Genomic DNA, 144,179 nt, shown 5'->3' with positions numbered 1-144,179 from the left:
AGAATGTAGAATGTAGAATGTAGAATGTAGAATGTAGAATATAGAATAGGACCTGGAAGGGACCTTGGAATTCTTCTAATCCAACCCCCAAACCAGGCAGGAAGCCTTATACCCGTGATGGCGAACCCATGACACGCATGCCTGAAGTGGCATATGGAGCCATGTCGTCTGGCATGCACAGCATCGCCTGTTCCTCTTCCGGGTTTCTGGCATGCATGCATGCATGACAATCAGCTGGCTGGCACACATAAAAACAGAAGACCAGCTCTTCCAGTTTCCAAGCACTGCCGTACGCAAAAAGGCCAGCTGATGGCCGGAAGTTCCTTTTCGGGCATGCACATACGTCCTGGGCAGCTCTTCTTCTGGGTTGTGACCCAGACGAGCACACGCTCCTTTTTTAGCACTCGGTGTTGAAAAGGTTCACCATCACTGCCTTATACTATTTCAGACAAATGGTTGCCCAATCTCTTCTTAAAAACTTCCAGAGTTGGAGCATTCACAACTTCTGGAGGTTTTCCTCATTGTATTCATTTATTTTATTTATTAACATCTATTTATTAACATTTATTCTTGGTGTGTTCCTATTTGGGAGGCCAACCTATCAGGAAAGGCTTTTCCAGCGTATTTCCCACACGGCAATCAATGGGATTCTGTGTGTGTGTGTGAAGGGGAAAATGTTCACAACTATTCCTCCTATTTTTACCAATGTTGATGTTGATAGAATTCTACAACTGGGAAAGGATATTTAAGTCCTGGACTCCATCCCAGAAAGAAGTCCAAATTAATAATAATTTATTAATATTGTATGTTAAAACCTCCCCATTAGACATCTGTCTAGGCTCTGCTTGAACAAAGAGGTAAATACAATCCATCACTTCTCTGGATAATCGTTTTACTGCCTACCCACTTTTGCCATTAGGAAAGTTTCATAAGCTTCACCAAACAGCTGTTTTCCTATCATTTAAGTTCTTTTTTGTCCCTATCCTGCTCTCTGGGATGATTCGGAACAAATCTCAGCTTTATCGCTGAAATCAGATTTTCTCTAGGCTAAACATATTGGTTCTATTGTCATTTCTAAGGCTTATTAGGTTTCAAATCCCCTGAACATTTTTGCACCTTCTCCAATTTGTCAAATCCCTCTGAAAGATCTTGAAGCCGGCTGGTTGCTCACCTTTATGAATGGACAATGCTATTTACGCTGCAGAAAGACTACATGGAGATAATGAATCAACTGTTAGCATTCGACAGATCTGCACTATCTGAAACCCTCAAGCTCATTTAGACTCATAAGAATCCAAGAAGAGTCTGACTGGATCAGATTTAGACAGCTAGGTCAAAAAGCTCTTTCCCAAAATAGATGCTGAATTTTAATTCTGAATGTAATAATAATAAAAAAAAAATCCAAAAAGTTAAATATATAGGGAGTAGCATGAATGACATGATAGTTAATTAATTTAATTACATTTGCAGATAATTCCTACTGTGACTATACCTGGTCAATACTAGAGTTCCTTTTGGTAGGTGTGTAGCCGTATAAATTAGGTCAGTAGGTAAGATAGATAGATAGATAGATAGATAGATAGATAGATAGATAGATAGATAGATAGACAGATAGAGAGAGAGAGAGAGAGGGAGAGACAGACAGACAGACAGTAAAAGGTAAAGGTTCCCCTCACACATATGTGCTAGTCATTCCTGACTCTAGGGGGCAGTGCTCATCTCCATTTCAAAGCCGAAGAGCCAGCGCTGTCCGAAGATATCTCCATCAGGGGTGAAATGCTCCCGGTTCAGACCGGATCGCCCAATCTGGTAGTGATGGCGGTGGGTGGTTCGGAGAACCGGTAGCAAAAATCCCTGCCCCCCCATGCCCAGCTGAGCCGCACGATCATCAGAGGCTTTTGTTTTTACTTTTAAAAGCATTTTTTGTACAACCTCTTCAGCCGAAAAAATGCTTTTAAAAGTAAAAAAAAAAAAAAAAGCCTCTGATGATCGTGCAGCTCAGCTGGGATCATCAGAGGCTTTTAAAAGCATTTTTTTCTACAACCTCTTCAGCTGAAGAGGTTGTAGGGAAAAAAAATGCCTTTAAAAGCCTCTGGCGATCCCAGCTGAGTTGCCTGATCGTCAGAGGCTTCTAAAAGCATTTTTTTTCCTGAAAACTCTTAAAGTTGTAGAAAAAATGCTTTTAAAAGTTAAAAAAAAAAGTTGGCCACACCCACCCAGTCATATTACCCCACCACCACCAAGCCACGCCCACAGAACTGGTACTAACAAATTTTAGATTTCACCCCTGATCTCCATGGTCATGTGGCCGGCATGACTAAACGCCAAAGGCGCACGGAATGCTGTTACCTTCCCACCAAAGGTGGTCCCTATTTTTCTACTTGCATTTTTTACATGCTTTCGAACTGCTAGGTTGGCAGAAGCTGGGACAAGTAAAGGGAGCTCACCCCGTTACGCGGCACTAGAGATTTGAACTGCTGAACTGCCGACCTTTCAATTGACAAGCTCAGCATCTTAATGATAGATAGGTAGGTAGGTAGGTAGGAAGGTAGGTAGATGAAATGCTATTTACAATGGTACCTCAGTACTCATCTTTAATTGGTTCCAGCAGGTGCGACAAGTACTAAAAATAGTAAGTACCAAAAAACCCACATGACTTAAGATGTGACCCTTTGTTTTGGCTGAGTCACGAGGTAGTTGACACTAACAAGCTCTACCTTGCATATAGAGTTCCAAACAAACAATAAGTACTGGGACAAAATTGTCATGTCAAAACGAGTACCAAATTCAACGACTTTTGAAGCAGTTGAGTACTGAAATATGACTGTAGATAGACAGACAGATAGACAGACAGATGATATGGATGGATGGATGGATGGATGGATGGATGGATGGATGGATGGATGGATGGATGGATGATACAGTAGATAGGTAGGTAGATGATGGATAAGACAGAAAGGAAAACCAAGATTAAAGAAAAAAGTACTTGAAAGATAGTGGCAAATCATTTTGGTATTATTGCCAAAAAAACTATGTGGACATGAAACTTGGATGTTGGTTTAATTTTATAAAAGACTTCACCTTTCTTGTAATATTTAGTTTTTGTCCTAGCCTCATTTCATTTCCCTTTTCTTTTTCAAAATATAATTTTATTGAATATTTTAATGAGATTAAAAACAATACAAATGGAAGACTAGGACTAAGTAAGAAAGTCAAGAGAGATTATAAGGAAGCAGCTTTTGATCTTTTTAACAGCACTTAAAATGTGTTTATATTTTACTTTCTCTCTCTATGGTTACATCATAATTTCCTTCTTTCCACTCTTTCTTCAATCTTATAAATCACAATTCCATCGTTCCCCCGTTTCAGAAAAAAACATCTATAAGGGTTTCATTCATTTCCTTTTCTGATCCATTTCAGTTTTTGAAATGTGCCCATCCCAACCATATGCCACTGAAAAGCCAAGAGTAGTTGGCTTTTTTTGCAAAGAAAATTGTGCAGCCCTGAGATAAAAGATTCATTAAAAGGCTGCCTAGAAAGAATGAAAGTAAGCAGAAATTAAATTGGTTTAGAGTGAGAATTTGGACAATGTTTGAAAAAAAATGGCACTGATTCCTTCCTTCCCCCCTTCCTCCTTCCATCCCTCCCTCCCTCCTTCCATCCCTTCCTTCCTTCCATTTCTTCCTTCCTCCCTTCCTCCCTCCCTCTCTCTCCCTCCTTCCATCCCTTCCTTCCTTCCTTCATTCTTTCCTCCGTCCCTCCCTTCCTCCTTCCATCCCTCCCTTCCTCCCTTCCTAAATCCCTATATTCCTGAGATGGTGTATCATAATATACAATGCCAGTACAATATTTTCTAATATTTTGAGTACAAATGCAGGGTGAAAGCTAACAATTTAAATGAAGAATAGAATAGAATAGAATAGAATAGAATAGAATAGAATAGAATAGAATAGAATAGAATAGAATAGAAGAGAAGAGAAGAGAAGAGAAGAGAAGAGAAGAGAAGAGAACAGAACAGAACAGAACAGAACAGAACAGAACAGAATAGAATAGGATTCTTTATTGGCCAAGTGTCATTGGACACACAAGCAATTTGTCTTTGGTGCATATGCTCTCAGTGTACATAAAAAGAAAAGATATATTCGTCAAGAATCATAAGGTACAACACTTAATGATAGTCATAGGGAAACAATCAATATAAATCTTAAGGATACCAGCAACAAAGTTACAGTCATACAGTCATAAGTGGGAGGAGATGGGTGATAGGAACGATGAAAAGATTAATAGTATTCAAATATTTAAAGAGCTACTCAACTTGTAAAAATACAACTCTGGGCCAGCATACAGCCACAAAACAAGTCACAGTATCCTCCCACCCCAAATCCCAAACCAAACACTCTCAGCCCAATAGTTAAAACAAATCACTCCATTATGGCACAACTACACCCACTGAACCTTTCAGGACAGCTCACCTATCATCCAATGCCTGAAAGAACAACAGGTCTTCAAGACTTTCTTGAGCTGCTGAGATCTTGGGGGGAAGTAAAGGACTTGCCCTGGTCCTACTTATGGAAGCAAATGAACTAATTTCTAATTTCTAAATACAAATAATGATTCCTAGTCGTTTTCTTCAGAACAGCTCAGAATAAAATAGCAGGCAATGAGGAGAAAATGTCCGATGCAGATAATGGGAGAGAGAGAAAAGACTGCGAAGAAAGCCAAGGGAAATCAAACTGAAGAGAAATGATAAAGAGAGATAACTATGCAGACAATGGAAGCCTTGTTTTGCAAAATACAACTGCCCAGCCACATAAAAGATACCTGGGGAAGGATTAAGGATTAAGCAAAAGTGACAAATTAAAAAGCAATGACTCATCAGCGTGTCGGAGGGCAGTGGCTCGGAAATCCAAAAGAACTCAAGTGAGAAATTGCTGATTTTTGAACTAAAATATCTAATCGTGTTAAAATAGGCCTTGAATAAATTAGAAAGGAACCAGGGAAGGAATTCTGAGCACAGATGCTCTTCTAGGTGAAGCCGGGGAAAGGATTAAGTCTTGAATCGGTATTGAACTAACTCCTGTTGAGAAAAAGATCAAGAGAACATCTTCAAGGAGATTGGATCCTGTTCAATTGTCTTCATTCGATTCTGAAATCAAAAATGAGGAGGAGGAGGAGCTGGTCATCTTGACACCAATAATCACTGCAAACCTGTGGTAGCACCACCTAACTTAAGAAGAGTTTTAAAAAAAAGAATTCATACCTCATTTGCATTTAGAAGGAGGTCACTAGAAACTTCAAGCTCAAGACTAGACTGAGAGAAGAAAAATATTACAGAATAGCAGTATCACTTATATACCACTTCACAGTGCTTTACAGCCCTCTCTAAGCGGTTTACAAAGTCAGCCTATTGCCCCCAACAATCTGGGTCCTCCTTTTAACCCACCTCGGAAGGATGGAAGGCTGAGTCAATCTTGAGCCTGGTGAGATTCGAACTGCCAAACTGCTGGCAGTTGGTGATCAGCAGAAGTAACCTGGAGTACTGCATTCTAACCACTGCACCACTGTGGCTCTTTGAAGAAGACGACTATATGCTAGTATTATCAAGAAGGACTGCACAGACATCCATGTAGTCAGCAGCAACTAAATATAATTTGCCGGAATTTAACTTTTCCACCTCCTGTGGTTGTGGGTTCTTCATCACTGTGTTCTGCCCCAGATCTGGATTTCTGAGGATATTGAAACACACCAACGGTCCTTATCAAATTTATTAAGTAGCAAGAATAAACAAGACCGGCAAAGGTTGGCAACCAGCCCAGAAAACAAGATATGATAAACCAAAATACTCTGATAATAAATACGAGTTGTTTCCAGCAAGAAAGCACTAGCTGCGTGCGACTTAAATAGGCTAAGGGAGTGGCCAATTATCCTCAAGCCCTACTCTCGAGTATACCTCCTCCTCCTGAGTAGCCACTCCTGCCTTTTGACAGCCCTGTGTGCTCGAGCATTGAGGAGAGGCTCTTCCACTTTGCTCTCTCCACTGGAAGGAACCTCTGGAGGTTCTGAAGGCCCTGGCTGAGTCTCTGCCTCTGGCACCACATCCTCTTCAGCCTCCTTGCTGTCCAACGCGAGCGCTGGCTGCGTAGGCTGCTGGCGTGACACCACACCAGCCTCCTCTTCGTCGGGATCAGCCATGATCCGCACAGCTGCTGGCGGGCCACAACACACTGGAGGTTATCAAAAATAGACTAGATAATCATTTGACTGGGATTGTATAAGACTCATCACTTGAGCAGAGGATTGGACTAGAAAACCTCTGAGATCCCTTCCAGCCCTATGATACTTTAAATATCCAAATGCATTTTTAATTTAATTTAATTTAAAAAAGGAGTAGAGTAGAGTAGAGTAGAGTAGAGTAGAGTAGAGTAGAGTAGAGTAGAATTTTTTATTGGCCAGGTCTGATTGGACACACAAGGAATTTATCTCTAGTGCATAAGCTCTCATGTACATACAAGCAATAAGTGATAAATCATGATCATAATCATCATAAAAATACATCCATCATAAATCATAAGATACAACACTTAGTGATGGTCATAGGATACTAAATAAGCAAACAACATAAATCATTCTGGGATACTAAATAAAACAATATAAATTGTAAGATACAAGCAACAAAGTTATAGTCATAAGAAGATAAGGAGTTAGGTAATAGGAACGATGAGAAGAATAATAGTAATACAGTCTTGCTAAATAGTTTGACAGTGTTGTGGGAATTAGTTGTTTAGAATAGTGATGCCATGGGGGGTGGAAATATATTTTAATATACATTAATGTACAGTAAGGAAGATGGAGTTGAACTCGGCTCAACCCATCTAAAGCTACACAATTGCACTATTCTCAGTAGTGATTTTCTAATCCTGAATAACCTTCTCATCAATTGACTTACCACTGTTGGAACAGAACAGAAGGCCTGATTTAGATGTGTCAGCTAGTACCGTGTATATATAGCAAGGGAGATAATAAATTTGGTTGAAGGACGTTCTACGGTTTTATGAACATTTTCAACTTACAAGACTAATTCCACCTGGCAGATTTCTGGCAGATGTATAGGCTTCATCTGAGATATGACCCTAATTCCCTACAAAATACTGTGACTAGGGAGAACATATTGTATCTCATTCATAATCTGGGGTCTGTGTCTTGCACAGACCAAGGGTTATTTTTCAAAGCTGGTGCGAAGGGTAGAACTGTTATATATGTGTGATGTCAAGACAACCAAGTTCTCTGTCAATGACTACGTTTTCAGTAGCAGGGTCAAAAGAAATGACAGAAAAGGGTAATTTTCATCAAGAAAATGATGGGTGAGGGGGGAGAATTAATCCAAATCTCTCAGTATCATTGCTTTTATTCTAATTTAGAGCATTCCACCTATCTTTTTATTAAAAAAATATAAAGATATCATCACCGATCTCCGGTCTAATCAAAACTGAGATATGATAACATTTTTTTAAAAAAAGAAAAAAAAATGCTCAAAAGTCAGAGAAGGACTTTGTATGCAAGTAAAAAAGATTTAATGAAATTTTAAGTTTCACTTGTCTTTCTGCCAGTTTAACTCCAGTTTAATATTGGACTGCAATATCAACCTTACCCTTTAATTCTTGGCAGGTAAAGGTAAAGGTAAATATATCCCCTGTCTAGTTGTGTCCAAATCTTGGGGGCAGTGCACATCTCGGTTTCTTAGCCAAGGGAGTCAGTGTTGTCTAAAGACATTGACTAAATAAATAAATAAATAAATAAATAAATAAATAAATCCTAGGCATCTGATTGGCTGGATAGTTTGTGGAAACTAGGCAGGTCTGCATACCTGAGCTTAGTTCTATTATGAGGCTAAATGGGCCTTTCAGGAGGGGCAGCAGAGCTGAGGAAGTCCATTGTTATGAGATGGAATGTTGAGACAATGGGGGGCGTGTCCCTGACTGAGGATGGGATCTTGAGATTTTTCACCTTTTTAAAAGGTAAAGGAAAAGGTTTCCCTGATCAGTTGGGTTCTAGGGGGCGATGCTCACCTCTGTTTCGAAAATGCTCTCCCCAGGCTCCAGAGGCCCTCCTGAATTTCTGATAGGCCCATTTTTCGCCCTTCCCGAGCCTCTGCATGCACCCTGCATTTACCTGCATCTAAAACAGGCTGCATGGGGACTCCTGGGAGGGGCAGGATGTGGTGGGTGGGGCCAGCCAGGAGTGGGATTTGGGGGTTCTTTGAGCTGCACAGAATTTTAGCTAGTGGTCCTCCCGAACCCCCAGCAGCCCAGCCCTGAGTTCAACAGCATTTTGACTCTCCCAAATCTATGCTCCAGCACTATAGGAGCAATTGTCAGGGGCTGAGGATTTATCAAGTTTTGTTTCTGCCTTCTCCTAATTGCCCACTCTCTTAATTTTTTTAGGGGGTGAGTTGGGGATAATCAGAGTGTTTGGCAAGCCATAAGCTTGACTTGTCTGGCTCTGGTTCTTCTCAGTGATGAATTCCATTTTAAACCTGCAAACAATATTTTCAACTCAACAGCAGTTTGGGGTGTGTTGGGTTCCCTCCCACCTCTGTCTTAGCACACAGACAATATCAAGATCCTTCAGTTCCTGTTACTGCCCTAGTTATGACCGTGCTCTCTGCCATCTGTTCACCTAATTGTATGCTCCAATCTGCCATTACACTTTCCAAAACTGCAGTTTCGAATATTTGAATGTTTTCTCAAACCCCCCTATCAGGGGTGGGATTCAGCCGGTTCGTACCAATTCAGGCAAACCGGATGCTAATTTTACATCTGGTTCGCCGAACCGGTAGTTGCAAGAACTGGCTGCCCCCCCCCCACCCAGAAGTCTCCATGCGGCCCGTTTTGGATGCCAGGTAAGTGCAGGGCCCGCACGGAGGCTCTGGGAGGGTGAAAAATGGGCCTCCCGGAAGTTCCGGAACTCTGGAAACAGGCCTGTTTCTGGCCTCCAGAGGGCCTCTAGAGCCCAGGGGAGGCTGTTTTCGCCCTCACAGAGGCTTGAGGAAAGCCTCTGGAGCCTGGGGAGGGCAAAAATACCCCCCTCCATGGTGCAAGAGGCCAAGTAGGCCACGCTCACCATGGCTACACCCACCCAGCAGCTGGGCAGAGAACCGGTTGTTAAAAGTTTTGAATCCCACCCCTGCCCCCTATCGATTAAGATGTAAATATTGAATCCTTTGTGTCTTTCACTGTAGACTTCAGGAGATGCCAACTTTCTAGGTTGGACATTTTCAAAAAAAATATATAATTTTAGAAACTTGTTCAAAAGTCTAATACAGGTAGTTCTTGACTTAGAACCCATTCATTTAGTGAGTGTTTGAATTTATAATGGTAGTGAAAAAAAGCAACTCACACTTATGACCATCACTACAGCCTCACTGTCAGTAATCCAAATTCGGGTGCTTGCCAACCAGCATGTATTTATGATGATTGCAGCATCCGATGGTCATGTGATTATCATTTGCAACCTTCCCAGCCAGCTTCTGACAAGCAAAGGGAAGTCAGATTCACTTAATGATTGCAAGATTTATTTAACCATTGCAGTGATTTGCTTAGCAAGCGTAGCAAAATCTAGGTTATAAATCCGGGCATGACACACTTAACAACTGCTTAGTTGTTTGCTTAACAACCAAAATTCCAGTCTCGATTGTGGTTGTAAGTCGAGGACTACCTATATAGAATTCAAGGACCAAAATGTTTCCCCCCCCCATAAAGTATTATTATTATTAACCATCAGGTCAGCTTTTAAAGATACCTCAATGCCTCCTCTCTTCCCTATTGCTTTTTCTTACTCATGTGTATGAGAATAAGATTTTTAAAAAGACAGAGTTTAATGAAAAAGGACAAAAGACACAATTAAGATCCTAAAAATGATTGTGAACGCTCCAGCTTCCAAATCTGCACCCTGTTATTAAGCCGGTTATTAAGACCAGCTGCCTGCAATTACTGCAAGGTTCGAATCTCGCCAAGGCTCAAGGTTGACTCAGCCTTCCATCCTTTCTAAGGTAAGTGAAATGAGGACCCAGTTTGTGGGGGCAATAAGCTGACTTTGTATAAATATACAAAAGGATGAAGGCTATTGCTGAGCACATTGTAAGCCGCCCTGAGTCTTCGGAGAAGGGCGGCATATAAATCAAATTAAAAAAAAAAAATCTACATGTAGATAAAAAGAGTCTGTGGAATATTCTATTTCTGTGTGTTGCTTTCGCTCAGCTTTCCATGCACAACTAAAATTTGAATTCTGTCTTTTCATGGGTCTGCAATATGATTCTCTCATCAACACAAATCTAGTCCTTAAATAAGACTTTTTTAAAAAAAATGTAATAAACACTTAATGTAGATAGTCCTTGAATTATGACCGTAATTGAGCATGCAAATATAGTCCTATGTTGTGACAGTCATTAACCATATCAATATGTGACCATACCTGATTTTCTTACCTTTTTTTTCCCGTGGTCATTAAGCAAATGCATGCAGGAGCTGTAAAGAGAACCCATTGTTCTCTAGGGATAATTTTTGCCAGAAATGGAAAGGGCCTGGCCACACCCACAAATTGGATGTGTTTACACCAAACCATTAAGCACGTACTTTATAAACCTAGTAGCACACAGCTAGTTTGTAAGAATCAAACCAAACCAGCTAAGCAATATCCTTCCCATAACTTGACACACTTCTCCAAGTGTGGATTGCTAGGCAGAATTCACAGCCAACCTGGCGGTGGGTTGGGAAACATAGCATCAGTGGTGGGATTCAGGCGGTTCACACCACTTTGGGAGAACCGGTTGTTAATTTTCTGAGCAGGAAGAAATCATTAGGGCAGAGAACCAGTTGTTAAATTACTTGAATCCCACCACTGCATAGCATATAAGTCTTCACCATTTTGTTCTGGTTTTAACAGAATAATAACAGAAAAACAGACTTGAAAAGGACCTTGAAGGGCTTCTAGACAGACCCCCTGCTCATGCAGGAGTCCCTATTCCATTTCAGACAAATGGTTGTCCAATCTCTTCTTTGAAACCTCCATGATGGAGCACCCACAGTATCTGAATGCAAGCCATTCCACTGATTAATTGTCCTAACTGTCAGAAATGTCTTCTTATTTCTAGGTTGGTCCTCCCCTTGATTGATTTCCATCCATCACTTCTTGTCCTGCCTCCAGGTACTTTGGAGAATAGATTGACACCCCCTCTTCTCCGTAACAACCCCTCAAATATTTGAAGATCATGTCACCCCTAGTCAGAGGTGGGTTCCAAATATTCTTACCACTGGTTCGCCACACGCCTTCCGCACATACGCCCGGCCTTCTGCATGCTCGCTGGGTATTCAAAAGCGTTTTGAGGTTTTCAGCCCAGACATTTGCATGCCTTCTGTGTGTGTGCCTGGCCTCGAAAACATGGCTAAATAGGATGGCATTACATCGCTGCTACTGGTTCGCCCAAAACCGTTTTTTCCGAACCGGTTGAATACCACCTCTGCCCCTAGTCCTTCTCTTTGTTAGACTAGACATACCTAGTTCCCTTAAATGTTCATCGAACGGTTTAGCCTCCAGCCCCCTAATAATCTTTGTTGCTGTTCTGTATACTCTTTCTAGAGGCTCAACATCTTTTTAATATTGTGGCGACCAAAACTAGATGCAATATTCCACGTGTGGTTTTACCAAGGCAGCAATAAGCAATCATTCTATCGCTAAAAGTTTAGATGAAAAGTCCTAATTTTTCAGCTTTTCACATTCACATCTCATGTGCAGAGAGAAATTTTGTAAGCCAGTCTGCTTCTCCTGATTTAGACAAGACAAGAAGAAAAATCCGTCACTTCAAACATTATTCTGTCACGTCTTCCTTCCACATTGGATGCCCCAAGGCCTAACTCAATGTCCTCGGGGCTGCATGGGGATTGAAAATTTTTCATACACAGCCCTGAAAGCTTTGACTTATTCTGTCATTTTTGTGATCTCTGGAGCCAGCAGATAGCACAGGTCTAAAGGAAAAGCAATCAAAAGATTTACGTTTGTTCCTTGGTGGGAAGTGTTCCATCTTCTATTGTACCATTCTCTCCCCCCCTCCTCTCTTTCTTAACTATTATTTAGAAGAAACTTGGCTGAGAGAGAAGAGATACTCCAGTTCAGGGACAATTTCTTAACCGTCTCGAATGTTCTGACATTCTGGATCTCATGTGGGGATGTCGTAAGGTCAATGAAATTTTTATTTTTGTTCTAGTTTTTTTTTTAATGATTTGTGGGGTTAACATTGAAAATGGGAACAGGAGGCTTTTAAAAAAACAAATTGCTCCCTTTACTATCTTTAAAACTCATCCTGTCCATCCCCGTCCCCCTCCAGAGCAAAACCAGCCTACTGAAATTCAACAGGAAGCCCACAAATGTTGGCAGCACAATTTGGACTCATTATGAACAGTTAAGGATGGGGATATTAGAATTTGCCCCTTCAATGTCCCCTCTCTCAATTCCACTTTCGTTTAGGGTGGGATGAGAAAAGATTAAAAGGTAAAGGTAAAGTTTTCCCTGTCCAGTTATGTTCAACTCTAGGGCGCGATGCTCATCTCTGTTTCTTGGCCAAGGGAGCCAGTGCTGTCCAAAGACAATTTCCTTGGTGATGTAGCCAGCATGGCTGTACACCAAAGGCACACAGAATGCTGTTACCTTCCCACTGAAGTGATACCTATTTATCTACTCACATTTTCATGCTTTCGAACTGCTAGGTGGGCAGCAGTTGGGGCAAGGAATGGGACCTAACCCTGCTGAAAGTCACCCCGTTTGCTATTGAGCTTTGAGACCACATCTCTTGGCCCTGCAGAGCCAGGAAAGATGGCTGTTGGATTGAAACGCAGTCCAGGATATTGTGAAAGTCATATGTGAGAACTGGTCATAAGTTACTTGTTTCAGCACTGTTGTAACTTTGAACAATTGCTATATGAGTGGTTGTTAAGTCAAGGACAACTATAGAGCAGGGGTGGCCAATTAATATACTGTGTTCTAACCACTGTGCAACCACGGCTCTATAACACATAGAACTGTAGCAAAGAGGCACTTTGAGGTGTGAAACAGTGAATGGCGGCCTGAGAACCCTGGTGAATATCCTCCTCTGGCCTGTGATTTCACTCCATAACCAATATCTTCCGATGAGTTTTCTGCAAGAGCATCTGCCACTTCCTGTTCTGCCCCAGCTATGGACCCCAAAGAATGCAGCACACACACAAAGTCCGTACAAACCTTAATTTACTAATTAAGGACTACTAATGAGCTTTCTTAGTAATTGTTCGAAAACAAGTACAGTTTAAATCAGTCTTTTCTGAACAAGGGCTGTTAATTTAACTTCATTAACAGTCGACAAGAATCCAAAGAATAATAACTCAGTTCTGAGGCACAGTATTTCAGATAACCGTAATCTTACTGTGGTTAGCAGAATGCCCAAAAGCAATTTGCAGGAAAACTGACAAGAGAGAAACAATCAAACGTTTCTGGAATCAAGACACGAAGGAATATGAACAAAGTTGTTTCCTGCAAATTGTATCAGTTGTCGTCCTTCCTTAAATAGGATACGGGAGTAGCCAATTAGCCCCAAGCCTTACTCTTGAGGAGACCTCCTCCTGAGGAGTCACTCCTGCCTTTTAATAGCTCTGCATGCTCGTGCATCGAGAAGAGGCTCCTCCTCTTCTTCCTCTTCACTTATGGGAGCTTCTGGAGGTTCTGAATCCCCGTCTCTGGCACCACATCTTCTCCAGCCTCCTCATTGTCTGACTCGAGTGCCAACTGCACAGGCTGCTGGCGCAGCACCACACCAGCCTCCTCGATGTCGGAATCAGCTACTAACTGCACAGACCGCTGATGGGCCACAACACTTCCAGGCAAAGAAGGTGAGAAGTAAGATCCCCATTTTTGGCACCTCATTATTTAAAAATAGTCACTTGCTGGGAGCTATGAGATTATTAGCATCTACAGTAGTTCTTCATACTTTTGATTTTTGCTTGCTGAAGGCTATGCTGGTGCCCTTTACATATGCAATTGGGTGACCCTTTTTAGGGGATTCAAAAGTGTTTTGAGGTTTTCAGCCCAGACATTTGGTTTTTCCCACTCCTTTCAAACAAAATATTGTTTGTTGTCAGGGGCGGCATCACACAGAAAAGGTTAAAAGCTTGCTAACAGAGCAATTTATGGGCAACGCATAGCATGCAGTGAGCACCAATCTAAAGCTTGGAAAAAATAACCCAGAAGGCATGAAGAATATATGCCTTTGGGAGACCTGTGATTTTACATGTTAATTATACTAGAGCAATGGAAGTTTTGTCCTGTTTTGGAACATCTGATTTGGAATGCAAAACTATCTATCTCTTGCCAACTCCTGCAATATTTATCAGGGAAGTTGAATGCCCTGAGGCCAAAGAAAGCTTCCATCCAAACATACAGGTGACTGTACTGATCAGGTTCCTAGGCTTGAGTTACCAAGATCTAGCATACTGTCCTTATTCTGAAGACCCGGGAGATTTCTCTCTTTGCTTGGCTTTCCTTTAACTACAGTACTTGGTGTTCTGCTGACATACTTGCACACATATCTCCTGTCCAGTGGTGGGATTCAGCCGGTTCGCACTGGTTTCGGCAAACCGTTTGTTAAATTACCCACCCTCCCGCTATCAAAGTGGATCCTGGGCGCTGCACTGTGGTGCAATAGAGAAACGGGCAATGGAGAGGCCCCTTTCCCTCTTTCTTTCTCCCTGCTCCTCCTCCTTCCCTTGTGCCAGCCGTTCCATTGCCCGTTTCTCCATTGCAGCACAGTGCAGCACCCAGGATCCACTTTGATAGCATGTGTGTCAGTGGTGAAATCCAAACTTTTTTACTACCGGTTCTGTGGGTGTGGCTTGGTGGGCGTGGTGTGGCTTGGTGGCCGTGGCTTGGTGGGCGTGGTAGGGGAAGGATACTGCAAAATCTCCGTTCTCACCCCACTCCAGGGGAAGGATACTGCAAAATCCCCATTCCCACCCCACTCTGGGGCCAGCCAGAGGTGGTATTTGCTGGTTCTCCAAACTACTCAAAATTTCCGCTCCCAGTTCTCTAGAACCTGTCAAAATCTGCTGGAATTCACCCCTGGTATATGTGTAATTTAACAATTGGTTCACCCAGGGTCAGGTTGGCCATCGCGGGAGGCTTGTCCCACATGTGTGGCAGAGCTGGAGGATGGGCCACGCCTCCCACAATGGCCAATCTGACCCTGGGTGAACTGGTTGTTAAATTATTTGAATCCCACCACTGCTCCTGTCCCAAAGATGGTTTTTCAAGAGACAACTGAACTTTCTGGGTTTTTTCTGAAGATGTTTTGCTTCTCATCCAAGAATCTTCTTCAGCTCTGACTGGATGGTGAGGAACGGAAGGATTTATACTCCTTGCAGACAGCTGGTCATTTGCCTCCTTTCACCTGGAGGTTTATCTGTGATATACGACACAGGGGAGGGAATACAACATCATCTATCTCCAATCTGCAACATGGTCCTTTCAGCAGTTCCAAGAAGGCTCCACACCCATTTCCACTACTCAGGTGACCTTGATGACACAGATACAGCGACTGCCAGTGAAGGCTCCTGGATTGGGGCTGAAAGGCGAAAGGGAAGCAGTACACTCCTTCCCATATTTAGGTAGACCAGATTGCCCTGATAGAAAAAACACTTCACTTAATAAATGTTTCACTTAGCAACATCAATTTTGGGCTCAGTTGTGGTTGTAAGTCGAGGACTACAACCTTTAAAACACAGTCACATGATATGCTGCAAATGGCGGTAAATATAGCTGTGTTGCCAAGCACCCAATGGTCGGTTATGTGATCTGGAGTGGGCATCCATCCGAGCTTTGGATCCATAACTTGTAACTCCTCTTTTACAGGTAGATCGTCACTTCAAATGGTTGCTAAGCAAGCAGCCGTAAATTAAGGACTACCTGTAGTCAGGAATGAATGGATCTGGAATCCAATAATTTCTAGAGAGCTACTCAGCACAGCACAATCTTAAATTATGTGGAACACATTACAAGAGTTAAAGCAGAGGTCTTCAAACTTGGCAGCTTTAAGACTTGTGGACGTCAACTCCCAGAATTCTCCAGCCAGCATATTATAGCTGGCTGGAGAATTCTGGGAGCTGAAGACCACAAGTCTTAAAGCTGCGAAGTTTGAAGACCCTTGCTTTAAAGTCTTTCAAAGAACATAAGAACACCCAAGGTGCATACAATCCTACATTTTGTGATATATCGTAGTCAACCAAATACAACTGAGAAGCTTACAAGCAAGGATAAGTGTTCTGCCCCAGCTACAGATCCCAAAGAACACAGCACACACAAAGTTTGTACAAAACTTAATTTACTAAAACAACTCAGTCTTTTTCAAAACAAAGGCTGTTAATAAACTTTCTTAACAGCCTACAAGAAACCAAAGATAAAGTAATCACAATCTTACTAAGGTTGGCAGAATGCCCAGAAGCAATTTGCAGAGAATCCAGACGTGAAGAAGAGTGAACTAAAGTTGTTCCCTACAGCTTGCTTCAGTCGGCGTTCCTCCTTAAATAGGCTAAGGGAGTGGCCAATTAGCCCCAAGCCTTACTCTTGAGGAGACCTCCTCCTGAGGAGCCACTCCTGCCTGCGCGCCCGTGCATCAAGAAGAGGCTCCTCCTCTTCTTCCTCTTCACTTAAGGGAGCTTCTGGAGGTTCTGAAGGCCCTGGCTGAATCCCTGCTTCTGGCATCACATATTCTCCAGCCTCCTCATTGTCTGACTCAAGTGCCAGCTGCACAGGCTGCTGGCGCAGCACCACACCAGCCTCCTTGCTGTCAGAATCAGCTACAATCTGCACAGGCCACTGATGACCCACAACAATAAGAGAAAAGTAGATGTTCTTAGTTTGAGCCTCTATCAGTTCTAGAGAACCGGTCGCGGAAATTTTGAGTAGTTTGGAGAACTGGTAGTAAAAATTCTGACTGGCCCCGCCCCCAAATAGGGATTTTGCAGTAACCTTCCCTTGGATTGCGGAGGGAATGGAGATTTTACAGTATCCTTCCCCTGCCATACCCATCAAGCCATGTGCACCAAGTCATGCCATGCCCACCAAGCCACACCCACAGAACCGGTAGTAAAAATATTTGAAACCCACCACTGGCCTCTATATATCTATCCTGTCCGCTTTTAAAATTAGTTATTGTATATATCTGTGAATTCTGTTTTTCACTTTAAAATCAAATCAAAGAGATACATTCTTTGTAAAATATGATTTAATCTCAGAGAAGGATCGTCACTTTTAAGGCTCACTCATTTTTATTCAGTCTACTTCTCCACTTTTGACTAGCTCAAGAAGCTTGAGAACCCAGAGAACGTAACTTTAATATGGAAATGATGTCAGCTGCGCAGTAACTTACAGAGGCAATTCAATTGCTGGGAAATATGAATTGTAATATCCCTCAGCCGTAAATGATACTGTGGAGGAAAGAAAAATGTCCACCACAATCATCAATTGGTGGATGAAGTTTTACATGATTTCATTACCAAGTGCTTTGCCTGAGAGGCAATTTACAGAGCTGGAATAAATCAATTATGATTAAACAACAGACTCTTTTAATTGTACTAGCCATTGCCTTGTAAAAAAATAAATAACAGTGTGCCATTTTAAACACTTCCATTCCAGAGGCAGACTTTCAAAACCATGCCTTCAGAAAACTCAGGAAGAAATGGCAAACTGGAAACAGCTTTGTTGAGAGAAGAATCAGTGACTATAATGGAATGAAGATTTGGCAAAGAGATTGGATCATTGGAATTCCTCTCTGGGCAAAAACAGGATTTGGGATCACCCACATGTACTCCAGACATTTGTTTCTTGAAAGGAGACTATGAGACCACAGTCTCTGGTGGGTGTATTGCTCTCGGAAATTAGGGGTTGCTACAGTGGTGAGGTTCAAATAATTTAACAACCGGTTCTCTGCCGTAATGACTGGTTGGGTAGGTGTGTCTGGGTGGTCATGTGACTGGGTGGGTGTGGCCAACTCAACATCACTCATGTCGAGAGGCACCTCGCTTTGCCCAGCCTCTCCTCGCCACTCCCAGCCATGCCTCACCCCTCCCCTCCCAGCCACTTCTTTTCATGACCAGCTACTGGCCCTGCCACCCAGCTGGGTGAGTGGCTGGGAGGGGAAGGGCGAGGTGAGGCCAGGCGTGTGGGGATGCATACTATTCAGCCAGTTCACCAAACTGCACAAAAACTTAGCTACAAGTTCTACCGAACCTGTGTGAACTGGCTGAATCCCACCACTGGGTTGCTAACTTTGTCCAAATAAGGTCAACACTTTTATGGGAACAAGATTTGCATATTTAACAGAATAACAGACTTGCAAGGGATTACGGAGTTCTTCTAGTTCAACTCCCTGTTCAAGCAGGAAACCCTTTACTATTTCACACAAATGTGAAACCTCTTCTTAAAAATCTCTAGTGTTGGAGCCTCTACAGCTTCTGGAGGCAAGTCATCCCACTGATTAATTGTTCTAGCTATCATGACAGTTCTAGGTTGGTTCTCTCCTTGTTTAGTTTCCATCCATCGCTTCTTCTCCTGCCTTTAGGTACTTTGGAGAATAGCTTGACTCTCTTGACTCCCTGTTCTTAATGGCAACCCCTTAGATATTGGAACATTGCTATCATGTAACCCCACTCCTCCTTTTCATACCCAATTCCTATAATTGTTCTTCATATGTTTTAGCCTTCCATCCCCTAATAACCTTTGTTGCTCTTCTCTGCACTTTTTCTAGAGTCTTAACATCTACACCTGGAATACTGCATTTAGTTTTGGTCACCACATTCCAAAAAAAGATGCTGAGTCTTTGAAAAAAGTGTGAAGAGCAACTAAGATGATTAAAGGCCTGGAGACTAAAACATGTGAAGAACGGTTGCAGGATTTGGGTTTGGCTACTCTAGAGAAAAGAAGGACTAGGAGGGACATGATAGCAGTATTCCAGTATTTGAGGGGCTGCCACAAAGAAGAGGGAGTCAAGCTATTCTCCAAAGCACCTGAGGGCAGGAAAAGAAACCATGGATTTATTTATTTATTTATTTATTTATTAAATTTTTATACCGCCCCCTCTCCCGAAGGACTCGGGGCGGTGAACAGCCAAAATTAAAAACACACAATACAAATATTAAAATACATTAAAACAAAATTAAATTATCTTAGGCTTCTCCAATTTAAAACCCCGTTACCCATAAAATTCACCAATTAAAAAAATTTTTTTTTTTTTTTAACCCAGCCCGGCTTGCTGAAATAAAAAAGTCTTCAGGGCCCGGCGGAAGGTCCGGAGGTCCGGGATTAGTCGTATCCCTGGGGGCAGCTCATTCCAGAGGGCGGGTGCCCCCACAGAGAAGGCTCTTCCCCGGGGGGTCGCCAGCCGACATTGCCTGACAGACGGCACCCTGAGGAGACCCTCTCTGTGGGAGCGTGTTGGCCGGTGGGAGGTTATCGGAGGCAGAAGGTGGTCTCGTAAATAACTGGGTCCTAAGCCATGGAGTGCTTTGAAGATGAGAACCAACACCTTGAAGCGCACTCGGAAGACCACTGGAAGCCAATGCAGCTCGCGCAGGAGAGGTGTCACGTGGGAGCGCCATGCCGCCCCCATAAGTACCCGCGCGGCCGCATTCTGCACCAGTTGGAGCCTCCGAGTGCTCCTCAAGGGGAGCCCCATGTAGAGAGCATTACAGTAGTCAAGGCGGGAAGTAACGAGGGCATGAGTGACCGTGCATAGGGAGTCCTGATCCAGAAAGGGGCGCAACTGGCGTATCAGGCGAACCTGATAGAAAGCCCCCCTGGCCACGGCCGTCAAATGCTCTTCTAAGGACAGCCGTCCAGGAGGACACCCAAGTTACGCGCCCTCTCCGTGGGGGCCAATGTCTCGCCCCCAATAGTCAGCGATGGCACCAGCTGACTATATCGGGACGCCGGCAGCCACAGCCACTCAGTCTTGGAGGGATTGAGTCAGAGCCTGTTCCTCCCCATCCAGACCCGCACCGCCTCCAGGCACCGGGACATCACTTCAAGGGCATCGTTGGGGTGGTCTGGGGTGGAGATGTACAGCTGGGTGTCATCAGCGTACAGATGGCACTGCACCCCAAAACCACGGATGATCTCGCCCAGCGGCTTCACATAAATGTTGAACAGGAGAGGCGAGAGGACCGACCCTTGTGGCACCCCACAAACCAAGTGCCTTGAGGTCGACCTCTGCCCTCCTGCCAACACAGACTGCGACCTGTCGGAGAGATAGGAGGAGAACCACCATAAAACAGTGCCTCCCACTCCCAACCCCTCCAACCGGCGCAGCATGATACCATGGTCGATGGTATCAAAAGCCGCTGAGAGGTCTAATAGGACCAGAACAGAGGAGCAACCTCTGTCCCGAGCCCTCCAGAGATCATCAACCAACGAGACCAATGCCGTTTCCGTGCTGTACCCGGGCCTGAAGCCGGACTGGAACGGATCTAGATAGACGGTTTCCTCCAGGTACTGCGGGAGCTGTCGCACAACCACACTCTCAACAACCTTTGCCAGGAAGCGAAGGTTGGAAACTGGACGATAGTTTGCTAAAACAGCTGGGTCCAGAGAGGGCTTCTTGAGGAGGGGCCTCACCACCGCCTCTTTCAAGGCGGGAGGCAAGAACCCCTCACTCAAGGAAGCATTTATAATCCTCTGGAGCCAGCCTCGTGTAACCTCCCGGGTAGCCAGCACCAACCAGGAGGGACACGGGTCCAATAAACATGTGGTTGCGTTCAACCTCCCCAGCATCCTGTCCACGTCCTCGGGAGTCACAGGGTCAAACTCATCCCAGATAACCGTCTCAAGACAGACCTCGGACAACCCGCCTGTACCTACCCAGTCGGAGTCCAAGCCTTCCCGAATTTGAGCGACTTTATCGTGCAGATAATGCGCAAAATCCTCAGCACGACCTTGCAAGGGGTCTTCCCGCGCTCCCAGATGGAGAAGGGAGCGAGTCACCCTAAACAAGGCAGCTGGGCGATTTTCTGCCGACGCGATAAGAGCGGAAAAGTAATTATACTTCGCCGCCTTTATCGCCACTAAGTAGGTCTTGATATAAGACCTCACTAGTGTACGGTCAGATTCGGAGCGACTGGCCCTCCAACTACTCTCTAGGCATCTTTTCCGGCGTTTCATCCCCCTCAGCTCCTCGGAGAACCAAGGAGCTGGGCAGATTCGGCGCCGGGTCAGAGGCCGCAAAGGCACGACCCGATCTAAAGCCCCAGCGGCCGCCCTATCCCAGGCGGCCACCAGGTCCTCAGTCGAGTCGCGTGCCAGAGTCTCAGGAAATGGCCCAAGCTCCATTCGGAACCTATCAGGATCCATCAGGCGCCTGGGGCGGAACCACCTAATTGGTTCCGCCTCCCTGCGGTGGGGCATAGCGGTCAGGAAGTCAAGTCTAAGGAGAGAATGGTCTGACCATGACAAGGGTTCAATAACTATATCCCCTGTATCTAAGCCATTCAACCACTGACCAGAGACGAAAACCAAGTCCAGCGTGTTTCCTCCTATGTGAGTGGGGCCCTGAATTAACTGGGTCAGGTCCATGGCCGTCATGGAAGCCATGAACTCCCGAGCCACCTCAGATGCTTCACCGATGGACGGCAGGTTGAAATCCCCCATGACTAAAAGCCTGGGGGTATCAACCACCACCCCGGCTATAACATTGAGGAGCTCGGGCAGGGCCGCTGCCACGCAGCAAGGAGCCAGGTACGTGACCAGCAGGCCCATCTGCCTCCCATGGCCCCACTTCACAAGGAGAGACTCACAACCGGCTATCTGAGGTACAGTGGCCTCCCTAGGATCAAGACCTTCCTTTACAATAACCGCCACCCCCCCACCCCTACCCTGGGCCCTTGGCTGATGGAATGCGCGGAAACCCGGTGGGCACATTTCTACGAGGGGGACCCCCCCCTCCAGGCCCAACCAGGTCTCAGTAATACCCGCCAGGTCCGCTCCCCCCTCCTGAACCAGCTCACAGATGAGGGGGGCTTTATTAGCCACGGACCTGGCATTGCACAGCATCAGCCTAAGACCCAGGCTCTGAGACTCCGGACAACCCAGGGAACGAGAAGAGCACTGGGGGCCGGAGCATGTCACCGCTTGAAGACAGCGGATACGTGCCCCCACAACATGATATGGCCCCCTGCTCCCACCATACCTGCCCCTCCCACCTACGGTCCTGATGACATCGCCCTCCTCCCTACCAGCACCAACCCCCTCCGATCCCCGCTCCGCACCTCCCCTAGCGCGACCCTGTGCCGGGCCTGGTCCCCTCCCCAACAAATCACCCTCCCTATCCTTTGCCAAACAACCCTCCCCCCTCCCAAAACCCCTTAAAAGATTGGCAAATGACAATTTTAAAAAAACCCTCAACCCCCTCTTCGCCGCATGCCACCAGTTACCAGATGGAAACTAATCAAGGAGAGAAGCAACCTGGAATTATGGAGAAACTTCCTAATAATGAGAACAATTAACCAGTGGAACAGCTTGCCTTCAGAAGTTGTGGGTGCTTCATCACTGGAGGTTTTTAAGAAGAGACTGGACAGTCACTTTTCTGAAATGGTATGGGATCTCCTGCTTGAGCAGGGGGTTGGCCTAGACGACCTCCAAGGTCCCTTCCAGATTTATTCTGATTCTGATATTTTTTATATCATGGTGACGAAAACTGGATGCAATATTCCAAGTGTGGTCTTATCAAGGCATTATAAAATGGTATTAATACTTGATTCCTTTCTTAATCACTTTTGGAAATTGCTTGTTTAACTGTTTTTCAGTTATTAGGAATCTTGAGAATGGCACGTTTTATTACACTGGATGAATTGCCTTCAATCCTTAGTGAAAGAAGTTTTAAATACAAGTTTAAGGACTTAAACATTTTATCTCTTTTGTGGGGGGAATAAACACCAAAAGGGTGATTAGCACATTAACTTTGAAAAGTTACAAATGGACTAAGGATCCAGATCAGTGGTGAGTTGCCCCTGGTTCAGACCAGTTCTATAGAACCGGTAGTAAAACCACTGGGAGGCTCTGCCCACTGACCCCAACGTCATCAGGAAGTCTTCTGCGCATGCGGCCCTGTTGCAAACCATTAGTAAAGGTAAGTAGAACCCAACTCTGGTCCAGATGGATTTGAAATTAGTTTTTGAAACTAATTATGAGAATCTTTTCTGTGGGAAATTCTGTTTTGTATGTGTGTGTGTGTGTATATATATAATCTATATCTATCTATCTATCTATCTATCTATCTATCTATCTATCTATCTATCTATATGATAAGATGGAATTCTGAAAGCTGGACACTAGAGAGAATCGGAAGGAAATAAAGATTATAACTAAAGGAGAAGAGCACTTATGTTTGGCCTACTAATACCGCATGGAGCAAAATACTTCAACATTGGATTTATTGAAGGATATTTGTGAACAAGGATCCAGAAGTTAATTTTAAGAGTATCTGCCATTATGTATTTGGAAAATATTATGAAAGAGGAACAAGATTTACCAGATAGGATTGAGATTGAATTGAAAGTGGGTTTAAAAAATGATGGGCTGCAGGAATGATGTAGAAGGAGATGCAAAAGGGTGACCTTCTTACTGGATTTACAAAATAGACCTATTAAAGTTTTGAAGATATTTGTGAGACCGGACAAAGAAAAACTTGAGTAGAAATGAAGTTCTAGGGCATTATTTGAGGGGATTAAAAGTAAAGTGAAGAAATATAAAAAGGTCAAAATTGTTAAAAGGAAGAAATATAAAAGTTAGTTTATTTGATTCAGGTTAAAAACAAATATTTTATTATCACCGGTAACCCTTAATGGACTTTTGCTGAAGTTTTAGAGCTGAATGACAAGGCTTTAGGCTTTGTCTATAAATAAGAGATAAGGTATGAGAAGGAGAGACCATTTGTTGTATTTTAAGAGAATGTGGTGAGTTTATGCTTGTTATGAAGGAAAAAGTATATATATATATATATATATATATATATATATATATATATATATATATATATATATATTCTTTTTTCTTATATATATTCTTTTTTTTTACTATGTGCCTATTTTTGTTTCTTCTTTTCTTTTACTTTTTCCCTTATTTTCACATATAACATTCAATAACATTACTATTAAAAAAGAAAAAAACCCAATGGATTGTTAGAAATGAGAACATAGCAAAAGTCAGGTCAATATGCAATGGTCCAAATAAGCAGATTGTAGTGATTATCATAGAATCAGAAGTCCAAAGATATATTATCAGTCTGTCTGCCTATCTCTCATCCATATTCTGAAAAATGTTAATCAAGCAGCAGTTAGGAGTGATACCAGATAGACATCTGGGTCTATTTACCAACAATTACTAAATGCTGTGAACCAAGTCGAAGATGGCTCTCTCCATCAAAGATTTCCCTTTAAACCTAGCCAGCAATTGCTGAAAGTGCTACATAAATCTTTGCTGTAATCTAGCAAAATCTATTCTAGCAAAACACATTCTGCCGGTTAATTCTTCAAGAATTCCTTCCAGGTTTAATGGGAGGGAAATCTTCAAGTGTTGGGTTTTAAATGGACAGTGCTTTTCCCATTCTAACCCTTAGCAGAAAGTTAGATTTCACAGATTTAAAAATCAAGAAATGAAACTTCTCTCTTTCTCTCTGTCTTTCAATCACTGCAGGGGAAAAGTAGGAGTCACTCAAAATGAATATATCTGACATCCCTTTCCTGAAAATCAGACAGAAACACCAACATGAGAAGACAAATAAGCTATGCAGAAATAACTGTACCTTCTTTCCTCATTCTTTCTCCTCCCCCAGCATAAATATCTGCAAAATCACATTCAAGTCCCAATTTTTAGGAAATAAAAAAAATGCTTACCAAAGGAGCATGTGGAGAAAATCATCTGTGTGATCCATGGGGCAAACAATTGTGGCAGGTTAAAACAGTACAAAAAAGGACCAGGATTCTGTCAACGTCTCGCAAAGATAGAATGAAATAATGCAAACTTAATTTTTTTTTTTCAGAAAACAGGGAGACGGTGACTTATTTTCATCTTTTCTTTTTTCAAGAAGTAACTGAAAACCCTTAAAGGGCCAACATCCCAATCGGCTGCAAGGTCTGATTTCACAGCCATTCCTGGGCACTTTCGCCCGGTAAGCATCCCAAATTCGATCCTGCCAGCAAAGAAGCAGTAACAGTGTAGTAAAGCAAGAATAGTAATTACTTGGTGGTGATAGAGGCGACGGAAGTAGCAGCAGCAACAGCAGCAGCAGCAACTAATTGTAAATCAATTCTACAGAGTCTAAAGCATATATGCTGAGCACGGGTAAGCAAAGATGCTGACCAGCTAAATTGCTGCATTTCTGGAAAATGTTACTCATTAATACTAAGGCAAGCACCCAAAGTTAAACAGGTACCCTCTCCATTAAAAACGACAACAACTATTTTGCCTGTTTTCAAATGTCCTATGACAAAGGTGCTAAAAAGAGTTACTTTTCCTCTGACTTTCAAAGCCGGCTATTTTCTCTGTAACTACAGGAATTAGAAATTGTTTTAATTTATTATTCTCTCTTCAACACTCTTAATAGTTACAAATCTCTCTGTATATATTTATTTCAAAGCCAAAACCTTCCAGAATTCCTCCCCAAACTGTCTTAAATCAGAACCTATGGGCTTCTTCCCTACTTGCGTCTAGTCCTCCAGAATCCTAATGTCCTAATAACTTCTGCTGTGTCCCCATAAATTTGCCTTCACTTCATTCCCCAATCCATATGTGAAGCCATCTTAAGTCATTATTAGCTGTTCCAGGAAACAAGAGGTCTCTGCATTCAGTTTTGGTCGCCATGATGTAAAAAAGATGTGGAGACTCTAGAAAGAGTGCAGAGAAGAGCAACAAAGAGGATTAGGGGACTGGAGGCTAAAACATACGAAGAACAGTTGCAGGAACTGGGTGTATCTAGTTTAATGAAAGGACCAGGGGAGACATGATAGCAGTGTTCCAATATCTCAGGGGCTGCCACAAAGAAGGGGAGTCAAGCTATTCTCCAAAGCACCTGAAGGCCAGACAAGAAGCAATGGGTGGAAACAAGGAGAGAAGCAACCTAGAACTCAGAAGAAATTTCCTGACAATGAGAACAATTAATCAGTGGAACAACTTGCCTCCAGAAGTTGTGAATGCTCCAACACTGGAAGTTTTTAAGAAGATGTTGGATAACCATTTGTCTGAAGTGGTGTAGGGTTTCCTGCCTAAGCAGGGGGTTGGACTAGAAGACCTCCAAGGTCCGTTCCAACTCTGTCATTCTAAATTCTTCGTCTTGAAATGGTGACATGAGTCAGTTTCAAGATATGCAAGATCTTTTTTTTTTTGGCTAAAAGGATGTGTTTGGTGACTGTGGAAAGAGGATTTATCCCAGCATTTATAGCAGTGATGGCTAACCTTTTTGCCATTGTGTGACAAAAGCATGGGGAGCATGGGGGGGCCATGCGTGCATGTGCTCACACCCATAATTCAATGCCCCAGTGCCCCCCCGCACATGTGTACCCCACACTCCCCTCACTTTTGGCATGTGACGGCAAAAAGGTTACCGGTGGGCCTGGTAGGCCTGTTTTTCACCCTCCCCAGGCTCCAGAGGCTTTCTTGGAGTTTGGGGAGGGTGAAAACAGCCTTCCACACACTCCCAGAGGCCCTTTAGAGGCCCCTCTGCTGGGCCCGGAAGGCCCGAAAATCAGCTGGCCAGTGTGCACATGCACGCTGCAGCTGAGCTAGGTCAACACTCGCGTGCCCACAGATATGGCTCCACGTGCCACCTGTGGCACCCGTGCCATAGGTTCGCCATCACGGATTTATAGCCTTCCTCAGAGTGGTGTAGCCATGAATAGTCACTGGACATTCTCCTGCAAGGCCATTCCTATTTTGGAGAGTGTAAAGTCAAGACCTTTCAACCCGGCTCTCCTGCTCCTATACCACCAGGAACGTACAGATCAAATGCATAACATAGGAGAACAAACCTATCAGGACTAGATTCAGCAGTCCATCTGCATTGGAAAGACTCTTTTGAAGACATCAAAGTTCATATTTTGGACAGAGAGATGGCTGATTTGAAAGAGGGGTCAAATAGGTCATCTATATCAAAACTGAACAGCCCTCTCTCAACAGAGGGGGAGGGATATGACATCATCTATCTCCAGTCTACAACACAGTCCTTTCAGCAGTTCCAAAAAAGCTCCACACCCATTTACACCACTCAGGTGACCCTGAGGACACAGATAAACCTCCAGGTGGCCTTAACAACATGCTAAAAGAATGCAAACGTCCAGCTGTCTGCAAGGAGTATAAATCCTTCCATTTCCCACCATCCAGTCAGAGCTGAAGAAGCTTCTTGGATGAGAAGCAAAATGTCTTCAAAGAAAAACCAGAAAGACCAGTTGCCTCTTAGAAAGAAAAAAAAAAAAGCACCTTTGGGACAACTATGACCTGGATGACTGAGACTCTCCATAGATATTTATAAATCAAGCGTCTTGTGGACACTGTAACAATTGCATTTGAGCAGCCAGATCTCCTACTGGAACCAGAAGTGGGTTTCAGCAGGTTCTGACCAGTTCTGGAGAAACGGAAGCGGAAATTTTGAGTAATTTGGAGAACCGGTAGTAAAAATTCTGACTGGCCCTGTCCCCATCTATTCTCTGCCTCCCAAGTCCCAGTTGATTGGGAGGAAATGGGGATTTTGCAGTAATCTTCCCCTGCCACGCCCACCAAGCTACACCCACCAAGCCACGCCCACAGAACCAGTAATAAAAAAAAATTTGAAACCCACCACTGACTGGAACCTTACCTCCCAAACCACCAAACCATCAGCCACACTGAGAAGCCTCAGTGCAATCAGATAGGAGACTTGCCCGTTTTACCATGTATCGGGGAAACCTGTTGTTTTGAATGGGGATCTTCAACCTGATAGGGGAGCCAAAATGGTGAGAGAATACAACAAAAAGAAATGGATGGAAATTAATCAAGGAGAGCACTAACCTAGAAATAATAATAAGAAGAAATTTCCTGAGAGTGAGAACAATTAATCAGTGGAACAACTTGCCTCCAGAAGTTGTGTGTGCTCCAACACTGGAAGATTTTAAGAAGAGATTGGACAACCATTTGTCTAAAATGGTATAGGGCAAGGGTTAGCAACCTGCGGCTCTGGAGCCGCATGTGGCTCTTTCACCCCTCTGCTGTGGCTCCCTCTCACTCAAAATATGGCAATCTGTGACACCCACTGGCACGCAATTTATTGAGCTTTTCAACCCTCAGTAGGCCAACCATGGATAAATCCAAGAAAAGAAAAGTTTCAGAAGAAAACAGAAGATTTAATTCAACTACATATGCTAGTTTTGTGGCCGCTCAAGAAATAATCAGGCACGGGAAGAGTTTTGTGGCTCCCGGTGTTTTCTTTTCTGTGGGAAACAGATCCAAGTAGCTCTTTGAGTGTTTAAGGTTGTAGACCCCTGGTATAGGGTCTCCTGTTTGAGGAGGGGGCTCGCCTAGAAGACCTCCAAGGTCTCTTCCAACTCTGCTATTCTCTTAAGAGAGGTGTTGATAAATCAGCCAGCCAGCTAGCCAAAAGATGGATTAGAAGAGCTGCATGGCTAGTCCTGCTGAATAACTAATTGGTGGGTTTGTATGTGGTCAAGTGTGGAGAGCCACCTTTCCTGCTACATTTTGCAGATGTTTGGGTAACCGCTGATCAAAAGAAGTCACCTTCTCCAGCTCCCTCCTGGGCTGGGCTTAGCATCTAAGCAAAGTCAGACCAGTGAAGAATGCTCAGACATTTTGCTCATGACTGCATTATTGCTATTGTAATTATTATAGATTTAGATATTAAAGGGATTGATATTTGCCATTACTATTATTGCAAGTATAAGAAACGGCCTTTGGAACTTTCCAAATGCTATTTAAATGACACATGAAACTGGACTTCACCTAATTGTCTGATAATCTACAAATAACAAAGGATCCACTTGCCGTGGATGTTTTAACCACACAGGTAGCCCTGGCTTACTGACTATCTTGTTTAGTGACTGTTCGAAGTTAATAACCATGTAAAAACAATAGCTTTGTGACTAATCCTTGTTTTTATGACCACTGCCACATCTTGGGATCACTCGATGGCCATTCAAGAGCTTCACAACCATGACAAGCAGAATTAAATAGGCAAGGTGGAAGTAAAATTTTAGGTCACAGTTTTGCTTAACAACCAAAAGAGAAGTGAGGTAATCGTAACCCATTGTGGCCATGTGATTTTCTGCTTAGTGACAGGAGTGCTTAGCAAGAGAGTTGCTAGTTCTTTCAAGCAAAAACTACCTAAATAAGCCACAATTGCCCTATTTTGGTTAACCTTTTTGGTGCTGAGTGCCCAAAGTATGCGTGCGCGAATGTACGCGCATGTGCCAGAAACCCCAAAATGCAATGCGAGCACCCTCCTGCGCATGTGCCCCATGCCCGTCCCATGCATGTGCACACATCCCCTGTACATGAGGGCTCTGTGCATGTGCCCCACTCCCCCGGTGCCCTGTTTTGGCTTCCAGGTTGGTGCAGGAAGCTTTCTAGGCCCAAAACTGGGCATTTTGGGCCTGGAAAGCCTCCTGTAACCTGGAAGTCAAAACGGGGCACGGAAGGGTCTCGCGCACCTCCCATCTCCCATTTTGGGCTTGGAAAGCCTCCTGCACCAACCTGCACCACCCGTGCATGCACCTCACCCCCCACACATGTGCGTGTCTCCCGTTTGTGCTCCACCCCCACGCATGCGTGGCAGAGACCCGAAGACCACCTGGCCGGCAGGAGGCACACGCACATGCGTGATGGAGCTGGGCTGGGGCAACAGCTGGCATGCCCGCAGAGAGGACTCTGCGTGCCACCTGTGGCACACATGCCATAGGTTCGCCATCACAGCTATAAGCCATAAGCCATGGGTTATAAAACCCAAAGACTGGCTTTACACAATATGCATATAACAATCCTGTGGCTGCCATTGTGTATCTCTTCCTACAAAAGCAATCCAACTCATTTCAGTAGGACTTGCTTCAGATTAGGCAAGGTTTCAGTTGCAATCTTAGACAAAATATTTCCCTACTAAGTTTATTATTTATTAGTTCTGTCAGATGTAAATGCCTTATTCTCTAATGTGTAAATAATGTATATATGGAACATCAGGGGTTAACTTATTACTTGAGCTTTAATGTATTCATATTTTACCACTCCCATTCCTGGCTCCGCCCCTTGTATATAAAAGGAGTCACCCTCCCCATTTTCTTTGCTTCTATCTTGAATATTCAGCGAATATAGAATGCCTATTATGATTAAAGAGAATTATATTTAAACCTATAACTTCTATTATCTTTATTGAGTCTGATCCTGAAAATATTGCAACAAGCTGGTAGCAGAGGATGGTTAATTGACTCAATAAGTAATTAAAAATGTCCAAGAAAAATAGGCCCAACACCAGGGCCTACAGCAAAGAAATAGAAACTGATCAAGAGATGATCAACGAATCCACTAATGCGATTTCGAGAGAATCCGAAGAATACACCACTGAAGAAGAAGAACTGATGAGTGAAAATAACGACCAGGAAGAAATCGAGATAGAAAATAACGAACTCAGGTCAGAAATATTAAAAATACTAAAAAGCCAAAAGAATGATGAAAGCCTCATCGCGGACCTCCAGGAGATGCTGAGGAACAGCGGAGCAGCGAGAGAGAAAAACATCATTAAAGAAAAACCCAAAGATCAAAAAACTGTGAGTGAAATGACTACTGAGAAAATAGTTGTAAAAAAGAAAAGATGTGACCCCGCGCGAAATTTTGAACGGCAGCCATCTTGGTTTCAACGAACTTCAAAAGAGAGTGAAGCAGAGCCAATCAAAACGCTCAGTTCAAAATTTCTGGCGCGAAAAACGCTATCAGACGAAGAAAGTGAAAAAGAAGTCTCAAACTCTTCAGATGAACCAAAATCAGAAAGTGAAGACGATTTAACAAAGTCTCAAGTAGAGTCAGCAATGAAAACACTTTTTGCTGCTTTTGGGCCAAGATTGAAAATTTCTAAGACATCAACGAAGAAGCAAGCAATCAAACCAACAACTCAAGACCTGCACGCTCCCATCCTGACTTCGAAAACGACGACACCCGAGCCCAGAGAGCCATGCCGATTCCGTCCTACACCGCAGACAGAATCGAGTGCCAGCACACACAAGAGAAAGAGAAGAACCGCCGCCATCACCAAAGCCCCAAAAACCGAGCCAGAGACCGACTCATCTGAAGAGGAGCGGATCGAGAGAGCTGAAATGGAGAGAACCTTCCACAACGGCGCCAAAGAAGAAATGAGCAACGCGCATGTGCAAAACTACGTAGACGGCCCCGAAAGACTTGAACTGGCCAGAGAACCGCGCAGACTCGTTACAAGCATCCCAATGCCGTTCTGTAATTTCCTGCACTTGAGAGACCACGGACTGCCTCAGGTTGTAAGTAATGGACAAAATAATGTGGGGAACTTACCCAGTGACTTCCCAAAACTTAGAGTTGATGGCATTAATTTACAAGAGTGGTACCAACAGCTTCAGGTTATTTTTATGAAAGAAAATTTACTATTCTTTATAACTAGTCCTCCAAGAAGACCTTGGACTTTAAAAATAGACTGTTTACATCATAGAGCATTTTTCATAATAATTTCTAGCGTGTCTCCTGCAATGTATCATAGCATCAAACCAAACCTAACTGTATCAGAAATAATTCAATGCATGTTTAATCTATTTCACAGCGATAGCGTAGCCACAACCACAAGAATGTCTAAGGATTTCTTTTCTTCTAGAGTGAAACCAGGGGTTTCTATAAGTGAACATTTGATAAATCTAAACAAAATAAGAGCTGAGCTGCAATTGAGGGGGGAAGTGATTTCAGATCAAACTATGAAAAGTGTTATTATCAATTCACTTGATCCATCATGGGATAGCTTTATGTCACACTTAGATACCATTAATTTGGGATATTTGTCAATAGAAAGTCTATCTAACAAATTGATAGCAGAAGACAATTCAAGAAAAAATCGTTCCAGTAACCAAACAGAACACAAATCTTTTAGGAAAGTAGTCTTTCAAGATAAATATAATGAGGCCTTTAGATGCCACAATTGTGGATCCAGGGAACACAGTAGAAGAGACTGTCCCAAAGTCCCAAGGGAGAGACATAGGCCAGAATATAGGAACAAATACAATTACAGACAATCTTCCACAGATAGACACAAATATAGAAGTCCACCAAACTACAGAGAAAGTAGAGGGGGTAGAGAAAATTCAAAAGAGAGAAAATCTGGGTCACTAAATGGGCTAAATAAACAAGACAGCACCAAAACACAACAAGATGAGAACAATAATTGGCTTATTGATTCTGGTGCAACAAATCACACCACTAATAACAAAAGTATATTATCTTCATTTACAGAAGATAAGTTTGTGATAAAGGTAGCTAATCAAGAAAAGGTTCAAGTATTAGGCAGAGGAAATGTGACCTTGCCTGGTTTAGGGAAAATAGAGGGGGTATTATTAATCCCAGAAATACCTCACAACATACTAAGTGCTATAAAACTAAGCAGAGAATCTGACATCAATATAGTTTTCTCAAAGGGGAAAGCAACTATAGAAAAGAACAAAACAAATGTAGGCACTGTGATGATAAAGGGGGGTCTACCCTATCTGATAACCAAAGAAAGATGGTTACATAACATTGATTCAAATATGGAAGATTGTATTGAAGCAGATGATGAAAATGTCAGTAACAGTGACAATGATGAATGTAAAATAACTCATGATAACAAAAATACACACAATGAGAAGAAACCAAAAATAGGCAAACCAATTCATGATGAGTGTGCTCATATCTTACATAGGAAGTTAGGACATGCAAGCTTTCCTGTAGTACAAAAAATGACTGAACACGCAGAAGGTGTAAAAATAAAAAATTGTGAAAATTATTTAGAATGCTCAGTATGTAAATCCACCAAACTAAAAACCAGTCCTAGACCAAAAAAATCTAGCAGATCAACTAACAATATTTTTGATTTGGTACATATGGACTTAGTTGGTCCATTAACTCCATCAATTACCTATAGAAAACGTTACTTCCTAACAATAGTGGATGATTACAGTCGCTATGGTTTTGTTTACACATTAAAGCACAAGGATGAAACCTTTCAGAAATTTAAGGAATTCTACAAACGCATAGAAACACAACATAATATCAGAATAAAACAAATTATGACAGATAGGGGATGTGAATTCATGTCTAAAGAATTCTCCCAATGGTTAAAGGATAGAGGGATGCTACATTTCACGTCCAATCCATTTTCTGCCTTTCAAAATGGGATTGCAGAGAGAAAGAACTCCACACTACAAACCATGATTAGATGCACATTAGAGGATGCTGGTTTAGGCAAACAATTTTGGTCAGAAGCCTTACATTATTCAAATTACACTCAAAATAGAACATGGTCCAGTATTGTGAATAAGACACCATATGAGGTGATGTACAATAGAAAACCTAAATTAGCACACATGCACATATTTGGAGTTACTGCAGACGTGCACATACCTAAACAATTGAGGAGAAAGGGAGAAAACGTATCCAGGAGATTAAGATTCATGGGATACGAAACTGGAACCAAAGGGTACAGATTCATCGATAATAATAACAAATTTATAGTATCCAGAACAGCTGTGTTTCATGAGCAGGCCAATTGGTCTAAGTTGCACCTTAATGAAATTTTTCCTAATAAAAGCAAAGATAATATATCTTGCGAGGAAGGAACAACAGAAAATCAAAATATTAACAAAAGTAAGAACAAAACCAAAACTTGGACAAATAGTCAGCATAAAATAAAGACAGACACATTAACAAAAAAGGAAGCCAGATATTTGCATGACAACCATAGCAAACCTGAAAGAAATATTAGAAATAATAGAAACCAAATACCAAATAAATACAAAGATTATATTATGCATATGGATGGAGAACAAATAACACCTAATACATATGAGGAAGTATTGAAACTTCCCCGTGAAGAAAGAGAAAAATGGGAACTAGCTATGGAAAAAGAAATGAAAAGTTTACAAGGATTAAATGTATTCACACCTGCGATCGCACCTAAGGATAAAACAATTATAGGTACCAGGTGGATTTATAAAATTAAGAATTTAGAAGGAGGTAATACCTTATACAAGGCCAGACTAGTTGCACAAGGTTATGCACAAAAATATCCAGAAGACTATACTGACACATATTCACCCACAGTGAGAACAGAGAGTGTCAAAACAGCTCTTGTAGTAGCATCTGCACTCAATCTAGACGTGTTTCAATATGACATACAGACTGCTTACTTACATGCAAAATTAGATAAGGAAATATATGTAAGAGCACCACACAGTCAATACACTAATAAGAACGAAATTTGGTTACTAAATAAAAGTCTGTACGGATTGAAGCAATCTGGCAAAAGATGGTACGATTGTTTGGTAAAAGTACTAAAGACCATGGATTTCAACGCCACCACTGCTGATAACTGTTTCTTTGTAAAAAAGAGTAATGATCATATTGAATTTGTATTAATTTATGTGGATGATATTTTATATATTGGAAAGCATAAAGAGAGCAGGGAAATCTTTGTAAATAAGTTAAACGAACAATTCTCATTGAAATCACTAGGTAGAGTAAATAAATACCTTGGTGTACAAATTAACAAAACAAAAAGGGGATTCAAACTTACTCAAAAAGATAAAATCATTGAACTCCTAAACAAATGTAACTTAAATAATGCCAAAACATGTGACACACCTATGCAAACTGATTTTCTTAGAAACAATGATGAATCTTCCCCTGAGTTTAAAGACAACACATTTTACAGATCAGTTATAGGTTCACTCCTTTATATATCTAATTGGACTAGGCCAGATATTGCATTACCTCTCAATTTATTGTGAAGATATGTTAGCAAACCAACCTTGTATCATTGGGAAGCTGTCAAAAGAATTTTAAGATATCTGAAAAGTACATTAGATTTTTGTTTAATATTGGAACCCAATAATGACAAAGAACCAAAAATTACTTGTTATGCTGATGCAGATTGGGCTGGTGATACATCATGCAGAAAGAGTACCTCTGGTTATGTTTTTCTATTGAACGATTGTCCAGTTTACTGGTATACTGGTAAACAAGAACTGGTAGCCACCTCTACCACAGAAGCAGAATATGTTTGCTTGTCTAAAGCTGCAAATAACCTTGTATGGTTCAATGATTTGATCACAGATGTTTGGAAGAAACCTACTTTACCATTTATTATGTATGAAGATAATAAAGCGGCCATTGAAATTTCTAGATCCGATGCAATTGGACAAAGGTCCAGGCATATTGATATAAAATTTAAGCACGTGAGACAACTATCTCAAGACGGATTCATCAAAGCAATACATTGTGATACTTCTGAACAATTAGCTGACATATTAACAAAACCCTTACCTTCTAAACAACACAAATATTTAACTTCTAAATTATATGTATTATATTGTCCTGAATCTGAATGTAACTGGTGTTGTATAACGAACCGGCATTTAGAGGGGGATTTGTCAGATGTAAATGCCTTATTCTCTAATGTGTAAATAATGTATATATGGAACATCAGGGGTTAACTTATTACTTGAGCTTTAATGTATTCATATTTTACCACTCCCATTCCTGGCTCCGCCCCTTGTATATAAAAGGAGTCACCCTCCCCATTTTCTTTGCTTCTATCTTGAATATTCAGCGAATATAGAATGCCTATTATGATTAAAGAGAATTATATTTAAACCTATAACTTCTATTATCTTTATTGAGTCTGATCCTGAAAATATTGCAACAAGTTCAATTTATATGCCGCCCTTCTCCGGAGACTCAGGGCGGCTTACAATGCGTTAAGCAATACCCTTCATACTTTTGTATATACCTGCTTAGTAGGGCTTTCGGGGCCCCCCTAAGCAGTGTTCTTTTTTTATACAATGCTGACTTATTGCCCCCACAATCCGGGTCCTCATTTTACCTACCTCGGAAGGATGAAAGGCTGAGTCAACCTTGAGCCTGGTGAGATTCGAACTTGCAGTAATTGCAGGCAGCTGGTGCTAGTTAACAGCACTTTAGTCTGCTGTGCCACCAAGGCTCCTTTTGAACCATAACAATCAAGGAACTGTCAAACAAGCTATCAGTAAACAGCCCAACCAAAGAACTTCCAAGTCCACTCCTACCAACATTGACAGAACAAGGCATTAGAACAGGCGTGTCAAATTTGCATCGTCACGGGGTCGTCACATGACATATCAGGACTTTTCCCCCCCTTTGCTAAACAGGGCATGGGCGTGGCCAGCACGTGATGCATCCGGCCCGCAGGCCGTGAGTTTGACAGCCCTGCCCTAGAATATAAACTGAGAGCAAACTGATTCCTTACTAGCACTGATGATGTTACCTCATTTGGGTGATGAAACATTTGCAAGAAAACAACCAAGCTCAGAGAGCACCAAGGTCCCCTCAGTTCAGCCCTGAACTACAAATATTCTCCTTTGTTGGAACTGTCCTTAGTGAGCTTATGACTATTTCAAACATGGATATTCATTTATTTGGACAGATTAAAATGGAGTTCCAGAGAGTAACCAAACACATGGAAAGGCAATGATGCATTCACTATCTAAACCGGTGTTTCTCCATCTCAACTACTTTAAGAGGCGTGGACTTCAACTCCCAGAATTTCCCAACTAGGGAATTGACTAGGGAATTGTGGGAGTTGACGTCTACACCTCTTAAAGTGGTTGAGATGGAGAAACACTAGTCTAACCATATTGGAAAAGTCTGTAGAGATTCACCCAGGTCATAGTTGTCCCAAAGGTGCTTTTTTTCAGGAGGCAACTGGACTTTACTGAAAATACTTCAAAATCAATATAAATCCTTCCCTTCCCCACTGTCCTGTCAGAGCTGAAGAAGCTTCTTGGATGAGAAGCGAAACATCTTCAAAAGAAAAAAAAACAAGGAAGTTCAATTGCCTCCTGAAAAAGCACCTTTGGGGGACATATTGGAAAAGGAATGAAAAGGGGTTGCAGCGGCAGAACAAGATTCCAGGAAGTTGACCAAAGGATCCCCTTTTTCCCTCTGTGTGTTGCAATTGCTTCTCCCCAGCTTACAGAAATGCACCCTGAACTCTTCATTTCATCCGCGTATTACTGGCAGAATCCACTGACACCCACAAGGCTGCATTCTGCCAGTTAATTATATGCTCCTTTAGACAGAACACGAGCAAATAATCTCTCGCTCTTTTTCCAGGAGGCTGAAAAATAAGTACACAAAAGCTCAGGGCTGGCATTGATGGATGAACCTAATGAATCTGACCCTCTAGTTCCCTCTGGAAGATCTCTGTGTTATATTTAGGACTTGACAATATGGTTGGATGCTTTCACTCTGTCCTTTATTAATTTCCACCTTAATGTCGGAGAGCTTGTGCGCGGATGGGGTCTGAACTGGCAGTGACTAACCAGAGAAAGATATCACGGGATAATGACAGATTGCTCCAAGGAAGCACCAACTCAGTGGGCAGCCACTGGTCGAAAGGACAGCTCTCCTGGAAGAGATCATTGCTAAAAGAGATTGACACTCAGCACTGCAGCAGGTTTATGCAGCTCCCGTCGATCAGCACTTTTGCATGGAATATATAACGATTTTGAAAGCAGCGTGTGAGCATCGGGAAGGAAAAGTTGTTGGAAATTATTTTACGTGAGTAAAAAGTAAAGTCTTCCCCCGTCGAGTTGAGTCATCTCTGTTTTTTAGCCAATAATGGAGCCAGCATTATCCAAAAATGCTTCCGTGGTCATGTGGCCAGCATGACTATATACTGAGGCACATGGAACGCTGTTACCTTCCCACTGAAGTGGTACCTATTTATCTACTCGCATTTGCATGCTTTCGAACAGCTAGGTAGGTAATGGGAGCTCATTCTGTCACACAGTGCTTGGGTCTCGAACCCGACTATCAGCTTTCCAGCTGATAACCTCAGCGTCTTTAACCACTGAGCCGTCGTGCTCCCTTTTATGTGAGTAAAGCAAATGAACTGCACATGCCCTAGCCATAGACTTGCAAATGAATATTTTTTTCTGGATCACATAAGTACCCAGAATGTCTATGGAGATTCTCAGTCATCCAGGTCATGGTTGTCCCAAAGGTGCTGTTTTAAGAGGCTACTGGACTTTCTGGTTTTTCTTTGAAGATGTTTCACTTCTCATCCAAGAAGCTACTTTAGCTCTGATTAGATGGTGAGGAATGGAAGGATTTATATTCCTTACAGACAGCTGGTCATTTGCATTCTTTTAGAGAGTTGCTAAGGTCACCTGGAGGTTTATCTGTGTCATCAAGGTCACCTGAGTAGTGCAAATGGGTGTGGAGCCTTCTTTGAATTGCTGAAAGGACTGTGTTGTAGATTGAAGATAGATGATGCTGTATTCCTCCCCTGTGTTGTATTTCACAGATAAACCTCCAGGTGACCTTAACAACCCACTAAAAGAATGCAAATGACCAGCTGTCTGCAAGGAGTATAAATCCTTCCATTCCTCACCATCCAGTCAGAGCTGAAGAAGCTTCTTGGATGAGAAGCGAAACGTCTTCAAATAGAAACCAGAAAGTCCAGTTGCCTCTTCGCAAAGCACCTTTGGGATAAGTACCTAGAGTGTATCAGCAGCCTAGATGTACCTTTGAGTTAGTGGCACATAAACAAACCTATGTTGCTTTGCAAGAATAGTGTCTGCTTAGAACACAGAATCATAGAGCTGAAAGGCATCTTCTAGTCTAACCCTTGCGCAAGGCCGGAGACCTATATTTTTTGAGAAACTCCCACGATGGAGACTTCCAGCAAAAAATGTCCATTGTGGACAATGGGTTTGCTTGACACCCGCAACATTCACTTAATGACCATTATCTTTGGTCATTTGTAAAAAAAAAGTTGTAAAATCAGATTGATCACATGGGTGGCTTTGACTTACAACTGTCATGACCTAAGATGGAAATCCCAGGCTCCATTACTCTTAAGTCAAGTACTAGCTGTATATAGGCAGATGTATACACATGTATGCTAAAGGCTCAGTAGTAACATAACAACAGAATAGCAGAATAATAGAGCTAAAAGGGAGCCTGAAGATCTTCTAGTTCAACTCCCTGCTCAAGGAGAAAACCCTATGCCATTTCAGACAAATGGCTATCCAGTCTTTTCTTAAAAGCCTCCAATGTTGAAGCACCCACAAGTTCTGAAGGCAAATTGTTCCACTGGTTGATTGTTCTAACAGTCAGGAAATTTCTCCTTAGTTCTAGGTTGCTTCTCTCCTTGATGTGTTTCCACCCATTGCTTCTTGTCCTGCCTTCAGGTGCTTTGGAGAATAGCCTGACTCCCACTTCTTTGTGGCAGCCTCTGAGATATTGGAACAACATTATTTATTTATTTATTTATTTGATTTATTTGATTTGATTTCTATACCACCCTACTCCCGAAGGACTCAGGGCGGTGCACAGCCAAACAATAAAACACATACATACAAAATTTAAAAGTAGAATTAAAATCAAATTAAATAGTTTTGGCCCAGACAAATTAAAACCCCAAACTATTTAAACCAATTTTAAAATGTGAATATATAAAATACTAAAGGACATAAAAAAAATTAAAATCTTTTATAAAAGAGGGAGAAAATTAGGCCAGGCCCGCCTGGTGAAATAATAAGGTCTTTAGAGCACGGCGGAAGGTGCGCAGATCTGGGATCCTCCGTATCTCTGGGGGGAGCTCATTCCAGATAGTAGGTGCCCCCACAGAGAAGGCTCTCCCCCGGGGTCCACCAGTCAGCATTGTTTGGCCGACGGCACCTGGAGGAGCCCCTCTCTATGAGAGCGTACCGGCCGGTGGGAGGCTATTGGTGGTAGTAGGCGGTCCCGCAAGTACCCAGGTCCTGAGCCATGGAGCGCTTTAAAGTTATCATGTCACCCCTAGTCTGTCTTTTCACTAGACTAGACATATCCAATTTCTGCAACCGTTTTTCATATGTTTTAACCTCCAGCACCCCACCTTCCCCCCCGCCAATTCATTTGTCGCACTTTTCTGTACTCTTTCCAGAGTCATGTTTTAATAGTAAAATGATTTGGAGTAAAATAGCAGAATGATCTGTAGTGGAAAGCTATGAAAGAAAAAATATTGCTGTCTGGAAGCTTGATCCACTTAAAAGAACATTTGCTGCTGTGTTTTGTTGCTGTTTTTGCTCATGCCAAGAAATTAAATTGAAACAAGTCTTTGCTTTGTAAATAGTTTTATAAGAATTAAGAGTCAAGCTATTTCTCACTTTTGCCATAGGGTTGCCCCAAACGTCCTTCACATGTTTCTCTTTCCTTTCTTGGCTGAACTGGGAAACTAGGCAAGCACAACCCTGTTAGAGTTTGCAGCTATCCAACCAGCACACAAGTAAATAATTCAGCAGGGTTCGTTTACAGAAGAAACTTCTTTATATACAACAATATAAAACATGATGCATGTACCCATACAATACCCATGCAGCTCTTGTAACGTGGTAGCAAGAACAAATAGAAGCACAGAAGCTATAATGCAAGGACAAACCAACTCTTTTATATATATAGTCCTAGTGGACAACCATTTAAATATGATCCAGCAGTATGCTGCAGCTGCCAAAAAAGCCAACACGGTTCTAGGCTGCATAAACAGAGGGATAGAATCAAGATCACGTGAAGTGTTATTACCATTTTATAATGCCTTGATAGGGCCACACTTGGAATACTGCATTCAGTTTTGGTTGCCGTGATGTAAAAAAGATGTGGAGACTCTAGAAAGAGTGCAGAGAAGAGCAACAAAGATGATTAGGGGACTGGAGACTAAAACGTATAAAGAACGGTTGCAGGAACTGGGTATGTCTAGTTTAATGAAAAGAAGGACTAGGGGAGACATGATAGTAGTGTTCCAATATCTCAGGGGCTGCCACAAAGAAGAGGGAATCAAGCTATTCTCCAAAGTACCTGAGGGTAGGACAAGAAGCAATGGGTGGAAACTAATCAAGGAGAGAAGCAACCTAGAATTAAGGAGAAATTTCCTGACAGTTAGAACAATTAACCAGTGGAACAATTTGCCTCTAGAAGTTGTGAATGCTCCAACACTGGAAGTTTTTAAGAAGAGATTGTCCAATCTCTTGATCTGGTGTAGGGTTTCCTGCCTAAGCAGGATTAGAAGACCTCCAAGGTCCCTTCCAACTCTGTTATTCTATGATATATACAGATAAATTAAGCTAAGCCACGCCCAGGCTCTGAGCCGTCTCACATGGCTCACAACAGATCCTGTTTCTTAGTCCTCAAACAGTTCCCATTGGCTGACTTGTTGTCATGGCTATCCCAGCTCATAATTTCTTATACACTGACAAACCCTGGTTCATATATGGATAGAAAACCACGTAGGAAATCAGTGGGTTTCTCTTTTTCCTTAGAAAGGGAAGGAAAAAGGAGTCAGCAAGCATTTGGTTTCTCTTGCTCTTTGGCTTTCTTGGCCTAGAAAATGGTAACTGGGAATCGTACCTAGGTAATTTGGAATGTGCTAATCCAAGAGGAAACAACATTTTGAAGAAATGCATTATTGATGTGCTAAAGCTATTTTGTCATGACAAGGGAACTGGGGAAATCTGATAGGAATTTTTTTTCCCAAGGAAGGCTACAAGCACCTCTTTGCAGTTGTCCCCTCTGTCACCAACCCCAAAGTCCATTGGCCCCAATCTTGCTATGTTTCAAAAAAGCGTTAAAATTTTAGTTTTTTCATACTAGCCAAAACCTGAGGTAATTTGCTTGACTGATGATAGATGGCTGGTTTTTTTCATGGTTCCCCTCTCCTCTCCCCTCCCCTCCCCTCCTCTCTCTCTCCTGAGAGAAGATAAGGTATCAGTCTTCAAACATCTGAATGACTGTTGCACAAAAGAAGGAGTGAAATTTATTGTGCCAGAGAACACAACAGTGTTAAAACTCTCCAGGAAAGAGATTCAGGCTAGGTAGTCCTCGACTTTCTACCACAATTGACCCCAAAATTTCTCTTGCTAAGTGAGACATTTGTTAAGTGAGTTTTTCTCTGTTTTATGACCTTTCTTGCTACACTTGTTCTTGTTAAGTGAATCATTGTAGGTGTTAAGTTAGTAACACGGTTGTTAAGTGAATCTGGCTTTTCCATTGACTTTGCTTGTCAGAAGGATGCAAAATGTGATCACATGACCTCAGGACACTGCAACAGTCATAAACACGAGTCAATTTTGAATCGCATGACCAAAATCAGGAAGGAAGAGTATAAAATACAGGTGTTTGCATACGACCTGGTATGTTTTATTGAGGACCCAAGGGAGGCAGGACCTATCCTAATATGGGAAATAGAGAGATATGGAGAAGTATCGGGCCTTAAAATCAATAAAACAAAAACAAAAATGATAGTTAAAAATGTAGCATCAAAACAGAAAAGAGAATTAGAGGAAGAATTAGGACTACAGAGTACGAAAAAAATTAAATACTGAGGGATTTGGCTGACAGCGAGGTGTTCATCGATTAAAGAAGACAATTATGTGAAATTAATACAACAAATAAAATTGGATTTGGAAAGATGGGGGGCATTACAGCTATCTATACTAGGTCAAATTGCAACTATTAAGATGAATATTCTGCCGAAATTACTCTACCTTTTTCAAACTATGCCCATAAAATTGGAGAAGAATCTATTTACGGATTTGAATAGAATTACAACAAAGTTTATATGGGCAGGTAAAAAAGCAAGAATAAAATTAATAGATCTCTAGGATAGTAGAATCAGAGGTGGCTTTGGGCTTCCAGATTGGTGACTGTATTATAAAGCAGCAACTTTAGTATGGGTCAAGGAGTGGATTAACTTAAGAAACAGAAGATTATTTACACTGGAAGGCCATGACCTACAAAAAGGATGGCATGCATTCTTATGGGACAAGGAGAATAAATCTCATTTATATTTTTTTAGACATAAAGTAAGGGAAGCTCTGATGCAAATATGGCAAGAGACTAAAAGAAAACATTATATGAAAGTCCCCACTTGGTTATCGACAATGGAAGCGATGATCCACCCCAACACTCTAGATATAGGTAAAATGGTTGAGTACAATGAAAGTTTAGACAGCCAATGGAATCTAAGAAATAGACAGGAATTAGAAGAACAGGGCATAATTATAGATTGGTGGCCTTATTTGCAACTTCAATCATGGTACAAAAAAGACAAAGATGAATATGGAATTGAGATGGGGCCACAATTATTGATTGGCCCAGATGAAAAATTGATAACAAAAATTTATAACTACTTATTAGAATTTGATAGAGCTGAAAATAGAGTGAAGGTAGTTATGATAGCATGGGCAAAAAATGTTGGGCATAGTATTGAATTGGAGAATTGGGAGAAAATTTGGAATAGAAATGATAAGATAACTAAATCGGCAAAATACAAAGTGAACCAATATAAAATGTTCTATCGCTGGCACTTGGCACCTTCTAGGCTAGCGAAGATATATCCAAATTTAAGCCCGAACTGTTGGAAATGTGGTTAAAAACAAGGTACCTTCTATCATACATGGTGGTTGTGCCCTGAAACGAAGAAGTACTGGGAGAAAATACATAGATTGTTACAGGAACTAACAGGACATCAGATAGAATATATCCCGGAACTATTTCACCTAGGGATAGCTAAAAGGAAATACAATAAAAGAATAATACATTTCATTTTACATATAATAACCGCAGCAAGATTAGCTTTCGCGCAATGTGGGAGAAATACAAACATACCTTCCGAAGGTTTATTAATTAAAAAAGTATTTGACTATGCTGAAATGGATAAATTAACAATTGAACTGAAAGGACAAATAGATTCGGAATACTATGCATTATAGGAGAAGTGGTATAATTGGATTGAGAACAGAAAAAAAAAGAAATAGACAAAATAGAAGTAGAATTAAAATGTATAGTAAAAATGTATAGAGTGCATTTGAATTGGAATATCATGGTATGTAAATGGTCGCAGTTCTGCATAAGATGAGTAAGATTTGTTTATCTGTAAAAATGTGATAAAAATATTAAAGACCATGGGGATACTGCAATGGTCGTAAATGTGAGAAACGGTCATAAGTCATTTTTTCAGTGCCATTGTAGCTTTGAATGGTCACTAAATGAACTGTTGTAAGTCAAAGACTACCTGTAGTAACTTCCAACTGCATGAGATGTATCCAGCGGAACAGCTTACCTGTCGAGTCCTGCCGGAGCTCGCCATCGATGGGGGGTGTGGGAGACGAAGGAGTGGAGATAAGCAGCCACAGCGAACACACAAACAGTTCCTGGATAGCAGCATTCAGGGCAATGATTGATGACGTTGCTAGGCCTCTCCGATTCTGCTGTCCTCGCTGCTCGCAGCTGTTACTGTTAAGGGAGTGGGGGGTGCTTGATTGATAATCACCGGATGTATGTTTAAGGGGCTGAGTTTTTGTTAAATAGCGCTGTGGTGTGATTACACCCAGCGCTGACTTTGAACCAAAACACCGACTTGTACTTTACTTTTGACTGCAAGCTTATCATTGCCAAAGTAAACCCTGATTCTCTGTGTGTTACTGGTGATTATTTCCTATCGCAGTTCTGAACGAACGACAAGCCGAGAGAAAGTCAGCGCTTGGTTCCTTTTCGCAAGAGGTGAGGAGTCCCTGTGGCTTTGCAGCAAAGGGGGATATGGCAGAAGGGACGGCCTTGGAAGAGCAGGAGTGTGGTGGAGATGTGGAGGGGGAGGAACCACTGATAGAGGAGGTGAAGGAGAGTGTGGAACAGTTGGCAGTGAAACCAAAAGTCAAGCAACCCAAGAGCGCCCCGCCCCGACCGGAGGAGGAGAGTTTTCCAGGACAACGGGCTCGGACGGGGGATTGGTGGCACAGCTCTGTTCTCCTCGGGCCACGGATGCCAACACCCCCTCGCTTGGGAGCATCTTTCCAGGGCTGGAGGGAAAGACGATGGACTGAGGAGGATGAAGGGGATTGGGGGTATCCTGCCTCATCCGGTCCCAGCACCATGGATACGCTACGTGAGCGTTTTGGGGAATCTGGATTTCGTGACGCCCCATCCTGGCAGCCCTGGGTTGCAGGGCTGGAGCCTCCAGGTTCTTCTTGGCAGGATACAGGGGTGACCGCTTCGGAGACCCAATTCCGGCTCACAAGTCCTAAATTGAGGATGGAGCGGACCTCTAGACGATCCATGGACCAACCCCCTCCAGAACAAGACCAAGGTGCCTCGTCGGGAGACCTTGGAGCCGGTCCTGAGCCCCAACCAACGCAATTGGCAGGGGGCTTACCTGTTGGGGGTCGCGGGGCGACGAGGGACCAACCTAGGCAGGACAGGAGAGCGACTGAAGCAGCGAGGACCCCAGGCCCCATGCCTTGGCCTCCGGGGGCCCCGCCGGGGCTGTGGGTCCCGCAGGCCGTTTGGGGACCACCTGCCCTGCAGACTTCCTTTGACGGAAACCCTGAACGAGTGGCTATTTTCTTAAGCCAGGTGATAAGCCATATGGACCAATATGGACAGTGGTATCCCTCCCAGTGGGCTATGGTGGTTGCTGTTACGGGGGTCCTGACGGGAGAAGCGGCTGAGTGGGTGGCAGGCCTCCATGCTAAACATGCAAGGGAATTCGTGGACCTGGGACGATTTCTGGAGGCTCTTCGTGCCAGATTTGAAGATGAAACAAGCGCCCAGGTTGCAGAGGGGGATCTGTTTGCGCTTAAGCAACGGGGCGTACCAGCAAAGGAATATGTACAGGAGTTCCGAAAGATTGCGGCTTGGTTGGTGGGGTGGCCAGAACGTCTTCTGGTGCACCAATTCCATAAAGGACTAGACCGTGATTTACGGCAAGCCTGCGTGTACCGGGGCTTGCCCCCCAAGTTGAGTGTGTGGTACAAGGCAGCCATCGAATTGGACGTCGGTCTCCGAGAATTCCGTATACGGGGTGAAGGGGTTGCAAGTCAAGGAAAACGACCAGCAGAACGCACACAAACACCCAAGGAGACTAAACCGAATGTTGGCTCCGGCTTGGGGAAAAGGATCCAGCGGCCTGCGTTTCATTGCTTCAGATGTAATCGCCTTGGTCATCGAGCAGCCGACTGTCCTCATCCCATGCCCCGCAACTTGGACCAAAACCCCCCTCCTAGAGCTGTGTTGAGAGGCAGAGGCCGACCAACATCCGAACGGTCCCAAATGACTCGAACATCCTGTATGGAGAGGGATCCCCTGGCTACAGATACTAAGAAAGTGGTGGCGGAAAAGTTCCCGATTGTGGCTGGGGATAGTGATGACAACAATGAGGACCCACATGACCCGATGGTGAGCGACCCCATCCGACCTTTTGTGGTACCAGTCGTACTCCGAAATCCACGGGCCACCACTGGACGCCGATATGAGGCATTGATTGATTCAGGGTGTACTCGTTGTTTAATTCGTAGGGCGATAGTTGACGAACTTGGGCTGCGGGTTGTGCGGTTGAGAACCCCTATTACCTTTGAACAAATGGATGGTTCATTGCTGGGAGGGGCACCAGTGACTCATATAACAGAAAAGGTGCACCTCGATATTGGGGAGCACACCGAAACTATTCGGTTTATTATAGTGGAGAAAATGTTAGAACCAGTGATTTTAGGATTAGCATGGTTGGACAAGTGGGCTCCTACGATATGGTGGGAAGGGGGTTTTCGCAAACTTCGATTACCGTTGGGACCTCCCCCTACCAAGGAGGAAAAGGAGCCAGCAGGGGGAATAGAAGCAGAGAGCTCACCAGTAGACACGACGTATCCTGATGTGTATAGGGATCTCGCCAGAGTCTTTAGTGAGGAGGAATGTGAGACCCTGCCCCCTCACCGGCCTACGGATTGCAGTATTGAGTTAATACCCGGGGCGAAGCTACCCAAGCCCCGGATGTATTCAATGACACAACCCGAACTAAAAGAATTACGAAAATATATAGACAAGAACTTGGCCCGGGGTTTTATCACACCTAGTCGATCAAAGATGGCTGCCCCTGTCCTGTTTCGTGGGAAGAAAGACGGGGGTTTACGCTTATGCGTTGACTTCAGAGGTCTCAATGCAGTGTGTGTGGAGCCCATCTATCCACTTCCCTTAATGAAGGACCTGTTAGCTGCCCTAGCCACTGGTCGTATCTTTACGAAACTCGACCTACGCGAAGCGTATTATAGGATACGAATCAAACCAGGGGATGAGTGGAAAACAACATTCAATTGTCCCTTGGGAAGCTATCAGTTCCAGGTCATGCCGTTCGGACTACAGGGCGCCCCTGCGGTGTTCATGCAGTTCATCAATGAAGTGCTGCATGAACATCTGTACAGGGGTGTCCTTGTATATTTGGATGACATCTTAATTTACACGCAAACTGAAGAGGAACATATATCTCTGGTCCGACAGGTCTTAGACAAATTATTAGCTGCTAAGCTGTACGTGAAACTATCCAAATGTGAGTTTCACAAAAAGAGGATAGATTATCTAGGCTATAGAATATCAGAGAGCGGGGTAGAGATGGATCCCAGAAAAGTCCAGGCAGTGCTTGAATGGCAGGCCCCAAGAACCAGAAAGCAATTACAGAGCTTTCTAGGCTTTGCAAACTTCTATCGGCAGTTCATTCCCAGATTTGCTGAAATAGCCCTACCACTAACGGATCTGTTACGGACCAAACCGGCCACAGCTAAACCAAAGCCGGGACAAGCGTTGACGTGGTCGTCAGCGTGTCAAATGGCTTTCGAGCAGTTAAAAACACTCTTTGCTCAAGAACCAGTACTCAAGCATCCAGACCCAACGCAGGCATTCGTAGGCCAAGCAGATGCTAGCGACGTGGCTGTAGGAGCAGTACTCCTACAAAGAACACAGCAGGGAGGGTTACAACCTTGTGCCTATACGTCTAAAAAGTTAACCACGACAGAGCGGGCATGGGCGATCTGGGAAAAAGAGGCATTCGCGGTCCGTTGGGCGTTGATGACATGGCGACATCTCTTGGAGGGGGCGTCTCATCCTTTTGAGGTATGGACGGACCATAAAAACTTAGAAGCCTTACAAACGCCCAGGCGACTATCTCCCAAACAGATAAGGTGGGCACAATATTTTCAGCGTTTCTCTTTCCGGTTGCGGTATGTTCCTGCTGGGAAAAACTTCCTGGCTGATGCGCTGTCCCGGATGCCACAGTATAATAGCAAGCGAGAGGAAGTGATAGAACCTCTAATTGCACCTTCCCAAACCCTATTAAGACTTACAGAAGTAGATGGTCACTTACGTACCGAGTTTAAAACAACTTTACAACAGGATCAATGGGTAATCCAAAACCCCTCTATGGTTAGCTATAATGATGGAATAGCGTGGAGGGAGAATAGAATATATGTTCCAGAACGTTTACGGAACGTAGTGTTATGCAGGTGCCATGATGCCAAATCAGCAGGCCATTTTGGGTATTTAAAAACTCTACACCTTGTGAGGAGGCAATTCTGGTGGCCACGAATGCGTAAGGACATAGAAACATACGTAAAAGGTTGCACAACCTGTGCAACCGCCAAACCCTGGTCTGGACGACCGTTAGGACTATTACAGACAGTCGCGAATCCTAGCAGGCCTTGGGAAGAGATCGCTATGGATTTCATAGTCGATCTCCCCCCTAGCCATGGCCACACTGTAATTTGGACGGTGGTAGATCTGTTTTCGAAACAGGCCCACTTTGTGCCATGTAAAAGCATACCATCCGCGCGACAATTAACCGAACTCTTTTTGCAACATATCTATCGTCTCCATGGAGCACCTAAGAGGATTATATCCGACCACGGTGTTCAATTCACCTCTAAGTTTTGGAGACGATTTGTCCGTTTAATTGGGTCCTCTCAAGGGTTAAGTTCAGCATTCCACCCGAGCACTAACGGGGCGGCTGAACGGGCCAATGCCATGGTCGAAAGATATATCAGATGCTACGTTTCATACCAGCAGACGAATTGGTCAGGACTCCTGCCTTTCGCCGAAGTGGCATATAACAACATACCCCACTGCAGTACTGGGTTCTCCCCTTTCCAAGTAATATATGGCCGAGAGTTTTCAGCCATTCCAGAGTTAGATCCCCCTATGATAGACGGTGACACGCCACGCAGTTGGGCCGATAAAATTAGTAATGTATGGCCAAGTGTAAAAACAGCATTACAAAAGGCAGCAGACGAGTACAAAAAATATGCAGACAAGAAAAGAGCTGATCCAAAACCATTCCGGATAGGAGACAAAGTATACTTATCTACGAAATACCTTAAACTCCGACTGCCCAGTAAAAAATTAGGACCTAAATATATAGGACCATTTCCCATAACACAAGTCATCAATCCTGTAACCGTAGCTCTTAAACTTCCCCCTCTGTTCAGTAGGATACATCCCGTATTCCATAGCAGTTTGGTGAAACCGGTGACGATAGAAAGGCCAGGTACCTCAACTACTCCACCGGGTCCCGTGCATACCAACCAATATGAGATAGACCGAATATTGGACTCCAGGGTTCGTAGGGGGATGTTACAATATCTTGTGCGGTGGAAAGGATACCCTGTAACACAGGCCTCGTGGGTGGCAGCACCCGATGTTCACGCTGCCCGATTGATACAACGGTTCCATCGGAAATACCCAGACAAACCTAATGCAGGATCGTAACAGTGACTAACATCTGTATGCTTTCTATTTATAGGTGAGCTCCTGGTAGGGGGGCCGCCTGTCGAGTCCTGCCGGAGCTCGCCATCGATGGGGGGTGTGGGAGACGAAGGAGTGGAGATAAGCAGCCACAGCGAACACACAAACAGTTCCTGGATAGCAGCATTCAGGGCAATGATTGATGACGTTGCTAGGCCTCTCCGATTCTGCTGTCCTCGCTGCTCGCAGCTGTTACTGTTAAGGGAGTGGGGGGTGCTTGATTGATAATCACCGGATGTATGTTTAAGGGGCTGAGTTTTTGTTAAATAGCGCTGTGGTGTGATTACACCCAGCGCTGACTTTGAACCAAAACACCGACTTGTACTTTACTTTTGACTGCAAGCTTATCATTGCCAAAGTAAACCCTGATTCTCTGTGTGTTACTGGTGATTATTTCCTATCGCAGTTCTGAACGAACGACAAGCCGAACTGTTGTAAGTCAAAGACTACCTGTAGTAACTTCCAACTGCATGAGATGTATCCAGCGGAACAGCTTACCTCATACTGGGGCTCCATACTAATAGCTATGCAAAACTTCATTTTGGCAATTTGATATGAAAGCAATTCATTTGAAACTATAAACTGAACTGACATTTCCTATTGAGTGGACTGGAATCGATGTTCTGAATCACCTGATATCAAATTGAATCGATGCCTTTGAATGAAATGGATTTGTCAGTTTGGTTTAAAGCACCACGTTGTTCTTAAAATCTGACCATGATATCAAACAGAGGATGTTTGAAGCTTCAAATCAAGAATTCAAACTGGATTAGGAGTGATTCCTACATCCCTTTTCCATAAATGCCTGTGTACCTGTCAATTGAAAATGCCTGCTTTGCTGGTGATTATATTAATGCAACCGTAAATGCGTTAGCATTTAAAGTAAGATGAGACTCTGAAGTTTTTGTGACAGCAGGCAAGCCCAACTCTGCATCCTCAATTCAACTCTCTTTATGATGTTCTTTTTTAGTTCAATAAACTCCAAGCAATAAAATACTGTACTCAGATGATATTGACAAATACACAGAGAGAATGGGAGTTCTCAGCTTTATTTAATTCCTTCCCTCGGATGCCAGCAGCATAAAGATGTATCAGGGTGCCAAACAGAGAAGGAATGGAATACTGCTACAAAGCAAAGTATGCACTATGGGCTTCTACATCCATGGTAGAGAGTAACAGAGTTGGAAGGGACCTTGGAGGTCTTCTAGTCGAACTCCCTGCTCAAGCAGGAGACCCTATACCAGTGATGGTGAACCTTTTCGGCACCGAGTGCCAAAACTGTAATGTGTGCATGCGTGCACGCGCTGGAGTCACAGAAACCCGAAGATCAGCTGGCCGGCATGTGCATGTGCACCAGCCAGCTGGCCTTTGGATTTCCAGCACTCCGGCGCGTGCATGCACATGCCAGGGGTGGGTTCTACTTACCTTTACTACTGGTTTGCAACAGGATTGCAAACCGGTAGTAAGATTCTGCACATGCGCAGATCACTGATGTTGACATCCGGAGCGGTGGGCGGGGCCTCCACCAGTTTTACTACCGGTTCTTGTGAACTGGTCTGAACCGGGGGGCAACCCACTACTGGCACATGCACATTCCAATTTCAGCACTCGGGGCCGAAAAGGTTTGCCATAGGCTATATTGCAATATACCTGGTTTTCAGGTTTCCGGCGCGTGCATGTGTGCCGGCCAGCTGATCTTTGGGTTTCTGGTGCTTTGGCGGATGCAAAGTTCACTGGAAACCAGAAGAGCAGCTGGCAATGGCAAGCATGCCATAGGTTCGCCATCACGGCCTTATACTATTTCAGACAAATGGCTGTCCAGTCTCTTTTTTTAAAAGCCTCCAGTGATGGAGCATTGACAACTTCTGAAGGCAAGCCATTCCACTGGTTAATTGTTCTCACTGACAGGAAATTTCTCCTTAGTTCTAGGTTGCTTCTCTCCTTGATTAGTTTCCATCCATTACTTCTTGCCCTGTCTTCAGATGCTCTGGACAAAAGGTTGACCCCTCTTCTTTGTGGTAGCCTCTCAAATATTGGAACACTGCTACTATGTCACCCCTAGTCCTTCTTTTCACTAGACTAGACTTACCCAATTCCTGCAACTGTTCTTCCTACGTTTTAGCCTCCAGCCCCCTAATCCTTGGACCCTGCTCATTTTGGTGGTAGGTTGTAAGTTGTAACATTCATAAAACAATGTATTTTGCTGTGGTCATTAAGCAGTCACTGCAGTCACCACTGTTTCACTATAGGCATGGTTCTGCTGAAAACTAGTAGTATCTGTCGGGTTTTGGCAAAACTGTCATAAGATGTAGTCACCTGACCACACAATGCTGCAAACAGCAGTAAGTGTATCCGTGTTGCCAATTGTCCAAGTATTGTCATGGAACTGCAAGGGAGGACGTAATCGTCAGAACTTCGGATCTGGGTCATAAGTCCTCTTTTCCTGGTAGGTCATAACTTCAACTGGTGATAAATTGTAGCCATCCAAGTCAACTTCACCCACATCAATGCAAGGCATGACTTTCTAAATAGAGGACTCTCCTCAATTCAATTTACTGTGATGTTCTAGTTCCAAATGCGATCTTGAAACAGAACACGATCACCCTTGAATACAATATGTTGGTGTGTGCATTCTTCTCTGATGTATATATTTTTGTGTGCAGTTTTTTTTTTTAATTGGTTGCATGGAGGAGCCATGGCGGTGCAGTGGTTAGAGTGCAGTACTGCAGGCTATTTCTGCTGACTGCCAGCTGACTGCAATTTGGTAGTTCAAATTTCACCAGACTCAAGCTTGACTCATCCCTTCCATCCTTCCGAGGTGGGTAAAATGAGGACCCAGATTGTTGGGGGCAATTTGCTGACTCTTTAAACTGCTTAGAGAGGGCTGTAAAGCACTGTAAAGCAGTATATAAGTCTAAGTGGTATTGTTATGGATGGGCCAAGTATTGTTCCACAGCTTCCATACATAGCACGCATTTATTGTAGCCAAACAATTTTGTGACTTGATACATTTTGTGTCTCTAAACAAAATGTTATAGCATAGGCTTCTATTTGTATGCAGAGCATGGCCTTTCTATATTCTCCATTTTCTGGGTTAAGGAGGGAGGGCATGGAGACATTGTTTAAAAGATGACTGCAATAAATCTATTTAATGAATGTTTAATGGGGGCTAGTTACCCAAGAATAGGTGGCTTCATTGACAGGCTGATTAAAGGACAATGCAAATAACCACCAACGCTCCTATGCAAATTAGACTGTAAGGATCCAATCTCTGTTAAATTGTGTAAAAGTAATTCAGAAGTTCAAAGCCATCAAAGGTTGTAATACATGGAGACAAAGTACCAAGATGGTTGGTTGCTGCCTTTTGCTGCCTTCAATTTTACACATATTTTGTTACATTTCTCCTTAGCTTTGTTTAACATTCGCCCAACAGATTTATGTCACTCCTTTTCTTAAGTATATTTAATTACGTTACTGATGCGTAGAGATATTGCAAAGCCCAGCTGGTCTGCTGCCAACAAAATCAGGCTTCTCCATGTGTTTATTTCTATAATTCATCCAGGATTCTCCTTCTGGGTTGGATCGAGCTTTCGTCAGGCTTAACATATACTCATTGAAAGCAATGTGATATGATTTTCCCCAAGTTCATTTGCCTTCAATGGGTCATCTGCTAGCACTAACTAACCTAGATCGGACTTCAAAATATGCCATTGGACTAATGCATGTGCACTGAGCCATATTGGGTGTTTACCACACAAAAACAATTGGGCCACTTCAGTGTCTATGTCAAGGTTTTACGGACTAGGCAGCTTTAGGATGTGTGGACTTCAACTCCCAGAATTTCCCAGCCAGGATGTCTCTAAGAGGTTGCCAAGATGGGAATGTCACCATCTGTTGTGGTCCGCCAGCAGCCTGTGAATCTGGCAGTGGAGTCAGACAGTGAGGAGGCTGGCGAGGACAATGGGCCAGTCCTGGAGTCAGGGGAAGGCCCAGACAAGGGCTCTGCATTGGAGGCAGAGATGAGGCCATCTGAGAGTGATGCGCGGACTCCGGAGCCTCCAGATGCGGATAGCAGAGAGGCAGAGGAATAGGAGGAGCCTGTTCTTAGTGCACACATGTGAAGAGCTGCCAGAAGGCAATATGTTTGCACTCATACATATCTTTTTTAAAAAAGTTATGGGGTTTGTTTGTTTCAAAAGTTACATACCATCCTATTACAGAGTTTTGGATGATTTATGATGAGTAAGTCTAAAAGCAGCTGAGATATAGATTAATTGAAGGAAGCATGAATGAAGTGAAAGGTGGGTACTCTACGAAGTCGAGACAAAACCTCACAAAGTATAGTTGAGGGGCTATCACAGAGGAGTGGTGGTCAACCTATATAGCCAAAGATAGAACCCCAAGATACCCTATTGCATTCCTCCTCTATGTGGGCATAGATCATTAAAGACCAAGTATTGGTTACAATTGTTCAGCCAATTGTAAATCCATTGATAACAGAACTGTCCATCTCATACTGTTCCAATTTATCAAGGAGACTCTGCAGTGGTGGGATTCAGCCGGTTTAGGCTGGATTGGGCAAACCGGTAGTTAAATTGCTGGCTGGCCTCTCCCCTCCCCTTCCAGGAGTCCCCACACACCCCATTTTGGCTCCCAGGTAAGTGCAGGGTGGCCTCCTAGGCCTAAAATGGGGCGCGGGGTGTGTGTGGTGCAGCTCCCCCCCCCCCGCAGCCCATTTTCATTCCCAGGAGGCTGCAGGTAGGCCTACTAGGCCCAAAATGGGGCACAGGGGGTCGGAGCACACCCCCCCCGTGGTCCACTTTTGCTCCCACCGGGGTGCAGGAGGCCAAGTGATGCCTGTCACGCCTCCTGGCCACACCCACCATGGCCACGCCCACCCAGCCAGTCATTAGGGCAGAGAACCGGTTGCTAAATTATTTGAATCCCACCACTGAGACTATGGTCTACTTTATCAAATACCTTAATAAAGTCTAAGTACATCACGTCCCCAGCATTCCCTTCGTCCACTAATCTAGTCAGTATTTCCTTGCTCAGATTTTTCTGAATAGCTGTTTTTATTTGTAAGTTATCATGAGCATTTGACCACTCCTACTTGTATTTCATCCTCTGAAATTGCAGCCAAAAGCATCCACGTAAAAGTTCAGTAACTTTCAGGCCAGTTAAGTGAAGAAAACAAAAAAATATAAGAAACATGTAGCTGAGGCAATCACATGCTGCCTTATGGGCCTGCTGGTCTGTTATGGTTTTATTTGAGGGGGGGTCTGAAAAACCACATAAGATGGGACTATCTGCTCTTGCTAGACCCCAGCATAATATAGTCCACCCTCCTACAGAATTCAAACTGTGAAGATACACTTACACATTCCATGAAATTTATATCAAGATGGAAAAGAAAAAAGTTGCTATTTGAAGGATTGCATTGCTGCCCTGTTTTGGACTTCCAGCACAGTGGGTTTTTCTAAATGCACCAGATCAAAAGCTGTAGCTGCACCAGATAAATATTTCATTCTCCTCTGAAATTTTGCTGTGGAACATTTTAAATTTGGACAGAGAATAGAAGCACCCAATGCATATGCTGATGCGCTTAGGAAAGCTTGCTAAATTGGGTGAATATGGAAACTGAGAAGCAGATGTGAATCAAGATATGACTCAAGAGAGCCACTTTGGTCTAGCAGTTAACGCACCAGGCTAGAAAGCAAGAGATCATGAGTTCAAGTCCCGCCACAGCCATGAACGGCGCCTTGGGCCAGTGATTCCCCACCTCGCAGGGTTGTTGTTGAGGGATAAATAGGAGGAAGAGGAAGGTATATTGGATATGTTGTCCACCTCGAGTTATTTGTAAACATAATAAAGGAAGGATATAAATAAAATAAATAAATATACAAAATAAAACAACCATTTCAGAAAAATGATTTCTGAAAACAGTGAGTGGACAATTTGGGATGAACACCCTTGGAATGGTGTAGGAGTAGGAATGGATTTCCAGAGGGAAAAATTAAAGACTACAGGAACCAGGTGCACTACTCAGGTGACCCTGAGGACACAGATCAACCTCCAAGTGCTTCAACGACCCTCTAAAACAGTGTTTCTCAACCTTGGAAGCTTGAAGATGGGTGGACTTCAACTCCCAGAATCCCCCAGCCAGCGCTGCTGGCTGGGGGATTCTGGGAGTTGAAGTCCACCCATCTTCAAGCTACCAAGGTTGAGAAACACTGCTCTAAAAGGATGCAAATGACCAGCTCTCTGCAAGGAATTTAAATCCTTCCATTCCCCACTGTACTATCAGAGCTGAAGAAGCGTCTTGGATGAGGAGTGAAACATCTTCAAAAGAAAAAACAAGAAAGTTATTAAACAACCGGTCATAAGTTGAGGGTTAGGGTTAGCAACCTTTCAAAGTTATGACAACTCCCACCTCCAAAAGTACTTATGATCCAGGTCCAAAGTTCCAAAGGCCACCTGTCCACAATCATGTTACAGCGTTTTGGATGCTTGGCAACTGGTCTGCATTTATGGCCGTTTGCAGTGTCCCGGAATCAGGAATGAGATTCAAAAATGTTAGCAACTGGTCCTCTGCCCGGTTGCTGGGTGGGCATGGTCTTCTTTGCCTCCTGCACCACGACAGGGGGGTGCGGGGCGTTTTCACCTTCCCCAAGTTCTGGAGGCTTTCCTCGAGCCTCTGGGAGGGTGAAAATGGCCTCCCCCGGGCTCCAGAAGCCTTTGGAAGCTGGGAATAGGCCAGTTTCCGGACTTCTGGTAGGCCCGTTTCTTGCCCTCCCCCAGGCTCCAGAGGCTTTCCTCAAGCCTCCAGAAGGTCGAAAATGGCCTCTCCTGGGTTCCAGAGGCCCTCCGGAGGCTGGAAACGCGTCCGTTTCCAGGCTTCCAGTACTTCCATTAGGCCCATTTTTTGTCCTCCCAGAGCTTCCACGCAGGCCCTGTACTTACCTGGCATCAAAAACAGGCCACGTGGAGACTCCTGGGAGGGGCGGGGTGGGGTGGGAGAAGCCAGCCAGTCCTTGCAACTACCGGTTCGGTGAACCAGATGTAAAATTAGCATGTGGTTCACCTGAACTGGTCCGAACTGGCTGAATCCCACCCCTTCCCAGAATCACATTGCTGTGATTTACAAATTTTTTGCTGAAAACTCCTACGTACTTCTGGTTTTAGGCAAAAGTGCTCCATAGGGAACAACGGCTTCACTTAATGCCTGCTGCAAAAAAGGATTGTAAATTAGATTGGTCACATGATGACCCACTTTCCTACCATCGTGACTTATGACTGTAATGGGCACACTCTGTTATGGTCGTAAGTCGAGGACTAACTTTAAGAAGTGGATTCCTAAGACAGAGGAGGTACATTCCAGAGGAATAAGAGTGTTCTGACCTGGCCTTTGCAGAAGCAAAAAACAGACTACCTGCCCCCCCCCCCCCAAAAAAAAAAACCTCTTTATTTACAAATTGGGAATTAACTGCCTTCACCAACAGAAAGTCCAAGTAAGAGTCCTGCAAGAAGTTAACTGAAACAATAGTCCTTATCAGCTCATTATGATAAATGCAAGGCTGTGAGCTCCCAGCCGGGATGGCGGCAAATTACGGTAAGTCAGTTCAGACAGAGAAATTGACAAACCTCAGTTCTGGCAAGGCAGTGTTTGTCACACAAAACACACATGGAGCAAACTTTCCAGAAATGCGAACAGTTTTCTGCGACAACCAAACCACTCTCTTTTCCTCCTATTTATTCCCCAGCCAGGAAGGGGCCAGGAAGGGTCCACGTTTGTTTTGCTTCCCAAGCCAGCTCCTCTGTTGTTCACCTCTGCTATCTGCTCTGCACATACACGCATATGGAACAGGCCCCAGCTGTTCCTCCTCCTCACTCATCTCTGACAACAAAGGCAGCTGCCTCTCTGGCTGGGAAATGCCAGATGGCCCTTCTTTTTGCATCCGACACTGGGTGTTAAGGATATTGTTGTTGAGTTACCAACCAGCAGAGTAGATTGCACAGAGAAACGTTGCTGAGAGCAATGAATAAGAGTTATGCAAACTGGTTTATCAAAAGCTTACTTTATAGTAGAAAAACAGTCTCATAGTCTTTAAACAAATTCCAAGTCTTTGCCAGTAAATCAGTCCAGTAGTTACAGAATCTTCTTACCCAACAAACAGTAGTTGGTTAGAATAACAAACTCACTCTGGTTCACAAACCACAATGGTTGCAGATCCATCAAACAATGATTAGCAGATAGCAACTCCTCTCAATGGTAGCTTATCATAGCAGCTTCATCATCTCATCATCTTCATACACAATGGCAGCATAGCATAGCAGCTTCATCATCATGGCAGCATATCATAGCAGCTTCATCATCAACAGCAAACTGAATACGTTACAGTACCTTGTTTAAATATTCTCATAACCAGTCATTATCTAATTAAAGCATGACTCAGCATTAAAGTCACATAATACATTTACAGATTAAAGTTACAGTACACTTATATTGCCTGGACAACATAGTTAGGCTCAAACCATATCCTAACACTGGGCATCCATCAGAGCCTTCCCCATGCTCCAGAACTGACCCAGGTTCTTCTCCAACCTCCTTATCGTCTGAGTCTGCCGCCAGCTCTGCTGGCAGCTGGTGGACCACAACAAAGAGGCAACTCAGTCTGGAGGTTGCCTGTAAGAGAAAGACGATGAAGAAAAGCCCTTCCCTAATAATTCCCAGAGTATATTGTAGACGCAGCTAGTAGAGTCTTCAGTCTGTCAAGATTCTGTCTGTCGGTGTGAAAACAATCATGAACTCAGCTTGGAAGAATCACTGCCTGTCATTCTTCATTTGGGGTCTGACAAAAACTATGGCCAGATTATATGAAATTGTTGAAGAAGAGAGTCACTTAAGGGCAGCAGGGTATATAGCCTGTCTACAGATACAGCCATTAATTGGGTTCATTAGCAAAAGGTAGGGGAAAGGCCAGCAAAATAGGGTCAAAAGGTGTCTGGGCACCGACTCAAACCAGTGGCAAGCAGCAGTTCCTTGTTAGCATTGTAATTATTGCACCAATCCTGGGAATGATGTAGTGCCCCAAATACTTCCTGTTTATATACTGTATGGTTATAAAGTATCTGTCGAGCCGTCTATCTGCTGCTAACGGAACTCGACACTGACTGCCTGTGACTGCCAAAGCAGCGTGTGTGTGCTCGGGAGGGGGCGGTTGCGCGACACAGGTGTTGGTGCTGGGTTTTGGGGTGCGGATAGGGCTATGCTTACACGGTGCTGGGTGAAGCGGGATCGCGAGGGGTGAAGGGATTGGGACCGATGCTGTTGACAGATCCGCACTGACGTCATCACGAGACGCCGTTGGGAGGTGGAGATGGAAGCTGGCTTCCCAGCGCGCTATTTAAACAATGCTTAGTGCCGATGCGGGAACTTTGGCTTGATTGCTGTTAGCATATCGGTAGCAAGCTGTTGCTGTTAGCCGCAAATAAACCATCTTTGAACCACCACTCAAGCGTGTTTCCTTGTGGAATTGCCCTGGCAGCCCAGCGTTGCCGAGAGGATCACTTTATAAAGCCTTAGTAAGACCGGGGTGGGTTCTACTTACCTTTACTACTGGTTCGCAATGGGAGCGTGCATGCTTCTGCGCATGCACAAATAATCAATTATGATGTCCGGGTGGGTGGGCGGAGCCTCCCACTGCTTTTACTATCGGTTCTAAAGAACCAGATAGAAGCGGGAGCAACCCACCACTGAGTAAGACCACACTTTGAATACAGCATCCAATTTTGGTCACCATATTATAAAAAAAAGTGTAGAGACTCTGGAAAGATTGCAGAAAAGTGCAACACAAATGACTGGATGGGAATGAAGAACAGTTGCAAGAATTGTGTTATGTCTAGTCCCGTGATGGCGAACCTATGGCACGCGTGTCACAGGTGGCACGCGGAGCCATATCTGTGGGCACGTGAGTGTTGCCCTAGCTCAGCTTCAGCGCATATGCACATGCAGGCCAGCTGATTTTCGGGCCTTCCGGGCCCACCAGAAGTTGGGAAATGGGCCATTTCTGGCCTCCGGAGGGCCTCCGGGGGGGGGGGGGGGTTGGGGAAGGCTGTTTTTGCCCTCCCCAGGTTCCTAGAAAGGCTCTGGAGCCTGGGGAGAGTGAAAAAACGGGCCTTCCGGTCCCACTGTGCCATCGTGCGCCAATAGCAGGGAGACCAATGGGGGGGATCGCACACACATGCATGGTGGGGCGGGGTGCACTGAATTATGGGTGTGGGCACATGCATGCTTGTCACCCCTGCACTCCCTCCTCTTTTGGCACGCGATGGCAAAAAGGTTAGCCATCACTGGTCTAGTCTAATGAAAAGAAGGACTAGGGGAGACATGATAGCAGTATTCAAATATTTGAAGTGCTGGGGTCAACCTGTTCTTCAAAGAACTTGAAGGCAGGACAAGAAGCAATGGATGGAAACTAATCAAGGAGAGAACCAACCTAGAAATCAAGAGAAATTTCCTGACAGTTGGAAGAATTAATCAAGGGAATGACTTGCCTCCAGAAGTTGTAGGTGCTCCATCACTGGAGGTTTTTAAGAAGAGATTGGACAGCCGTTTGTCCGGAATGGTATAGGCTCTCCTGCTTGAGCAGGGGGTTGGACTAGAAGACCTCCAAGGTCCCTTCCAACTTGGTTCTATTATATTGGGGGGGGGGGCATTCTTAGCTCAAGAATGTTTCAAGAAAGCCAGAAGTGCATGTTTTAACCAGAAAGTAAAATGTTCCCATGTAAGAAGCAAGTTAGAGTGCTCAAAACAATGGCCAGTGAAGAATACTTTATTCAAAAATTCAAATGAAAAGGATCACCCTGGAAAAGGTCTATCACTCAGCATGGACACGGTGTGATGGCACATAATTTAAGCAATCAATGAAAAGGAAATCACAAGTGTAAAGGAAAGCTATTAGGGACAGTGATTGATGCTTAGAACACAAAGAACTTTACTTGCAGCTGTTTGGTTTGCATTATTTACAAGCAAGGCATTAAAGGTTTGTGTGTGTGTGTGTGTGTGTGTGTGTGTGTGTGTGTGTGTTTGTGTTTATGCCTGTGGTCAGCCTGTGTATTTCGGTTACTTCTCGGTGCAATTTGCTTGGAACAAGAACATGATTGATATTTTTATATACATAACAAAAGGTACTACTTGGCAAAAAAAATCTACATTTCCTCTCTATATTTTTTTCTGAAATAGATTAGCAGATTAGTTATTTTGGCTCGGCTGATGGGTTGTGTCTCACAGGAGCCAAGAAATGTTCCAGTTCAGCAGAAGAAATGGCGGAAGAAGGAAGGATCTGTTTTCTCCTTCCGTCTTGAGCCTGGCTGGCTCGCTGGAGTGGAGACTGGGTTCTTCTGGGCAGACATGTCAAAGTAGTGGAAATGTAATCAGGTCCAAAGGTGCTTTTCAAAAGGTAACTGGACTTTCTTGGGTTTGTTTTTTTCCTTGAAGACATTTCACTTTTCATCCAAGAAGCTTCTTCAGTTCTGGCTGAATAGGGGGGAATGGAAGGATTATATGGCTCAGGGCCAGGCTATCTTCGAGACCGCCTTCTACCACATAGCTCCCAGCAACTGGTAAGATCCCACAGAGTCGGTCTCCTCCGGGTCCCGTCAGCTAAACAATGTTGGCTGGCAGGCCTGCGGGGGAGGGCCTTCTCTGTGGATGCCCCAGCTCTCTGGAACCAGTTACCTCCTGAAGTCCAGACCGCCCTCACCCTATTGGCCTTCTGGAAAGCGGTGAAGACCTGGCTCTTCCAGCAGGCCTGGGGCTGTTGATCTCGTTATAGTGATCTTGCGAGACCCGGCCACAAATTGGAGTGTATGTGTTTTAACGTTTTTATGTTTTAATGTCTTCTTTTAACTTTTGTATAGGATATTGTTGCATTGTTTTATTCTCTGTTGTAAGATGCCCAGAGTCCCTTGGGAGTGGGGCGGCATAGAAATGTGACAAAATAAATAAATAAATAATAAATAAATAATATTCCTTAGCAGTCATCTGGTTGTTAGCACTCTGAAGGTCGATTGTTAGCTCTCTCTCTAGTGCAAATGGATGTGGTTACACACATACCCCCCCATACACATACTCTTTTCAGGTGAGGGTAGAGGAAAAACCCCAAGTGGTCTCAATGGCCTAGAAACATGATCCCCCTAAAGTCACCTATGGCTAATGGAATAAAACCTACAGGGACTCCTTTACCCTTTACTCTCCTTTTGAGTACAAATCTGTTAACCACATTATGAATCATCATCATCATCATCATCATCATCATCATCTTTTAACAACCCCATAATCCCTTGTGGAATGGAGTCTGGGCAACTGAATGGAGCTAGCAGAGTCTTTTAATGGCCGGATGTCCTTCCTGTCACCAATGTGGAGTTTTGTTCAACAGATATATTCTCACTGTGCCCAGAGAGAGAAATATCTGCTTCTACCTAGGATCAAACTCACAGCCTCCTGATTGTAAGGTGAGAGCTCCACCTCTAGGCCACCACACCACTCCTGCCTAACTACATTATGAATATCGGTACTCATTCTCAGTAGTGGATCAAGTAGTGGAACAGTACAACCTCATGTTTAAATGACCTGGACAAATTACTAAACATCACTCAGAACTATGATGCAGATAATCATTGCACCTGTTGTAGGCAAACCTGTGATGTACATACCATATGGCATGTAAAAAGCAATGAATTCTAAATTTGACAAAGTGTTGGAGAACAGTTTTATAAAGAGGAACATGAAAGTATAGCTTGAGTAACTGTTGTGTTGACAGTACCAAAGAATGATACTGATTAAATCTGTCTTTGTGTTGTTGTCAGGGTTCCAAGTAACACCCCCAACGAAGGAAGACTCCAAGGCTTAAAGTTCCTCAAAGTTCCATTGTATTAGAGATGTCATATTGGCACATCTGGGAAAACCCGAATCTGAAAACTTCCAGGTTTTCCCCACCCAAAAGAAAGTTCAAGTCCCTGCCCAACACCCACATGTCCATCACATGGCCCAATCCAAACACACTCCCAACTGGAGATGCCTTCCAGTTTCATCCGTCCAGGTGCAGGGCAAGATGTCCTTGACTCCCTGAGAAAGGAATGTTATTATGACTATATATCACCCTGGCTCCATACAATTCCCCCTCCCAGTTTCCCACAGTAGGAAATGTGGCAAGCCTGAAAATCCAACAAAAAAGATGGCTTCCAGGCCTAACAGTTGTTGTGAGATTAGTAAAAAAAAAAAAAAAAAAAGGTTGTGGTGCCACAAGTCCACCCTACACCAGCAACAGATGAATCTTTACATGCTATGTAAGGTGTTTAGATATTTGCTAAATCGGAGTGCCACCAAAGATAAATATGAGCCAGTTGTAATATGATATGTAATATAGTATAATGATTATAATGTAATATAAATATGAGCAACTATCATAAATATGAGCCACCATTATGAGTCAGTTCCCAAGTGTCCAAATTTTGTTCAAAGTTGCAACACGCTGGAAAAAATGACTTATGACCAGTGGTAGGTTTCAACTGGTGTAACAACCGGTTCGCTGAGAGCACATACCTCAAACACGCACTCCACGCGTGTGTTTGAAAACAGCACTAAAACCTACGTTCTACTGCAGCCCTGGCGAGTAAAACAGCTGAGGCGCGGCAATCTGCTCTCCCGTGCCTATCAGCTGGGCTTTAAACAAAGGAAATATAGGTCGACGTAGCGCAGGGGCGGGTGGGTGGGTCCAGCTGATTATCAGAGTGAACCGGTTTTCTCTCAGCTGATCGTCGGCGCTACCAGTTCACCCGAACTGGTCCGAACGAGTTGAATCCCACCCCTGCTTACAACTGTTGCAGAATTTCCCATGGTCACGTGATCGAAATTCAGATGCTTGGCAACTGGCATGCATTTATGATGGTTGCAGTATCCCGGGGTCATGTGATCCCCTTTTATGACCTTCTGACCCAGTTTGTGGGGGCAATAAGCTGACTTTGTATAAAATATACAAAAGTATGAAGGCTATTGCTTAACGTACTGTAAGCCGCCCTGAGTCTCCGGAGAAGGGCAGCATATAAATCAAATTAAAAAAAAAAAGTCAATGGGGTAGCCAGGATCATTTAACAGTTAAGAACTGTTGTGATTCACTTAGCACTTGTGGCGTGAAAGGTCATAAAATGGGGCAAACGCATTTAACAACTGTCTTGCTTAGCAGCAGAAATGTTGGGCTCAGTTGCAGTTGTAAGTCAAGGACTACCTGTGTTTCACATCTTCAGCTGTAGAGTGGGCTTTTCTGCATGGAGAACAGTCGGTCCCTCTCTAGAAAGATTAAATAATACATCTTAATCCCAGAATGCAAGCATTGTTATTATACAGCACAATGTCCCATCCGTGTGATTATAGTCCCACCTAATCACTCACTGAGCAGAACAGTATTTAAAAAAAAACAACACAAGTGGATCAAAAGTGAAGACAATGGCTGAGACAGTCAGTTCCTTCTCTATATGGATCCAAACAGAAGCTGGGTTGTCATATGGATTTTTGCATTAAGCATACAGATGGATTTGATGGCCTAAATGGCTCTCGGCCAACACTGTCATTTTATGAAAAGCCACATTGCTTAGATATGATAATATAAACATTAGGAAAAAATAATCCAGGTAAATGTCTTTCGATTTGGGTTCCTACCACAAGTGTGAATTGTAGCTCTCAGTATTTATCTATCTGTCTATCTACCCATCTATCAACTATATTGGCCTCCCATCTTACTACAGGGCAGGGGTGAAATCTAAAATTTGTTACTACTGGTTCTGTGGGCGTGGTTTGGTGGTGGTAGGGGTAATGTGACTAGGTGGGTGTGGCCAACTTTTTTTTTTTTTTCAACTTTTCAAAGCATTTTTTTCTAATGCTTTGAAAAGCCTCTCTGCCGATCAGGAACTCAGCTGGGATCATCAGAGAGGCTCTTTAAAAAATGCCTCTCTGCCAATCAGGGAACTCAGCTGGGATCGTCAGAGACCTTTCAAAGCATTTTTTTTACCACCTCTTCGGCCAAGAGGTTGCAGAAAAAAATGCTTTGAAAAGCCGCTGATGATCCCAGCTGAGCCACGCGATCATCAGAGGCTTTTTTTTTTACTTTTAAAAGCATTTTTTTCATCGGAAGAGGTTGTAGAAAAAATGCTTTTAAAAGTAAAAAAAAAGCCTCTGATGATCCTGTGGCTCAGCTAGGCATGGGGGGGGGGGGGTGCGGGCAGAGATTTTTGCTACCGGTTCTCCGAACCACCCGCCTCCATCGCTACCGGATCAGGCGATCCGGTCCGAACCGGGAGCATTTCACCCCTGCTACAGGGAAAGACTGAGGTCATCTGTCTTACAAGATGAGAGAATTTTACCAATCTCTGCTCATCTGGGTGCTGATTGATGGTGAGGAGGTGTTTGGGTCTTTTCGTTTCCTGTTTGTATGGTCTGTTTTGAATGATATGTAGATGTTATTTATGTCTATGTAACCTATTGATGGCCCATTTGTCTGAGCGCCAGAATTCTAGCCAGCATGGCTCTCAAGAGGAGCATTTCTGAGAACTGAAGTGCAAATATTTGGAGCCCCCTCTCCGCCAGGTTGGCTCATTTAGACCAGCTCACACTCTTTTTGTGGTTCGTCAGTGTCAAATCTAAAAAAAGGTTAGCATCTAACTGTAACACAAAGACCCTTTTCCAGGTTTGGAGACCAGATTTAATTTTTGTTCCTGTCTGAAAATCTGAAGGGTGGCGTAGGAAGTTAGCACCCACCCCTCTCCTAGGAAAATGAGATATTTTAGGAAATATTAAAAGGGCAGAATATTTCCCCTAAAAGGGAGGCAGAAACTCACCCCCCCTCCTTTGTCAATGGGCCATTAAGGCCTGGGCCAGTCTATTCTACATAACAAAGATCTACCTCCTGCAGGCAGAGCCATAGTAAGAATTGCCCAAAGCCCTTTCATTACATCATCACCCAGCAAGGCTCAACCAAGCTTGGGACTCAAAACACAACAAACAAAGTTACCCCTTCATGGCCCCATGGGAGTCTGACAACCAATCAGAATACAGACTCAAATTCAAAAGCCCAACAGAGGGTATAAAACCCAGGCACTCTCAGCATCTCTGCCCTTTTTCTGCCTAGGAACTCAAGCCATGTGATCCTGTTCATCAATAAACCTTCTTTCCAAGCAACTTCCACGAATCCAGTGTCTTTTTCCCCACTTGGAACTGAACCCAGAAGGATATTTCTTCTAACAGTGGTATGTCAGTTTATGCTTCTAGGTAATTGTGAATGTTTTCAGCCCATTTCAGAAATGTTTATGCCGTGGGAAACAAGCTACTGTAGCAGAGAAGCATCATGCTGGACCCGAATTACTAGAAGACGTGGGTGGAACAGTTTAGAGCAAAGTTTTCTCAATTATGGCAACTTTTATAGGCCTGGAGTTCAATGCCCAGAATTCCCCAGTCAGCTGGTGTTCAAACAGGGGCTAAAGTGCCATCTGACTGGAATAGCTTACATTTGGCTTGTTATGAGAGGCTGAATTCAAGGACTGCAGAGGCCCTTCTATTTCTGCTATTTGAATCATAATGACAATTTAGAAAGGTAGCACCCATCCCCAGGGGTGGGCTTCAAAAATTTTACCGAGGGGTTCTCTGCCTGGTTGATGGGTGGGTGTGGCCATGGTGGGCGTGGCCTAGTTGGTCTCCTGCACCATGGCGGGAGGGTGGGCGGGGGGCAGGCTCCCGGGCTCTGGGGGCTTTCCTCGAGCCTTCGGGAGGGCGAAAACAGCCTCCTCAGCCTCCAGAGGCGCTCTGGAGGCCAGAAATGGGCCTGTTTCCAGCCTTCCAGAACTTCTGGTAGGCCTGTTTTTCACCCTCCCCAAGCCTCCATCACACCCTACACTTACCTGCATCCAAAACGGGCCGCGTGGGGCAGGGGTGGGTTCTAAAATTTTTTACTACCGGTTCTGTGGGCGTGGCTTGATGGTCATGTGACAATTCTTTAGGATTTAGCAGAGGTACTGTTCTACCAGGCTTTTAATTGCTTGCAGAGCTGTACCAGTCTACCCATTTGTTTTTTGAGTGCCCTGGTCTACCACCACACTGCCTTTTAACACTGATCAGCTGTAGGGCGGCCCTTTGAAGCCCCATGGCAAGAGTTTAAACAGTTTTTTTCTTTCTTTTCTGATCAGCTGGGATTCGGGAGGCAGCGAATAGATTGGGGGCAGGACCAAATAAAAGGTAAGAATAATGGGGGGGGGGACAGGACGGCCCAGCTCCCGAACAAAGAGAACCGGTTTGATGACATCATATTGTCACCACTATTGGCTTGACCAAACCAGGCCGAACTGGGAGGAACCCACCACTGGCGTGGGGACTACTGGGAGGGGCGGGGTAGGGGGGGCAGGAGGGGCCAGCCAGGAGTGGGATTTGTGGGTTCTCCAAACTGCATAGAATCTTAGCTAGAGGTTGTCCCGAACCCCTGCGAACCCCTCTCCTAGAAGAATGAAATATTATAGGAAATACTAAAAAAAAAAAGACAGAATATTATATTTCCCCAAAAGAGAAATATGTTTTTCCAGACAGAAAGCAGCCCCCACCTTTCTTAATAGCCCTTAGCATTTAAAAGATAAAGAGCTTATTGAAAGAAGCCAAGTATCTAGGTAGCTCTATTCATAATCAAATAGCTCTCACTCAAGATCCAAACCAGGACAAAGCCATTAAGCCATAATAGGAACTGCCTTTCAGAACACAAGCCTCTTCATTGCATCACCCCCAGCGAACTTCAACCAAACTTAGCTCAGACAAACTCCTTGGATTTGTACATGCCCCATGGGAGTCTGACAACAGCCAATAGAATACATGTTCTTGCACAGGAACAGGAAGCTCAAGGGCAAGGCCCAAGAGAAGGTATAAATAACCCTCACTCTCAATTCCATGTGGTCAACTGCACCAGGACCACGTGCTTGGTGGTTCTGTTTCCAATCAACCTCCATGTTTTCAGTTCAGGGGTGGGTTCGCAGGGGTTCGGGAGAACCTCTAGCTAAGATTCTTTGCAGTTCAGAGAACCCCCAAATCCCACTCCTGGATGGTCCCGCCCACCCCACCCCGCCCATCCCAGGAGTCCCCACACAGCCCATTGTGGATGCAGATAAGTGCAGGGCGCACACGGAGGCTTGGGGAGGGTGAAAAATGGGCATACCGGAAGTTTGGAAAGGCCTCCAGAAGGCTTCCAGAGCCTGAGGAGGGCAAAATGCCCCCCCGCTATGGTGCAGGAGGCTGACTAGGCCACGCCCACCATGGCCATGCCCACCCAGCAACCAGGCAGAGAACCCCTCACTAAAATTTTTGAAGCCCACCCCTGTTGCAGTGTCTTTTTCCTGCCTTGGAACTGAACCAGATGGATATTTCTTCCAACTCAGTAATGAATTCATAAAGGTAAATGGATCTTTCAGAACCAGGATCCTATGTGGGTAAAAATAATAGGGGAGAGAAAGTGAAAGTTTCCACTGAGGCAGTGATTTGGGGAAAATAGTCTTCTGTCGAAGCTCTTATAAGCATGGATCGTTATTACAATGTTATTACAATGTTATTACAATTCTTTTTTTTTTATTATTGTGTTCAGAATTCAATTCCACCTTTGCTTCGAGCTGACGGAGGGGTCAAACTGTTTTCAAGGATTGTAATTCCAGATTAGTAGAGGGCAAGACTATGGTAGGGAAGGGTGTGTGTGTCTGTGAAAGTCCTCTATTTATTTAACAATTTCTTCAATTTACTGTATATGATCCCCCAATTTAAAAGGATTCTGGTTGGCTTACAACAAATTTTTAATTGAGATTAAAAAAAACAAAACAATACAGCTAGTCCTTGACTTTTGACTGTAAATGAGCCCGTAATTATGGTTGTAAATTTTGCTGGTCATACAGTGGGTCATCCCATGATTACACATCCAGCAAAACAGGCTATTTCTTGACCATTTGGTTCTTAATCCTGAGAATAACTTTGTTCAATAACTTGGAGGATGGAAGATTTTATAGATTTAATTATAGATGGCAATCCTATCACTTCTGACTATATGTTGTAAAAGGAATTGGGGAGGGGGTAGCTCTCGCTCTGGTTCCAAAATAGACAAGCTCAATCATTCCTTCCTAAAACATACAGATCATATCAATTTGGACCATTAGCAATATTTGAAGTGAGCACGAATCAGCTCTACTGAAAAGTAAGGTCATTTCAACAATATTGGATACAACTTTAAACTATTAAATCTAACAAATTCTCTTGAAAAACATTAAGTACAGGATTGAAATCTTGAGGAAACTGACTGGAATTCTTTGCAGTGTGGAATATTTCAGCGAATCATCAGAAATATTGGATACAACTTTAAACTATTAAATCTAACAAATTCCCTTGAAAAACACTAAGTAAAGGATTGAAGTCTTGAGGAAACTGACTGGAACTCTTTGCAGTGTGGAACATTTCAGCAAATCATCAGAAACAGGACAAAAGAAAATTCTACATGTGATATTTCTCTTCACTTTGTTATACTACTATATATTGTATGCTAGTGTTTCCCAATCCTGGCAATTTTAAAATGTGTGGACTTCAACTCCCAGAATTCCCCAGTTCATCATGGAGAACGCCGGCTAGGGAACTCTGGGAGTTGAAGTCCACACATCTTAAAATTGCCAGGATTGAGAAATTCTGGTGATGTAAACAGATTGTAGCAGGGGTGAAATCCAGCAGTTCTGACAGGTTCTGGAGAACTGGTAGTGGAAATTTTGAGTTTCCGGAGAACCGGCAAATACCACCACTGGCTGGCCCCAGAATGGGGTGGGAATGGGGATTTTGCAATACCCTTGCCCGAAGAGTGGGGAGGGAATGGAGATTTTGCAGTATCCTTCCCCTGCCACGCCCACCAGGCCACACCCACCAAGCCACACCATGGCCACCAAGCCACGCCCACAGAACCAGTAGTAAAAAAAATTGGATTTCACCACTGGATTGTAGGTATTATCATCTTTGGGTGTAATAACCAGTTGATCACTATTTTTGGCTAAAACTCAATAAAAAAACTGGACAATTGCCTGGACAAATGCTAAGGTTGATTTACTGCTGGTATTTTCTAAAGCTTATCAAACAATCCAACACAATTGATTCAGTGTTTATTGTTAGCAGTCAGTTAAGTCGGTTATTGCAAATATTGGAAAAACAATCACCCTCTGCCTAAATTTTGATTGAAAAATTTACATCCCACAGACAACTCTAAATGTTTGAATTGCCCTAAATTGAATTCAGTTTGATCACCATTTTTAGTTATATTATATTTGTTAACTATATTACTACTGATCGATTAGTAATAATAAATTATTAATAGACCATTAATTATCAATAGATTATTTTTCCCTGTACAACTGGCATTTTGCAAAAGCTGTTAATGTTTCTTTAGTTTGTGGTTTCGATTCCTTTCAGCTTCATATGAATGAATTAATGATGATAATAGCAACATATAACAAAATGAAACCTGAGCTTCCACCATCTAACTAGTATACATTGTTGAATAAACTGTGGGTTTTATTTTTGACTGAAGAGGAAAGATAAACATTTTCAATTAAACAGCCCTAATATAGGTGCCATGGATCCATGCAAATGTAAATCATGAGTAAAGCAGCTTTTCTAAATGAGTATTTGCTCTCCCACCCTGTTAATTTTTTTTTTGAAAAAGTCCTTTTGGTTAACCCCATAGATCAAAAGAAATCCACCATTCTGAATCCACCATACATTAGATCAGGGGTCTCCAAACGTGGCAACTTTAAGACTTGTGGACTTCAACTCCCAGAGTTCCTCAGCCAGCAAAGCCAGCAAAGCAAAGTCCACAAGTCTTAAAGTTGTCAAGTTTGGAGACCCCTGCATTAGATCAAAAGAAATCCACCATTCTGAAGGAACTGTTTCCAGCATCTCCAGGCAGAATTGCCTATTCTTAATGACCATTCATTAATTTAAGTCTTCACACTTAGAACTGTTGCACCAATCCTACAGTCAGTCATATGACCACAATCTGGGTGTTGATACTTAATGACAGTTGTAACATCCCACAATCACATGACCGCTATGTACAATCTTCCTAGCTGGATTCAAGCAAAATCAATGAGGAACCCAGCAGGAGGTCCCAAGTCATGATCACATATCTCATAAAACAACCATTATTAAAAAAAAATGTAAAATTGGATGCACTCATGTAATGCCTCATTTAACAACTGCATTGCTTAGTGACAATTTTTCTGGTCCCAATTGTGGCCATAAGTCAAGGATTAGTTGTAGTAACATATACAGAATTGCAACAATTCACTTTGCAGTTTACAGAAGATGGGTCAACTTTTTGTCCCGTTATTACCATTTCATCTAAAAGCTCCAGAAATTTCAGGTTTCCTCCATCCACGTTGCTTTTTGGGTTTTACCTCAAATGTAATATTTTCTTATATTGATAATATCTGGAAGGATGAGGGGAAAATCCTGATTAGAACTTACTTCTGAGCAAAGGGTGATTCCTTGCATGGAGGGGTTATGCTAGGTCAAACCTTAAAAGTTGATAAATATACTTTCAAGACAACCTCTTGAATGTCTGAAATTCAACTTTCCAGTTTCATGGAATTTCATGAATTTCTGCCAGGCATGAAGAATTGAGATTGCATATTGGATTCCAATTAAGATGATTTATTGATCATGCCACTAGACAAGAATCTAGTCAACTAATGGTCTAAATTGGCACTGAATAAAAGTCAATGGAATTCAAGGCCGGTTGAATTCATTATTTGAGTCATTATGGGAACATAATGACTCTAGCTGATTATTAGTTTCATTCCACCCCCCCACCCACCGCCACTCTGCCTGTTCTTCTCCTTCATTTTCATAGAATTTTCTGATGGTCGTCTTCTCTAATCCAAAATCGAATACAGAATAACAGAGTTGGAAGGTCTTCTAGTCCAACCCCCTGCTCAGGTAGGAAACTCTACTTCAGACAAATGGTTGTCCAATCTCTTTTTTAAAAAATCTCCAATGCTGGAGCACCCACAACTTCTACAGGCAAGTCATTCCACTTATTAATTGTTCTAATTATCAGGAAATTTCTCCTTAGTTCTAGGCTCCTTCTTTCCTTGATTATTTTCCATCCATTGCTTCTTGTCCTGCCCTCAGGTGCTTTGGAGAAGTAGTGGAAACCTTTTGGGAAAAGTGTACCTAACCCTAACCCTAAAACTAGTAATAACACCACTTTTTTTGGGGGGGGGAGTAGTACCATAAAATTATATATCAATGGAAAGATAATTTAATCAAGAATGTAATGCAATTACCTTTATGAAGGATTTGCTATTAGAATAGGAGTTACAGTATAAAGAAGAAAAGTGAAACACGTAGAAAAAAACGAGATATACAAACATTATCACCATGTCAGTGAATACTTAGTTGGGTAACCTTTAGCATGAATTACGGCCTTACAACGCCTTCCCATGGAATGAACCAAGTCTTTTAGTTCTGCAGCTGTGATAATGTGAAACCAAGATTGAATGATTGCTTCTATTAACTGGGTTTTATTGCTGGGTCGCTTCGGACTAACAAGTTTCTTTAGTCGGCTCCATAGATTTTCAATTGGGTTAAGATCTGGGCTATTCCCAGGCTATCCCAGCAGTGGAATAGGATTATCTTGAAACTCCCCCCCAAAAATAGTTGTGTTATTAGCCATCAAACCTCAAAAATACACTTTTCCCAAAATGTTTCCACAATTTTGGCCAGTACTGTAGGTTGATCTCCCTCTTCCGTATGGCAGCCCCTTGGATATTGGAAGACTGTGATCATGTCCCCCCTAATCCTTCTTTTCATTAAACTAGACATACCCAATTCCTGCAACTGTTCTTCATATGTTTTAGCCTCCAGTCCCCTAATCATCTTTGTTGCTCTTCTTTGCACTCTTTCTAGAATCTCAACATCTTTTTTTATATTGGATTTCTAACTGGATGCAGATATGAACCAGGACTGATTCTCTGGGGTTTTTGAGATTAGCACGACATTTTAGAACACTCCACAATATCTCTGGACCGAGAAATTGGATGGGCGATTCCTTTGAAATGCTCCGGAGGGAAGGAGCTATTATCCAAAAATTTCTCACAGGTCAAAATCACCTTTAGCAATGACAGTGAAGCCATAATTGGGAAAAAAAGGCCCTTGGGATTGATTCCCTCCTGATTATCTTTTTAGGATTTAGCAGAGCACAGAAAATCAGGAAGGCTGAAAATCAGGGTGATTTGTTTCATGAAAAACAGAGAAATCTTCACACATACCTCTTGGTGCCCTCATAATGAAGCAATGCAAAAATATCACTTTCCATTCATGAGATTTTTTTTAAAATTCCTTTTGAAATGACTACGATACGGCACAGGAAAATTCATTAGATAAAAGCAAAAAAAAAAAAAAGCTAAGTATTTCATCAAGGGATGTATAAAGCTTCAAGTATCATTTAAAGAGTTCCATGGATCTATTGTATGCAACATTTAACTGGTTTTGGTTGCTCTCAAAGAGCTGAGCAGAGAGGATCTGTATAGTAAATGGATAAGATATCCACTTACTATACAGGCATTCTCTAAGCTGTAAACTAGACTGGAAAGTGACAAATATGCTACCAGAAAGTACAGATAGTCCTTGACTTGTAACCATTCATTTAGCAATCATATCCAGGTTACAGCAATGCTGAAAAAAGCTGATTACTTGCTTTCTCCTCCTTGTTAAAACTTAAATTCCTTTAAAAAAAGCCTTTGGTTAATCCCAAATATACATTACATTGAAAGAGATTTATCATTCTAAAGGAACTGTTTCTATTGCCCACGGCCAGGGGTTTGATCCTGACTGGCTCAAGGTTGACTCAGCCTTCCATCCTTCTGAGGCAGTGGTGAAATCTAAAATTTGTTACTTCTGGTTCTGTGGGCATGGCTTCGGTGAAGAGGTTGTAAAAAATGCTTTCAAAAGGCTCTGACGATCCCAGCTGAGTTGCCTGATCGTCAGAGGCTTTTTTTCTTTTAAAAGCCTCTGCCGATCAGGCAAATCAGCTTGGATTGTCAGAGGCATTTAAAAAAAAAAAAGCCTCTGCTGATTAGGCAACTCAGCTGGGCTCGTCAGAGGTTTTTTTTAAAAAAAAAGCCTCTGACAATCAGGCAACTCAGCTGGGATCGTCCGAGCCTTTTAAAACCATTTTTTCTACAACCTGAAGAGGTTGTGGAAAAAATGCTTTTAAAAGCCTTTGACAATCCCAGCTGAGCCGTGCGATCATCAGAGGCTTCTTTTTTACTTTTAAAAGCATTTTTTTGGCCGAAGAGGTTGTAGAAAAAATGCTTTTAAAAATTAAAAGAAAAAGCCTCTGATGATTGTGCGGCTCAGCTGGGCATGGTGGGGGTCGGGGGGGCAGGGATTTTGGCTACCGGTTCTCCGAACCACCCGCCTCCATCGCTACCGGATCAGGCGATCCGGTCCGAACCGGGAGCATTTCACCCCTGTTCTGAGGTCAGTAAAATGAGGACTCAGATTGTTGGGGGCAATAGGCTAACTTTGTAAATTGTTTAAAGAGGGTTGTAAAGCACTACGAAGTGGTATATAAGTCTAAATGTTATTGCTAAAGTCCTGTGGGAGGCCACCCCCCCCCCAGAAGAATGAAATATTTTGAGAAATATTTAAAAAAAGGCAAGATAAAATATTTCCCCTAAAAGAAATAAAAATTTTTAAGGGAGATAGAAACTCAGAGCCCCAGCTCCATGTCCCCAGCAGAGGCTGAGGTCAGCTTTTAGAATAGAATAGAATAGAATAGAATAGAATAGAATAGAATAGAATAGAATAGAATAGAATAGAATAGAATAGAATAGAATAGAATTCTTTATTGGCCAAGTGTGATTGGACACATGAAGAATTTGTCTTGGTGCATACGCTCTCAGTGTACATAAAAGAAAAGATACATTTGTCAAGAATCATAAGGTGCAACACTTAATGATAGTCATAGGGAACAAATAAGCAATGCAGATTTGGCAATCCATTCAAGATAGGATATTTTGAACAAAGGCAGAATTAGGTATAATGGTAGGATTAGCCCTCACTCAAGATCCAAACCAGGACAAAGCCATTAAGCCATAATAGCAGTGGTGGGCTGCAAGCAGTTTTACAACCAGTTCTGCAGCATTCAAAATACAGCAATTTGAAGCTCAGCTGCTTACCTTCTACAGCAGCCCTGGTAAGTAGGAAAGCGGAGGCGCGGAAATCAGCTGTGCTGCGCGAATCAGCTGAGCCAGAAAGAAGAAAATATAGGACAGGATATAAGGGGCCAGCTGATCGTCGGAACTACCATTAGAATCGGTCTGAACTGGCAGCAGCCCACCACTGCATAATAGGAATTGCCCAACACCCTTTCACAACACAAGCCCCTTCATTGCATCATCTCAGTTGCACACCCCCAGCAAACTTCAACCAAACTTAGCTCAGACAAACACCTAGGATTTGTACTTTGCCTATAGAGCCAGCTATGACCCCTGCATAACCCCTACATGGCCCCATAGGAGTCTGACAAAAGCCAATAGAATACATGTTCTTGCACAGGAACAGGAAGCTCAAGTGCAAAGCTCAAAGAAGGTACAAAACCCTCTTGCTCACAACTCCATTTTGGTCAGCTGCACCAGAAGCATGTGCTTGGTGGTTTTGTTCCTCATTAAACCATCTTTCCAATCAGCCTCCATGTTTCCAGTGTCTTTCTCCCGGCTTGGAACTGAACCAGATGGGTATTTCTTCCAACAGCCTCCTAGCAGAATTGCCTACAGGTAGTCTTTGCTTAATGACCATTCATTCATTTAGTGACCAAAGTTACAATGGTGCTGAAAGAAGTGACTTATGAATGTCCTCACACTTACAACCATCATAGTTCCATGGACACACGATTGCAATTCAGCCACTTGGCAACTGGCAGATATTTATGACCATTGCAGTGTCCCACCAATCAATCCATCACCATTTGTGATGACCTTCTCAGCCAGCTTCTGACAAGCAAACTCAATGGGAAAACCTGGATTCACTTAACAACCATGGCAAAAGAGGTTGAAAAACCATGTGCAGACACTTGATTATTCACTTAACACTTACATTGCTTAGCGGCTGAAATTCAGGGCCCCAATTATGTTCGTAAGTTGAGGCCTACCTGTAATGGCAAGCCACGTTACCAAAGTTAGTTAATTAGTTTCTTTCTTTCTTTCTTTCTTTCTTTCTTTCTTTCTTTCTTTCTTTCTTTCTTTCTTTCTTTCTTTCTTTCTTCCTTCCTTCCTTCCTTCCTTCCTTCCTTCCTTCCTTTCTTTCTTTCTTGAATTCATATTGCCACCTATTCGCCTATGGCAACTAAAGGTGGCTTACAGAATATAAAACCACATTTAAAACAATAAAAACTAGCAAAAAGAATCAAATAAATTAATATAGTACAATATAACAAAATCACCCTCCACCTCCCACCCCCTGCCCCGGTGACAGCAGATCACACGAGCCATTTAATGGGCTCCATCCTGCTCTGGGTTCCCCAGGCCCGCTGGCAGAACCAGGTCTTCAGTGCCTTCCGCAAGAGTGTTACAGTGGGGGCCATTTTAATCTCTGTGGGGGGATGATGTTCCAGAGAGAGGGAGCCACCACAGAGAAGGCCCTTCTTCTGGGTCCCACCAGGTGTATCTTCCTCAGGGATGGAACCCACAACATTCCCTGCCTCCCCACTCCGATGGGTCGGGTAGATGTGACCCTAACCCTAACCCTAACCCTAACCCTAACCCTAACCCGCAAGAGACGGGCTCTCAGTTGCATTCACAAAGACCCTACAATTCACACTCAAGTTTTTAATTTAAAGACATTCTCTATTTTTTTTTTCTCTCTCTCTCCCATGTCAATCCTTCGTCCGGATGTCACCATTCAACTACTTTCAAGATGCTGTACTGTAAGACAGACCTACCGGCCCAAATAACAGAGCCTGAGATTCAAGTAAAAATGTCAAAGCTCAAAGGAGTTTGCCTTTTTTTTCAAGAAAGACAAAGCCAACGTTAACTGATATTTTTCACCCAGTTCCAAATTATATGTGCAGCTCTCTTTTAGTACCGCCTCTCAAACCACCCAAAGAAGCTAAAGAGAACAAAAGAAGAAAAAAGGAAAAAAAGGTTGAATTAAGAACAATTTGTGCTCACTATTGCGTCAATAGACAACGCAAAATGAGTTTTAAGAGCCTTAGAATTCTGATTGTTTACATTGCAACTTCATAGGGAGTGGCTGATAACTAAGCCACACTCAGCACACTGGGACTTACAGGTAAAGAGGCAGAAGATAGAACACAGAACATGCAGTAACTGGGTGGAAGGGATCTTGGAGGTCTTCTAGTCCAATCCCTTGCTCAACCAGGAGACCACATACCCATTAGTGGGATTCAGCCGGATCGCTCCGGATTGCATGAATCGGTAGCGGCGAATGCGGGAGGGTCCACCCACCCACCCAGACATAATGCGCGACTACTGCACATGCATAGGGGGCCGTGCACATGCGCAGGGGTGGTGCGTGCTCACATTTGTGAACCAGTAGGGAAGGTAAGTGAATCCCACCTCTGCACATACCAGTCAGATGTTTAGATGCTCAAATGTTTAAATGTTCAGATCGGCGGGTTGCCCCTGGTTTGGACCGGTTCGCAAGAACCGGTAGTAAAACCGGTGGGAGGCCCCGCCCACTGCCCCGGATGTCATCATCGGCGATCTGCACATGCGCAGTAGCGATCCCGTTGCAAACCGGTAGTAAAGGTAAGTAGAACCCATCCCTGGTTCAGATGGCTCACAGTTTGAATGTCCCTTTCCATGAAATGGAGGCAGGGCTAGAGATATTATTTTCTACTGCGAGAAAATATGAAGCAGCACAGCCAATTCCAGCACGTGCTGGGATTTTAGACTTTCCTAAATTCAATCTAAACAACCATGCTTGCAGTGCCATCCGGGAAAACGAGATAAAAATCTGTCTTTATGGAATGATGTTTCGAGCGGTGGAAAACAAAATTGCCCCGCTGTTCCCCAGCTCTCCAAATAAGGCTAGGATGATCCGATAATCAAAAGTCCAAATACTTTTATTTCTACAATTTACCCTGCCTCTGTGTGTGTAGGTGTGCTTTATTTATTCATTTATTTTTGCAAATTCTCACTCCCAACCATCCTAGAGGGGGTTAAAAACTGGACCCAACTGAGTTTATGCACCGGCATCTTTTAAGCTTTCCCAGAGCAAATCCCAAAATCTTGTATTTGTTTTGTTTTTTGTTTTGTTTTTTATAGAAAGAGAAGAAATGGGAGAAAAGTTAAAGCATTGGTGCATTTCTTCCCCTGAACACACAAAAGGGGGGGGGGGGAAGGAAGCTGATTTCCTTTCAAAAGGCTGGAAATCATTGCAGCAGAACCAGAAAAGGGAGCAAGGTCTTACCTTCTAAAGGAGGGAAGACAGAAAACAGCTGGAGTTTAAAGGCACCTGAAGAGAGTTTTGGATGGAATCCTGGCTGGTAGTAATTGAAAGGACCGCTGACATTCCACGAAAGGGACCCTGGTGGTGCTATTGCTAAAAATAGATTTGGATGGTCTTGAAGGAACTGAGGCTCTGCTTAGAAAAAGAGAGGGGAATTTTAAAGGCACAGAAGAAGCTTTCTGGGAAGTGGAAAAGAAGGATGTCTCTGTGTTGCTTTGGAATAGTGTTTCTCAGTTTGACAACTTTAAGATTGAGGGGGGGGACTTCAACTCCCAGAATTCCCCAGCCAGCCATGCTGGCTGGGGAATTCTGGGAGTTGAAGTCCCCCCCCCCCGCCATCTGAAAGTTGCAGAATGTTGAGAAACCCTGGTTTAGGAGAGATAGATGGAGAGATTGTGAGGTGAAAATAGAGCCTTGGTGGTGCACTGGACTAAAGTGCTGTTAAATAGCACTTAGCTGCCAGCTGCCTGCAATTACTGCGAGTTCAAATCTCACCAGGCTCAAGGTTGCCTCAGCCTTCCATCCTTCCGAGGTAGGTAAAATGAGGACCCGAATTGTGGGGGCAATAAACTGACTTTGTATAAAAAAAAGAACACCACTGGGGGGGGGGGGCAAAAGCCCTACTAAGCAGGTATATACAAAAGTATGAAGGCTATTGCTTAACGCATTGTAAGGGCAGCATATAAATCGAACCAATAAATAAATAAATAAATAAAATATGAGCGAGTGGGATTAAGCCAGATCTAGGGCAGAGGTGAGTTTCACATAATGTTACCACCGGTTTGCCGCGCACCGAAAATGTGAGTGTGGGTGCACCTTTTGCGCATGCGGTCTGCTCGCGTGTGGGCAGCTTGCACACAGTTTAGAAAACATGGCTAAATAGGACGGCATCACGCCGCAGGTCACCACTACCGGTTCGCCCGAACCACTCCGAACCGGCTGAATACCATCTCTGATCTAGGGGCATTTTTCTGCTTCTTGAAATTTGCAGAGTTTTCTTGCAGCCTGCCATAAAACTGTGTAGTGTGAGGGATGAATTTAATACAGTGTTTCTGCCTGGTTGGGAAATTCTGGGAGTTGAAATGTACACATCTTAAAGAGGCCAAGTTTGAGAAACACCAATCTAACCTTAGACAGGCAGAACTTTCTGATAATGTGGGATATTTCCTCCTTGTTCTGCTGTCGCCTGTAGCATTGTTCAAAATGTTTCGCAGAAGGCTGGCAGCAAATGGAGCAGACTGGAAACCATGCAATTCTACTCAGCCTATGAACTGAGATGGCATCCAGTCATTTAGGGTTCTGCCCAAGAAAATGGATCGAACTGGCACTTCTACCAACAAGCCAGGTGTGGAGCTTTGCTATCATCCAGGTTGCTTTTATTTTGGGGGTCATTGGTGGTTCCCTGAGATCAAAAAGGTGCCCTGGTTAACTTTCTTGGTACCTGTCAGACTCTCTGACTCCACTTGCCATTTTTAAAATATTATTTAAGTATGGGAAGCTGACATGCAGCCAGGTAAGTTGGCCCTTTTAATGAGCCGTGGTGGCGCAGTGGTTACAACACAGTACTGCAGGCTAACTCTGCCGACTGCCAGCAGTTCAATTTTCACCGGCTCAAGTTTGACTCAGTCTTCCATCCTTCCTTATTGGGGGCATTATGCTGAGTCTGTAAATCGCTTAGAGAGGACTGTAAAATACTATGAAGCTGTATATAAGTCTAAGTGTTGTTGCTATTCTGAGGATTGGGGGAGCTTGTGAGATCACCCACAATAGGTTGGCTGGCCCCTCAGACTCCTCAAACTAACTCTTCCCCCAGATATGTATTCCATCTGTCTCCCTTTTATATTCTTTCTTCCAGGATATCAGGGGTGTCAAACTGGTGCCCATGGACCGGATGCTTCACATGCAGGCCATGCCCATCCCAGCTCTGTGAAAGGGAGAAACATTGTGAAATGTCACATGATGACCAGGGGTGGGTTCTACTTACCTTTACTACTGGTTCACATTGTGCCCGCACTTGCACGCTCGCTTTGCTTGCGTGCAGATCTACTTTGATGATGTTCGGGTCATTGGGCGGAGCCTCCCGCCGGTTTTACTACCGGTTCTTGCGAACTGGTCCGAACCGGGGGCAACCGATCACTGGTGATGACAATGTGACGTGGCGAGTTTGACACCCGCGCAGTATATATTCTGCATTCTGTGAATGCACTGGTGCTTCCCCCCCCTCTCCTTCAAAGTTTCTTCCTGCAAACTTTTTAATCCTTGATTTACAACTATTGGTTTAGTGACTGGTTGAAGCTACAATGTGATTGAAAAAAAGTGACTTACAATCAGTTCTCGCACTTATAACCAAAACTCAGGGAAGGGGTTACATGTATTTACAATAGTTGCAGCATCCTGAAGTCATGTAATTGCCATTTGTGATCTCCCCAGCTGACTACCAACAAGCAAAGCCAATGGGAGAAGCCAAATTCTCTTAACTATCAAGCGGTTCACTTAACAATTGCAGTGCTTCACTTAAAGCAGAGGTCTTCAAACTTAGCAGCTTTAAGACTTGTGGACTTCAACTCCCAGAGAATTCTGGGAGCTGAAGTCCACAAGTTTTAAAGCTGCTAAGTTTGAGGACCCCTGACTTAAACCCACGGCAAAAAAAAAAAAAGGTGTAAAATCAGGCATGACTCACTTAAGAACTGCCTTGCTTAGCAATGGAAATTCTGGCCCCAATTGTAAGTTGTAAGGACCACCTGTAGATTGATTTAAATGTCGCCCTTATAACTCTGTGATTGCGTGATCTGTGATTATATGGAATATATCCACACACAATCATTGGAAGACATAGCAACATTGTACGAAGTAAACAAGAAGACAGAAACCAGTTTGCTTTCTATATATTTGGTAAAACCAGGGGTGGGTTCTAAAATTTTTTACTACCAGTTTTGTGGGCATGGCTTATTTTATGGGTGTGGCTTGATGGTCATGTGACAATTCTTTAGGATTTAGCAGAGGCATTGGTCTACCAGACTTTTAACTGCTTGCAGAACTGTACCGGTCTACTCATTTATTTTTGCAGGCACTGGTCTACCCATTTATTTTTGCAGGCACCAGTCTACTCATTTGTTTTTGGAGGCACCAGTCTACCACCAAACTGCCTTTTACCACTGATCAGCTGTAGGGCAGCCCTTTGAAGTCCCGCGGCAAGAGTTTAAACAGTTTTTTTCCTTATAGCCCATCAGCTGGGACTCAGGAGGCAGCAATATATTGGGGGTGGGGCCAAATAAAAGGTAAGAATAACGCGAGGGGGGAGCGGGGGGGCAGAACCAGTTCGGGTTCGGCAGAACCGGGCTGAACTAGGAGGAACCCACCACTGGGTAAAGCAAGTTAGTTCATTTGCTATAAATAAGTTCAACCACTGCATAGTATATTAATCAGCTGGAAGGGACTTTGGAGGTCTTCTAGTTCAACTCCCTGCTCAAGCAGGAGATCCTATACCATTTCAGATAGGTGGTTGTCCAGTCTCTTCTTAAAAACCTCCAGTGATGAAGCACCCACAACTTCTGAAGGCAAGCTGTTCCACTGGTTAATTGTCTTCACTGTTACAAAGTTTCTCCTTAATTCCAGTTTGTTTCTCTCCTTGATTAGTTTCCATCCATTGTTTCTTGTCTTGCCTTCTGGTGCTTCGCAAAATAAGTTGACCCCTTCTTCTTTGTGGCAGCCCCTCAAATACTGAAATACTGTTATCATGTCACCCCTAGTCCTTCTTTACTCCAGACTAGCCATACGTATTATGTATCCAGTAGGATTTTAACTAACCTGGTTGGTTATATTATATGAATTAAGCTTACATATGAACCTACAGTACATACAGTAGTAGCCAAAATTGTGGAAACCTTTTAAGATTTTATAGAAATTTTAGGATTTTCTAGAAATTATAAAAATATTTTATTTCTAAAATAACACCAAACTTTTTTGGAGTAGTACCATAAAATTATATATCAATGGAAAGATAATTTAATCAAGAATGTAATGCAATAACTTTTATGAAGGATTTGCTATTAGAATAGCAGTTACAGTATAAAGAAGAAAAGTGAAACACGTAGAAAAAATGAGATATACAAAAATTATCACCATAGAAAAAACGAGATATACAAAAATTATCACTGTGTCAGTTAATATTTGGGTAACCTTTAGCATGAATGACAGCCTTACAATGCCTTCCCATGGAGTGAACCAAGTCTTTTAGTTCTGCAGCTCTTATAATGTGAAACCAAGATTGAATGATTGCTTCTATTAATTGGGTTTTGTTGCTTGGTTGCTTCTGACTAACAAGTTTCTTTAGTGGGCTCCATAGATTTTCAGTTGGATTAAGGTCTGGGCTATTCCCAGGCCATTCCAGCAGTGGAATAGGATTATCTTGAAACTCCCAAAAAAAAAAAAGTGATGTTATTAGCCATCAAACCTCAAAAATACATTTTTCCCAAAAGGTTTCCACAATTTTGGCCACTACCGTAGAGCTAAGGAACACTCCCTCCCCACCAAAAAAACACCTCCCTTTTTCTAGACTTGGATGTTTATGTGGCTCTGCTCTCAGTGTCCTGATTTAGTTGTCTGGTGGGTGATTATCAAACTCACCCAGGGCTGATATTTGATTATTGCTGCACTTTGTACATTCTTTAGGAAATCTACTTTGCTGGCTGAAGAATAATAGAGAATATGCCTAGCTATATATCCTCATTATAGCTTGGGATAATGGATAGACCTGGCTAAGGTTCCTGTCTGTTTTGAAGAATATCTCAAAGTAAAACACTTGATATAGTTATAGCTATTTCTTGTTTTCCTACAGGAAAGTCAATACTTCATTAAGGACCTGTCATAAATTACAGTTCTGGATATGCCGGAAGGCCATATTTTATAAAATTGATCATTAGAATACTGAGATGTTTTAATATATCTGCTCTGACCTAGGCTTCCTGAGTCATTAAAACACACGAGTAGTCCCAAAAACTTCTTTTATTGCAACAGCTGTGAATTCTGTTCATTCACAGATGAGTCCCAATTAATTATAAAGAGTCCTTCGGGAGAAGTCCTTTGGGATAATCACCCACCTTTATCTCCCTTGACACGCTGCCAAAGACCTACTTGGCAAAGCCACATGGAGTCCAGAATCAAACAGAGCTTCAGGCTTTAAGCTGAACCGAATGAACAAACATTGCTTCCTGCAAAGGCCCATGTGCCTTTGCTCCTCTTTTAAGTCCAATGGGAGGGGCCAATCATCTCCCAGCCCTACTCCCGAGTCGTCCCTTTTGTTTTAGCTGTTCTTGCCTTCTGGCAGCTCTGCGCATGCGCGCTCTAGGAACAGGCTCCCCTGTTCCTCTGCCTCGCTGAGGTCCGAGTCTGGAGGCTCCAGAGGCAGCACATACCCCCCAGATGGTCCTTTCTCTGCCTCTGATGTAGAGCCCTCATCCAAGCCTTCCCCAGACTCCAGAACTGGCCCATGCTCCTCCCCAGCCTCCTCACTGTCCGACTCTGCTGCCAGCTCCGCAGGCTGCTGGCGGATCACAACAATATCCAACGGATAGCTAAGGATTTAACAAAGAAACAATCCCAAATGCTGTGACAATCCGGCATAATCCAGGGAACATAAAGTATGCTAGTTAAATCAGTGTTTCTTGACCTCAGCAACTCTAAGAGGTATGGGCTTCAATCCCCAGAATACCCCAGCCAGCATACTGACTGAGGAATTCTGAGAATTGAAGTCCATGCATCTTAAAATTGCTATGATTAAGAAATATTGGGATAAGCAGATGGGAAGGCTCTACATCTACAGGTAGTCTTCTACTTACAACAGTTCGCCTAGTAACTATTCAAAAGTTACAACAGCACTGAAAAAAGTGAGTTATGACCAGTGGTGGGATTCAAATAATTTAACAACCGGTTCTCTGCCCTAATGACCAGATGGCTAGGTGTGGCTTGGTGGTCATGTGACCATGTGGGCGTGGCCAACTCAACATCACTCACGTCGATGGGCACTTCACCATAGCTGTTACAATGTAATAATGATTAACCAGAGAGGCAGTTTCTGTAAGCAGGGCAATAAAGATTAGGCTAGAAACAACACCAGAATGTTTCCTTCCTGCCTTCCTTACAGGATTAGACCTGTGAAGTGAGAAAAAACAAAATAAGATTTCTTCCAACAACCGGTTCTCCAAACTGCTTAGAAAGTTAACAACCGTTTCTCCCGAATAAATGCAAACTGGCTGAATCCCATCATTGTTTATGACTATTTTTCACCCTGATGACCATTGTAGCATTCCTATGATCATGTGATTTCTATTTGGATGCTTGACAACTGACCCACATTTATGACGGTTGCAGTGTCTCGGTGTCATGCGTTTATCTTTTCCGACCTTCTGACAAGCAAAATCAATGGGGAATTCAGATTCGCTTAACAACCGTGCTACTAATTTAACGACGGCAGTCGTTCCGTGAAGAAATGTGGCAAGAAAATTCGTAAAGTAGGGCAAAACTCACTTAACCAATTTCTCACTTAGCAGCATAAATTTTGGGGCTCAATTGTGGTCATAAGTAGAGGACAACCTATACTGTCTTTCTAAACTGCTCCTCATGAGAGTCTTCATATACCCAATATCTGGCTTGTCTAATACAGGTAGTCCTCAATTTACAACAATTCACTTAGTGCCTGTTCAATGTTACAATAGCACTGAAAAAAGTGACTTATGGCCATTTTTCGCACTTAGGACAGTTGCAGCATCCTCCTGATAGCATGATCAAAATTTGGATGCTTGGCTACTGATTCATATTTATGATGGTTGCAGTGTCCTGGCATATACAAAGTCATAAAAACAGATCAGAATTGTTAAGGAATTTGCAGAGCAACTCTTGAGTAGCAAGGATGTGCACATGAAAGCGATTGAGAGTACTTATGAAATAACACAGCCAACACAGAGATACACTGAGTTGTGTTTACTTTCAGGAAATAGTAATAAGGCACAGTCCAATAAACAGTCCAGGTCATTCACATATAAAGCAGTAGATGGTTAAACAATAGTCCAGGGATATTCCAATAACAAAGTCTTCTTACCAGTCGTCGTAGTCATACACATTAACAGTTGCAAACAGTAGCAAACACAGCAAAGAGCAGCAAAGAGAAACAAACCATGTTTCTAGCTCCCTCTTAAGGACATTGACTAACCAATGAGGACACAGTATGATGCAATACAGCAATCTTAAAGCTATATTTATGGTTTGTATATTGCCAACCAACAAGTTAGGTAATAATCATTTCCTAACAAGAATAATTGTAAAAAGCTAAAATATACTGTATAAAACAAACAAACAAACACACACACACACACACACACCCCTACACACACACCAGAGGTGGGTTTCAGCAGGTTCTGACCAGTTCTGGAGAACCGATAGCGGAAATTTTGAGTAGTTCGGAGAATTGGTAGTAAAAATTCTGACTGGCCCCGTCCACATCTATTCTCTGCCTCCCAAATCCCAGCTGATTGGGAGGGAATGGAGATTTTACAGTATCCTTCCCCTGCCATGCCCACCAAGCCACGCCCACCAAGCCATGCCACGCCCACCAAGCCATGTCCACAGAACCTGTAGTAACAAAATTTCAAACCCACCACTGACACACACACACACACTTATTCTGCTCTTTGTTTATTATTTCTAATTGACTCTACCCCAACCTCCTTATGTTGATTTTTGACTGTAATAAAGATCCGATGATGATAGGTCTAGAAATTGTCCGAATTGGAAAATGCTTTTTTATTTTTAGAATAGAGTGCAGAAGTATGAAATGTCCATCACTTCTTTAAAATGAGGAATATTATCCATTTCTGTTGCTAATGATAGGAGGATTGAGATGGACATATCTTTGTTTCCTGCCTCTGCTAATTAGGGATAGACTCATTGGCAGGTTGGCTCAGTTTCTGCCTTCTCTGCTAATGAAACTGGAGCATCCAAGTGGAATTTGCATTTGTCTACACCCCAAAATTTTCATGGTAGTGGAAGTTGCTACATTTACCTTTGTAATCTTTCCAATTCAGGTGCTACACACCATTGGGTACAACTCGCAATGATTAAACCTCAACCGTCACATCAGAATCCTTTCCAAAAGTTTGTACTTCTGCAGAGGTTTGGATCTTCTTCATATTTTCTACAAACCAGATAAGCATTTACAGGCAGTCCTCGACTTACAACAGTTCGTTTAATGACCATTTGAAATTACCATTTGAAATTGGACAACCATTTGTCTGAAATGGTATAGGGTTTCCTGCCTGAGAAGCCTTCCAAGGTCTTGTCCTGTCCTGTCCTGTCCTGTCCTGTCCTATCCTATCCTATCCTATCCTATCCTATCCTATCCTATCCTATCCTATCCTATTCCCTATTCCAATTCTATTCCTATTCTATTCTGTTCTGTTCTGTTCTGTTCTGTTCTGTTCTGTTCTGTTCCGTTCCAATTCCTATTCCTATTCCTATTCCTATTCCAATTCCTATTCTGTTCTGTTCTGTTCTGTTCCGTTCCGTTCTCTATTCTATTCTATTCTATTCTATTCTATTCTATTCTATTCTATTCTATTCTATTCTATTCCTATTCCTATTCCTATTCTTTATTTACTCTACTCTACTCTACTCTACTCTACTCTACTCTACTCTACTCTACTCTACTCTACTCTACTCTTCTCATCTCATCTCATCTCATCTCATCTCATCTCATCTCATCTCATCTCATCTCATTCCATTGTTCTGTTCTGTTCTAATATACACCCAAAAATTGTGAGCAGAATATGATTGCTGTCAGACTGGAAGTGACCTGTGAGCGGCGTAAAGGAAAACCACCACCCACCTTGAGCACTGCAGTCGTCCGAGTTCATTGGAGGACAATGCCAAATCCACTGATCAAACTTAAAAAAAGAATCATTTCCCACCCACCCCACCCCCCAAACTGTATAGCAATGTTGCAAGAAACAAGAGAGAAAGAGAGAGAGAGAGAGAGAGAGAGAGAGAGAGAGAGAGAGAGAGAGAGAGAGATGTTTCTCCCGCAGCAGTCAATCCTATGGCATTGGATTAGAAGCCATAAATAATTGGTTGCCTGACAAACATAAAGATTGTGCTGTTGTGTCGGTGGAATTTAAAATTGGAGGTCTGAACTCTAAGAAGTCAGCTGTCCCTGAGCTGTGTCTCTTAGAGGATTTAAGCAATTTAAGATCCAGGGCTTAGTTATCTGCTAAACTTTGCAGGAGCGCCATCCTCTTAACTCACAAACCACTAAATTATACACCTGGCAAAATCCCTTTGATCATGATTCAAAATCTGAAGCGATTGTTCAGGCCCCATTTCCTCCATCGTTTCCATTTGCTGCATTGACACGGATTGATTTGCATCTTGGCTGTCAGGGAGGCCCAATTAAGAATCGTCTGGGTCTGGAAGAAGACTCAAGAAGAATTATATTTTGCAAGAGGATCTGTTAGGCCTGTGCATCTGAGGAGAGTCAGCATATCTAGTAAAGCAGCCTCAGTAGGAAACCTTACGAATGAATTGCTTTAAGTCATCTAATGTCAGGCCCTAGGAGCCAAGAGTTGGAAGAAATGTCCATCTGGGTTCAGTTCCAAGTGGGGAGAAAGACACTGGAAACATGGAGGCTGCTTGGAAAGCTGGTTTAATGGAGCAGAACCATCAAGCACATGGTCCTGGTGCAGTTGAACACATGGAGTGAAGAGTGAGGGTTATTTATACCTTCTCTTGGGCTTTGAACTTGGGCTTCCTCTTCCTGTGGCAAAGGCAGATGTTCTATTGGTTGCTGTAGGGGTCATGCACAAATCCTAGGAGTTTGTCTGAGATAAGTCTGGTTGAACTGTGCTGGATGATGTAATACTGTATCCCCAGATGCCATGTGGTGAGTTAGATAATCCTATTATGTCCTGGAGGGTCATGTCTTAATCCCATCACCCTGGAGCTGGGGTCTTTTGTTTTGTAGATAGGCTGGCCCAGTCTTAATGTGCACCAAATATCTGTATATTTGATAGGAGGATTTGATTCCTCTGCTTAAAGGGTCATAAAATGAGCACAAACTGAAATGAGGCATTGAAAGAAGTGTGCGTATGTGTGGATTTCTGTAACCTCATGCTATTAAAGCTTGGCATGACACGTGGATACACGTGATTTGGTTAAGCATATTGTAGGCATATGTTGTGGCCATACACAGCCTGTGCAGCTAGTAGCTGATTCAGACAGCAAGTAGGCTGGTGTGGTGCTGTGCCAGCAGCCTGTTCAGCTGGCACTTGAGTCGGACAATGAGGAAGCTGGAGAAGATGTGGTGCCAGAGGTGGAGATTCAACCAGGGCCTTCAGAACCTCCAGAAGCTCTCTTAAGTGAAGAGGACAAAGAGGAGGAGCCTCTTCTCAATGCATGGGTGCACAGAGCTGCCAGGAGAAGGTCTCCTCGAGAGTAAGGCTTGGGGCTAATTGGCCACTCCCTTAGCCTATTTAAGGAGGAATGCCGACTGAAGCAATTTGCAGGGAACAACTTCGTTCACATACCCTCATGTCTTGTCTTGCTTATCTTATCAGCTTCCTGCAAATTGCTTCTGGGCATTCTGCCAACCACAGTAAGCTTTCAGTTATTATACTTTGAATTCTTGGTGGCTGTTAATGCAGTTAATTAACAGCCGTTGTTGTAAAAGACTAGTTTATTTAGTAAAATAAGGTTTGAACGGACTTTGTGTGTGCTGTGTTCTTTGGGGTCCGTAGCTGGGGCAGAACAGCATACATCTATATCAGGGGTGGGTTCTACTTATCTTTACTACCAGTTCGCAATGGGATCGTGCGTGCACCTTGCTTCTGCACATGCGCAGAAGCAAGGAACATGCACAGATTGCTGATGATGACACCCTGGGTGGTGGGCAGGGCCTCCCGCCATTTTTACTACCGGTTCTTGTGAACCAGTCTGAACCGGGGGCAACCCACCACTGATCTATATCTACACACACACATTTTCTCTCTCTCTCTCACACACACACACATAAAATCTCATCTTTTTGGTAAACCCATGCAAAATTGAATAACACATACTTTTTAAAAGGGTTGAAAGACTTAAAATTGAAGATGGAAAGGTGATCTGGCAGGAAAATAAATAGCAAAATACTGTGGGATGGGGGATTACAAAGATACCTGGGAAGACTCAGCCATTAGACAGATGTTGAGAAGTTGCTGGCGGACTGGTAGGAAGACAATTCGATCCAACAGATTGGGCATCCTGCAAATCCCATCAGCCAAATGTCAACTCTGAAGCTGGCCTGACGAAGGCCATCTTGGAGGCTTCAGTGTTGCCACAATGGTGCTGGAGGATGGGGGGGGATAGAGATAATTGGGGTTTTGTAGCCAAAACAAAATAGTTTCCCCTGAGAACCAAGGACATTCCCACACGCGGCTGAAAAGAGGAGGAGTTCCAAGCAACCGGACACCATCTTGATTGGACCATGTGACTGATTGTTTTGGGGAGGAAACTTTTACTTTTAATTAGGTAAAAACTGCAGGGACTTTTAGAGTTGGTTTTCACCAGTCTGGACCAATATGATATATCCCATAAATCCATTCTTTGAGGAAACTGCTTGCCTCGGAGTTCTGTTTGGTATGGGTGTATTGCTTGGAACCCTGACACCAAAGAGTGTTTGCTGGCTGGGACTAGAAGACGAGCGTTTTCTGCAGTGGTCCCTGCTTTGAGGTATATCCTCCCCTTGGAGATCAGAAAGGCCTCAACCCTGTTGAAATTTCCTAAGGCTTTGAAAACGTATCTGTGTTCCTGACCTTGGGGTGCTGAATGTGTTAAGGGCCCCCTTTCTTGGCTGCTGTGCATATTTAATTCAGATATTTTTATTGTCGTTTTATTGTTTTTATACTTTTGCAATTGTAAGCCATGCAGAGTCATTGATTGAGATAGACTATAGAAACTGAACAAATGAACGAATGAATGAATGAATGAGACAATGGGAAGATCATCATCGGCTTGGTGAGGTTTTATATTAAAATATATTTTATTCTTTATATTGTTTCCATCTTCCCTTAAAACATTAACAGAATCCACAATGGTCTGAGAATCAGTGTTTCCGCTAGATAATTGAGAGTCAAGCTGAAACTAAATTAATCAAGTAAAAATAGCAAACGGGGTAAAAAAAATCCTTTATCTAATCTTTCTCAAACTCCCAAATAAGTTAGCCAGACCTAATCCACATATCAAAGGATAAAGTCTGCAAACACAAATAGAGTTAATTAAATTAGGTCTCCCTGCAGAACTGCGTGTTCACAAGAATAAACATCATGAACACACACACACACACACACACACACACACACAAACCTCTCAAGTGTCATCCTAGAATCAGCACTTGGACACTTAGACCAGTGGTGAAATCCAAATTTTTTTACTACCGGTTCTGTGGGCGTGGCTTGGTAGGCATGGTAAGGGAAGGATACTGCAAAATCTCCATTCCCACGCCACTCCAGGGGAAGGATATTGCAAAATCTCCATTCCCACCCCACTCTGGGGCCAGCCAGAGGTGGTATTTGCTGGTTCTCCAAACTACTCAAAATTTCTGCTACCGGTTCTCCAGAACCTGTCAGAAACTGCTGGATTCACCCCTGATTTAGACCCAGGACAAGCTCCCCTATTAAAGTCTGTTGCTATACCCCATTTCTCTGCAGCTGCCCCTGAAGGCAAACTCTTTGCTTTTAGGAATAAATATTTCTCCTTTCCTCACTGCTGTCTGGGTCTCCTTTTTATTTATTCTTGTGTGACCTCAGCTCGAGTTGGAGCCCCAAATTAGTCTTCTGAAAGCTTGCTTGTGGGAAAATTGGTGGCGGCAGCATCAGAAATGTCTTAAAATGACCAAGGGATTTGGTCAGGTCGATTGTTGTTGAATTTAGTTAACAACCTCTGATGTGTATTTTGTTCCTAAACCCCTTTAAGTAGTTTACAGTTTGATCTATTGTGCAAAAGCGGAAAACAGATTAATTTAGGACTGGAATGAAGTGAGTTGAGCAAGTGAAGTCATTATATCTGCTCCAGTGATAACAACTGATTAGGCTGTTGTACGTTGATGTTGATGTTTCATTTTATGTAGTGTGAACGTCCATTGTATATAGTTGTGCAAAGCCAAGATATGCATCTACAGAGCATTCTATTTTAAAACCAAATATTCTATTACAGCATTACCTCTATTTTCTAAGCCAATCCCCTGACGGGGTGATTGGGTTTGATGCATGTTTTTTGAAGGCACTAGCCTTGTAAAGCTGCATTAATCATAACGGTAGAGACAATTATTTTTTAAGAAACAATGATTCAGCTGACAACCTCCTTACATGATAATTTTAAAGGCTCCATTATTCACAAAACAATTATTATGGGCCAAGAGGATTCAGTGGAATAAAATAAGCACAGAGTTTGTGATTTCCAGCAAATACTATAAAGGTAAAGTAAAGGTTCCCCTTGCACATATGTGTTAGTCGTTTCCGACTCTAGGGGGCGGTGCTCATCTCCGTTTCAAAGCTGAAGAGCCAGCGCTGTCCAAAGACATCTCCGTGGTCATGTGGCCGGCATGACTAAACGCCAAAGGCGCACGGAATGCTGTTACTTTCCCACCAAAGGTGGTCCCTATTTTTCTACTTGCATTTTTTACGTGCTTTCGAACTGCTAGGTTGGCAGAAGCTGGGACAAGTAACAGGAGCTCACCCCGTTACGCGGCACTAGGGATTCGAACTGCTGAACTGCCCACCTTTTGATCGACAAGCTCAGCGTCTTAGCCATTGAGCCACCGCATCCCTAGCAAATACTATAGAAGGAGAGAAAAGACAAAGTGACTGAATGGCTTTGAGAAGGAAGCAAACTGTACTTTTAACACCTTTTAAATTGTCTTAATTATGGAATAAGCTTTAATTATATCAACAATTTGTTTCTCCTGTTCACCTAGATCAGGGGTCAGCAACCTGCGGCTCTGGAGCCGCATGTGGCTCTTTCACCCCTCTGTTACGGCTCCCTGTCACTCAAAATATGTATTACAACCGCCAATGTGCGACACCCACCGGCATGTGATTTATTGAGCTTTTCAACCCCCGGTAGGCCAACCATGGATAAATCCAAGAAAAGAAAAGTTTCAGAAGAAAACAGGACATTTAATTCAACTACATATTCTAGTTTTGTGGCCGCTCAAGAAATAGTCAGGCACGGGAGGGTTTTGTGGCTCCTGGTGTTTTCTTTTCTGTGGGAAACGGGTCCAAATGGCTCTTTGAGTGTTTAAGGTTGCAGACCCCTGACCTAGATGGCAGTGGGGGTGGGGGGCTCACCGTAATGAATATTGTTTTTGCTTCCTCACTTGTGAGAAGTAGGTGAGTTTGGGATGAAAAATATCAGCCCATCAAACAGAGAGGAAAAAGAATAATGAATATACAGTATATGCCAAAATCCACAGCATGTATTTTTCCAATAGACTTTGTGTGTCTCAAAAAGGAGGAAATACTTTAATAAAATTCATGGGAAGCTGAACACAGCATCTTTCCACTCTTCATTAAAGCAGGTTTACTTCTCTCATGCTTTGGAGGAAAGGAAAGAGTGAGATTGGGTTGGAAGGGATGTATGGGATGTCCAAGAGGTGCCCCACAGGTCAGGGATGGTGTTTGGTAGGCAATAACACTAGCAATAGCTCCTAGACTTATATACAGCTTCACAGTGCTTTACAGCCCTCTCTAAGCAGTTTACTAATATCAGCCATATTGCTCCCAACAATCTGGTCCTTATTTTACTGACCTTGGAAGGATGGAAGGTTGAGTCAACCTCAAGCCCCATCAGGATCAAACTCCAGGCTGTGGGCAGAGTTAGCCCGCAATACTGCATACTAACCAAGGCTCCACCTTGATCTTTAGGTGGGATATAGGTTGGAAACAGTGCATAGGGACACATAAGAGGTGCCATGGGTCAGGGAAGGCATGTGGGGGACAGTGTGGGTCAGGGAGGGTATGCAAGAATTGCTGCATGGGTCAGGGAAGGCACACAGAGAGTGGCACAAATCAGGGAAGGTGCACAGGGAGGTGGATCATGGGAGTGTCAGGAGGCCATGGCCAGGAAGCATGATGGAGGTTCCCTTCCCTTCCCATCCCATCCCATCCCATCTGGCAGGTAAATGATTACTGCTGGCTCGGGAAGGGAGGAAGGGATTATGTGACTGGCTGGGAAACTGTCATAGAACATTGAAAATGAAGTTCACGTGACCGCTGCAGCATCACAGCAACAGCCAGTAGCTGTCAAGGTGATGTGTCAGCCTTGGAGGCCATCTTTTTCTTTGGATCTTCAGGGCTGCCACCTGGGTGGGTTCTACTTAACTTTACTACCAGTTCGCAATGGGAGCACGCACGCAGAAGCTTCTGCGCATGCGCAGATCGTCAATTATGACATCCAGGTGGGTGGGCGGAGCCTCCTGCCGCTTTTACTACCAGTTCTAAAGAACTGGACAGAATCGGGAGCAACCCAGCACTGGCTATTTGTTGTTGTGGGAAATTGGGAGGGGGGATTGCATGGAGTTGTAAAGATATCTAGCCATAACAACATTCTTTTCTCTGGGAGTCAAGGACGTTCAGCCTGCACCTGGAGTGGTGTGACTGGGAGGCATCTCCAGTTAGGACGGTGGATTGATTGGACCATGTGATGGACATGTGGGTGCAGGGGAAGGGACTTGGACTTTCTTTTGGGTGGGGAAAACCCAGAAGTTTTCAGATTTGGGTTTTCCCAGATGTGCCAATATGACATCTCTAATAAAGTGAAACTTTGAGGAATGATGTTTAAAATCCACATTCCAATTCCTCCTTCCCTCCCCCCATAAGTTCATTGGCAAGCTGAGAAACAGTAAAAGTGAAACAGCATGAGTACCTTTCGAAGCTTGACAGTAGCCGTTACAAGTTTCCTAAATGTCATTCCTTTAGGAATCATGGGACCCAGATTTTGGACACATTCTGTAAATCAGTGGGTCCCCATCCTTTCCAGCTTGATGGCCTGGCCTGACGTGAGGGGTGGGGTGGGGTGGAGGCATGTGATGGCAGGCACATGCCCGTGTGCACAGCTCCATTTGTGTGAGCAGTGAGCACATGCACCATCCACTTGCGTGATCAGAGCTTCACACGTGAGCGGAGCATGCTTGTACTCATGCATGAAGCCCCACTTGTACTTGCCCACTATTCACTCCCGTGGCCCGATTTTGAACATGCCTCAGCCTGGTAGTGGGCTACGGCCCAGGGGTTTGGGACAGGGGTAGGTTCTAAATATTTTTACTACCGGTTCTGTGGGCGTGGCTTATTTTGTGGGTGTGGCTTGGAGGTCATGTGACTAGGTGGGCGTAGCTAGCTGGTCAGAGTCATTTCTGGAAGGTCCTCGCACTTACGACCAGTTCTCGCACTTACGACCTGACTCATTTGTTTGCTTTTAACACTGATCAGCTGTAGGATGGCCCTTTGAAGCCCGGCGGCAAGAGTTTAAACAGTTTTTTTCCCTCTAGTTATCAACTGGGACTCAGGAGGCAGCAATAGATTGGGGGTGGGACCAAATAAAAGGTAAGAATAACGTGGGGGGGTGGGGTGGGTGGAGAACCGGTCCACGTCATATCATCACCGCTACCAGCTCGGCCGAACTGGACCGAACCGGGAGGAACCCACCACTGGTTTGGGACTCCTGCTGTAAATTAATGCATTTGGGGCAGTAGTAGGTTGCCCCTGGTTTGCACCGGTTCTATAGAACTGGTAGTAAAACCAGCGGGAGGCCCCGCCCACTGACCCGGATGTCATCAAAACACTTCTGCACACGTGCGTGGCCCCACTGCGAACTGGTAGTAAAGGAAAGTAGAACCCACCCCTGATTTGGGATACTTTGATTCAAAAGTTGTTGCCCTATGATGCACTGTTTTTGTCAGTTAAAGGTCACGACAACAAGAGTTGTAGCATATTTCGGTGGATAATAACTAATACGGAGACAAAAGATAGTATTTTCCAAACATGTTCCTCAGGATTCGTGGGGAAAGGCATGCTCTATTTCCTATCGAATTAAAAAAAAAATATTGGCATGTAAAATGAGTCTTGTATTCCTGCATTGGTATAATTCTGATTTTCAGTTTGAATTGTTGTCATTAAGATAAAGCTTTTTTCTGCAGACAAGAAAGTAAAAAGGTGCTTATAATTAACAATATCTTGCGTCTTATTGGCTCTAGAGGAAGAGGAAACAATCTTTGGAAGCTCCCCCTGTGTGTGGAAATATTAACAGGCAGCTTGGTGAAAATCGGTTTGATAGCAGCTGGAAGAAATTTTGCGTAGGAGACGTCTGAGGGATTTCGGCTTCCAATCCCAGATCTGGCTTCTGAATTACAGCGGAAGCTGATGAGCTACACTGCCATATATGAATCAGACTGTGGTTCCATATCAGGATTGGCAACATTCTCCAGGATTTAGAGTACCATTGGACTTTTGCCCCAACCGGTTCCATGAATGCCAGCAGCAACTGAAATGGGAAGCTTTTGCGGGCTAAATGTAAGTGCTTGGCTATTGTTTAGAAGCTCCTCTCTGAATATTCCATCAAGCAGCAGCTGGTGCTTCCAACTGTGCCCTTCCAGAATTGATTCATATATCTTCCTCTAGACCTTCTAAGGAGTTACGCCCCTTTGTTCACCAATAAATCTGACACATTGGTACGGGATCCAATTGCAGAGTTTAAAAAAACAAGCATTTGTTTTAATTACTTCGGGGGGGGGCGAGAAGGAAACATTGGAAGGCGTTTCATGCTGCAAAGTCATGAGAGAAAGCCATAAACAATATCCCAATCAAAGAACCGCTAACTTAGACAGTCAAATAGTAAACAACATAGGCCAATCAAGGAACCACCGAGAACATTCCCACCAGAACTCACAGGGCAGGGTTTATTAAACAGAAAGCAAACCAGAAGTGGGTTCAGTGGTGGGATTCAAGTAATTTAACAACCGATTTTCTACCCTAATGATTTCTTCCAAAAACCAGTTTGCCAAACTGCTCAGAAAGTTAGCAACCGGTTCTATTGAAGTGGTGCGAACCGGTTGAATCCCACCATTGGGTGGGTTCCACTTACCTTTACTACTGGTTCAGAACAGGAGTGCGCGCGTGCGCAGATCATCAGTGATGACGTCGGGGCAGGTGGGCGGAGCCTGCCGCCACCATTACTACCAGTTCACAAGAACCGGACCGAACCTGGAGCAACCCGCCACTTGAGCAAACCCCAGCCTTCCTAGCACTGATGATGTTACTTAGTTGGGTAATGAAATGTCTGTCAAAACAAAACAAAACTACCAAGCTCAGAGAGCAGCAAGGATCCCACAGAAATTGGAGCTGTAGAAAAGGACTTGCTACCTTCAACCTCAGCTTAACCTCCCCGTGGGTGTTTGTCAAAGATGATTAAGCGGCTGAGGCTAAAACATATGAGGAACGGTTGAAGGGACACAGTATGTACAGTGAAAGGAAGGACTAGGGGTGACATGATAGCAGTGTTCTGGTATTTGAGCGGCTGCCACAAGGAAGAGGGGATCAATTTATTCTCCAAAGGACCTGAAGGAAGGACAAGAAATAATGCGTGGAAATTTATCAGAGAGAGATCCATCTAGAACTAAAGAGAAATTTCCTGATGTTGAGAACAATTAACCAGTGAAATGGTTTGCCTCCAAAACTTGTGAGTGCTCCATCGATGGAGATTTTTAAGAGATTGGAGAGCTGTTTGTCTGAAATGATATTAGAGTTTCCTGCTTAAGCAGGACTAGAAGACCTCCAAGGTCCCTTCCAGCTCTGTTAAAATTAGGCAATAACCAGTTCTACTGGTAATCGATCATCCAGTCTTCTCCCATTCTCTCTCTCCTCTTATCCCGAAGCACAGCAAACCAGTTGCGGTGCTTATTCTAGGAAATTATTCCAATTACTCCAAGCTGCCTGATCAGTTGTTTTTCTGAAGCTTCCTGATTTAGTCCCATAAACTCAACCCAATGTGGCCACCCCTCGAGAAGAACCCCAGGGTGAACCGAAGCAATTCAACAACCAATTTACATGAACTGGATTAAACCAGCTTGATAACATCCTTCGTTCTCTCGCTAGCGTGCCATTAAAATTATTCACTGAAGAAACCCTGGGCTGAGCTGTCAGCAGTGGTCCCTTGGTAGTTGCATCCATCTGATGCTTTCTGCAAGGCACCTGATGTACTTACATTAATGCAATGAGGAAAGTTGGGAGGTAGAATTGTTTGCAAAACAAAGGGAGGATTTTGGAGAAAGTGTATGTGTGTTATTCAGCTCTGTTTTCTGTAGGTTCATATGAAAGCTTCATCCACACCACATAATTAACCAGGTTAATTAAAAACTTAGCGGGTGCATAATACGTTAAACCTGGCTGGTATTTACCTGGGTGAGGTTTCTCTCCCGCCCCCCATCCTAGAACAATAGGATGTTCTAACCTAGCTATGGGGTGATTTGTGACTCGTTGTCCAGAAAATGAATTAATTCCATAACCAGGTTGTGCGGGTTTTATGAACGCAACCATAAAATGTAAAATAATTGGGATTAAATACATCACAACTTGGTCAGTTTGATTTGCACGATATTTGCAATCGTCTATTTTACCAGATCGGTAAATAGCCAGGGGGAAAAATGTATGTAAGGGTTTGAAGAACAGGAAATCTGGCTTGGCTGACCTGGGACAAGCAGGCTCCAGATCTGTTTCTGAAATGTGATGGGGGGGGGGTGTTTTGTGTGTGTGTGTGTGTGTGTGTGTGTCTGAGCATTAGCTGCCCAGCTCTGCCATCTGTTTACCATTCTGCTCTGCTCACCACCCCTCCTGCTTTCTAGATACGATTCTGCGGAATGCCAACTGCCTTTCCTCCAGCGATTTGATCTCTGAGCAGATTCTTCTATGGAACTGGTTCATTTCACCCCAGGTGAACCAACAGCCTTTCCCATCAGCCAAATTTAAAATAATAGTAGTTTTGGACATCGTAACTTTAAGAACAATTCAGACAACCCTGAGCAGGTTCAGGGAAGGCCAAGGAAAGTCAATCAGGGGACTAAAAGCAATGAGCTGATTTGCTCTTTCTACTTGGCCCTCCTCCAGTTGGGACCACCCACAGCTTCCTGACTGATGGGATGGATTATGTCATCCTGCTCCCTGCCCAGGGGTAAATGCACCCTGCAGCTGTGTTTTCCAGTTTCAGTTCAAAAACGGCTGTTTTCCAATCAGAGACAACATAAGGTCTACAGAATGGATAGATTCCAATGCTTCAGTCTCATCTAAAATTTGTTGTTGTTAGTGGCGAAGTCATGTCCAACCCATCGTGACCCCATGGACAACGTTCCTCCAGGCTTTCCTGTCCTTTACCATCCTCTGGAGTCCATTTAAGCTCACACCTACTACTTCAGTGACTCCATCCAGCCAACTCATTCTCTGTCATCCCATTCTTCTTTTGCCCTCAATCTTTCCCAGCATTAGGCTCTTCTCCAGTGAGTCCTTCCTTCTTATTAGGTGACCAAAGTATTTCAGTTTCATCTTCAGCATCTGGCCTTCTAAAGAGCAGTCAGGGTTGATGTACCAGTATTTGAGGGGCTCCTACAAAGATGAGGGGCGGGGGAGGGGGTGTCAAACTATTTTCCAAAGTACCAGAAGGCAAGACAAGAAACAATGGTTGAAAACAAACCAAGGAGAGAAGCAGCCTAGAACTAAGGGGAAATTTCCTAACAGTGAGAACAATCAACCAATGGAACAGAAGTTGCCTTCAGAAGTTGTAGGTGCTCCAACACTGGAAGTTTTTTACAAAGAGACTGGACAACCAACTTGTCTGAAATGACAGTTAGCAGAAGTAGCCTGCAGTATTGCATTCTAACCACTGCGCCACCACGGCTCTTCAAATGTGTGCTGTACAGACCACAGGCAAATGAGCAGGGATTGACTCCACTCTAGGGGTGGGATTCAATTTTTTTTATTACCGGTTCTGTGGGTGTGGCTTGGTGAACGTGGCATGGCTTGGTGGGCGTGGCAGGGGAAGGATACTGTAAAATCTTCATTCCCCCCCACTCCAGGGAAAGGATACTACAAAATCCCCATTTCCTCCTGATCAGCTGAGACTCGGGAGGCAGAAAATAGATGGGGGCAGGGCCAGTCAGAGGTGGTATTTACCGGTTCTCTAGAACTGGCCAGAACCTGCTGAATACCACCTCTGCTCCACTCCTGTCTTTATAGCCAGAGGTCCTGACTTCTCTGAAATGAAATCTGTTGTCCAGACCAAGCCCAACAGATACTGGCCATAAAAGCCTACACCAATATAACTAGTTATACTTGGAGTACAATTGATAAGCACCAGTAAATTAAGACTATTATGTCACTATTTACTTATTGGACTTATATGCCACCCATCTCATGGTTCAAGGGTGACTCTGGGTGGCATGGGAGGTCTTGAAAGCAAATTGGACTTAATGGACACTATTTGAGTTATGGCTATGCAGCCACTTCAAGCTTAATAAATGCCATATAAGGTAGGTAAAGATAAAGGTTCCCCTCGCATATATGTGTTTAGTCTCTCCCGACTCTAGGGGGCGGTGCTCATCTCTGTTTCAAAGCTGAAGAGCCAGCGCTGTCTGAAGACATCTCCATGGTCATGTGACTGGCATGACTCAATGGCAAAGGCGCACGGAACGCTGTTACCTTCCTACCAAAGGTGGTCCCTATTTTTCTACTTGCATTTTTTACGTGCTTTCAAATGGCTAGGTTGGCAGAAGCTGGGACAAGTAACGGGAGCTCATCCCATTACACGGCACTAGGGATTCGAATCCATATAAGGTATGTAATAACATAATGCCATATAAGGTAAGGGGAGTTATATTTCCAAGGATAAAACCTTCCAAAAAATTAGCCACCCCAAAAGTCTGAGACTCGTTGTTCAAGATTCATAGACACCTGCAGGGGAAGCAAGCTACAAAATGTATGTCATGATACAAAATCCATAATTTACATACTTGGGTTAAGAGGTTGAGGTGGTAAGTCTGTAAAGGGAGAAATTGCATTATGAGGTCATGATCTCCATGCTATCACAATGGAGTCTTTCTTCTCTGTGATTCCCTCTGCCATTATCAGTGGTGGGATTCAAGTAATTTAACAACCGGTTCTCTGCCCTAATGATTTCTTCCAACAACTAGTTTCCCAAATTGCTCAGAAAGTTAGCAACCGGTTCTTCCGAAGTGGTGCGAACCGGCTGAATCCCACCACTGGCCATGATTCTGATCAGGCATGAGCAGCACACTCTCAAGCCTATGTGAATGCCTCTGGTATGTCAATTTTTGGAAGGCAGAGATCCACCTCTGCTCTTATTAGGAGGAAGAATGCCTTGGGAATACAAGTCCATTGTATCTGGATGGAGAGCCAGTTTGGTATAGTGGTTAAAACATTAGATTAGAACTGGGAGAGAGGGGTTGGGAAATAGGAGGCCAGCTAGGTGGTCTTGGGCCATTCATTCAATCTATTGTCCAAAGCGCTTGAAGGCAGGACAAGAAGCAATGGATGGAAACTAATCAAGGAGGGAACCAACCTAGAACCTTTAACAAAATATATTTGTCATCTTCTGGAGCAATGTGAAGGAGATTACTATGTCTGGTTTAATGAAAAGAAGGACTAGGGGAGACATGATAGCAGTGTTCCAATATCTCAGGGGCTGCCACAAAGAAGAGGGAGTCAAGCTGTTCTCCAAAGCACCTGAGGGCAGGACAAGAAGCAGTGGGTGGAAACTCATCAAGGAGAGAAGCAACTTAGAACTAAGAAGAAATTTCCTGACAGTTAGAACAATTAATCAGTGGACCGACTGATTAATCTCCAGAAGTTGTGGATGCTCCAACACTGGCGGCTTTTAAGAAGAAATTGGACTATCATTTGTCTGACATAGTATATTTCCTGCCTGAGCAGGGGGTTGGACTAGAAGACCTCCAAGGTCCTTTCCAACACTGTTATTCTGTTATCTATTCTTTCTCAGTCCTAGAAAAAAGACCACTTCTTGCCAAGAAGACTGCGGGAGGTTGCAGTGGCCAGAGGTCAATACTGACTTGAAGACATTTTAAAAAAAAGAAATCTGGATGACTTCATCAGTCTTGATGAGCTAAATATCTTGGATAGCCTTGAAGCTAAATCAGGCTTCAGGAGAACCAGCTGGGTAAAAGGCAAGGTGAGTCATTAGCTTAAATAATGATATAGTCAAAACAGGTTTGATGGACGGCAGTGAAATGTGTAAGCAGTTGGATGCGAAGGGGCGAATTTGGAATCTGTAAGGGGATGCAGGTACCACCTGCTGGAAATGTTGCAGCTGTGTGATTCCAAGGAAGGGCACACACTGTGCGGTGAATCATACTTTGCCCTTTGAATCCAAAGTGATGCAGAGCCCTTAGGGCCTGCAACCTCTCATGCAAAGTTCTCTAATGTTGCTGAAAGCAACAGCTGTCTAGAGTTTGTGCCACTGGTTAATTATGCAACTTGATCTTTAATTGCTGGATTTTGACTTTCACTCTTCATTTCGTTTCTATGGAATGTCAGGTTGGATTAAACTGACTATACTTCTGTATGTACAGTATCTCTTGCTGCAAGTTCCTTCTTTGAACAGTAAAATTGTATTGTGAGCCGCGGTGGCGCAGAGGTTAGAGTGCAGTTCTACAGGCTACTTCTGCTGACTGCCGGCTGCCTGCAATTTGGTAGTTCGAATCTCACCAGGCTCAAGGTTGACTCAGCCTTCCATCCTTCTGAGGTGGCTAAAATGAGGACCCAAAATTGTTGGGGGCAATATGCTGACTCTGTAAACTGCTTAGAGAGGGCTTAAAGCACTATAAAGCGGTATATAAATCTAAGTACTATTGCTATTTTTAATTCCTAATCCTGACCTTGGATAGGGCATTTAGACCAGGCCACTCCTGCATAGCTCCTCCCTCAAGTAAAAATTCTTTATTTAGCTATGTCAGTCACTGTATAGGTGGTCCTCAACTTGTGACCACAAATGGGACCAAAATTTCCATTGTTAAGTATGGTGGTTTAGTAACCTTTTTGCCACAGTAGTTAACAGAATATCAGAGTTGGAAGGGACCTTGGAGGTCTTCTAGTCCAACCCCCTGCTGAAGCAGGAAACCCTATACCATTTCAGACAAATGGTTATCCAATCTTTTCTTGAAAACCTCCAGTGTTGGAGCATCTGCAACTTCTTTTTTTCATATTTTTTTTATTATTAACATATAAAAAAAAGAAATTAATATACATAACATACATGAATCATAATATATATAATATATAACAATATACACAATACAAACAATCAACGAGTGCTCCCCCACCCCTCGGGATCATTCCTGCTTCCAGAATCTTAAAGCTTCTTCTGGTGGTGGTATCCCTCTTCCTCCAGAAAACACATATATTAGGAACTGTTTCCAGATTCCATTGAATTCGTTTTCTTTCATTATGCCCCTCCTTACTTTAATATTACAAGTCAATTTATCATTTATGGCAATATCCCATACTTCCTTATACCATTCTTCCAAACTATAATCACCTTGTGTCTTCCAGTTCCTAGAAATCATTAACCTTGCTGCGATCAACAAATTTAGCATCCGCAACTTCTCAAGGCAAGTCGTTCCACTGATTAATTGTTCTCACTGTCAGAAATTTTTTCCTTAGTTCCAGATTGTTTTCTTATTAAGTGAATCATGCAGTCATTAAATGAATCCAGCTTTGACTTCGCTTGTTGAAAGCTGGGTGGGAATGTCACAAACGACACTGGAACCATTGCAAATACATGCCAACTTCCAACCACCTGAATTTTGATCCATGACCATGGAGATGCTGCAACGGTTGTAAACATGAGTACAAATTGTTGATTACTTTTTTCAGTGCCATTGTAACTTAGAAGTGTTGCTAAATGAATAGCTGTAAATCAAGGACTGCCTATAAATATTTACAGACCCCTCACATCCTGGACATAAACTGTTTCAACTCCTACCCTCAAAATGACGCTATAGAGCACTGCACACCAGAACAACTAGACACAAGGACAGTTTTTTCCCAAACGCCATCACTCTGCTAAACAAATAATTCCCTCAATACTGTCAAACTAGTCATTAAGTCTGCATTACTATTAACCTTCTTATCGTTCCTATCACCCATCTCCTTCCACTTATGACTGTATGACTGTAATCTTGTTGCTGGTATCCTTAAGATTTATATTGACTGTTTCCTAATGTGATTTGATTGCTTATTTATTCCCTATGACTATCATTAATTGTTGTAAGTGTTGTACCTTATGATTCTTGACGAATGTATCTTTTTTTTTGTGTACACTGAGAACATATGCACCAAGACAAATTCCTTGTGTGTCCAATCACACTTGGCCAATAAAGAATTCTGTTCTATTCTATTCTAAATGTCCATGAGCTAGATGAATCAATAATTTGATTCAATCAAAGTCCGCTTTCTTGTCTCCATTACCAACATCTGTATATAAGCTATTTTTTTTTTAATATTTTAAGGTACTGAATGACTTACTTAAATATGCAGTGAATAAATCTGTACTTTGAGCTTATATTGGTGGACTGCAAGTAGCTCTGAACTGATAGGATACAGACATTAGCAGTTTAGCTTGCAAGATAAATTTTGGATTGTAGTTTGCACATAATTATACAGTATGAGCAAATTTGGGGTAAAGGTAGTTGTACATGTGACATATTGGAGAAAATGTGTCAGAAGTGACTAGTGGTAACCCTATTATCTGGGAATGCTGGATGTGATATAACTAAAACTTGTAACCTCATCTATATTTATTCTTTCTAACACAATAAAATGTCAGAAAATATCTAAAGGGATCAGGACTCCATCAGTGCAATACAGGAGAAAGGCAGAAAACCAGTAAAGCACATCCTTGAATATCAGCTAGCACTCAGAAGACACAATGAAAACTCCTTAATCTCACAACATCTGGCAGACTCAGTAGTTTCAACTGGGAAACTATAAGCATTCTAGGACTAAAGCCAAATGCTAGGGAATTCCTGGAAGTTTGGCATTCAGACAAATCGGCTATCAACAGGCACATAAAAGCAAACCATACTTACACATCATTCAAAAGAGACCAAAAAAAAAAAAAAAGCTAAGAAGTCAACCAAAAGACCAGAACATACCTTTTCCAACAGCCAACACCCAGATACATCCACTCCAGTCCACTTCCCATATTCCATTCCATTCCATTCCATTCCGTATTTTATTATTCTGTTCTGTTCTGTTCTGTTCTGTTCCGTTCTGTTCTGTTCCGTTCCGTTCCATTCCATATTTTATTATTCTATTCTATTCTATTCTATTCTATTCTATTCTATTCTATTCTATTCTATTCTATTCTATTCCGTATTTTATTATTCTATTCTATTCTATTCTATTCTATTCTATTCTATTCTATTCTATTCTATTCTATTCTATTCCACTCCACTCCGTATTTTATTATTCTATTCTATTCTATTCTATTCTATTCTATTCTATTCTATTCTATTCTATTCTATTCTATTCTATTCTATTCTATTCCATTCCGTATTTTATTATTCTATTCTATTCTATTCTATTCTATTCTATTCTATTCTATTCCATTCCATTCCACTCCACTCCACTCCACTCCACTCCACTCCACTCCATTCCATATTTTATTATTCTGTTCTGTTCTGTTCCGTTCCGTTCCATTCCGTTCCGTTCCGTTCTGTTCCATTACACCATTAAATTCCGTATTTTATTATTCTATTCTATTCTATTCTATTCTATTCTATTCTATTCTATTCTATTCTATTCTATTCTATTCTATTCTATTCCATTCCATTCCATTCCATCCCAACTTGTTCTCTCTGCTACAAGGGATTTACTCCCATTAATATCCAGGGTGGATTTCATTGATTCAGCTATTCCTGGCCAACAGAGAGGGGGTGGGGGTGGGGAGTCCTTTCTGGTTAGTCTTACTAAAACATCCCTTCCTATAAAATGCATCAGTAAGGGAAGACTAGTTTAGCCAAAGGGGTAGACTTCCATCTCTCTTTATGTACTTGACTTTTTTGCTCTAATCTCTTTGAACTGGGTTTCCTTCATAAACCTTTCCATGTACTTATGTTTGAAGCCATAAGTCTGAGGGCAGGGCCCGTCCCCCTTAATTTCATTTATGAACAACATTTACCACCTGCCAGGCTGTGGAATGTACTGAGTTTTTAAACACCAGCCACAAAGTACTTTTTTTTCTTCTTCAAACAGGAACAGAACGGTGCTGGGCATTATATTCAGCCTTGCTATGAGCAATAGGCCTTTTGATAGCCTATTATAATAACATCTTGGCAAACCGTATGAAATATAGCACCTTTCCTATGGCAAATGTAATCTTTAATCAAGATGATTTGCTATAATCACCTGGAAATTAAACAGCTTTTCAGATTCAAAAATGTGCAGCCAATGATGATGTCTCCACAAAAGGGGTAGCTAATATAATAGATTCCTCCCACCCCAGGCCTTTTAAAATGTTCGTCCTTCAAGCTGAGCTCGAAAGTTTGGGCTTATTATCAGCATCGTAATGAAATAGTCATTAAAAGTCCAAGTGCAGGAAAGAAAAAAGACAAAGAATTTTCTGTCTGAACCTATATAATTCCAAAACACTGATTTTTTTTTTTACTTTATAATAATGATAATTAAATACATTTATTAGCTTTATAACTCAACTGTTGATTTAATGTTTTCGGATTTTAGAATTTTAATTTTAATTTAACATCTTTATCACATGGAGCCTCACATTGAGGTAAGTGAAATATATTTATAACTGTACTTACAGCCAAAAGATTTATTGTTCAGCACTGTAAAGACAAACAGCAGGCTTTTAACTATGTGGGGTTTGCAAAATTGATTAAGATAGATTAGCTATGGATGACTGTAGCAAATTATGGTTTGTTTATTGTACATTTAGTGTGCAAATACACCCACCCACGCATACGAATACACAATGAATATATTCCCACTCCAGTTTTGTTCTTCTTTTTAGTCCTGACCCTCTTCTTTTGTAATTCTGCATATTCTTTTATTTCTTTTGTAGTTATTTAATTTTTTAAAAGAATGTTCCCCAAATGATTGCATTTTCTTCACTTTGGCTTTTTGTAATGTCTACAAATCATCCCTTCTCTAAGTTTGAAACAGGCTGCATTATTACTTCATATAAAGCTTGGTTGGGAATGGAATGGGGAATTGCAGTACTTCCAGGTTTAATGGCCTGCCAGCAATATTGTTCGGTTAATAGTAGTACGCTGGACTATTATAATAAGTTATTAAATGTCTATAGATCGAGCTTGGCTTTATAGTTAAGGCACCAGGCTAGAAAAGCGAAAGACTGTGAGTTCACGTGCCATTTTAGCCATGAAAGCCAGCTGAGTAATTTTGGGCCAGTTAGTCACATTCAGCCCCAACCTACCTCACCCATTTTTTCAGATATAGTGTTGGAAAAAATGTCCATCTGGGTTCAGTTCAGTGGTGAAATTCAATTTTTTTTACTACTGGTTCTGTGGGCATGGCTTGGTGGGCGTGGTGTGGCTTGGTGGGCGTGGCTTGGTGGGCATGGCAGGGGAAGGATACTACAAAATCTCCATTCCCATGGGAAGGATACTGCAAAATCCCCATTCCCACCCTACTGCAGGGGGAAGGATATTGCAAAATCCGCATTCCCACCCCGCTCCAGGGGGAAGGATATTGCAAAATCTCCATTCCAACCCCACTCTGGGGCCAGCCAGAGTTGGTATTTCCCGGTTCTCCAAACTATTCAAAATTTCCACTACTGGTTCTCCGAACTACTCAAAATTTCCGCTACCGGTTCTCCAGAACCTGCTGGATTTCACCCCTGGTTCAAGTTCCAAGTGGGGAGAAAGACACTGGAAACATGGTGGCTGATTGGAAAGATGGTTTTTAATGGTGGACAGGACCACATGGTTTGAGGTCCTGGGCCAAAAAGCACATGGTTGAGAGAGAGAGAAAGAGATTAATACCCTCTGTTCGGCTTTGAACTTGAGCTTGTATTCTGTTTGGTTGTCAGACTCCCATGGGGCCATGCAGGGGTAACTTTGTAGGTAGTCTTTTGAGTCCCAGACTTGGTTGACTCTTGCTGGGTGATGATGTAATGAAAGGGCTTTGGGCAATTCCTACTATGGCTCTGCTTGAAAGAGGTAGATCTTTCTTATGTAGAATAGACAGGCCCAGGCCTTAATGGCCCATTGACAAAGGTGAGGGGGGGGGCTGAGTTTCTGCCTCCCTTTTAGGGGAAATATTCTGCCCTTTTAATATTTCCTAAAATATCTCATTTTCCTAGGAGAGGGGTGGGTGCTAACTGCCTACAATAGAAAGCATTATGTATTTTTGGATATCACATCAGTGACTTACACTTTCTTCTCCGATAAAATGATGTATCCGTTCAGTCAAATGTTGCTAGAAGGGAAGTATTATATACAGTATATCTAGGATAATTGCATTACTTGAGCAATTCAAAGAGCCTTAGCAAATATAATTAGTAGAAGATACTGTTTGTTGAATTTTTAATTACTATAATTCAATTTGTCCAAAGTGGTATAGGGTCTCCTGCCTGAGCAGGAGATCTCTCAAAGATCTCCAAGGTGTCCCTTCCAATTTTGTTATCCTGTATTCTGTGCTTCCATATTCTTGCAAGAAAATGACACGAATGCACCAGTATTAGTCTTTGGGGAGCCAGTTTGGACTTGTGGTTAAGGCACCAGTCTAGAAACTGGGGCTCTGTGTGTTCTAGTCCCACCTTTGTCATGAAAGCCAGTTAGACAACTTTGGGCCAGTCTCTCTCTCTCAGCCCTATCCACCTCACAGGCTTGTTGTTGTGGGGAAAATAAGAGGAGGAGGAAGAAGGATTGGATCTTTTCACCTTGAGCTATATTTAAATTTTAATACATGAATAAACAGATGACTGGCCATCAGACTCTGGATGAGAAGAATTGCAAAATAATAATAATAATAATAATAATAATAATAATAATAATAATAATAATAATAATAATAATAATAATAATAATTTTATTTCTATACCGCCCTTCTCCCGAAGGACTCAGGGCGGTGTACAGCCAATTTAAAAACACAAGACATAACAATAATTAAAAATTAAAATAATTAAATAGATTTGGCCGATTTAAAACCCCAAAAATTTAAAATACCCCAATTTAAAATTATTATGTTGATAGTCCTGCCTGGCGGAACAACAGGGTCTTCAGTGTGCAGCGAAACACCCGGAGGTCGGAGATCTTACGTATTTCCGGGGGCAGTTCATTCCACAGGGTTGGGGCTCCCACAGAGAAGGCCCTCCCCCTGAGTGTCGCCAGCCGACATAGCTTGGCTGATGGCACCCTGAGGAGACCCTCTCAGTGGGAGCGGACTGGTCGGTGGGAGGCTATTGGTGGCAGAAGACGGTCTCGAAGAAGATAATGGCAAACAACTTCTGTGTTGGGCCAGGAAAACTTCAGAGATGCAGACTTATTTGTTTGTTTGTTTGTTTGTTTGTTTGTTTGTTTGTTTGTTTGTTTGTTTGTTTGTTTGTTTGTATACCGCCCTTCTCCCAGAAGGGACTCAGGGCGGTGAACAGCCAAAATTAAAAAACATACAAATACAAAAGTTAAGATAATTAAAAAGAATTAAATCATTGGCTTCCCAATTTTAAACCCCCAAGTCCATAAAATTTAAAATCCCAATTAAGAGCCAATTAGGCTAGGCCGGCTTGGTGGAATAAATAAGTCTTCAGGGCCTTACGGAAGATCCGGAGGTCCGGGATCAGCTGTATTCCAGAGGCAACTCATTTCACAGGGCGGGTGCCCCCACAGAGAAGGCTCTCCCCCTGGGGGCCACCAGCCGACATTGCCTGACCGACGGCACCCTGAGGAGGCCCTCTCTGTGAAAGCGTATTGGCCGGTGGGAGGTTATCGGTTGCAGAAGGCGGTCTCGTAAATACCCTGGCCCTAAGCCATGGAGCGCTTTAAAGGTGATAACCAATACCTTAAAGCGCACCCGGAAGACCACCGGGAGCCAATGCAGCTTGCGCAGGAGAGGTGTTACATGGGAGCACCACGTCGCTCCCATAATCACCCGCGCGACCGCATTCTGCACCAGCTGGAGCCTCCGGGTGCTCCTCAAGGGGAGCCCCATGTAGAGAGCGTTGCAGTAGTCCAGGCGTGACGTGACAAGGGCATGAGTGACCGTGCACAAGGAGTCCCGATCCAGAAAGGGGTGCAACTGGCGTATCAGGCGGACATGATAAAAAGCCCCCTTGGGCACGGCCGTCATATGCTCTTCTAAAGACAGCCGTGTGTCCAGGGGGACACCCAAGTTGCGAGCCCCCTCTGTGGGGGTCAGTGACTCGCCCCCAATAGCCAGCGATGGTAAAGGTAAAGGTAAAGATAAAGGTTTCCCTTATCCAGTCGTGATAAACTCTAGGAGGCGGTGCTCATCTGAGATTGTACTTCAGCATTAACAAGATCATCATCATCATCATCAGAATATTATGGGATGCTATGAAATATTACATGATACATATAAAGCTGCTGAGCATACATGCCTTATCATAGATGAGTCAAACGAGGCTAACCAATGAAAGAATGCATACCAAACCAAGTAGCTTTACCTATCTGTTTAAGAGGTCTCTCACCTTCTATCTGTGGAGTATCTCTCCTTAAGGTAAAGGTAAAAGGTAAAGGTTTCCCCTGTCCGGTTGTGTCCAATTCTAGAGGGGAGGTGTTGCTCATCTTTGTTTCTTAGCCGAAGGAGCCACATTGTTCGAAGACACTTCTGTGGTCATGTAGCCAACATGACCATATGCCAAGACACACAGAATACTGTTATTTTCCCACCGAAGTGGTACCTATTTATCTACTCACATTTGCATGCTTTTGAACTGCTAGGTGGGCAGGAGCTGGGGCAAGGATGGGAGCTCATCCCATTGCGTGACGCTCGGGTCTCGAATGTGGGCTGTCAACTTTCCAACTGATTAGCTCAGCGTCTTTAACTACTGAGCCATCACACCCCCATATCCAGGAATCATCAGGAGACTATTTTTTTTTTTATAAATATACTGGTACATATATACAACATTTCTCCCCAAAATCTGCACGAAAGATATGTACGAATGGAAAATGCATTACGGAAAGGAAATGCTTATGAAAATGGATGCCAGAACACCTCCGATTTGACAGTCTCCTTTACATCAGACAGAATCAAAACTGTCGCCTGTCTCATTGACAGCTGACAGAGAAGTGGCTTCTCCTTCCCTCCCTGCACAATCCTCCTGAGCTATCTCTAACTTCCTTAACTTTGGGCGAGATCAAATTGGCCCTTCGGCAAAAGGATCCTCTAGAGACCCAGCGAGAGTTTCATCGTAACCTCTTCCCAGCCTGGCAAATGAGGTGCTTAAATAAAGATGTTTTAATAAAAGGCTGGTATTATAATCAGATTATATGGTACTGTGCAGAGTGCAGTTTCCATCTCCACCTGCGAGAGAAAAGGATGGTAATCAGTTCCTTTTTCTTTCTTGCGACTGGACATTTCATATGTTTATGGAACATCTTGGTCCTCCAGGTCATGGTTGTCCCAAAGGTGCTTTTTTTTTCAAAAATCAACTGAACTTTCCTTGGGTTTTTTTTTCTTCCTTGAAGACATTTCCCTTCTCATCCAAGAAGCTTCTTTAGTTCTGACTGAACGGTGGGGAATGGAAGGATTTATGGAATGGAAGGACTGCAAGGAATATAAATCCTTCCATTTCCCATCGTTCAGTCAGAACTGAAGAAGCTTCTTGGATGAGAAGCGGAACGTCTTCAAGGAGGAAAAAAAAACAAAGGAAGTACAGTTGTCTTTTGGAAAAAAAGCACTTTTGGGCAGAGGTGAAATCCAATTTTTTTTACTACCGGTTCTGTGGGCATGGCAGGGGAAGGATACTGCAAAATCTCCATTCCCACCCAACTCCAGGGGAAGGATATTACAAAATCCCCATTCCCACTCCACTCTGGGGCCAGCCAGAGGTGGTATTTGCCGGTTCCCTGAACTACTCAAAATTTCCGCTACCAGTTCTGCAGAACCTGTCAGAACCTGCTGGATTTCACCCCTGCTTTTGGGATGGACATTCCATAGCACCACCATGACTCTTGAATGTGGGGTTCAACACATGCATTATGCAGGTGCTAAAGGGACTCTTCCATTGGTACAGGTGTTTAAACCAGCACCTTCTGTCTCAGATCTTGCTTAATTTTGCTTAATTTTTTAACCTAGTTTCTCTTTCCTTGCAAACAAAATCCAACCAGATTAACATCAGACCAACAATCATGTAAACAATACCCCAATCAAGGAATGGCCAAACAAGCCAACAGTAAACAATAAGCCACTAGAATATATACTGAGAGCAAGCCCCATTCCTTTCTAACACCGACAATGCTACCTAGTTTGGGTAATGAAAGTCAGAATAGAGCTGGAAGGAATCTTGGAAGCAGGGGTGAAATTCAGCAGGTTCTGACCGGTTCTGGAGAACCAGTAGCAGAAATTTTGAGTAGTTCGGAGAACCGACAAATACCACTTCTGGCTGGCCCCAGAGTGGGGTGGGAATGGGGATTTTGCGATATCCTTCCCCCATGAGTGGGATGGGAATGGGCATTTTGCAGTATCCTTCCCCTGGAGTGGGGTGGGAATGGGGATTTTGCAGTATCCTTCCCCTGGAGTGGAATGGGAATGGGGATTTTGCAGTATCCTTCCCCTGGAGTGGAATGGGAATGGGGATTTTGCAGTATCCTTCCCCTGGAGTGGGGTGGGAATGGGGATTTTGCAATATCTTTCCCCCAGGAGTGGGGAGGAAATGGAGATTTTGCAGTATCCTTCCCCTGGAGTGGGGTGGGAATGGGGAGTTTGCAGTATCCTTCCCCTGGAGTGGGGTGGGAATGGGGATTTTGTAATATCCTTCCCCCAGGAGTGGGGAGGAAATGGGGATTTTGCAGTATCCTTCCCCTGGAGTGGGGTGGGAATGGAGATTTTGCAGTATCCTTCTCCTGCCACGCCCACCAAGCCATGCCCAGCAAGTCACGCCACGCCCGCCACGCCACGCCCACAGAACCAGTAGTAAAAAAAAAAAATTGAATTCCACTTAGTAGTCAACTAGTTCGGTCCTCTGCTCAAGCAGGAGACCTTATATCAGTTCAGAAAGGTGGATGTCCAGTCTTTTCTTAAAAACCTCCATTGTTGGAGCACCCACAATTTCTGGTGGCAAGCCATTCCTCTGGTTAATCGTTCTCACTGAAATGTCTGCAAGAAAACGACCAAGCTCGGAGAACACCCAGGACCCCATATCTCAACCCTGAACTGCAAATACTCTCTTTTATTAAAATCCAACCGATCAATCCATCTACCCAAGCAAATATTCCTAACTGCCTCCTCTGTTGACTCCCTCTTCTGCCCTCATGGGATCCATAGCACTTCTTCCTTACCTTTAAGTTTCCTCTGCCATCAACTGGACCCTTGTCCCTCTATCACATCCATCACCTTGTCACCTCCGCTTCTCTCTGGAGCCCGAAGTGCCAGGAAACGCTGCATCTTACACAATGGCTTCCTGCAGGGATAACAGCTGTCACTTATGTTACGGAACAAGCTTAAAGAAAGCCATAGCTCTAAACGTATTCCGTAATTCTATAAGAGCAAATTTTGAGGAGAAACCTCTAAAGGTTTAAAACTCTTCTTCTTCTTTTTTTTTTTTAGAGAAGTCTACGATCACAAGAATCTTCGAATGATAGATGGTTTGATATTTTTATTATGGGTTTTTCTTTCTTTCTTTCTTTCTTTCTTTCTTTCTTTCTTTCTTTCTTTCTTTCTTTCTTTCTATTTTTTGTATTATAGAATAGCGGTCCCCAATCTTCCTGGCTTGGCAGACCGACAAGGAGGGGTGGGGGGACAGGGGATAGTTCTGTGTGAGATGAAGGCCACAGCCCAGGGACTGGGGACCTTTGTTATAGAGCAGGGGTGTCAAAGTCAATTTCATTGAGGGCCACATCAGGGTTGTGTTTGACCTCGGGAGGCTTGGGGGTGTAGCATGGCCAGGGGGCATAGCCAGGGTGGGGATGGCCAGCTCAACGTCACTCATCGAGACTCCGTTTTCGGCCGTGACAGCCCCCTGCGGCCCCATGCCAGTGTAAACGGAGCTTGGGGAGGCTATCGCAGCTGAAAACGGAGCCCGAGTGGGCCACGTGTGGCCTTCTCAAGCTTTTTTTTTTTTTCTGGCACAGAGCTGCAGGAGGCCTCCGTGGCCAAAAACGGAGCCCAGGAGGACCAGAGCTCCGTTTTCACTGGCAGAGGCACCACGGGTCAGTTCTTTGCTGTTTCCAGGGTGGGCCCGCGGGCCAGATTTAAGTACCCCGCAGGCCGGATCCAGCCCACAGGTCTTGAGTTTGACACCCTTGTTATAGAGTACCAGAAACCTTTTGGGATTATAACAGTGTCGAAGTATAGTGAGTGAAAAAGAAATATAGGGGATGACAAGGGGAACATTTCAGATAGTTCTTTTCCCATCTTTTAGATATTTGGTTCATCCGTTTCACTGTCATGAGATATGAGGGCCTTAGGAAGATCTGGAAGGATTTGTGGGGAGAGATAGAGGGGCAGATTTCAGGAATCAGGTATAATCATGGCTCCCGCTAAAGAGCAAGTGGCAGTTATGGCTAGAAAGGCCTTTGCTCAATTATGTGCGGTGCACCCATTGCAGGTAGTCCTTGATTTATGACCACAATTGAGATTAGAAGTTGTTGTGACCCCGGCCCCAGAGGCTGATTTATCTTTGCATGCTGATTCGGAGGATGATATGGAGGAGGAGGAAGCTGTCACGAGCTATGTGCCGGAGGGGCCGTCTTCACTGGTGAGTCAGCAAGAACTGACAGTTGCTGACGTGCCTATGGACCCCAGCCAAATTGAGGTGGAAACAGAGGCCGGTAACGATGAGGGGGAGCCCCTATTGGATGCAAGAGAGAGACGTAGGAGACATTGTAGAGAACAGCTATTGCTATGTCCCAAGAGGTGTGGTCAGGAGATGTAGGGCCACACCCTACAAATTATAAAAGCGGTGTGACTGGGCTGGAAAGGCGTGGTGAACAATTTATTGGCGTTTTGGATGCAGTGGAGTTACAACTGTTAGTTTGGAGTTTTTGACAAGAGTCTGCATTCCTGCATTAGCCTGCTGGCCGTGTGCCAAGACCTTTGGAACATTGCCCAGTAACTATTGGACTGATAAACGCTTTGGAAGAGAACTATTTATTAAAGGGCCAGCTTCAGTCTCTCTAGCCTGCGTTTGTTACTGCCGGGCTATTTGAGCTTCTGCAAGGCCACTTGTGGGAGGGGACAGAACAGAAGTTCTGTTTCTAAGCAAGGTGATCCCCTTCTGCAACCTTCTGACAAGCAAAGTCAATAGGGAAACCAGATTCACCGGGTTACTAAATTAACAGCTGCAGTGACTCACTTAACAACCATGGCAAGGAAGGTCGTAAAATGAGGCAAAGCTCCCTTAACAACTCTTCTCACTTAGCAATAGAAATGTTGGGCTCAATTGTGGTAAGTCAATACACAGGTAGTGTATTTATATAGCTTTTATGCTTTTATTTCTATTTGTACACTGCCCAGAGTTGCTCTGTGAGGGAGATCGACAGTTTCTAAATGTGATACACACACACACACACACACACACACACACACACACACACACACATGTTATATAAATCAGGTTAAACCTGATATTTGTCCATGTCACATGTATTAGCATTTTACAGCTGGTAGATGAAGCAGCAGGGAAGAAAAACAAAGACAACTCCCAACAGGTTATGCCACCTCTCACCATCAATCTCTCTAGAAGGATGTGACAAATCAGTGACATGGCATATGAGAAAACCAAAAGAAATGTTAAAGTATGGGAAGCAATTACTAGGTCATTTTACTTATTTAGCTACCTGTCTCACTAGCTCTGGTGGCCCATAACCAATTTAAGAACAACAGGAACAGTAAAAAAGAAAAATACAACCACGTACAGCTATCTTAAAAGCAGGATTAAACATTCTATAAAGCATAATTGCATTCAGCCAGTGAATATAAATCATACAGCCATTTAATATAGCCGTTGTTAAGGCCCACGGCTGATGCCAGTCATGCAGCATGGTGGCACAGTCAAGACTTCAGGGTTGGAGAAAAAGGAATTGTACTGGCACCAAATTGCTTGTACCTATAACAGGGTAAAATAACAGAGTAGAGCTGAAAAGGACCTTGAAGTCCCTATCAAGTTAAATGTCTAACCCGTTCTCACCACAACCCCTCACAGTCCAGCAAGGGTTAACATAACTACATATCCCATCATTTCCACAATCCCACCTTTTTTTTTTAAATTTGATTTATATGCCGCCCTTCTCCGGAGACTCAGGGCGGCTTACAATGCGTTAAGCAATAGCCTTCATACTTTTGTATATCTTATATAAAGTCAGCTTATTGCCCCCATAATCTGGGTCCTCATTTAACCTACCTTAGAAAGGATGGAAGGCTGAGTCGACCTTGAGCCTGGTGAGATTCGAACCTGCAGAAATTGCAAGCAGCTGTGTTAATAACAGGGTGCATTAAACCACTGTACTACCAAGGCCCCTTACCTCTAACTCCTCCCCCTGGGTATAAGAGGTCTCACCATGAGGCCATCCAACAGCTCCAGATGTGTACCTGCAAGAGAAGGACAAAAGGTCAGTTGCTGTTAGATGAATGGGCCTAGGAACAATCCAGGCCTGCAATAAAAGAATTCCTAGAAGATATTACTCTGTCTTGTGAGTTATTGGGTTAGATCCATCACTATATCAGTCCCTTCTTCAAGTCCAACCCTCTGTTCAGGCAGGAATATCCCATCCCATTCTGGACAAATAGCTATTCTGTCTTTTCTTCTTGAAAACCACCTGTGATGGAGCACCCACAACTTCCAGAAACAAGTCATTCCATTATTAATTCTTCTCAGCCTCAGGAAATTTCTCCTTACTTCTAGGTTAGATTGCTTTCAATCAGAATAGAGCTGGAAGGTACCTTGGAGGTACCTTCTAGTCCAACCATCTGCTCAAGCAGGAGACCCTATACAATTTGAGACAAGCAGCTGTCCAGTCTCTTCTTAAAAACGTTCAGGGATGAAGCGCCCACAACTTCTGGAGGCAAGGTGTTCCATAGGTTGATTGTCCTCACTGTTAGGAAGTTTCTCCTTAATTCCAGGTTGCTTCTCTCCTTGATTAGTTTCCATCCGTTGTTTGTTGTTTTGCCTTCGGGTGCTTTGGAAAATAAGTTGACCCCCCTCTTCTTTATGGCAACACTTTACATACTGGAACATTGCTATCAGAGATGGATTTCACATAATTTTATCACTGGTTCTCCGTGCACTGAAAATGTGTGCATGCACGCTTGCTTAATTTGCGCACGCACCTTCCGCACATGTGCGCAGCCTTCTGCGCATGCGCTTTGCTCATGTGCATAGCTTGCATGCACGCGTGCGGCTTAGAAAACATGGGATGGCATAGTCCCAGGGCTTGTGGGCAGGTCCACCGGCAGGTCGCCACTACTGGTTCTCCCGAACCGGCTGAATGCCACCACTGACTGCTATCATATCACCCCTAATCCTTCTTTTCTCTATAGTTATACCCAGTTCCTCCAATTGTTCTTCATATGTTTTAGTCTCCAGCCTTCTAATCATCCTAGTTGCTCTTCTTTGCACTTTTTCTAAAGTCGTAGCAACTTATTTGTACTGTGGTGACCAAAACTGGATGCTGTATTCCAGATACGATCTTACTATTAAAGATTCAATATTAAAGAGACCTCTCTTTCATGATCTTCCTATCTGTTACTTCTTGTCCTGCATTCAGGCGCTTCGAAGAATAGGTCGACCCCTTCTTCTAAATTTGGAAAGAATGAACTTCCAAAGAGCATGGACCATTATTTTTCTCTTGCTTTTCTGTATTTTGCTCAGGGGCGAGATTCAGCAGGTTCTGACAGGTTCGGGAGAACTGGTAGCGGAAATTTTGAGTAGTTCGGAGAACCGGCAAATACTATCTCTGGCTGGCCCCAGAGTTGGGTGGGAATGGAGGTTTTGCAATATCCTTCCCCCAGGAGTCGGGTGGGAATGGGGATTTTGCAGTATCCTTCCCCTGCCATGCCCACCAAGCCATACCACGCCTACCAAGCCACGCCCACAGAACCGGTAGTAAAAAAAATTGAATTCCACCACTGATTTTGCTTTATGCACTACACTGAGGCTCTGTGTGACACTTCTTACTCTGAACTGCAGAGAGTTTGGAACTACCTAACAGCATCAGCACTCTTAATTAATGTTTGTGGACAATACAATGGTTGTAAATCGAACCCGTTACAGAGTTCTAAGGACGTTTATTGGACCATAAGAAAGATGACTGAACTGACCATTCTTGCAGTAGTCTCCATTTTTGTCTACAGACATACAGACACAGAGGAAGAGAAAGAGAGAAGGGAGGGAGAGAGACTATATAGAAGTAGAACTGTACAATGTATCAAAGAAGCGGTTTCATTTGCTGGTGCTTCAAGCAACGTTCTTCAATGGTGTTTCATAAAATAGCTTCTAAAGAACAGAGCACAACTGCCATGCTGATTCCCTTTACATCTCTTTCTTGGCTTCCTGGCACATCCTGCAGACAGATATGGAGAGAAAAATAGACAAGGGATGTGTCTGAATTGAAGTCAATTGTAGTTGCATCAAAAACGGAATAGTTTAAAAAACAGAGAGGTGTATTGAGGAGATTTACATTAAAACATCCCCTATATTACAGATCAAAGAATGACACATCAGGGAAACGGAATTTAAAAAAGGATCCCTTTTCAGTGAATTTGTATTGGCAGATATGGATGTTAAGGGGCTGTATATAAAATGCTTTATGGTAAGAAAAGTTGCAAATACAAACGTGGATTTTTTTAAAAAAGAGATTTGTTGGAGTAGATGGAGTAGAATTATCTGCCCACTCCAAAAGATTTTGGGCAGCTGTCATATTAATAGGTGCAGAAAAAGGAATTGCACTGGCATCAAATTGCATTTGCCTATAACAGTGTTGGAAGAAAAATCTTGGTCCGGTTCCAAGACGGGAGAAAGGCGCTGAAAATAAAATGAAGGCAAGCCACATTTTGGAAAAGAGGTCTCTGTTTATTCAGTAACCAGAAACTTCGATGACAGCAGCATGTTTCTGGGATGGCTGACAAAATGGGGTTGAGAGTAGGTGGGTTTTTATATTCTTTGGGGCTTTGTGATTGAGTTGCCTGTTCCTATGTAAGAATGTGTCCTTTAATATTTTAATGGCTGTTACCAAATTCCTATTGGGTCATGTAGGGGTCATGGCTGGCTCTACAAGCAAAATGGGAAATGCAAATCCTAGGTGTTTCTCTGAGCTAATCTTGTCAGCTTTGGTTTGCCTAATTGTGTTGCTTATTTGGAGTCTCTTTGCTTATGAATAGATTGGCTCAGTCATTCTGAATGGGTACAAAATCTCCATTCCTAAAGACTTCAGGTCTTCTGCTTGAGACTTTTTTTCCTGTAGCAGGAAGACTGGGGCTGTTTTCTGCCTTTTAAGCACATGTTTCCCCTCTTCTCCTTTAGGGGAAATATAATATTCTACCGCTTTTAATATTCTCCAAAATATTTCATTCTCGGAGAACGGGAGCTTCCCATAAGAGTAAAATAACAGCATAACCCAGTTGGAAAGGACCTTGGAGATCTTCTAGTCCAACCCCCTGCTCAGGCAGGAAACTCTATACCCAGGGGTGAAATGCTCCCGGTTCGGACTGGCTCACCCGATCCGGTAGCGATGGAGGTGGGTGGTTCGGAGAACCAGTAGCAAAAATCCTCGCCCCCCCCCCCCCCATGCCCGGCTGAGCCACACAATCATCAGAGGCTTTTTTTTTTTACTTTTAAAAGCATTTTTTCTACAACTTTGGCCAAAAAAATGCTTTTAAAAGTAAAAAAAAAAGCTTCTGATGATCATGCGGCTCATCAAAGGCATTTAAAAGAAAAATACCCTTGTTTATCTTTTGTTAGCCCTTGTTGAGCTATCCAGGGAGCCTGGATAGCTCTGCAGAAAAAGGCACTGTAATTTAACACCAGCTGTCTGCAATTAAAGTAAGATCGAATCTCGCCAGGCTCAAGGTTGACTCAGCCTTCCATCCTTTGTAAGGTAGGTAAATTGAGGACCCAGTTTGTGGGGGCAATAAGCTGACTTTGTATAAATATACAAAAAGTATGAAGGCTATTGTGTCAGCATTCCAAATTAGGCTCTTTTCCAGCGCTGACATGATTGGAATGAATGAAAGAGAAGAAGCGTTGATTTATTGCTGAGATGAATTTTTACCTAGTTTTCTGCAGGCAGCAGATAGGGTTACCTGGGTGATAGAGGGAGGGGGGCAAATTCCTGTGAAAGAACGTGCTGGGAAGAAGAGATGGATCTGCATGATGGCCAATGGGACATTGGAGTTGGAGAGCGGAAGGGGAGGGTGTTAGAAGGAGGGGCCAGTTTGGCTGCAAAAGAGTTCAGAAATGTCGTTCTCTATCCTTAAATAAAAAAAAGATTCATTAGAGACTTTGTGTTTGAAAATGAAGTTTATTTAAGATAGCAACGAAACCTGACATATTGCTTAACACATTGTAAGCCTCCCTGAGTCTCTGGAGAAAGGCGGCATATAAATCAAATAATAAATAAATAAATAAATAAAAAATGCTCTGACGATCCCTGCTGAGTTCCCTGATCATGGAACTCAGCTTGGATCCTCAGAACCTTTTGAAAACATTTTTTTTACAACCTCTTAGCCGAAGAGGTTGCAGAAAAAATGGTTTTAAAAGTAAAAAAAAAAAAATTGGCCACGCCCACCCAGTCACATTACCCCCCCAAGCCACGCCCACAGAACTCGTAGTAACAAATTTTAGATTTCACCCCTGTCTATACCATTTCAGATAAACAGTTATCTAATCTCTCCTTAAAAACTTTCAGTGTTGGAGCATCCAGAACTTCTGGAGGCAAGTCATTCCATGGATTAGTTGTTCTCATCAAGGACAATTGATTAGAGATCCAACCTAGAACTAAGGAGAAATTTCCTGACAGTTAGAACAATTAATCAGTGGAATGATTGGCCTCCAGAAGTTCTGGGTGCTCCAACACTGGAGGTCTTTAAGAAGAGATTGGACAGCCATTTGTCTGAAATGGTATAGGGTTTCCTACTTGAGCATGGGGTTGGGTTAGAAGATCTGTAAGGTCCTTGTCAGAATATTGCCTGCTTATGATGCACCAGAGACTAGAAGGGGTTAAGTCTTTACAGATATCACATGTGACTATATCAGCCAATGAACTCTTTTATTGGACTCTTACCCAGAAACCACTTGGACATCTTCCCTGTTTTTTCTCTCTCTCTCATCTATCTCTCAGCAAGACAACAAGTGAACTTATCTCTCCTCTCAACATCTGAGTCATACAGTTAGGGTAAAAGCTGCAACAGGACACCCTGTTCATTTTTGTATGCATGTATATATTTTGTAAATAATAAAACAACTTGTTAGGATATGGTTTGAGCCTAACAGTTGTCCAGGCAATATAAGTATACTGTAACTTTAAGCTGTAACTGTATTATGTGGCTTTAATGCTGAGTCATGCTGTAATTACATAATTACTAGTTGTGAGAATATTTAAGCAAAGCTTCTGTAACATGTTCAGTTGCTGCTATGATCTGCTGTTGCTGCTGTTGCTGCTATAGTCTGCTGTTGATGATGAAGCTGCTATGCTATGCTGCCATTGTGTATGAAGATGATGAGATGATGAAGCTGCTATGATAAGCTGCCATTGAGAGGAGTTGTTATCTGCTAATCATTGTTCGATGGATCTGCAACCATCGTGGTTTGTAAACCAGAGTGAGTTTGTTATTCTAACCAACTACTGTTTGTTGGGTAAGAAGATTCTGTAACTACTGGACTGATTTACTGGCAAAGACTTGGAATTTGTTTAAAGACTATGAGGCTGTTTTTCTACTATAAAGTAAGCTTTTGATAAACCAGTTTGCTTATCTCTTATTCATTGCTCTCAGCAACGTTTCTCTGTGCAATCCACTCTGCTGGTTGGTAACACAACAACAATAACCTTAACACAACTTTTTGAACCTGAAGCTGTATTGACCAAATAACTTCCTCATAGAACCAAATGAGTACGACCATCAATATATATCTGACAAATGGTAGCAGACGATGAAAAATTATTGTCCTTTCCAACTCAGTTATTCTATTATTTCTTAGAAACAGATAATCCTGAAGAAAAATCTATCTATGTGGTCACCAGGAGTTGAAAATGAGTTGATGGTACATAGTCAATGAAAGAGAATATTCTAAGTGTGATCAGTTGAATGTCGTTATATTTTCTGTTTGGTTCTCCCCATCAACAATAGGTCAGTGATGGAAGGCATACATATGTGCTAGTTGTTCCCGACTCTAGGGGGCGGTGCTCATCTCCCTTTCAAAGCCAAAGAGCTAGCGCTGTCTGAAGACGTCTCCGTGGTCATGTGTCTGGCGTGACTCAGCATCAAAGGCGCACGGAACGCTGTTACCTTCCCACCAAAAGGGGTCCCTATTTTTCTACTTGTATTTTTTACATGCTTTCAAACTGCTAGGTTGGCAGAAGCTGGGACAAGTAACGGGAACTCACCCCATTACGCGGAACTAGGGGTTCGAATGGCTGAATTTCTGATCTTTCGATCGACAAGCTCAGCGTCTTAGCCACTGAGCCACCATGTCACCTATCCCTTTCTTAAATCGTAAATTTACCTAGCTGTCACGCTGCTAGCTGAACAGTTATCTTCAGGAGAAATGTCATGCCCTTGGAGTCAGACTCAGCTGCCGTGAAGGCTGCTTCAGGCACTCCCTTGCCCCTTAGCCCATTTTGGCTATTCCTTTTTTGGATCTCTGCAGTTCGCTGAGCAAGCCACAAGATGCTGAATTCACCAGCAAAGCTTAAGAATGATTTGGCATCTCCAGGGCATGTTTAGCAGGGAGGGAATCTTAAATCTCACAATAACAGTTTTCTCTTGCTTGAAGCAAGTGGCTTCTCATTATGTGACTCTCGTCTGGAATCCAGTTATTTAGGAACCCAGATTTTTAATTGACTAACACTTTGTCTGTCCCTTGACTTGGCTTCATAAATCTTCAGCCTGACCTTGGATTGTTTGACCTGGATTTCGCTGTCTTCCAGCTAAATTCTAATCTGCAAATAATTCCTGTTTTCCTGCTTCTGCCTTTTTTCTCTGCTATCTCCTGCTACCTTAACGTTGGGACTTGTAGCAAAAAGTCCTCCCTTTAACATTGTGTGTGCCTACGAACTGGGCCTGGCTCCTGAAGGGGTGCTAATCTAATTGGGCGGGCTTGGGTCAACCGGTAGCGGAAATTGTGGGTGGGCCTGCCCATCTGCCCCAGCTCTATGCCATCCTATTTAGGCACGTTTTTGAGGCCAGGCACATGCGTGGAAGCACATGTTGGAACCACAGGTTAGTTCTGTTCTTCAATAAACTTTCTTTCCAGTCAGCCTCCAGAGTCTTTCCCCAGCTTGGAACTGAACCAGATGGATTTTCCTTCCAACAATGGGATTTGGACTTAAGCAGAGGCTGAGCATCTACCAGATTTGAGTATCCTTGTGAATGTAGATTGGATAATTCTTGTGACAACTCAATTTGTGTGTCAGTGTTCCGACAGATGCCCTAATTAAATCATGAGCCTCGAGTCAAGCTTCAAGAGAAATCCAGTTATTTATTAGGAACTCCTTGTCAGCATGTACCCAAATGAAGCCAACTCTGACCCCAAGTAATTTACAGCCCTAATCATGACTCTGTTTTCCCCCTCCCTCCAGTGTGTGTCATCAATCACATTTGCCAATGGAGCAAATTTCGTGGGTTGTAGAGATCACTCCCCTCCAGCCACTGTAGGTAACCCTGGGATACAACCTTGAGAGAGAGATGTCTGGAAGGTGCTCCTGTCTTTGGCTGCCATGTTGCTTCATCAGTTTCCCATCTTCCTTGCCTATGGCAACTTTGAGAGCAGGCCAGGGATGCTTTGCGAGTTAACATTGTGTGCCTGTGCATATAGCTTTTGCCATGAATTTTTAAAAGAGACCTTAATTCTCACTTGACTCTCGAAAGAGAAAATCCATTGTCTCGTGAACCTTGTTATTGATACAAACTATATTCCCTTTGCATTTTGACAGTATTTAATCAGTCTTCACCTGCTAAGCATATACAAATAGCCCTTGACTGATGATGATGATATAATTGAGCTTGGAATTATGGCCATATGTTACACTGGTTGTTAAGCAGGTCACCATGTCACTCTGTGATTTTATGATCTTTTATGTGGTGGTTGTTAAGTGAATCACCATGGTTAAGGGAACACCACAGGCCTTAAGTGAATTCATTGTCCACAATGGGCTTTTTTTTTTTTGCTAAACATTAGAAGTAAATACCAGTTTCTGGCAAAAAATATATGTATGTAAATCACAGTTTTATATGACTGTGGGATGCTGCAAACAAGTATAAATGTAGTCAGGTTGCCAAGTGCCCAAAATACAATCACAGGGTTGGTGGTTTTGGCCAGCAGATCTACAATGGGAGATCCATCATAACTTCAAATGGTCAATAAGCAACTGGTTGTAACCAGTGGTAGAATTCAAGTAATTTAACAACTGGTTCTCTGCCCTAATGGTTTCTTCCAAGAACCAGTTTGCCAAACTGCACAGGAAGTTAACAACCGGTTCTCTCGAAGTGGTGCGAACTGGCTGAATCCCACCACTGGTCGTAACCAGAGGTGGGTTTCAAAGATTTTTATCACCGGTTCACCGCATGTGCGCATGCTCACTTCGCGCATGCACCTTCCGTGCATGTGCCCGGTCTTCTGTGCATGTCTTTTGCTCATGCATGCACCTTCCACGCATGTGCCTGGCCTCAAAAACATGGCTAAAAAGGACAGCATAGCACCGGGACGAGTGGGTGGGCCACCTGTGATCTCTGCTACCGGTTCGCCCGAATCGGTATGAACCAGCTGAATACCATCACTGGTCATAACTCAAGGACTACCTATACCAGGGGTCAGCAACCTGTGGCTCTGGAGCCACATGTGGCTCTTTCACTCCTTTGCTGTGGCTCCCTGTCCCTCAAAATATGAGTCACAACCGCCAATGTGCGACACCCGCCGGCACACAATTTACTGAGTTTTTCAACTCCTGGTAGGCCAACTATGGATAAATCCAAGAAAAGAAAAGTTGCAGAAGCAAACAGAATGTTTAATTCAACTACATGTGCCAGTTTTGTGCCACTCAAGAAATAGTCAGGCATGGGAAGGGTTTTGTGGCTCCCGGTGTTTTCTTTTCTGTAGGAAACAGGTCCAAATGGCTCTTTGGGTGTTTAAGGTTGCAGACCCCTGCTATAACTAAATCAACAAGAGGAGGAAGGGGATTAAGGCTGTAGACCATTACTAAGTCCAGGTTAAATCTCATTTACTACATTGAGTCTAGCTTCTGAGTAAACATGCTTTCTAAAACATGCTAATTAAGCCAAAATCCATTACAGGTAGTAATAGGCTAGAAAGGCTCTGGAGTTGGGGAGAGCAAAAAACGGGCCTACTGTGCCATCACATGCCAGGAGCGGGGGTGGGTGGGTGAGGGTCGCAGGCGCATGCACAGGGGAAGGGCGCATAGAATTATGGGTGTGGGCATGCACATGCGAGACACCCCACCCCCCCGCTCCTGACACGCGATGGCAAAAAGGTTAGCCATCACTGACCTATACCTTTAAAATTGATATTAATTTATTCCATTCTAAGGAGGTCAGACAACTACTAGCCCCTCTTCCCTATGGGCAATTTTTTTCAAGGGAAAAAAAACCCTGAAAGAAAAGTAGTTTCTGGATACATTAGGTAAATTATTGCCAATTCACCTTTCCAACAAGTAGATTTGATGTTCTTTCGTAAAGACAAATGACAAAAAAAAAAAAAAGGAAGAAGTTGGATTTTCCAGAACAGGGTGACCACATTTTAGCTGAGTTTCTGTATCTGCACTGTGGATCTTTTAACCTTGATCAGCATAAAAGCTTTAAAGGCATTGCCAAGCTTCCAAAGGCTCATAGCTATTTGTGGGGAAATCATAATGATTTTATTGGAAATAGACCAACAAGCAATGCTACTCAGAAGCCAAGAAAAGCGTGAACGGTTACAGGGTGTTCAGATTACCCCGAGGAAAGAAATGTTTTAAGTGCAGAAAAAGGCTGCTCTGAGTTGAAGACAGCCCAGGAGCAAAACATTAGCATTGCATACAATACTAAAAGCATTATTTTTAGTTTTGTTGTCCTCCACTTTCATTCAAAAGCTTGGATAAAATGGCAATATCAGTAAATAGCTTGGCTGGTAGCCTACCGAGAGTCATGAAGAGTTTTGGTCACCACAATATAAAAAAAAGATGTTGAGCTTTTAGAAAGAGTGCAGAGAAGAGCAACAAAGATGATTAAGGGAACTGGAAGCTAAAACATATGAAGAACGGTTGCAGGAATTGGGTATGTCTAGTTTAACTGAGCGGTGGCTCAGTGGCTAAGATGCTGAGCTTGTCGATCAAAAGGTCGGCCAGCAGTTCAGTGGTTCGAATCCCTAGTGCTGCATAACGGGGTGATCTCCTGTTACTTGTCCCAGTTTCTGCCAACCTAGCAGTTCGAAAGCACATAAAAAAATGCAAGTAGAAAAATAGGGACCACCTTTGATGGGAAGGGAACAGCATTCTGTGAGCCTTTTGTGTTGAGTCATGCTGGCCACATGACCACCAAGATATCTTCGGACAGCGCTGGCACTTCGGCTTTGAAACGGAGATGAGCACCGCCCCCTAGAGTCGGGAACAACTAGCACATATGTGCGAGGGGAACCTTTACCTTTAGTTTAATGAAAAGAAGGACTAGGGGTGACATGATAGCACTGTTCCAATATCTTATGGGCTGCCACAAAGAAGAGGGAGTCAAGCTATTCTCCAAAGCACCTGAGGGCAGGACAAGAAGCAATGGGTGGAAACTAATCAAGGAGAGAAGCAACCTTTCCTGACAGTTAGAACAATTAATCAATGGAATGATTTGCCTCCAGATGTTGTGGGTGCTCCAACATTGGAGGTTTTTAAGATGAGATTGGATAACCATTTGTCTGAAATGATATTGGGTTTCCTGCCTGAGCAAGCAATTGGACTAGAAGATCTCCAAGGTCCCTTCTAATTGTTGTAGAGTTGTAGAGACAATAGCGCTACAATTTCCTGATAATCTCCTTTCTAAGTTCTATCCAGGTCAGCCCTGCTTAGATTTTCAAAATCTGCCATAATTGATTTCGGGTGACAACCTTCTGCTCTATACAAACAAAATAGAACTTTTGCAACAGATTCTCCAACAGGCAGTGTCCATTTAATAGGAATTTGGGTGGTTTTCAGAAGTGTTCCCTCAAGTTTAGCTTCTTCCTAATGCAGCACTTCCAAGTCCATTGTGCCTCGGTTGCTCCCAAATTAGCAGAAGGATCTCCAGCTACCAATTGACTATCTCTTTACCATTAGCTGATACTTTACCAACCAAGTGTTCCAGAGCATAAAACCATTTCAAAACAGCAGGTTTACAAACTGTTTCTGCCATCAATTTAGGGATGTGAAGCACAGATGGTGCACAACGTGTTTCAATTTACCATCATCCTAGACTAGAAGAGTTCCAGACGTCATAGAGGAGCAATGCAGAATGGTAAATAACCATGCTGGAAAGCTGAACAAACTCAAGCTGTTTGTATAGCAAAGAAGGTGGTGAAGATCAAGGAGACATTTGAAGGCCTCTTTCCATGCTCTTTTCCAATGTACCCAGTTTCCATTGCTGAGATCACTGTTTCAGAGTGCGCACAGCTTTACTATGTGAGACAACCCAGGAGCAATAATAGCAAACAGAGGTTTATAATAAATAGTGGTTTTATCTACAAAAGAATATATGCTATACATACATGTACTATAGGCAGAGGTCAAACAAGCAGCAATTACAGCAGGGAAGCACACACAGAGAGTGAGAGATGCCCTAACAGGGCCTCTTCTTATCATACAGGCTCTTAAAGGGATAACAGCCAAAAACCTTGCTGACCCATTCCCATCATTACATCATTGCACCAGCTGGTCAGCTCTTAAATCACTACCCTGACACACTGAATATCAGGTTCTCCAGGACTTAAAAAAGAGCAGCCTTTGTCATCAGTAATAACCTATCAGTTTCCTGCAATTATAAAATTATTTTTTTTCCAGCTATCCATTGTCTTCTGAGTGGATGCATGAAAATCACGTCACTCAACCCGACCTCTGAAAAAGTCCTTCCAAATGCTATCAATTACTTGCCACATATTTATTTATTTAACTCATGGCATATCATACACGAACTAGCAGTATATGTTAACACTTCATCCAGATTAGTAGAACACAATAAAATATAGATGTTAAAAAGATCTATGTTCAAATATCAATGTCTAGGTATCTAACCATTGAAGTGCAGCATTGCTTATATTAAAAACACCCAATACTGGATCGATATATGGCTTCAGCTTACAGCTGGTCACAGTGTGATCTACAGTCTGACATGGGACCCCGTAGTCACACTGAAGGGAGGATACTATGCCCTTTTTATACAAAAAATCCCAGCAGACACCATGTGCAGTGCGAATAGAATTCAGGATTGTCTATTAAGCCAATGCAATCCTAAATTGCATTAACAGAGGGATACAATCAAGATCAGGTGAGGTATTAATACTACTTTATAAAGACCACACCTAGAATACTGCATCCAGTTTTGGTCACCACACTATAAAAAAGATGTTGAGACTCTAGAAAGAGTGCAGAGAAGAGCAACCAGGATGATTAGGGGACTGGAGGCTAAAACATATGAAGAACGGTTGCAGGAACTGGGCATGGCTAGTCTAGTAAAGAGAAGGACCAGGGGTGACATGATAATAGTCTTCCAATATTTGAGGGGCTGCCACAGAGAGGAGGAGGTCAAGCTATTTTCCAAGGCACCTGAAGGCCAGACAAGGAATAATGGATGGAAACTGAACAAGGAGAGATTCAACCAGAGGTGGGTTTCAGTAGGTTCTGACCAGTTCTGGAGAACCGGTAGCGGAAATTTTGAGTAGTTCGGAGAACGTGTAAATATCACCTCTGACTGGCCCCACCCCAGGGGTGGGTTCTACTTACCTTTACTATCGGTTTGCAACGGAGCCGTGCATGTGCTCTTTCTTCGCGCGTGCACACTCTTCTGCACATGTGCAGAAGCATTCTGATGATGTTGGGGTCGGTGGGCGGAGCCTCCTGCTGGTTTTACTCCTGGATCTATAGAACCTGTCCAAACTGGGGCAACCCACCATTGCCCCCATCTATTCGCTGCCTCCCGAGTCCCAGCTGATCAGGAGGCAATGTGGATTTTGCAGTAACCTTCCCCTGGATTGGGGAGGGAATGGAGATTTTACAGTATCCTTCCCCTGCCACGCCCACCAAGCCACACCCACCAAACCATACCACGCCCACCAAGCCAAACCCACAGAACTGGTAGTAAAAAAAAATGAAACTGACCACTGGATTCAACTTGGAAATAAGGAGAAATTTTCTGACAGTGAGAACAGAAGTTGCCTTCGTAAATTGTGGGAACTTCATCACTGGAGGCTTTCAAGAAGAGATTGGACTGCCATTTGTTAGAAATGTCTCCCGCTTGGGCAGGGAGTTGGACTAGATGACCTACAAGGTCCCTTCCAACTTTGCTAATCTAATCTAATCTAATCTAATCTAATCTAATCTAATCTAATCTAATCTAATCTAATCTAATCTAATCTAATCTAATCTAATTCTAGTGGACCATCATTTAAATATAAGCCAGCAAGTGTGCTGCAGCTGCCAAAAAAGCCAATGCACTCCTAGAATGCATCAAGAAAGGGATACTATCAAGGTCATGAGAAGTGATAATACTGCTTTTCACTGGACTAGTGAGCCCACACTTGGAATACTGCATTCAATTCTGGCCACCACAATATAAAAAAAGATGCTGAGAGCAGTGCTGGGTTGCTACCGGTTCACCCTGGATCGGGCGAACCGGTAGCGGTGGTGGCGGGAGGCTCCACCCACCCACCCGAATGCTTCTGCGCATGCACATGCACAAGCGAACCAATAGCAAACTAAATTGAAACCCACTACTAGCCGAGACCCTAAAACGAATGCAGAGGAGAGCAACTAAGATTATTTATTTATTTTATTTATTTTATTTTACTTCAAATTTATATACTGCCCTTCTTCCTGGGAACTCAGGGCGGTGTACAGCCAGATAAAAACACATAATATAAACATTAAGAACCAATTAAAAGGAAATATCTCAATTTGGCCAAAAAATTTAAGAAAGATACAAATTTAAAATCATTTAAAAGGCATTGTTAGGCCAGCCCGGCTTGTTGGAAAAGGAAAGTTTTAAGGGAACGGCGGAAGGCACGGAGGTCTTGGATTCTCCTTATCTCTGGGGGCAGCTGATTCCAGAGGGTAGGTGCCCCCACAGAGAAGGCTCTCCCCCTGGGGGTCACCAGCCTGCATTTCTTGGTTGATGGCACCCCGAGGAGGCCCTCTCTGTGGGAGCGCACAGGTTGATGGGAGGTCGTCGGTGGCAGAAGGCGGTCTTGGAGATAAGATTATGAGTGTTTTGCAGGATAAATTCCACGAGGAACAGTTAAGGGAATTAGGCATGTCTAGCCTAACCAAGAGAAGAATTAGGGGTGACATGATAGCAGTCTTCCTGTACTTAAGGGGCTGCAACAGAAAAGAGGGGGTTGACTTATTAACCAAAGCTCCAGAGGAGCAAGCGGCACTGGATGGAAACTTGCTAAAGAGAAATCCTATCTGGAACTAAGGAGGAACTTCCGGATAGTGAGAAAAATTAATCAGTGGGACAGTTTACTTCCCCAAGTCGTGTTTGCATCATTGCTGGAAGAAAGGATTAGATAACCCTTGTCTGGAATGATGTAAGGTCTCCTGCCATGTACAGATTGTTGGGTTGAAAGACCTGCAAAGTCCCTTCCAGCCCTGTGATTCTATAAATCTATGATTCTTGATTAAGACTCTTTGTATTGTAGGAAGTTAAAACCCACCCGTCTCCTAGAAAAAGGAAATATTTTATGAAATATTAAAAGGGCAGAATATTTCCCCTAAAAGGGAGTCAGAAACTCAGGGGGGGCCTCCCACCTTTGTTAATGGGCCATTAAGGCCTGAGCTGGTCCATTCTACATAACAAAGATCTACCTCCTTCAGGCAGAGCCATTTAATTGCTCTTCATTGCATCACCCAAAAAGATTCAACCAACCTTAGCACTCAGACAACCTACAAAGCTAGCCATGACCTCTGACAGCAACCTATCAGGATACTCTTCCTTTGCCCCAGGAAGTTCGAAGCCAGAGAGGTTATAAAACCCAGGGACTCTCAGCATCTCTTCCCTTTTTTCTGCCCAGGATCTCAAGCCATGTGATCCTGTTCATCAATAAACCTTCTTTCCAAGCAACTTCCATGTTTCCAGTATCCTTCTCCTCACTTGGAGCTGAACCCAGATGGACATTTCTTCCAACAGTATGTAGGACCCCTAGAACAGGGGTGAAATTCAGCAAGTTCTGACAGGTTCTAGAGAACCGGTTGCGGAAATTTTGAGTAATTCGGAGTGCCAGCACCTCTGGCTGGCCCCAGAGTGGGGTGGGAATGGAGATTTTGCAATATCCTTCCTCCAGGAGTGGGGAGTGGGAATGGGGATTTTGCAGTATCCTTCCCTTGGTGTGGGGTGGGAATGGAGATTTTGCAGTATGCTTCCCCTGCCATGCCCACCAATTTGAATTTCACAGCTGCCCTAGAAGGGTTTCTCTGTTGGCCTGCAACTGAGCTTGGCAGAAACTATTAAAATTCAGATTTGGATGTTTTTTGCTACTGATTGATTTCTGCTGTAACACTTAACAATTGTTTTTCTTTTCCCATTGGCCTTGGGCAAACAGCTGCCTGTTACTCCATTGGGCCTGCCATAGTTAACTCTGGCCTTCTTTTGGCTCCTGTCTTCACCGACCAGATGTCATTTCATCCAAACAAAATAACACTATCCCTTTGCGGACTTCCGGTTGGCGAGCTGCAGCGACATGGTGCTGAGTGAGTGATCGCCACTCCTCAACACCGTTTGTCACCGCGTTTTGGGGATCCCTTCGGGGGCGCGGGTCCTGGAGAGCCCCGCAGACAATAGAGAGAGCTGGGTGAGCGAGAAAGTGAAGCACAAACACTTCTCGCAAAATCGGGCAGCTCTGTCAAACTGACGCGTGTGAAGTCAGCCTTTCAATGACTGACCTGAAGCTGTGGTAGCCGACAACTAGATGGGAAGCAAGGAAGATCGGAGGCTGCAGTGCCGAGATTGAAACGTGTCCTCCTGCATATGTGAGATTGAACATCAGGAAGGGGTCGGCGGAGTTGGGCGAGAAGGGCTTAAACGGAAAAAGGCGGCGACGGAGATCGGAGAACAGTCTGAATGACTATGGAGCTCGACAAGCCGGCATTTCATGTATATATGTATAAACACTGCGAATCCGATGTCAAACAGAATTGTTATTATATTTTATTTGTGTAAAAAAAAAAAACCAATAAAGTGTAAATAAAAAAAAACACTATGCCTTTGCAAGACATTTGTGAGCCTATTAACCACTGGGATCTTGTGGTTGATGAAACACTAGTTGTCTTCTTGACAAGCCACCGAGATGTCAAGATTAAGTCCCAGGGCTTAATCTAGGATGGTTTAAGAAAGGAATTGATGTCTTTTTGAAGCCAGCAGTAGCTGTTGACACCAGGTTCATTGTAATGTGAAAATAGAATAGGGAATTGGAGAAAAGATAGCATTTGCTACTAATTGCCTGACATTGCTGGAAATCAAAGTCAGAAATAAATTCATTGTGCAGAGCAACTGACATGCCGTTTCTATTTTAAATTACACTAAGAGAGGTCCATTTGCAATTACGAGATAAAGTGTCACATCCAGCCCAAGGTTTATTTTTAAAAATTATATCGGTATTTCAGAATAAAAATGACTGAACAGAAATGGAAACATCTCAGGTTAGAACAAAAGGAGAAATAAAACAGAAGAAATAGGAAATTGTGCCATAAAAACCTAGATCGAAAAGAGCAATAAATCCCACAAGTGATCACAGAAATAATTTATTTTACTTTTTTATTTGTTTGTAAACCACCTTCATTATTTTCACAAATAACTGAAGCAGGTGAACATATCCAACATATCTTCCTATTCCTATTTTCCGCACAATAACACAATTCTGAGAGCAATCCCTGAGACGTGGATTGTGCTGAGAGAGAATGACTGGCCTGAAGTCACCCAGCTGGGTTTCATGCCTAAGGCAGAACTAGAATTTACAATCTCCTAGTGATTGGCCCAAAGTCAGCCAGCGGGCTTTCATCAGTTAAGTAGGACTTAAGCTCCCAATCACCTGCTTTGTAGCCTGGTGCCTTAACCACTAAACCAAACTGGTTACATATATTCTTATTTAAAAGCTTAGAACAGGTCTGTCAAACTTGTAGCCCACGGCCGGATGCATCACACGCTGGCGATGCCCACACCCGGTTTAGTGAAGGGGGGGGGGAAATCATGATATGTCATGTGATGATGCCGTGACGATGTGAGTTTGACACCCCTGGCTTAGAAGGACATTTTTACTGAATCTAAATGTTACAAAAAGACCAGCTAGACAAATGGCTTTCAGAAGTGTACACTGACTAACCTCAATTTGGACTCACAAATCCTGGATGCACTAAAGTAAGAGCTAGGGCAGGTTCAGTAACCAACCCATGAACTGGGCAGCCTGTAATTTAAAGGAAAATCATGGCTGTGAAAAGTTTTGGGACATGTGCTTGCTTGAAACCTGACTGGAAGCTCACAGAAGGTGAGATCTGAAATCTGAAATTAATTGGCATAGAAATTGGATACTTCAAGAATTGAAAATTCTTACCAGAACTTTTCCCCTGGCTGCTAGACCTTCATGGTTGAAAGCTTTTGGAAGCCACAGAAGGAATCCTATTCTGTTGCCTCTATCAATGCCGTCCCCTTTGCATTAGAACAATTAAAAGCAACCATTAAGGCTCCCTGACCTGATCAATTTTAATCTTTTGCCAAGAACTTGTTTCAAAACTCACGTTTTGAAAAAAAAAGTAGGGATTGTAGGAAGTTAGCACCCACCTCTTTCCTAGAATGAAATATTTTAGGAAATATTAAAAAGGCAGAATATTATGTTTCTCTGGTCGAGAAATGGAGAAACATGCTTTAAAGACAAAACAACTCCCACCTTCCTGCCGCCCCCCTTTGTTAATGGGCCAGAGGCAGAAACTCAATCTTTGACAATAGGACCCATCTAGCAACAGAAACTCACCACATGGCACCTGGGAAGATTACATCAGCCAGCAAGGCTAGCTAAGACCCCCACCTCCTGGGAGTCTGACAACCAATCAGGACACTCTTTCAGGGCACCAGGAAGTTCAAAGCCAGAGAGAGCATAAAACCCAGGGACTCGCTGTATCTCGTCCCCTTTTCTGTTCAGGAACTCGAACCATGTCATCCTGTCCACCATTAAACCATCTTTCCAAGCAGTCTCCATGTTTCCAGTGTCTTTTTTCCCCACTTGGAGCTGAACCCAGAAGGATATTTCTTCCTACAGAAGTTAAGAAGAAATAATCTGCTCTTGATTTGAAGAGATGAGAGAAAGATTTTGGACAGAGAAAAATCACATGAGTATTAAGAGTTGTGCTTCTCCACCATTTATGCCTCTTCAAAGAATGATTATTTGAAATGTACAGGAAAGGCTCCAATTTATGACTCAAAGAGACTCTCCTGGTTGAAATTTCCCCTCACAAAGTGTGTTTACATAGCATGTTTCTTTTTTATATATATATATAAACTTTATTGAGGTTTTTTTACAAAACAAAAAAAAAAAAGAAAAAAGGAAAAAAGAAAAAAGGAAAAACAAACATTCAAACAGAAACATAAAACATAAAACACATAAGTATGATAACATTTTCAATTAGTATCGGATGTGCAGTGTTTTAACTATTTACATAAATAGTACTTGGTGACATTTCAACTCACTTTTAACCAATATTTAACACACCTTTAGATCTTTCTTTCATTTTGTCATGCAACCACTTGTACCACCTTTCCCATACCATATAGTAAACTGACTTCTCATCATTTAATTCATAAGTTAATTTAGTCATCTCTGCACACTCGAGTATTTTCTTAATTGTAAGCTCTTCTGGTGGTTGAGTTTTCTCTTTCCAGTAATGTGCGTATGCCAATCTAGCGGCTGTAATTATGTGGATCATTAAATGTATCATTTCCTTTCTATATGGTTTCTTTATTATTCCCAGGAGGAAAATCTCTGGTGTTAGTTCAATATCTTCGTCAATTATTTCTTGTAACCACCTCCTAATTTTATTCCAGTATCCTTTTGCTTCCGGGCATGTCCACCACATGTAAAAGAAGGTGCCTTGACCATGGCCACATTTCCAACAGTTGGGATGTATATTGGGATATATCTTTGCTAGTCTGGCCGGGGCTAGGTACCATCTATGCAACATTTTGTAATGGTTTTCCTTATATGCCACCGCTCTAGTAAGTTTAAGATTTCTGTTCCATGCCTCCTCCCATTCCCCAAAATTTATATCACGCCCTATATTTTTCTCCCATGCAATTATTTGGTTCTTTGTGACATCTTCGAACTTACCCTCGCCTAATAAATAATTGTATAGTTTTGCCAGAATCTTTTTATTTGTTCCCATCAGGACTTTATCCAATCCATTTGGTCCAAGTTCTAAACCGTATTGTTCTTTATCTCTCTGACATCTGGATTTTACTTGTGAGTAGGTCCACCAATCTAGGATTATTCCTTGCTCTCGTAAGGTGTCATTTGGTTTAAGCCTCCCTCCTTTGTCCAAAATATCTTTGTATCTGCCCATTTTCTCCCTCTCCCACCTATTTGGGTGGGTCAGGGCCTCCATCGTTGAGAGCCAATTTGGAATTTTTTTGTAATATTTCTGCCTAATCTGAGTCCATGTTTGTACCAAGGAGTCTCTAATTTTATGTCTGTGGAAATGTGTCTTCCTTTTCTTCTCCGTGTCCCAAATGTGGGCGTGCCAGCCTTTTTGCAAGTCATGGCCTTCTAAACTGAGAATCCTCTCATTTTCCAGGGTGATCCAGTCTCTTAACCAAACTAGTTTAGCTGCCCTGTAGTATGTTTCCCAATCCGGGAGTCCAAATCCGCCTATATCTCTTTTGCCCCTTAAAATTTTAATGGAAAATCTCGGTTTTTTTCCCTCCCATATAAATTTTCTAATGATTTGGTCTAATTCTAAAAAAAAAAATTTGTTTAGATTTATCGGTATATTTTGGAATAAGAATAATATTCTGGGGAGGATGTTCATCTTAATTGTGGCTATCTTGCCCAAAAGTGATAGTTTTATTTTTTTTCAGCTATCTAGGTCTTGTTTCATTTTTCTAATTAGGGGAATATAATTATCGTCTTTCAAGGTCGAACATCTAGATGTAATCCAAATTCCTAGGTATTTAATTTTTTTGGCAACCTGTAATCCTAATACTTCTTCTATCTCGTTCTTCTGGCTCTCAGTTGTGTTCTTGATCAATACTTTGGTTTTAGTTTTGTTCAGTATAAAGCCTGCCACCTCTCCATATTTACTTAATTCCTCTAATACTTTAGGTCCTGATTCTATGGGGTCTTCAAGGATTAAAGCTACGTCGTCCACAAATGCTTGCGTCTTGTAGGTCTCCTTCCTGATCTTCAAACCTTTTATTTCCTCGTTAGATCTAATTTTCCGGAGAAGAACTTCTAGGGCCAAAATAAACAATAAGGGGGATAGGGGACAACCTTGCCTTACTCCCTTACTAATTTGGAATGTTTTGGTCCTATCCCCATTCACCAGGATGCTCGCCTTTTGGTTATTATATATAGATTTAATCATCATTTCAAAATTTGTTCCGAATTTCATAATCTCAATTTGTTTAATCATAAATTTCCAATTTAGATTGTCGAATGCTTTTTGAGCATCAACAAAGATCAGAGCCATCTGTTTTCCGGGGTGTTCTTCATAATACTCTAGTGTGTCTAGCACGATTCTCAAATTATCCCTAATTTGTCTCCCCGGTAAAAATCCATTCTGGTCTTTGTATATCCAATTATTTAAAATCTTTTTCATTCTTTCTGCCATTATACCCATGAATAATTTGTAGTCAGTATTTAGGAGCGAAATTGGTCTGTAATTTTGAATTTGTTTTAGGTCGGCACCTTCTTTCGGCACAAGTGTAACATGCGCCTCTTTCCATGACTCTGGAATTTTTTGGTCTAACAATACATCATTAAAAATTTCTACTAATTTCGGTTGGAGTATTTCTTCTAATTTTTTATATATTTCCCCTGGGAATCCGTCAGGTCCTGGAGCTTTATTATTTTTCAATTTGGAGAGGGCTGTTTTTAATTCTTCAATTGTAATCTTTCTGTTGAGCATTTCTTTCTCATCTTCAGTTATTTGTGGGAGCTCTGCTTTTATCAAATATTGTTCTATTTTGTCATCCGGTATCTCCTCTTCTTTGTATAGGGATTCGTAGTATTCTCTCACCCTATCCCGTTTTCCTTCCTCGTTAGTCAATATTTCGCCCTTAGAGTCTTCTAAGGTATGAATTATTCCCCTTTCATTTTCCTTTTTTAATTTATAAGCCAGCCACCTGCCCGATTTGTTAGTATTCTCAAAAAGATATTGTTTCATTCTTTTCATTCTTTGTGCCAGCTCTTCTTGCTCCATGATATTTACTTTATGCTTCCACATCATCCAATTTTCTTTGGCAGCTTCATCTTCTGGGTTATCTTGGAGTTTTCTTTCTGATTCTCCTATGTGATTTAAATAGTCTTCCAGGATCTTCCTTTCTTCTTTATTTTTATGTGCAGTATATGAAATCGCGACTCCTCTCAGATAGGCCTTCATTGTATCCCATACTATTGCACGAGATGTGCCTTTGTTTTCATTTTCCTTAAAAAAGAGGTTTATTTCTTCTTTGAATTTTTGTATACAGTCTTTGTCACCCAATAATTTAGCATTTAACCTCCACCTCCGTTGGTATTTCCTCTGAACAAGCTTCCATCTAATTTCTAGCGGATTATGATCTGCCCAATCATTTGGGTTAATTACTGCTGTTCCGATTTCTAACCCCAAATTCCTACTAACCCATGCCATGTCAATTCTGGACCACGACTTTTGTGCATTTGAAAAGAAGGTATATTGCCTATCGTTTGGATGCAAGGTACGCCAAATGTCAATTAAATCTAATTCATCGACTAACTCGAAAAAAGCTCTCGGTAAATTTGTCCTTTTATTTATTTATTTTCTTTATTGCTCTTGTGGTCCTTCTCCGGGTCCACAATACCATTGAAATCCCCTATCATACAGATTTCGTTATATGCCATTTTCACTAATTGTTCATGGAGTTTCTTAAAAAATTCTCCCTGTTTTTTATTTGGGGCATAAATGCCCACTAATAATACCTTGGAATTCCCTCTCTTAATTTCAATCATGAGGATTCTACCTTTTTGTATCTTTGAATTTCAATTCTGCTTCAATTCCTTTTTTTACGTAAAAAAGCATGTAGCATGTTTCATCTCGTAACTGAATTGGTCAACATTTTGGATTTACACAACACATTGAATGGAAAACCAAGCAGGTAATATTTGGCGCAAGTACTGAAATTATGACAGGAGTTCAAATTGAAATGAACCAAAAGCTTACAGCTCCCAATCCTCCTCACATCTATCTTCTTTGCTTAAAAAAAAAAGCTGTTTTTGATTGTAATCTGATCGCCTCCTGTGCCAAATTTGCACTTGCATGAACTGCATTCCTTGAATTAGGGGTTGAGCAGAATTGCTACATTGGCAGGTTTTGCATCTGCATTGATTTTCTTGAAACCTCTTTAAACAGAAATGTAATTTACAAAGCAATACGCGGGTTTTAATTTCTTGACCCAAGCAAAATGCAGCAATAATTCCCCTTGGCTCAGAATTCCTGAATACATGTACAGTAGTCCTTGAGTTAGAACCATTTATTTAGCGGCCTTTTGAACTTATGACTGTGCTGAAAAAAAAGTGACAATGTCCTCACCCTTATGACCATTGTAGTGTCCCTTGATCCCGTGATCAAAATTTGGACAACTGGCAACCAGCATGCAACTTATGATGTTTGAAGCATCTGAAGATCACACGATCACCATTTGTGACTTCTCCAAAGTTTCCAAACAGGAAGATTAAAGGAGAAAGAAAAATTTGCTTGATGACTATGTGATTCACTTAACCACAGTACAGGTAGTCCTTGACTTACAACAGTTCATTTAATGTAAATCAATCAATCAATCAATCAATCAATCAATCAATCAATCAGTTTATTACAGTCTTAGACCAGAGACCAGAACAAATAAAAACACTCAGTAAATATATGATTAAAAATTCTAGTATAAAATAATAAATAACAACTAAAATCTATAATAAAATCTAGTTTGTCAATTACACATGGTCTAACTATACTAAAATTACAATCCATAAACTGTGTGGCCCACTGTAGGTTCAACGCTAAAAGGGAAAAGACTAAGTGTCAGACCTGGAAGCCATCTTTTACATTTGGGCCTTCAGGCCTGCCACATTTTCTTCTGTGGGAAAATGGGAAGGGGGATTGCATAGAGTATGGATGATATGTAGTGAAAATAACATTCCTTTCTCAGAGAGTCAAGGACGTCTTGCCCTAGCACCTGGAGTCGGATGACTGGAAGATGTCTCCAGTTTGGACGGTGGATGATTGGACCATGTGATGGACATGTAGGTGCTGGGCAAGGACTTGAACTTTCACTTGGGCAGGGAAACCTGGAAACTTTCAGATTCAGGTTTTCCCAGATGTGCCAGTATGACATCTTCAATAAAAAGGAACTTTGAGGAAACTCAAGCCTCCGAGTCTTCTTTCATTGGGAGTGTTACTTGGAACTCTGACAGCAGTGCAAAGGATTTGCCACATTTGTTATATAACGTAACTATGGCGAAGAAGACACATGTTTGAAAGGAATCCCCAGTGCTGCTGCGCAGAATCTGGCCACCTGCGCTGTAGTTATGGACTGTTCATCCTTAAGCAGTCACTGAAGATACCAGTATCAGAATGGCCAGGATACCTAGCTGTCAGCTTCCGCTTCTATATTGCTTGCTTGCTACGGCTGCCATTGTAACGGGGGGAGGGGGAGCTGTCTGGGTATTTGGGAGGGGGGAAGCGAGCTGGTGGAGATGTCTCGTAACAGGGAGTGAATTGGAGAAAGTTTCCCTCAGCGCTTTCTCTGCAGCTGGGGCGCATGCTGATAACCAGTTGAGGTCAACCGTCCTGGCATACCAGAAGGATGGAGCCATCGGAAGCTGCACCCCACATGACACCTTGGGGGGATGTGGATTGGTCAATCCTGACTGGTCCCTTGGGGGGAGGGTTTTGGGGATGCTTTCTGTATGTGATTTTCGCGCCTATTGCCTTAGACCTTGCTTTTCTTTGGTTGCATTCAGTTCATATTCAGTAAAAGTACCTTTCTCTACAAAAATGGAGTCAGGATTTTTCTTTCTTGAGTACTGAAAGGAGGCATACCAGACACTAGCAGTTTTTGGCAGAATACGTTTTTTCCTAATCTCTGTGTAAAAGGAACATCTAAGGAGCATGTAACCCACAGTCTCCACCTCTTCTGCACTGCAGGAACAGAGTCTTTCCATCAATGGTTATTATTATTATTATTATTATTATTATTATTATTATTATTATTTATTGAATATCCTGAAGGACTCAGGGCGGTGAACAGCCAAAAGATAAAATACATATAATACAAATGTTAAAAAACCATGAAAATACAATTAAATAATTTGGCCCAGAAAACAAAATTTAAAACCCCCAATTTTATAGGACAAATTTAAAATTTAAAAAATTTAAGAACAGTTTAAAAAGAGGTTAGGCCAGGCCGGCCTGCTGGAATAGGAATGTTTTGAGGGCATGGCGGAAAACGCGCAGATCAGTGATCCTCCGTATCTCTGGGGGGGAGCTCGTTCCAGATGGCAGGTGCTCCCACAGAGAAGGTTCTCCCCCTGGGGGCCACCAGTCAACACTGTTTGACTGACGGCACCCTAAGAAGCCCCTCTCTATGGGAGCGTACTAGTCGGTGAGAGGGTACTGGTGGCAGAAGGCGGTCTCGTAGATACCCCGGTCCTAGGCCATGGAGCGCTCTAAAGGTGGTAACCAAAACCTTGAAGCACACCCGGAAGACCACCAGGAGCCAGTGCAGCTCGTGCAGGAGGGGGGGTCACATGGCAGCGCCACGTCGCTCCCATAACCACTAAATGGTGTTCATTTAGTGACCATTTGAAGTTACAATGGCACTGAAAAAAGTGACTTTTGACCGTTTTTCACACTTACAACCATTGCAGCATCCCCGTGGCCATGTGATTTACATTCAGATGGTTGACAACTGACTCACATTCACAATGGTTATTTTATTTATTTATCAAATTTTTATACCGCCCTTCTCCCAAAGGGACTCAGGGCGGTGTACAGCCAAGATAAAAACTAGCAATATAAAAGTTAAAAACAATTTAAAATTATTAGATAGTTTGGCCAATCATCTAAAACACAATAACCCATTAAAATAATGTTTTAGGCCAGCCCTGCTTGATGGAATAATAGCGTTTTAAGGGCGCGGCGGAAAGTATGGAGGTCGGAAATCCGACGAATCTCTGGGGGCAGCTCGTTCCAGAGGGCAGGTGCTCCCACAGAGAAGGCTCTCCCCCTGGGGGTCGCCAGTCGACACTGTTTAACCGATGGCACCCTGAGCAGACCCTCTCTGTGGGAGTGTACTGGTCGGCGGGAGGCTATCGGAGGCAGAAGGCAGTCTTGTAAATATCCAGATCCTATGCCATGGAGCGCTTTAAAGGTGGCGACCAACACCTTGAATCGCACCCGGAAGACCACTGGGAGCCAGTGCAGCCCCCATAATCACCCGCGCGGCCGCATTCTGGACCAGGTGGAGCCTCCGGGTGCTCTTCAAGGGGAGCCCCATGTAGACAGTGCTACAGTAGTCCAGACAGAAAGTGATGAGGGCATGAGTGACCATGTGCAAGGCGTCCCGGTCCAGAAAGGGGCGCAACTGGTGGATCAGGCGAACCTGATAAAAAGCCCCCCTGGCCACAGCCGTCAGATGGTCCTCTAAAGACAGCTGAGAGTCCAGGAGGACACCCAAGTTGCGAACCCTCTCTGAGGGGGCCAAGGTCTCACCCCCTATAGTCAGTGATGGAACCAACTGACTATGATGGGACGCTGGAAACCACAGCCACTCGGTCTTGGACGGGTTAAGCCTGAGCTTGTTTCTCCCCATCCAGATCCGTACGGCCTCCAGGCACCAGGTCATCACTTCAAGGGCATCATTGGGGTGGCCCGGGGTGGAAATGTACAGCTGAGTGTCATCAGCATACTGATGGAAATCCACCCTGAAGCCACGGATGATCTCACCCAGCGGCTTCACATAAATGTTGAACAGGAGAGGCGAGAGGACCGACCCCTGCAGCACCCCACAAACTAGGCGCCTCGGGGTCGACCTCTGCCCCCCTGTCAACACAGACTGCATACGGTCAGAAAGGAAGGAGGAGAACCACCATAACACGGTGCCCGCCACCCCTAACTCCTCCAACCAACGCAGCATGATACCATGGTCGATGGTATCAAAAGCCGCTGAGAGATCTAATAGGACCAGGACAGAGGAACAACCCCTGTCCCGAGCCCTCCAGAGATCCTCAACCAATGCGACCAATGCTGTTTCCATGCTATACCCAGGCCTGAAGCCCGACTGGAACAGATCTAGTGGTTGCAGTGTCCCGGGATCACATGATCACTTTTTGCATCCTTCCAACAAGCAAAATCAATGGGGAAGTCAGATTCAGTTAACAACCGTGTTATTAATTTAACCATTACAGAGATTCACTTAACAACAGTAGCAAGAAAGGTGGGGCAAAACTCATTTGACAAATTTGTCACTTAGCAACATAAATCTGCGGTTCCATTGTGGTCATAGGTTGAGGATTCCCTGTAATTCCACAGCCTAAAAGGTCATAATATTGGCCACAATTTTAATGACTGCTTTGCTTAGTGGCAGAAGTTCTAGTCCCAATTGTAGTCGCAAGTTGAGGATTGTTCTGTAAGAGCAAACTTCACACTGCAAATATATAAGCAAGATTACCGCAGGGATCTTGTTAATGCAGTCGTTCCAAAACGAAATCACCAACTTAACTGCTGTGAAAATTAAATATGCAACCGAGATTATGAAAACATTTCCATTTTATAAACCGCAAGCCCATTCTTTCTCTCTCTCTTTTTTAAACCCAGCACACATCTGTTGAAATTTGATCAGCCCTTTGTTTTTTTAAGTGGCTCTTCATCATGAAAGTTCCCAGGCAGCCGTTAAAAAAAAAAAAAAAAAAAGAGGGAAATCACCAGAAAGGAACTGTGTACAGACATTGAAGAAAACTTAAAATAATTTCAAGCATTCCTTGTTGCTGCTTTTAACAGCTGGATGAATTCCAAATTAAGGGAACTTGGGAAATCAAGTTGCAGACCATTGGAGGGAGGACTTGTGCAGTGACAAACAAGACCTTCACACGCTTACATGCACATGCACTCAAGGTTCTTAGGCTCATGTTTTGTGCAACAGTCCAAAGAGAAAATTTGCACTGAACTGGCTTTTAAGGAGAAAAAAAAAAAGGGGGGGGGGAACCTACCAAAAGCAAATTTCATTCCCATCAAATCCAATGAGAACAACTGAAACAAAATCTTGCTCAATAGTACCTTGCTCAATAGTAGTAATTGTGAGAGGGAACTTGGAGTCCTAGTGCACAACCATTTAAATATGGGCCAGCAGTGTGCAGCAGCTGCCAAAAAAGCCAACACAGTTCTAGGCTGCATAAACAGAGGGATAGATCACGTGAAGTGTTAATACCACTTAATAATAACTTGTTAAGGCTATAATTGGAATACTGCATCCAGTTTTGGTCTCCACGATGTAAAAAAGATGTGGAGACTCTAGAAAGAGTGCAGAGAAGAGCAACGAAGATGATTAGGGAACTGGAGACTAAAACGTATGAAGAATGGATGCAGGAACTGGGTATGCCTAGTCTAATGAAAAGAAGGACTAGGGGAGACATGATAGCCGTGTTCCAATATCTCAGGGGCTGCCACAAAGAAGAGGGAGTCAAGCTATTCTCCAAAGCACCTGAGAGTAGGACAAGAAGAAATGGATGGAAACTAATCAAGGAGAGAAGCAAC

This window comes from Pituophis catenifer, unplaced genomic scaffold (assembly GCF_029215685.1).
Source record: "Pituophis catenifer annectens isolate HBS135680 unplaced genomic scaffold, rPitCat1.0.hap2 SCAF_1, whole genome shotgun sequence".
NCBI lineage: Eukaryota > Metazoa > Chordata > Lepidosauria > Squamata > Colubridae > Pituophis > Pituophis catenifer.
This window is presented reverse-complemented; position numbering follows the sequence as displayed.